The sequence below is a fragment of the Anolis sagrei genome, chromosome 3, assembly GCF_037176765.1.
Source record: "Anolis sagrei isolate rAnoSag1 chromosome 3, rAnoSag1.mat, whole genome shotgun sequence".
Lineage (NCBI taxonomy): Eukaryota > Metazoa > Chordata > Lepidosauria > Squamata > Dactyloidae > Anolis > Anolis sagrei.
In genome coordinates this window covers 113,828-258,006 of record NC_090023.1, presented here as the reverse complement: position 1 = coordinate 258,006, position 144,179 = coordinate 113,828, and the positions used below count along the sequence as shown (strand labels likewise).

The 144,179-nt window shown below is 46.4% G+C and overlaps 4 protein-coding genes across 7 annotated transcripts; 1 reads left to right on the top strand and 3 right to left on the bottom strand.

The window, feature by feature from the left end:
• Positions 1–3,656: 3,656 nt before the first annotated feature.
• Positions 3,657–20,225, bottom strand: LOC132772383 (zinc finger protein 135-like). The gene is made up of 2 exons (XM_067466368.1): positions 20,131–20,225; positions 3,657–6,826 (listed from the first exon to the last, which is right to left on the bottom strand). The coding sequence occupies exon 2, from the start codon at positions 6,603–6,605 to the stop codon at positions 5,232–5,234; it is 1,374 nt and encodes a 457-aa protein (XP_067322469.1). The 5' UTR covers positions 6,606–6,826; positions 20,131–20,225; the 3' UTR covers positions 3,657–5,231.
• Positions 20,226–33,388: 13,163 nt separating this feature from the next.
• LOC132772379 (zinc finger protein 135-like) lies at positions 33,389–87,895 on the bottom strand. 3 transcript variants are annotated; one of them, XM_067466353.1, is made up of 3 exons: positions 74,482–74,515; positions 69,506–69,743; positions 64,520–67,766 (listed from the first exon to the last, which is right to left on the bottom strand). In XM_067466353.1, the coding sequence occupies exon 3, from the start codon at positions 67,472–67,474 to the stop codon at positions 65,654–65,656; it is 1,821 nt and encodes a 606-aa protein (XP_067322454.1). In that variant the 5' UTR covers positions 67,475–67,766; positions 69,506–69,743; positions 74,482–74,515; the 3' UTR covers positions 64,520–65,653. The 3 variants fall into 3 exon arrangements, with proteins under 3 accessions (XP_067322455.1, XP_067322456.1, XP_067322454.1); XM_067466354.1 differs by lacking the exons at positions 64,520–67,766; positions 69,506–69,743; positions 74,482–74,515 and adding exons at positions 33,389–36,140; positions 44,996–45,053; XM_067466355.1 differs by lacking the exons at positions 64,520–67,766; positions 69,506–69,743; positions 74,482–74,515 and adding exons at positions 51,515–55,139; positions 87,831–87,895.
• Positions 86,133–87,832, bottom strand: LOC137096684 (zinc finger protein 709-like). The gene has a single exon (XM_067466360.1). It carries the CDS (start codon positions 87,741–87,743, stop codon positions 86,208–86,210), a length of 1,536 nt encoding a protein of 511 aa, XP_067322461.1. The 5' UTR covers positions 87,744–87,832; the 3' UTR covers positions 86,133–86,207.
• Positions 87,896–97,569: 9,674 nt separating the features above from the next.
• Positions 97,570–136,543, top strand: LOC132772380 (zinc finger and SCAN domain-containing protein 2-like). 2 transcript variants are annotated; one of them, XM_067466357.1, is made up of 2 exons: positions 97,570–97,629; positions 109,726–111,847. In XM_067466357.1, the coding sequence occupies exon 2, from the start codon at positions 109,901–109,903 to the stop codon at positions 111,680–111,682; it is 1,782 nt and encodes a 593-aa protein (XP_067322458.1). In that variant the 5' UTR covers positions 97,570–97,629; positions 109,726–109,900; the 3' UTR covers positions 111,683–111,847. The 2 variants fall into 2 exon arrangements, with proteins under 2 accessions (XP_067322458.1, XP_067322459.1); XM_067466358.1 differs by lacking the exons at positions 97,570–97,629; positions 109,726–111,847 and adding exons at positions 124,281–124,339; positions 134,577–136,543.
• Positions 136,544–144,179: the final 7,636 nt, after the last annotated feature.

Sequence of the window (144,179 nt, the reverse complement as noted above, 5' to 3'; positions counted from 1 at the left end):
GGGGAAGAAGACGGTCAGAAAGATTAAGAGGGAAAAGGAGTCAGGGAGGTTTCCCAAGGGAAGCGGAATGCTTTTGCTACGGCTTTCTGAATAAATATAGGGCCTGTGACTCTACACTCTTGAGCGAGTTCAACGTTTGGTTTTCATGTGTAACCATGCCTTTCTTCATGCCTGGTATCCATGCTTTCTTGTTGTACATCTGCCTGGGATTCATGTTCATGCTGAGATCCTTGTATGTGGTTTGTCCTGGTTTCAAGCTCCTGCACTGGGATTCAATGGTTCAGGTTTGCTGCTGTTTCTTCCAGGGTCTTTGGCCTTTTGCAATCTTTTGGAACTGAAAGACTCTTAACTCCTGTGGACTTGGTGAGTGGATTTTTACAACCCTCCTGGTTCCTGACTTATTTTACCTTGCTCAATTGACTGTTTTGTGGACATTTCTTTCTTACTTGTTTGAATGCTTTTTACCCTTTCGGCTATTGCTATATTAATCCTCAATCAATTGCTTTGCTATAAAAAACATGGGTGTGTTTAAGGGTTCAAAGGTGGCAACCCCAGCCTCGGTGTGCAACACATTAGGCAATTAAAGACATTTTTAAAACAATACTTTTGCAATTAATCACGTGATTCTCAAACGCAGTCCAGGCCGCTCCAATAATCGTTACACATCATTCCATGTCTGTTTATGGTATAAATTATCCAAACGCTTGGTCACAAAGCCATGTTTTCACTCTTTTTATGGAAGGGTAGGAGGGAGGGGGCTGACCTAGTGTCCCTGGGAAGGGAATGCTGTTGGGTGAGTGGGCTTCATATCAAAGACCCTCCTCAAAAATGTATAGCGGAGTAACTCAGCGGCCCCAAATTGATAAAAGAACAGAAAGACACAGAGCGATGTTATCTCTTCCAAAGGAGGCTTTCCTAGTAAAGCAATACAGTTGCACTATTTACAATAACTATTTTCACAACACGAACAAACAAATGCATACTAGCTTTATACACACAGCAGCCTTTATACACTGGAGCTCCCCACACAAGGTTTTACTCTCATACTGTCTCTCATCTCTGCCGCTCACCACAGAATCATAGAATCAAAGAGTTGGAAGAGACCTCATGGGCCATCCAGTCCAACCCCATTCTGCCAAGAAGCAGGAACATTGCATTCAAATCACCCCTGACAGATGGCCACCCAGCCTCTGCTTAAAAGCTTCCAAAGGAGGAGCCTCCACCACACTCCCTCCGGGGCAGAGAGTTCCACTGCTGAACGGCTCTCACAGTCAGGAAGTTCTTCCTCATGTTCAGATGGAATCTCCTCTCTTGTAGTTTGAAGCCATTGTTCCATTGCGTCCTAGTCTCCAAGGAAGCAGAAAACAAGCTTGCTCCCTCCTCCCCCCTGTGGCTTCATCTCACATATTGATACATGGCTATCATATCTCCATGTATCATATCTCCATATCTCCTGGCGCACCCCTGCGAAGAAGGTGGGACCAAGGGCAGGGCCTCCCCAGACGATCTTAAACTCTGAGATGGTTCAAAGAAGGCAGACTCCTCCCTCCCTCCCTCCCTTGGCCCCACCCCCAGGAGATCTCTCCCCACAAAACCCTCTTTTGGGGCCCTTCCTTCTCCCCCCCCCCACAAAGCCCCCCTTCAAGGCATCCCTACCTCCTTCCTTGTGGGTTTCTGGAGGCAGGAAATTTACTTATTTATTTAGCAGTTTTGTATCCCGGTCTTCTTCTCCCCTCTATCGGGGGTCTCAGGCCGGTTTCCAACAATAAAATCACAAAACAATCATTAAAAACATCATATAACATATTCAATTAAAATGTTATAACAGCAAAATGCAATCACATAATAACAATGGTCAGTCGTCATAGTGAATTCGTTGTCCATCATTCATCGTCATCTATCCGATCACAGAAATATTGATTCACTTGTCAAAAGCCAAACCCCATAGCCAGGTTTTCACCCGTTTTCTGAACGACAGAATGGAGGGGGCAGTTCTGATCTCCAGTGGGAGAGAGTTCCAGAGTCGAGGGGCCACCACCGAGAAGGCTCTGTCCCTCGTCCCCACCAGCTGTGCCTGAGTGGCTGGTGGGACCGAGAGCAGGGCCCCTCCAGACGATCTTAACAACCTAGATGGTTCATAGGGGAGAATATGTTCGGACAGGTAAACTGGGCCAGAGTCGTTTAGGGCTTTATAGGTTAACACCAGCACTTTGAATTGTGCTCAGAAGCTAGTTGGCAGCCAGTGGAGCTGGCGCAACAGAGTAGTATGCTCCCTGTACCCTGCTCGTGTTAGCATTCTGGCTGCCGCACGTTGGACTAATTGGAGCTTCCGGGCAGTCTTCATAGGCAACCCCACGTAGAGAGCGTTGCAGTAATCTAAACGGGATGTAACCAAAGCGTCGACCACCATGGCCAAGTCGGACTTCCCAAGGTACGGGCGCAGCTGGCGCACAAGTTTTAATTGTGCAAAAGCTCACCTGACCACTGCTGAAACCTGGGGCTCCAGGCTCAGCGATGAGTCCAGGATCACTCCCAAAATGGAGAGGAATAGACACAGCAAGGTCAGGAGGAAGGCCTTCTTCTCTGAGAGGAGATATGATAGCCATGTATAAATATGTGAGAGGAAGCCACAGGGAGGAGGGAGCAAGCTTGTTTTCTGCTTCCTTGGAGACTAGGACGCGGAACAATGGCTTCAAACTACAAGAGAGGAGATTCCATCTGAACATTAGGAAGAACTTCCTGACTGTGAGAGCCGTGGAACTCTCTGCCCCGGAGCGTGGTGGAGGCTCCTTCTTTGGAAGCTTTTAAGCAGAGGCTGGATGGCCATCTGTCAGGGGTGATTTGAATGCAATATTCCTGCTTCTTGGCAGAATGGGGTTGGACTGGATGGCCCATGAGGTCTCTTCCAACTCTTTGATTCTATGATTCCCAATGAATGAGGTTTCCTTTTGAGCCTTTCCTAGGGCCCTTCAACACAGCCATAGAACCCAGAAGAAGCCCCTACCCTAGAAACCTTTAAAAAGAACCTCAAAACCTGACTCTTCTGCTGCGCATTTGATGAATAGATCTACATCCTCATACTAGTGTTTAGTTTAACTGTTTTTGTTATTGGAGTGCATTTCCCCCCATAGGAAAGGTTTGCTCCACGACCTCCACTAAAACGAGCTCTCCTCCGCAAATAATCCGTCCTTGTTTATCTCGTGTTTATCTCACCTGAGTTTTTAATTCCGTTTCTACCCAATTTTCTTTTATCCATTACATGTAGCTCGCCCATGTTACCGTGATTGTGTTTATTGTAATTTTATATTGCTATGTTGTTTTTTGTTTTATATAATTGTGTTATTATTTATTATTTGTGTTTTCGGTTTTGTTTTTATTTCATGAAATTGTTGTTTTGGGCTTGGCCTCATGTAAGCCACACCAAGTCCCCATCGGGGAGATGGAGCGGGGTACAAATAAAGTTTATTATTATTATTACTATTACTATTATTATTGTTATTATTATTATTATTGTCGAAGGCTTTCATGGCTGGAATCACTAGGTTCTTGTGGGTTTTTTCGGGCTATAGAGCCATGTTCTAGAGGCATTTCTCCTGACGTTTCGCCTGCATCTATGGCAAGCATCCTCAGAGGTTGTGACCTCACACCTCTGAGGATGCTTGCCATAGATGCAGGCGAAACGTCAGGAGAAATGCCTCTAGAACATGGCTCTATAGCCCGAAAAAACCCACAAGAACCTATTATTATTATTATTATTATTATTAAGATCAAGGCACAAAATCCCACAACTGGGATAGCTGAGTTCATACTGCCATATACCCCAGTTCAAAGCAGATAATGTGGGATTTCTTCCGCTGTGTCTGAACCCCCCAAATGGGGATAAAGGCTGATGATATTCAGATCCAGCTCTGCTCACCCAGGGCCTTCTTCTGGGCCCCTCTTCCTGCCCTCTTCACGAGAAAGCCAGCACATTCCTGCCATTCCTTAGTCCTTTGGGGCCCCCAGGGAGGGAGGGAGGGAGGGGGGCTCCCACCCCATGAGGCCCCCTCCCTCTCTCCCAGAGCCTGAGCTGCTGGGGCTTCTCACCCAAAATGGAAGCCTCTTGGACAGACGTCTGCAGCCAAGCCGCTCTTCTCCGCTTCACCTCCAACTGGGAGTACATGCTGGAGACCAGGCCATCTGTCAGGGGTGCTTTGAATGCAATATTCCTGCTTCTTGGCAGGAGTATTCCAACTCTAGGATTCTAGGATTGCCCTCCCCAGATGTGTTTCTAATCTCAGGCTTCCTTCCCAAGCAGGCCTCCCTCCACCCCTTCCTTCCCTCCCTTTCCTTGTGGCTGGATATGTTCTCACCAGACTCTATGTCACGAGCTGCATCACAGTCCAAGGACACTGAGCATGGAAACACACCACAATTTTAGAGAACAACTGATCTCCGTTTCCTCCCTTCGTCCATCTGGAATGCGGAGTTTCCTTCCTCCCAAAGGCCAGGGCGCCACTCATGAGGCCAGAGTCCCCCCTCGTCCCCTCCGAAGAGAAGAAGGGAGGCCTCATGTGGTCAGGAAAGAGTGAAATTAAAATCCCAATGTTTCTTGACAATGACCAATTTTTTCTCTTAAATCAACAGCATGAGTCCCTTGGTATCTGTCACTTTGCAGATCTTCATCAGTCAGTTCACTTGACTTGGGATAACTTCTTCCTTCCATCTCTGAGGATATAGCATTCGTGCTGCAAGTATCACATATTTCAGCAGTCTTTCACATTTTCTTTCTAGATGACCATCCAGGATTCTTAAGAAACATATTCCTTCCATGCATGTAGAGGGTTTCTCCCCAGAGTGAGTCCTGTGGTGTGAACGTAGACTTTCAGTGAAGCTTTGTCATCACTCCAGGCATTTATAGGGTTTCTCCCCAGTGTGAGTCCTAGATTGTGAATGTAGACTTGCACAATAAGATAAATTATTTCCACACTCCAGACATTTGTAGGGTTTTTCCTCAGCGTGAGTCCTTTGATGTGAATGTAGATTTCCCCTCTGAGTGAAACTCTGTCCACACTCCAGGTATTTATAAGCCTTTTCCCCAGTGTGAGTCCTGTGATGTGAACATGGATTTGCAATAGAACTGAAAGTCTTTCTACACTGCAGGGATTTATAAGGTATTTCCCAGTTTGCATCCTTTGATGTATTTTTCTCCCAGTAAGTAGATACGGTTTCTGAGTGAAGCTCTGTCCACACTAAGGGCATGAATAGGGTTCTGTTCCAGTGTCAGTGCTTTCATGTGAAAATAGACTTGCAGTATGAGCAAAGCTCTGTCCACACTCCTGGAATTCATAGGGTTTCTCCCCAGTGTGAGTTCTTTCATGTTTACGTAAATTTGCAATCTGAACGAAGCTCTGTCCACACTCCAGGCATTTATAGGGTTTCTCCCCAGTGTGAGTTCCTTGATGTTTACGTAGATGTGCAGTCTGAGCAAAGGTCTGTCCACACTCTTGGCACTTATAGGGTTTCTCCCCAGTGTGAGTCCTTTCATGTCTGCGTAGTGCTCCACTCACAGTGAAGCTCTGTCCACATACCAGGCACGTATAGGGTTTCTCCCCAGTGTGAATCCTCAGATGGGTCTGTAGGTCTCTTCTCTCAATGAAGCCGTGTCCGCATTCCGGGCATTTATAGGGTTTCTCTCCAGTGTGAGTCCTTTGATGTTTACGTAGGTTTGCAGTCTCACTGAAGCACTTTCCACACTCCAGGCATTCAAAGGGTTTTTCCCCAGTGTGAATCCTTTCATGTGAACGTAGGTTTGAAATCTGAGTAAAGCTCTGTCCACACTCTTGGCATGTATAGGGTTTCCCCCCAGTGTGGATCCTTTCATGTGAACGTAGATTTGAAATCTGAGTAAAGCTCTGTCCACACTCCAGGCATGTATAGGGTTTCTCCCCAGTGTGAGTGCTTTGATGAGAACATAGACTTGAAAATTGAGCAAAGCTCTGTCCACATTCCAGGCATTTATAGGGTTTCTCCTCACTGTGAATCCTTTGATGTCTTTGCAGACTTGAACCATGAGTGAAGCACTTTCCGCACTCCGGGCATATATAGGGTTTCTCTCCAGTGTGAATCCTTTTATGTGAACGTAGATTTCCACTCCTATTAAAGCTCTGTCCACATTCAAGGCATTTAAAGGGTTTCTCCCCAGAGTGAGTCCTTTGATGCGAAAGAAGACTTGAACTCTTAGAGAAACTGTGTCCACACTCTAGACAAGTGTAGGGTTTCTCCTCACTATGACTCGTTTGATGTCTTTGCAGACTTGAACGATGAGTGAAGCTCATTCCACACTCCAGGCATTTAAAGGGTTTCTCTCCAGTGTGAATCCTTCGATGAATATTCAGAACTGAAGTATGACCGAAGCACCTTCCGCACTCTGGGCATTTATAGGGTTTCTCCCCAGTGTGAGTCCTTTGATGTTTACGTAATTGTCCACTCTCAGTAAAGCTCTGTCCACATTCCTGGCATTTAAAGGGTTTCTCCCCACTGTGAATCCTTTGATGTGAATATAGACTTCCACCCTGAGCGAATCTCTTTCCACACTCTAGGCATATATACGGTTTCTTCTCCATGTTGACAGTTATGTATAGAATTAATTGCAATATGGACACTTCAGTCTTCCCTTTTTCTTTCTGATCGAAATGAGTTCCACAAAATCAGCACCTAGAGAGGGTTTCTTCTTCCTATGGGATTTCTTTCGTTATTGCGCTTTGGTTTCCAAACTCCGAAATATCCACTAGATGCTGATGTTTTCTCATCATGCCGGAGGTGACTTCATGGGGTCTTCATTTCCCTGTTCGAGAAAGAAGCAGAAAATTAATCAAGAAGCTGCAAACCTCCTTTATTTCCAATACTATCCCCTTTTCCCTTCATGGCTCATGTTGAAAACGGAAATACCAAGAACTGGCGGTATGAAGGGTCTCACATTCAAGCAAAGGTTAACCTAGAGTTATAAACAACAAGGAATGGATTCAGAAGGAAAGAAGAGAATAAGGGAGCAGGGGATGAAAATAATGAATGTTGGATGGAAGTAAAACGGGACCATTGCTGTCCAATACTAAAAAGACACAGTGATTTCGTTGGCTTGACCCTAAAATTGACAAAAGAAACGTAAGGCAGACACTCAGAAAGTCCATAGACGGCACGCCATTCACTCTGAATAATGGGGTTCCATGAATTATCGACATAACTTAAATATTAAGAGACACAATCTTTATTAATGACTTAGATGAAGGGCTAGAAGGCATGATCATCAAGTTTGCAGATGACACCAAATTGGGAGGGATAGCCAATAGTCCAGAGGACAGGAGCAGGATTCAAAACGATCTTGACAGATTAGAGATGGGCCAAAACTAACAAAATGAAGTTCAACAGTGACAAATGCAAGATACTCCACTTTGGCAGAAAAAATGAAATGCAAAGATACAGAATGGGGGACGCCTGGCTCGAGAGCAGTACGTGTGAAAAAGATCTTGGAGTCCTCGTGGACAACAAGTTAAACATGAGCCAACAATGTGATGTGGCAGCAAAAAAAGCCAATGGGATTTTGGCCTGCATCAAGAGGAGCCTAGTGTCTAGATCTAAGGAAGTAATGCTACCCCTCTATTCTGCTTTGGTTAGACCACATCTGGAATACTGTGTCCAATTCTGGGCACCACAATTCAAGAGAGATATTGACAAGCTGGAATGTGTCCAGAGGAGGGCGACTGAAATGATCAAGGGTCTGGAGAACAAGCCCTATGAGGAGCGGCTTAGGGAACTGGGCATGTTTAGCCTGAAGAAGAGAAGGCTGAGAGGAGATATGATAGCCATGTATAAATATGTGAGAGGAAGCCACAGGGAGGAGGAGGGAGCGAGCTTGTTTTCTGCTTCCTTGGAGACTAGGACGCAATGGAACAATGGCTTCAAACTACAAGAGAGGAGATTCCATCTGAACATGAGGAAGAACTTCCTGACTGTGAGAGCCGTTCAGCAGTGGAACTCTCTGCCCCGGAGTGTGGTGGAGGCTCCTTCTTTGGAAGCTTTTAAGCAGAGGCTGGATGGCCATTTGTCAGGAGTGATTTGAATGCAATATTCCTGCTTCTTGGCAGAATGGGGTTGGACTGGATGGCCCAGGAGGTCTCTTCCAGCTCTTTGATTCTATGATTCTATGATTCCTTTATTGACTATGTCATGAATGTCTGGGCCCCCTTTCAGGCCAGAAGGGATCTCAGGTCCGCTTCCTGTGCACCCCAAATTAGACCCCTGCTGCCACCAAATTCCCTACATTTCCCCAAGGAACTCCAAATTCCCAAAGTCATTTCCTTCCAGCCTGGTAGATCCAAAACTACACTTACGTATGCTGAGGTCTTCACAGAATTGGTCTCTTCTGAACTAAGTCCCTGATTGGGCTGTTCGCTCCTTGGGTAGAGCCACAGGATCGGGAAAGCCTCCCTCCTGGCCAGCCTTTTTCAGCCCTGTCCATTTCCATCTCTTATTCCCTGTCAATATCTCTCTTGAATTGTGGTGCCCAGAATTTATTTATTTATTTCGGTCATCTATACCCCGCCTTTCTCACCCCCTGGGGGGGACTCAAGGCGGCTTACATCTGGCACAATTCAATGCCCACAATTACAATAAAATGCAATAACAATAACACAATAGATTAAAAACAGACAATTAATACAGTACAATATAACACAATACAGTATCAACTAAAACCGCTCTGAAGCCTGCGTTCATCGTGTTCTAAAATCCGTCAGTCCGTTTAGCATTGCCATAGTCCTTTCCAACTCTAGTCATCATTACCTTGTTACCCTGCCAGACTACCCACATGCCTGGTCCCATATCCATGTCTTCAGCTTTCTCCTGAAGGAGAGGAGGGATGTTGACAACCTAATTTCCCCGGGGAGTGAATTCCACAGGCGAGGGGCCACCACCGAGAAGGCCCTGTCTCTCGTCCCCACCAGCCTCACTTGTGATAAAGGTGGGGCCGAGAGCAGGGCCTCCCCAGAAGATCTTAAACTCCGTGGTGGGACATAGAAGGAGATACATTCGGACAAGTACACTGGGCCGGAGCCGTAGAGGGTTTTAAAGGTCAAAACCAGCACTTTGAATTGTGCTCGGAACTGGATCGGCAGCCAGTGGAGCTGACGTAGCAGAGGAGTGGTGTGCTCCCTGTATGAATTTGATACAATATTCCAGGTAAAGTGGTCTAACCAAAGCAGAATAGAGCATGGGGAGCATGACTTCCCTAGATCTAGACACTATGCTCCTATTGATGCAGGACAAAATCCCATTGGCTTTTTTTGCCGCCACATCACATTCCTGGCTCATGTTTAACTTGTTGTCCACGAGGACTCCAAGATCTTTTTCACACGTACTGCTCTCAAGCCAGGCATCATCGTCCCCTATTCTGTCTCTTTGCATTTCGTTTTTCCTGCCAAAGTGGAGTATCTTGCATTTGTCACTGTTGAACTTCATTTTGTTAGTTTTGGCCCATCATCTCTCTAATCTGTCAAGATCGTTTTGAATTCTGCTCCTGTCCTCCGGAGTATTGGCTATCCCTCCCAATTTGGTGTCGTCTGCAAACTTGATGATCATGCCTTCTAGCCCTTCATCTAAGTCATTAATAAAGATGTTGAACAGGACCGGACCCAGGACGGAACCCTGCTGATGGCACTCCACTCGTCACTTCTTTCCAAGATGAAGAGGAAGCATAGGTGAGCACTCTCTGTGTTCGTCCACTTAACCAATTCCAGATCCACCTCACCGTAGTTTTGCCTCGCCCACATTGGACTAGTTTCCTTGCCAGAAGGTCATGGGGGACCTTGTCAAAGAAGGCCTTCCTGAAATCCAGGTACGCTCCACCCACGGCATCATTCCCCGCATCTACCCAGCTTGTAGCTCTATCGAAGAAAGAGATCAGATGAGTCTGGCATGACTTGTTTTTGATAAATCCATGTTGACTCTTAGCGATGACCGCATTTGTTTCTAAGTGTTTGCAGACCACTTCCTTCACAATCTTTTCCAGAATCTTGCCTGGTATCGACGTGAGGCTGACCGGATATTCGTCATTGTTTGGGTCATCCTTTTCTCCCTTCTTGAAGATTGGGACCACATTGGCTTTCCTCCAATCTGCTGGAACTTCTCCCGTTCTCCAATGAATCATAGAATATAATCATAGAATCAAAGAGTTGGAAGAGACCTCGTGGGCCATCCAGTCCAACCTCATTCTGCCAAGAAGCAGGAATATTGCATTCAAATCACCCCTGACAGATGGCCATCCAGCCCCTGTTTAAAAGCTTCCAAAAAAGAAGCCTCCACCACACTCCGGGACAGAGAGTTCCACTGCTGAACGGCTCTCACAGTCAGGAAGTTCTTCCTCATGTTCAGATGGAATCTCCTCTCTTGTAGTTTGAAGCCATTGTCCCATTGCGTCCTAGTCTCCAAGGAAGCAGAAAACAAGCTTGCTCCCTCCTCCTCCCTGTGGCTTCCTTTCACATATTTATACATGGCTATCATATCTCCTCTCAGCCTTCTCTTCTTCAGGCTAAACATGCCAAGCTCCTTAAGCCGCTCCTCATAGGGCTTGTTCTCCAGACCCTTGATCATTTGATTCGCCCTCCTCTGGACACATTCCAGCTTGTCAATATCTCTCTTCAATTGTGGTGCTCAGAATTGGACACAGTATTCCAGGTGTGGTCTAACCAAAGTGGAATAGAGCATGGGGAGCAGGACTTGAGTTTTGGAGTTGTAGTTCACCTGCATCCAAAGAGCACTGCAGATTCAAACAATGATGGATCCGGACCAAACTTGGCACGGATACTCAATATTCCCAAATGTGAACACTGGTGGAGTTTGGTGAAAATGGACTTGATATGTGGGAGTTGTAGTTGCTGGGATTTATAATTCACCTACACTCAAAGGACATTCTGAACCCCACCAATTATAGAATTGGGTCAAACTTCCCACACACAACCTGCATGACCAACAGAAAATACTGTGTTTTCTGGTGGTCTTTGGTGACCCCTCCAACACCCCCTTGCGACTTCTGAGGTTGAGAAACATATAAAGACAAGGGTAGGTTGAATGAGATATTAGTTTCACATTGAGTGGCATCGGAAGTTTCCTTGAGAGATTGCATTCTTACAAAACCTATCCCACGAAGGAATGGAAGCAGAGTTGGAACAAATGCAAAGGGGAAAAACCAAGGCCAATGCAACATTCGACACTCGGGCCACAAAAACAGAGGCAAGCAGGAGTGCAGACGTCCAGGATGGAGGGCACTTGGCCCAGCCCAAAGGGTCTCGAAGCAGGACACAATATTGTGGCCAAAATTAACACAATGTGCTACAGATGGTGATTCCGCTCTGGCTCAAAGGGAAGGAGGGAAGGCATGAAGTTCCCTGCAACCACTACAGGCCCCTCTCTGACCTTGGGAGCCCACTGGCAGGGGTTTCCTTGGGGATCACCTGCCCGCTGAACTGAGAGGGTCACCTGGGTCATGCCAGGCTGGTTTCCTAAGAAGCACACGGTAGAGCTTGTGACCCCAGATAATAACTCTGTAAATTGCAAGGATGGACCTTTGCATGTGGCTCAAACCTTTGCGCTTCACTAACACTTGTGGCCATCCCCTCTGACCCCTGGCATTGTCAGATTGGGAACAGAAGGTCAAAGGTGCCTGGCCTCACACAGAAGAGGCACTGGAGCAGGCCAGAGGGACTTGCAGGACACATGCAGAGGGAAAAGGGGGAGCAAAGGGGGATTTGAACCCTCTGCAATCTGTAATAATAACAATAATAATAATAATAATAATAATAATCCCAAATGAGTTAAGATCCACTCCCTCCCTCCTGGCCTTTAGAAAAAAATTAAAATCATGGTTCTGGGACCAGGCCTTCGGATAGTAGATGTATGCAGCATTTTAGAGGGACATTGACTGGAACGGCGATTCGACTGACGAGACTGTTTTATTGCTTTAATGCTTGTTGAGGTATTGTTTTAATTGTTATTTATGTTTAATTGTGGTTTTACTATTGTAATTGTTTGTACTGGCATTGTATCGGTGCACAATCTAAGGCATTGAATTTTATTTATTTGTTTGTTTACAGTATTTATATACCACCTTTCTCACCCCAGGGAGGGGGGGGGACTCAAATAATTTTGCCATTATTTATGTGTAAACCGCTTTGAGTCCCCCCAGAGGTGAGAAGGGTGGTATATAAATACTGTAAATAAATACATAACAACAACAACAATATTTTTGTGCCCCGTGTCCAACTCCCCAAAGAGACTCGGAGCGGCTTAGACATGGCATAAAATAAACACACAGTACAATACAAAAAGAAAAACCAATCTTTAATATATTAAAATGGCCTGATGTTCGTGGGGATCCTAAAAACAACAAAGCCACTGGACCAAATGACAACAAATTTGGCCATCAAACACTAACCCAATGTATGTCCTTCACTCATCAAAACAAAACAAAAAACACAGCAGAAGGGGAATTCCCTCCCCCTTCCCCTCTGCCTTCTTCTGGCTGCCTTCCCTTCCTTCCTTCTCTGACTGTTTTGGGCTTCTCTCTGAGGAGGTCATCTCTGTGCCTGCCGCTCCTTGGAGCCTCCAGTCACTGCCAGATAACAATCAAAGCCCTCTAGACAGAGAACCATCGAGCCATAGATATAATCAACATAGCAATATAGATATATAGAAATGAGACAGGGAGATATACTACCGTTATATCAAAGGCCACCTAGTCCAACCCCCTTCAACAGGGCAGGAGGACACAATCAAAGCCCTCCCTACAAAGGGCCATCCAGCCATAGATATAGACAACTATTCATACATATGCGTATGTAGATATATAGATTATATGATACCATTGATTTAGAAGGGAGCCGTAAAGGCCATCCAGTCTAAGCCCCTCCTACCAGGCTGGACACAACCAAAGCCCTCCCAACAGAGGGCCATCCACCCAGATATAGAAAACGATTCACAGACAAACATATATACACACACATGCCTACACACACACACACATATATATACACACATCCTAACATAGATATATATATATATACACAGCCACACATACCTGTAGACCAGGGGTCCTCAAACTAAGGCCCGGGGCCCAAATGCGGCCCTCCAAGGTCATTTACCCAGCCCTCGCTTAGGGTCAACCTAAGTCTGTAACGACTTGAAAGCACACAACAACAACAACAATCCTATCTCAGCAGCCAAAAGTAGGCCCACACTTCCCACTGAAATACTAATAAATTTATATTTGTTAAAATTGTTCATTTTAATTATTGTATTGTTTTTAAGTGGTTTTTGCACTGCAAATAAGATGTGTGCACTATGGGGACTCGGAGCAGCTTACATGGGGCCAAGCCCGAACAACAAATTACAATACAAAAATTACAATTGCAGTAAAATAAATAACATAACAATAAAGTATAAAATATCAAAGCATATAAACAATATACACAAAACATAGAAACCAAACATAATGACAGAGAGAGGGCCGCATGTACATAAAATGATTTAAAAACTGATTTAAAAACTGATTTTAAAAACTCAGGATGAGATTTAGGGGGCAAAAATGTTTGTAGGGGACAACTCAGAGAGAGACAGAGAAATGAAATGAAGGCACACATACATACATATACACACACATATACACGCATACACATACATACACATACATACACATATATATACACACACACATAATGTTCCTAATGTTGTAACCCCTTAAATACACTTCCTTATGTTGTGGTAACCCGCAACCATAACATTATTTTCATTCCTACTTCATAACTGTAATTTCACAACTATTATAAATCATAATGAAAATATACAGCATGTATTTTCATTCACTGGACCAAATTTGGCACAAATACCCGATACGCCCAAATTTGAATACTAGTGGGGTTGGGGGAGGATTGATTTTGTCATTTGGGAGTTGTAGTTGCTGGGATTTATAGTTCACCTACAATCAAAGAGCATTCTGAAGCCCTCCAACAATGGAATTGGGCCAAACTTTCCACACAGAACCCCCATGACCAACAGAAAATACTGTCTTCTGGTCATCTTTGGTGACCCTACTGACAGCCCCTCATGACCCCTCCAGGGGTCCCGACACCCAGGTTGAGAAATACTGTTTTAAGGCCATCCAGTCCAACTCCCTTCAACAGGGCATGGAAATGTAATCAAAGCCCTCCTGACAAAGAGCCATCCAGCCATAAATAAAGGCAGATATATATGATTCACACACACACACACATATGTATATGACAAATATAATATAGATTTGAAAGGGACCCCTAAAGAAGGACAATTATATCTTTCATGTTCCAGGAGGCAAATGAGATGATCTCTACATGAACACTGTCAAAGAAACAGTGTTTTGCTTGTGTTTACCCACAAGCATAAAGAAATTACATATATTAGAAACCAGCACTTTCTCACTTTATTTTCCAGATCACCAGATTGGGCCACAGCAACGCCTGGCAGGGGACAGCTAGTAGCAAAGAAAACCATAATTTAAACTCAGAACATCTCCCAATAAAGCTATTAGTTGCACCTGTCCTAATACATGGCCAACTGTAAACAAGAACAAGGGAATGGGATTGTGCAAATTGTAGCTCAGGAACAAGGGCATGGGGTGAAAGGGCAGCGCTGTGTCTTTAATTGAACACCATTGGAGCCAGACCTTCTCAAAGGCTTGCCTGGACATCCAAGTCTCCAAATCCTCCTGGAAGGAGGACAGTGTGGGGGCTGCCTAATTGTATAGTTGAAGCCAAACTGACGTCCAGACATGTCTGACCTTTTATGGCCAAAGGTGTCACCAATTCTGCAACTGCGGGGTTGGACCTTCCCATAAACTACCAACCGATGGAGATCAACACAGGTAAGAGCTGAACTATTGGATTGTCAGGGGTGCTTTGAATGCAATATTCCTGCTTCTTGGCAGAAAGGGGTTGGACTGGATGATGGCCCATGTGGTCTCTTCCAACTCTAGGATTCTATGATTCCCACCTGCATTGACCCCTCTGGGTGAAGGGGAGCCGGCCACTCTCCGAAATGTTCAGGCCAAGCTCTAAGGAAACACCATGCAAAACGCCCAGAGAAACCTGCCTCCCCTTGTGCTTTTTCAGGAGGCCTGGGGACCCTTTCCTTCCCACAGGGAGAGCAAGGCATGCTGGGAGAGGAGAAGAAAAGAGTATTGGAAATGTCATAATCTACTGGAAATCCCAGTGCACCATAACCTTATTGAAAAAAGGCAAAAATCATGTCACATCCTTTTGGCAAATGTGAATCTCCATGAAAACAACAAGTCAAGGAAATTATGACCTTGTTAGAAGTCAACCCTTAAGACAAGCGATATTCATAAAGCATTAATGCAGTGGTTCTCAAACTGTGGGTCCCCAGATGTTTTTGGCCTTCAACTCCCAGAAATCCTAACAACTGGTAAACTGGCTGGGATTTCAGGGAGTTGTAGGCCAAAAACATCTGGGGACCCCAGGTTGAGAACCACTGCAATTATGCAATAGCACACAGGTTGCTCAGCTGTTAAACTGAAGAACCACGTCATGAAATGGCCAAGGATAAAGACAGGCCACTATAAAAATGTATTTGGTTAGCAGAGGATGGTTTCCTTTGAAGGGGAATTTGCAGTTGTAATTGCCCAAAAGATATCCACTCCCTTAAAACCTCGTATTTAAAACATGAACTCAAGAGATAAAATAAAGTCGTCTTCTTTGGAGAAAAAAAACATATCAGGTTTAACTAACAAACTTGTAGGTATTCACAAGTTAGTTTAGTAAACCGGATGGGTTACGGACCCATTGCCAAAACACCAGACTTGGAGGACCATCATCCTCAGGCTACGAGGGATCACCTAAGTAAGTAGGTAAGTAAATAGTATATTCCCCATACAGGCACATAGTTTTTAAAGGTCTTTCAGCATATACTCACTGTAAGGAGACAAATTGCAACCCACCTTCATTGAGGTCTAAAACCAGACTAAAACACAAAGCGGAGTCCTGAGTCTGCACATGCTCAGTACAATCACACCTATAACTCCTCCCAAACCAAAGAGATCCAGTCAAACTGGGAAGTCGACATACACATAGAATGCAGGTTAACAAATACACACATTTACAAACATTTAGTGGGGCTTGGAAGGATTCGATTTCCAACCAAGAGGACCTTGCGGCACCTGCCTCTTGCCCCCCCCCCTTCCCTGGATGGGACCCTGCCCAGCCCCCAGTCCTTTCTCTCTCCCTAAGGTTCCCTTCCACCAAATAGCCCAGCCCACCCTCTCCCCCTCCTTTCAAGGTTCCCCCCTCTCTCTGCCTATCCTCTGAGGGGAAGGGCGCTCTCCCTGACCCCAAGCCCACCTCCCCCTCTGCTGGCCTCCCTCTTTCCTCCCCACAGCAGCCCTGGAGTGCCTGAAAGAGGCTGGATGGCCATCTGTGGGGAGGGCTTGGATGGTGCCTTGCAGGAACTGAACTGGATGGCCCTTGGGGTCTCTTTTGCACCTCTCATGTTCTTCCTTTGGGTGGGCTTCCTCTCCCCCTCCCCTCCCTCCATGGCCTGAAGCCAGGCCCCTCCCTCCTTCCCTCTTCAAGAAAGGTGGACAGATCCAGCAAATTCATGCCATCCCTTAGGCCAGTGGTTCCCAACCTTTGGGCCTCTGGGTGTTTTGGACTCCAACTGCAGCTCTGCATAAGTCTCCATAGGGACCCCCAAACGCAGCAGCAGCAGCATCAGGGAACAGGAAAGGCCATGCAGGCTAATTCAGCCTGAGAAGTCAGCCGTAGCAGAGCCCCCGATGAACCAACTTGGACACAGAATACTATTGGAGAACACAGCAAGGCTGGACCACTCTCACAACCACCATGCAGGCTACGCAGAGAAGCCATTGAAATCCACAAGAAGAAGGTGGAATCCATAAAAATGAACAAAATCTGGCTACCAGTATTAAAAAAACTCTAAAATTATAACAGTAAATAAAGAACAAAACTCAAACACAGGGGAACTCCAGACAAGAAACAATCAGGGACACCTAATCACCTCCCAACAAAGGATTTTCTCAGGCAGTAACAAGCCACACCTAAAAACTGCTAGGCCATAAAATGCTAATCAAGGTGGCCGCTGGAAACATTCGCACCTCTCCCCAACAGGCAAGAGTTCTTTCTCCCACCCTGGACATCATTCCACAGATATATAAACCCAATGTTTGTAGCTTCCAACAGAGCTCACAACCTCTGAGGATGCCTGCAATAGATGCAGGAGAGAATGCTTCTGGAACATGGCCACCTACAACTACTCATTGGAAGGAATTGGGGGGTGGGGGGGGGGGACACACCAAGGCATGGCCATAGAGGAGGAGGGCTGGTAAGTCTTGGTAGGGCCATGTGCAAAAGTGAATCTATTCCAGACAAAGAAGCAACTGAAGACACCATTATTGGAATGGATTTGCTTAAAAAGCCTGTCCTCCTCCTCAAAAGCAGGAGCCTCCCAACAAAGATGAAGGAAGGGAAAGGGAGGAAGAAGAAGGGAGGGGGAAAAGGAAGGGCACAAAGGAGGAGGAAGGAAATAAGGGAGGGTGAAGGCGGCAAAGGAAGGAGGAAGAAGGGAGGAACTATGGGCAGAGGAGAAGGAAGGAAAGGTGGGGAGGAGGAAAGGAAGGAAGAAGAGAGGGAAATGAGGAAGGAGGAAGGAAAAAAGGAAGGGGGAAGGGAAGGAAGAGAGGGCAGGGAGATTGTAATAATAATAATAATAGTAATAATAATCTTTATTTATACCCCGCCACCATCTCCCTATTGGGGACTCGGGGCGGCTAACATGAGGCCAAGCCCAAAAAATACAGTACAACACAATAATATACAGAATGCAAAAATAAACAAAACTTACATCAGAAAATAATTACAGTAGCAACACAAAACAATAAAGCAAAATTAACACAATATAAAATCACAATCAGACAGGAAGGACAGGCCAAATGGATGAGAGAAAATGATAAAACCCTGTGAGAAGAGCCCAGGAAGGATAATCAGTGGGGCAAGGCTTTCAGTCTAGGGCAGGGGAGAATGCACCATAGGGGCAACACTCTAGGAGGGGCAAACAGAAGTGGGATAAATGGTCACTCTCTGAAGGCACATCGGAAGAGCCCGATTTCCAAGTTTTTCTTTAAGTCTGCCAAGGAGGGGGCGTACCTGATCTCACCACGGAGTGAGATGAGAGAAGCCCCCTCCTTAGCAGACTTCAAGAAAAACTTGAGGGAAGGATGGGCAGAGAGGAGGAAGGAAAGAAGGGAGGAAGGCAAGGAAGGAAGGTAGAAGAAGGGGAAAGGAGGAAGGAAAGAACGTAGGAAGTATGGGCAGAGAGGAAGAAAGGAGGGAAGAGGGGAAGGAAGGAAGAAGAGAGGAAAATGAGGGAGGGAGGATAGAAAGAAAGAGAGGTAGGAATGAGGGGAGGATGGGCAGAGAGGAGGAAGGAAGGAAAGGAGGAAGGGAAGGAAGATAGAAGAGAGGGAAAGGAGGGAGAAGGGAGGAAGGAAAGAATGTAGAAAGTATGGGCAGAGAGGAGGAGGAAGAAAGGAGGGAAGAGGGAAGGAAGGAAGGAAGAAGAGAGGGAAATGAGGGAGGACGGAAAGAAAGAGGTAGGAATGAGGGAAGGATGGGCAGAGAGGAGGAAGGGAAGAAGGGAGGAAGGGAAGGAAGGTGGAAGAGAGGGAAAGGAGGGAGGGAGAAGAGAGGAAGGTAGGAAGTATGGGCAGAGAGGAGGAGGAAGGAAAGGAGGGGGGAAGGGAAGGGAGGTAGAAGAGAGGGAAAGGAGGGAGGGAGGGAAGAACTATGGGCAGAGAGGAGGAAGGAAAGGAGGGGAAGGATGGAAGGGAGAGAGGGAAATTAGGGAGGGAGAAGGGGGGAAGGAGGGAAGAAGGGAAGGGAGGTAAAAGAGAGGGAAAGGAGGGAGGGAGGAAAGAACTATGGGCAGAGAGGAGGAAGGAAAGGAGGGGAAGGATGGAAGGGAGGGAGGGAGGAAAGAAAGGGAGGTAGGAATGAGGGAAGGATGGGCAGAGAGGAGGAAGGGAAGAAGGTAGGGATGGAAGGTAGAAGAGAGAGAAAGAAGGGAGGGAGGGAGAAGGCTGGAAGGAAGGTAGAAGAGAGGGAAAAGAGGGAGGGATGAAAGGAAGAAAGGAAGGTAGGAATGAGGGAAGGATGGGCAGAGAGGAGGAAGGGAAGAAGGGAGGAATGGCAGAAGACAGTGAAAAGGGGGAGGGGGCCATTCTGGAGAGGGCAGCTGAGCAGAGGAATCCTAGAATCCTGGAGTTGGAAGAGACCTCCTGGGCCATCCAGCCCAACCCCATTCTGCCAAGAAGCAGGAATACTACATTCAAATCACCCTTGACAGATGGCCATCCAGCCTCTGCTTCAAAGCTTCCAAAGAAGGAGCCTCCACCACACTCCCTTCGGGGAAGGCAGAGAGTTCCACTGGTGAACGGCTCTCACAGTCAGGAAGTTCTTCCTCATATTCAGATGGAATCTCCATGGTTCCCTTGCGTCCTAGTCTCCAGGGAAGCAGAAAGGAAGCTTGCTCCCTCCTCCTCCTCCTTGTGGCTTCCTCTCACGTATTTATACATATTTATGTATCTCCTCTCATCCTTCTCTTCTGGAGGGGCCTCCAGGAGAGAGGGGGGGGGGCTTAGGAGAAGGAGCCTGGGGAGGGGAGAGGAGGAGGGGGCGGGCCTTGCTTCCCTGGAGGCCTCAAGGCAGCCCTGGGCTGAGGGGACGGGAGAGGGGGACCCCTCCTCGGGAAGGCCTTCCTGGCCTGAAGGCAGAGCCCCTCAACACTGGGCCGGCGCCTCTCTCTTTCTCTCTCTTCGGAGCCCTTCGCGCGGAGGGCGGGGGAGGCCTGCCTGCGTGGGCTGCTTCCACGGCGCCCCCCCCCCCAGCCTGGCGAACCCCTCCCCCCCCCGGGACCCCGTCATTCACACTTTGAGGGGGGCGGCCCACCTCCCCGCAGGCCAGAGGGCCGGAACTGAGGCGAGGGGGCGGCCCCCGGGAGAAACAACAACAGTCACGAGGAGAAGGGGAATAAGCAGACCTCTCTCTCTCAGCTTCTCTCGGTCTCTCTTTCTCGGCTTGGCTCCGACGGGCGCCTGACTCCCCGCCTCACTCAGCCAGGACAAAATGGCGGCGGGAGAGGCTCGCCTCAGTCCCCTCAGAGAAGAAGCCCGCCCACGCGCCCTCCCATTGGCTGCGCCCGCTAAGCCCCGCCCACCCCAGGCCCTCCCATTGGCCGCCTGCCGCTCTCCGCCTTTGATTGACGGGAATTGCAAAGAAAGAAGGATCTGGTCAGGGTGGGCGATCCCTTAGTCTCCTCCAGAATGAGAGTGCTTGTCCTGCCTGGATTAGGCGGCCCTTAGGGTTTTCTGGATCCGGCACAGTCCGGCTTCAGGCCGGGGCACGGTACCGAGACAGCCTTGGTCGCCTTAGTGGATGATCTGCGCCGGGAGCTCGACAGGGGGAGGAGTGTGTCCCTGTTGGTGCTGCTGGAACTCTCAGCGGCCTTCGATACCGTCGACCACGGTCTCCTTCTGGGACGCCTCGCGGGGTACGGTGTCACCTGTACGCAGATGATGTCCAACTCTGTCACTCCTTCCCACCTGCTACTAAGGAGGCTGTCCAGGTCCTGAACCGGTGCCTGGCCGCTGTGATGGTCTGGATGAGGGCGAACAAACTGAAATTGAATCCAGACAAGACAGAGGCACTCCTGGTCAGTCAAAAGGCCAAACAGGGCATAAGGTTACAACCTGTGCTGGATGGGGTTACACTCCTCCTGAAGACACAGGTTTGCAGCTTGGGAGTGACCCTGGACTCATCGCTGAGCCTGGAAACCCAGGTTTTGGCGGTTACCAGGGGAGCATTTGCATAATTAAAACTTGTGCACCAGCTGCGCCCATAACTTGGGAAGTCTGACTTGGCCACGGTAGTCCACACACTGGGTATGATATCGAGCTGCTTTTAGGAGGGTCTCCCCAGGCGAGGAGATCCCTAGGACTGCACCAAAGAGAGTCCTGCTACCTTCTTGGCGAGACTTAAAGGGAAGACAATTCAAAGGACCGACAATGGACAAATGCCTCTAGAACATGGCCATATAGCCCGAAAAAACCCACAAGAACTGGATGGACAAATAGATCCTCTCGCCCAGAAGTTGAAGAAGCGGCAATCGAGGCTTTTATTAGCGATTCAGCTGAAAAGGATGCAGCTGTAGTGATAATTCACATACAAGCATCAGCATACAGAGACCAGGAAGCTTTTTTATAGCAAAAGTACAGTTTAAATCCCCGCCCGCCTTCCCCGCCCGGCTTGTCGGTGATTGGTGGATGGCCAAACAGCTGGGAGGAGGCTTGCCGAACCTCCCCCGCGCTCAGCCAATCACCGAGCTCCCTTGCTTCCAAGGATGGACGAATCAGGAGCAAGGATGGAGGGGAAGGATTATGACAATCTTGACCAGGAATCTCCATGCGGCCGGCCGGGGCAAAGTCGGGCCAGCTGTGAAGACAGCTATTGTTTGAGTCAATGGGTGGGTGATTGAATCAATCTGACTTTTCCTGTCAGAGCCAGGTCAGCTGAGTTCAGTGAAGAGTTTCAAGTGATATGATCAGGGTTTGGGTGGCACAGGACCCCCTGCTGGGCAGTCTCACCCTTATTGCCCTTGGCAAATTAGTTTCTGACCGGAGGAAGAGTATCACTTGTTGGCCCTGCTCCGAAGACAAGTGGCGAAACTTCCTGAACTATTGTCCATGCAAGGGATGAGCAATTGTGAGTTCCATTGTGGGGCAAATGACCCCTCGGGGCAGCTATGCACGCTTCAGTCTTTTGCTTCATAGCTTTGTGGGGCAAAGTTAAAGGGTACAGAGGATATTCCGTAAGGGGCACACACACATCAAAATCATAAGCAGCATGCATTAATAAAAGCCCCACCGCGATCCCTCCGTCCGAGAAGATTTAATAAAAGACTCAGGCTTTATTCAAAAGAGTCTGAGCATTCCATGTTCTGAGGAAGTTCATGAGGGAAACTGTTTTTCCAAGTCTCAGAAATGGGTAAAAGGAGAGCCCTTGGTGATGGGGAAGCCCGTAGATGGATCATTGGTAGGGCTGCTGGGTGACCCTGGCTTGGGTCCTTGAAAAACTACAACTCTCATGAGGGGCAGAAGTTCCAAGATCCAGCCATTTCCCAAAAGCCTCGTGGGGTCCTTGTGGTTGTTAGCGCCTTGGCAATGTGACCAAGACTTAACCTCCACTGTGCAGTCTGGTGCCCTTGCCCTTGGCAGAACTATAAGTCACTATCCCTTATTGGGGGGGTCAACATCAGGTACATCCCGTATAGACTACTACAACGCTCTCTATGTGGGGTTGCCTATGAAGACTGCTCGGAAGCTTCAAATGGTCCAACGATCAGCAGCCAGGATGCTAACAGGAGCAGCATTCAGGGAGCATACAACTCCTCTGTTGCGCCAGCTCCACTGGCTGCCAGTTTGCTACTGGGCACAAATACTGGGCCTTTGTAAGCTGCATCAAGTCCTTCGGGAGATGCTAGCGGGGTACAAATAAAGTTTAATAATAATAATAATAATTCAAAGTGCTGGCTTTAGCCTATAAAGCCCTAAACGGTTCTGGCCCAACTTACCTCTCCGAACGCATCTCCTCCTATGAACCAGCTAGAACGTTAAGATCATCTGGGGAGGCCCTTCTCTCGGTCCCACAAGCATCACAAGAACGCCTGGCAGGGACGAGAGACAGGGCCTTCTCAGTGGTGGCCCCTCGGCTGTGGAACGCCCTTCCTACAGATATCAGATCGGTCCCCTCCCTGTTGGCGTTTCGGAGGAAAGTGAAGACCTGGTTGTTCATACAAGCATTTGATTAGGCAATGTAATTGATTACAGGAACACGGAATAATGGATGATGAGACTGTATTCTGATTCTATTGATGAGACACAAATGATTTGTCATATTGATGTTGTATTGTTGTATTGATATTGCTTTTAAATGTTCCAATGATTTTGTAATGTGTGTATTGAAACTGTTGTTGTTAACTGCTTTGAGTTGCCTAGAATCCTAGAATCCTAGAAGAGTGGGAAGAGACCTCCTGAGCCATCATCCAGCCCAACCCCATTCTGCCAAGAAGCAGGAATATTGCATTCAAAGCACCCCTGACAGATGGCCATCCAGCCTCTGCTTCAAAGCCTCCAAAGAAGGAGCCTCCACCACACTCCCTCCGGGGCAGAGAGTTCCACTGCTGAACAGCTCTCACAGTCAGGAAGTTCTTCCTCATGTTCAGGTGGAATCTCCTTTCTTGTAGTTTGAACATTGCTGGATAACATATTTTTAAGTGAGGACCTATTAGAATAATTTCTAATGTATTTTAATTGTCTCAATCTAAGCTGAATACATTTTTATTTATGATATTATAATATATATTCTGAAGTGTTTTGGAATGTTTATATTCTAATCTATTTTATATGCACAATAGTACAATATATTTTATAATAGGCATGATCTATTTGGTAATATTTATAATATGTATGTTGTAATATTTATGATACACTATATGTGATAATATTTATAGCATTACAATATATGTTTATTTATTGACAGTATTTATATTCCGCCCTTCTTCTCACCCCACAGCAGGGGACTCAGGGCGGATTACAATGTACATATACATGGCAAACATTCAATGCCATAGACACACAACATATCTAGACAGGCACACAGAGGCTATTTAACATTCCAGCTTTTTCATGAGGGTATTCTGGCCACCGGGGGAGCTGTCGCTTCACTGCCCATTTGTGACACTGATGAAGTACTTCCTCATTCTTTGTATGCTTGCTGGAGATTTTTATATGGTGTCGTAAATTAGCTTCCCTGCATAAGCGGTACCTAAATTTCCTACTTGACAGGTGCAACTCTCTTTCGGGCTGCAAAGGTCGACAGCAAGCTCCACAAATTGGTCGGAAGCTCACTCTGACCTGGGCTGGCTTTGAACTCATGACCTTTTGGTCAGTAGTGATCTTAATGCAGCTGACTCCCAGCCAGCTGCGCCACAGTCCCAGTCTTAAAATATATATATTTCTAACCTTGTAATATTTAACGATATCCTTGATAACAATGGTTCTCAACCTTCGTAATGCCGCGACCCCTTCATGCAGTTCTTCATGTTGCAGTGACCCCCAACTATAACATTATTTTAATTTCTACTTCATAATTGTAATTTTGCTACAGTTATGAATCATAATATAAATATCTGATATTGAGGATATATTTTCATTCACTGGACCAAATTTGTCACAAATGCCCTATACACCCAAATTTGAGTACTAGTGGGGTTGGGGGAGGATTGATTTTGACATTTGGGAGTTGTAGTTGCTGGGATTTATAGTTCACCTACAATCAAGGAGCATTCTGAACTCCTTCAACAATGGAATTGAACCAAACTTGGCACACAGAACTCCCATGACTAACGGAAAATACTGGAAGGGTTTGGTGGGCATTGACCTTGAGTTTTGGAGTTGTAGTTCACCTCCATCCAGAGAGCACTGTGGACTCAAATAATCATGGATTGGGAACAAATTTCACACAAATACTCAATATGTCCAAATGTGAACACTAGGTGAAGTTTGGGGAAAACGGAACTTGACATTTGGGAGTTGTAGTTGCTGGGATTTATAGTTCACTTACAATCAAATAACATTCTGAACCCCACCAACGATAGAATTGGGCCAAACCTCCCACACAAAACCCCCATGACCAATGGAAAATACTGTTTTGTGATGGTCTTTGGCGACCCCTCGGACAAGCGAGGAGTTTGTTGGACTTTGTACTCTTGGCTGAGTTTGTTTTCCAGCAAATATCAGGATAGTTGAAATTGCCCATGACTACTACATCTCTTCTCTGTTCCTGTTTGGTCAACTGTTGGCAGAAGACTTCATCCAGTTCTTCCTCCTGGCTTGGAGGTCTGTAGTAGGGCCATATCTGGCCCCCAGGCCTTAATTTGAGGACCCCTGGCCTAGTGTCATGCTCTATTCTATTCCATACAACATGTCCAATTCTGGGCATCACAGTTGAAGGGAGATGTTGACTCTAAGCTGGAATGTGTCCAGAGGAGGGTGACTAAAATGATCAGGGGTTTGGAGAACAAGCCCTATGAGGAGTGGCTGAAAGAGCTGGGCATGTTTAGCCTTCATAAGAGAAGGCTGAGAGGAGACATGATGAGGGCCATGCATAAATATGTGAGGGGAAGTCACAGGGAGAAGGAGGGAGCAAGCTTCCTTTCTGCTTCCCTGGAGACCAGGACGCAAGGGAACAATGGCTTCAAAATACAAGAAAGAAAGGAGATTCCATCTGAACATTAGGAAGAACTTCCTGACTGTGAGGAGAGCCGTTCAGCAGTGGAACTCTCTGCCCTGGAGGGAGTGTGGGGGAGGCTCCTTCTTTGGAAGCTTTTAAACAGAGTCTGGATGGCCATCTGTCAGGGGTGCTTTGAATGCAATATTCCTGCTTCTTGGCAGAATGGGGTTGGACTGGATGATGGCCCAGGAGGTCTCTTCCAACTCTTGGATTCTATGATTCTATGATTCTCTCTCTCTCTTCCCCGGAGGGAGTGTGTTGGAGGCTCCTTCTTTGGAGGCATTTCTGGTCTCTGTTGTATGTCAGTCTGTGATTGTGTCTGATGTCCATGTTGATGTTCATGATGGGAATGGGGACGATGTCAATAAAAAGTCGACCTCAGTGCAACTGCAATGAAACACCAAATAAAGCAGAGTACACATTCTTCCATCAGCTTCAAAGCCTTGAAGCGGCACATTTATTTAGTTACTTTCTAACGGTTACAGAAAATAACAAACAGAACCATGTACAAGAGCAATCATACATTCAGCTTGCTTGTTGCTCGGCATGGCTGGAAAAAAAATACACCCAGAAATCCTTATCTCAAGTTCACGTCATTGGAATGTGTGACGTATCCCGGAATTGTTCACAGTTCACGCTCTAGGAAATAAATCTCCATGCTTTTAACCCTGGCATAGTATGTTGCCCTGCACTGGACATGGGCAGAATGGAAAACTATAAGCTGTATTTCACACTAGCAAAACCTATTATGCTGACAAATGCAGTCATCGCTAATAGTCAACATGGATTTATCAAAAACAAGTCATGCCAGACTCATCTGATCTCTTTTTTCGATAGAGTTACAAGCTGGGTAGATGCGGGGAATGATGCCGTGGATGTCGCGTACCTGGATTTCAGGAAGGCCTTCTTGGACAAGGTCCCCCATGACCTTCTGGCAAGGAAACTAGTCCAATGTGGGCGAGGCAAAACTACGGTGAGGTGGATCTGGAATTGGTTAAGTGGACGAACACAGAGAGTGCTCACTAATGCTTCCTCTTCATCTTGGAAAGAAGTGACAAGTGACAAGAAAGAATTAAAGAACATCAGGGAAAGCCAAATTAAACATCAGGCTCAACTAGAATTAATTAGAAAAGAGTTCAAAGAAGACATATGCACAATAAAAAAGGAGATATCGAAAAATGCTGCAGATATAAATGACATCAAGACTGACTGTGGTAGAATAGGGAAAGAACAAAGAAGATTACAAAGTGAGTTGGATGACTTAACATCCAAAAATGACAAGATGACAAAGGAATTGGAACGTTTCCAACAAGAGGAGCTGGAACACTTACTAAGACTGAGAAATCTACAGGAGGAGACCCAAGAGAACCTAAGAACCAAAATCATCCAACTCCTCGCATCCAATATCGGCTTATCGGAGGGACTTCTCGAGCAAGAAGTCGACCGTACATATCGAGTCCATTCTACCTTTGCCACCCAGAACAAGCTGGCCAGAGACGTGATCGTGCGCTTCGCGCGCAAATATACAAGAGATGAAGTGCTAAGACAAACCAGCAAAAACCCATTAACATGCGAGGGGAAAAAAATCATCGTGCTCAAAGAAATTCCAAAACCAGTCTTGGACAGACGCAAAAAGTATTCCTTCTTGACGCAAGAACTAAAGAGACAAAATATTAAATTTAGATGGGACAAATCGGACGGGCTGATGATCACCTTTAAAGATCAAAGGTATTGGATTAAGAATGTGGAGAAAGCGAACGAGTTCCTGCAAAGGATTATAAGAGACCGGGACAAGCCACAGCTGGAGCAATCTCCGACAAAAGGAAACACCAGGAAACGTCCAAGGCCGGACACCCCGGCAAAAGAAGAAGACAAACTAGACCAAGCCATGGCCTTGACTGCGAATTTGGAAGACAACAAACTTGGAAAGGGGAAGACAAAGGACACAAACAATCTTGAACATGCCTGAACAACAAATTAATTTGCTATCTTTAAATGTTAACGGACTTAATTCTCCCTGTAAAAGGAAAAAGATATTTCAGTATATTAATAAAGGTAAATTCCAAATAGCCGCTTTGCAAGAGACCCATATTTGCCACAGGCACGTCACGCACCTGTCTCACAATAAAATAGGTAGAGAATTTTACTCAACCTGCGAATCAAAAAAAAGAGGGGTTGTAATTTATGTCAGCAAAGATTTACCTGCCGAGCTAATGTTTAAGGATCAGGAAGGGAGAATAGTGGCAGTGAGAATAAAATTGGGCAGCGAAGCAATTTTGGTATGTAACATCTACGCCCCGAATGGGCCTAAATCGAAATTCCTTAGAACTTTGAAAGAATGTTTGCAAAAAACTGAATTTGACAGCATGGTGTTGTTAGGGGATTTTAATGGGATATTAAATAAAAACCTAGACAAAAGCCCAAGTAATAACAAAAACAGGAACAAGGCTACTCTCCCTAAAAGTTTCCTATCGCTCAAAGAGGATTATGACCTCCACGATGCATGGAGGCATCACCATCAGGATGTGAGGGACTATACGTTTTATTCAGCCCGACATCAATCATGGTCAAGGATAGACATGATTTGGGTGTCGAACACAGTCCTTACCAAGATCGACAATATTCAAATCCGAGCGAGAGACATATCCGATCATGGGGCCTTAACAATGGCCCTCTTTAAGAAACCGGACTCCAGGCGATGGAGATTAAACGATAACTTGCTCAAAACTGAAGCTGACATCAAGATAAATAGAGAACACATTAAAGACTTTTTTATGCTAAATGATACAGATGAAATATCACCTCAAATAGTATGGGACGCCCTTAAGGCTGTTATGAGGGGTTACCTCATCCAGCAAAATGCGACTAGGAACAAAAAGAAACAGGCTGAAATGAAGAATCTGGAAAAGCAGATAGACAACAAAGAAACAGAGTTAAAAAGAAACCCAGAAAAGCAAAGGATAGAGGACAAACTGAGATGGCTCAAAAGGCAAAAGCACCACCTGGAGTTGGAAGCCTTAGAAAAGAAGTATAAATACATCAAACAACAAGAATTTGAAAATGCCAATAAGCCGGGCAAATGGATGGTGAGAAAAATAAGGAAAAAGAAACAGTCACAGCGAATAACAAGCATTAAAAAAGAAGATAAATTTCTAACGATAGATGAAGACATTATCAAAGAGTTTCAAGAATACTACTCCAGGCTATATAACAGGGATGATACAATAGAGACTGAAATTACACAATACTTCGCCAACCTCAAATTAGAGAAAATTTCAGAGGATCACAGAGAGGCCTTGAATAGAGAAATATCGAAACAGGAGATAGCAGAGGCGATTTCCAACCTGCCCGCAAACAAGGCTCCGGGCCCCGATGGCTTTACTGCCTGTTTTTATAAAACATTAAAAGAGGAACTCATACCAGCTCTTCACAAGATCATGAACTTAGCATTAAGCACAGGGCAGATTCCCGACTCCTGGAAGGAAGCAGAGATAGTGCTTATTAAGAAAGGCAACTCGGATGGAGCAGAGAAACAGAACTATAGACCGATCTCTCTTCTGAACTCTGACTATAAAATTTTTGCTGCCATTCTAGCGAAAAGGTTGAAGGTCTTTCTGTCAGGCTGGATCGGCACGGACCAAGCAGGCTTCCTTCCAGGAAGAAGCACAAAAGACAACTTACGAGTCATCATTGATACTATTGAGTATTATGACATCAACATTCAAAAAGAGCTGGCGCTGCTATCCCTTGATGCCGAGAAAGCCTTCGACAGCCTCAGCTGGAAATTCATGAAGCTCCTACTTGATGAGATTGATATTGGTTATTCGTTTAAAAATGCCATACATTCCATTTATTTGGACCAAACGGCTAGACTAGTGATAAACTCACAACACTCGGAGAAAATTAAGATCTCGAAAGGTACCAGGCAGGGGTGCCCCCTTTCCCCTCTACTTTTCATTATGGCCTTAGAAACCCTCCTAAAAACAATCAAAGAGGATAAAAACATCAAGGGCATGAGGATTGCATCACAGGATTATAAGATCAGAGCATATGCCGATGATGTCATCGGCATCATTGAGGACCCTCTTAATAATATACAGAAATGGTTACATACAATAGAAGAGTTCGGTAAGGTCTCTGGGTTCAGATTAAACAAAGATAAGACAGTTATACTAACAAAGAACATCAAACCGGATAAGCAGATAGCACTTAAAAGGCTAACGGGTTTGGAGATCAGTAAAAAAATAAAATACCTAGGGATTTGGATCACGGCTAGCAATGCTCAATTGTTTAAAAACAATTATGAGCCGACTTGGAAGAAGGTCCAAACAGACCTTACAAAGTGGAAATTCCTAAACCTATCCCTCTTGGGGAGAATTGGACTAATCAAGATGAGCATTTTACCAAGACTCCTCTACCTCTTCCAAAACCTGCCCATCATAAGAAACAACAAAGTCTTCGAAAGATGGAACAAAGATCTAAGAAAATTCATCTGGAAGGGGAAAAAACCTAGAATGAAACATCAGGTAATGGTGGATAGCAAGGAGAGAGGGGGCTTTGGCCTCCCCAGTTTAAAAACTTATTTTGAGGCATGCGCCTTAGTATGGGTGAAAGACTGGGCCACTCTCAAAAATGAGTACATCCTAACATTAGAGGGATTCAACCTCCGCGTGGGCTGGCATGCGTACCTGTGGTACGGCAGGTCCAAGCTGGAGAGAAATTTTGGTAATCATTTTGTTCGATCTAGTCTGCTTAAAACCTGGAATAAATACAGGAAATACTTCTATGCAAAAACCCCCCACTGGCTCTCCCCATTAGAGGCGAAACAAAGGCGCCTTCTAGGCTGGCAACACTGGCCAACCTATAAGGACATACTGACTAAAAATAACGACAACAAAACGTGGCAGCTGAAATCTCAGAATGAGATATCCCAAAAATTTAAAAACCTTACATGGCTACAATATTTCCAGCTTCAAGAATCTTTCAAGCAAGACGCAATGATGGGTTTTGAAGAAAAAGAGTCACTCTGGGATGTGGTGCTAAAAACGGAAAAGAAGTCCATCACTAAACTCCACAATCAAATATTAAAATGGGAAACCGAAACAGAAGAAATTAAAAACTGTATGACCCAATGGGCCAAAAACATAGGACGTCCAATAAGACTCCAAGAATGGCAACTAATCTGGAGGAAAAAGCTTAAGTACTCCTACTCTACGGCGCTAAAAGAGAATTGGTTAAAAACATTTCATAGATGGTATTTAACACCTCACAAGCTGTCCCAAATGTATAAGAATGTCAAGAACACATGCTGGAAGTGCAAAGAGCAGCCAGGCACCTATTTCCACACATGGTGGTCCTGTCCAGAGGTGAAAAAGTTCTGGCGGGGTGTACAGGAAGAGGCACAAAAAATCCTAAAGACCAAATTTCCAAGAAAACCTGAGTACTTCCTACTAGGGCTGACGGACGAAGATTTTGACCTTAGTCCGAATGAAGACATTCTTTGGATGTACCTATTGTCCGCAGCACGAATCGTGCTAGCACGGCACTGGAAAGAGGATCAGGTACCTACAGTGGAAGAATGGTTGGTTAAAACTGCGGAATTAAGAGACATGGACAAGCTGACTTTTCTGCTAAAATACAGCTCTGGAAAGCCGATCAAACAGACGGACTGGGCTAATTTCGACGAATACGAAGCAAAGAAGTACGAATCTTAAAGGGTCCCGAGTATTTTAGAAGAGACACGGATAATCAGTTTGATGTGAATAGTAAGGTGCAAAATACGCCAGGAGTTCTTAGTGAACATCCGGCGAACTGCATAGAGTAACTCTGGTCGGAAGCTAAATGGAAGTCGTCGCCCTCCTCCCCTAAGTGATGGGGATGGACAGAGGTTATATGTCTGTGTTTAGCGTAATCCCAACCCCTGTCCCATACCTCTCCTACCCCCATCTCTGCCCCCCCACCTTTCCTTTAACCCCCCCCCCTCCTTCCCCACTCCCTACCTTTTTTTTATCCCCTGATTGTTATTTGTTAGTATCGGGTTTTGTTGATATGTTCGTATATGTAATCGTATGATATGTTATTACTTTTTCTAAAACCAATAAAAATTATTTAATAAAAAAAAAAAAAAAAAGAAAGAAGTGACGAGCGGAGTGCCACAAGCAGGGTTCCGTCCTGGGCCCGGTCCTGTTCAACATCTTTATTAACGACTTAGATGAAGGGCTAGGAGGCAGGATCACCAAGTTTGCAGACGACACCAAATTGGGAGGGATAGCCAATAGTCCAGAGGACAGGAGCAGGACTCAAAGGGATCTTGACAGATTAGAGAGATGATGGGCCAAAACTAACAAAATGAAGTTCAACAGTGACAAATGCAAGATACTCCACTTTGGCAGGAAAAATGAAATGCAAAGAGACAGAATGGGGGATGCCTGGCTCGAGAGCAGTACGTGTGAAAAAGATCTTGGAGTCCTCGTGGGGAGGAAGTTAAACATGAGCCAGGAATGGGATGTGGCGGCAAAAAAAGCCAATGGGATTTTGGCCTGCATCAAGAGGAGCATAGTGTCTAGATCAGCGGTTCTCAACCTTCCTAATGCCGCGACCCCTTAATACAGTCCCTCATGTTGTGGTGACCCCCAACTATAACATTGTTTTCGTTGCTACTTCATAACAGCCATTTTACTGCTGTTATAAATCATAATGTAAATATTAGATATGCAAGATGTATTTTCATTCACTGGACCAAACTGGGCACAAATACCCAATGCACCCACATGTAAGTGGGGTTGGGGGATGATTGATTTTGTAATTTGGGAGTTGTGGTTGCTGGGATTTATAGTTCGCCTACAATCAAAGAGCATTCTGAACTCCACCAGCGATGGATTTGAACCTAATTTGCCACACAGAACTCCCATGACCAATGGAAAACACTGGAAGGGTTTGGTGGGTATTGACCATGAGTTTGGGAGTTGTAGTTCACCTATATCCAGAGAGCAATGTAGCCTCACGCAATGGTGGATCTGGACCAAACTTGGCACAAATACTCAATATGTGCAAATGTGAACACTGTTGGAGCCTGGGGAAAATAGACCTTGACTTTTGGGAGTTGTAGTTGCTGGGATTTATAGTTTATTACAATCAAAGAGCATTCTGAACTCCACCAACGATAGAATTGGCTCAAACTTCCCACATGGAATTCCATGACCATCAGAAAATACTGTGTTTTCTTATGGTCTTTGGTGACCCCTCTGACCTCCCTTCGCGACCCCCTCAGGGGTCCCGACCCCCAGGTTGAGAAACACTGGTCTAGATCCAGGGAAGTCATGCTACCCCTCTATTCCGCTTTGGTTAGACCACACCTGGAATATTGTGCCCAATTCTGGGCGCCACAATTCAAGAGAGATATTGACTCTAAGCTGGAATGTGTCCAGAGGAGGGCAACTCAAATGATAAAAGGTCTGGAGAACAAGCCCTATGAGGAGCGGCTTAAGGAGCTGGGCATGTTTAGCCTGAGGAAGAGAAGGCTGAGAGGAGATATGATGAGAGCCATGTAGAAATATGTGAGAGGAAGCCACAGGGAGGAGGAGGGAGCAAGCTTCCTTTCTGCTTCCCTGGAGACTAGGACGCAATGGAGGAATGGCTTCAAACTACAAGAGAGGAGATTCCATCTGAACATGAGGAAGGACTTCCTGAGTGTGAGAGCCATTCAGCAGTGGAACTCTCTGCCCCGGAGGGAGTGTGGTGGAGGCTCCTTCTTTGGAAGCTTTTAAGCAGAGGCTGGATGGCCATCTGTCAGGGGTGCTTTGAATGCAATATTCCTGCTTCTTGGCAGAATGGGGTTGGACTGGATGATGGCCCAGGAGGTCTCTTCCAACTCTTTGATTCTAGGATTCTATGATTCTAAGTTCAGGAAAAACGCTTTCCTTTTAGTTTTGGGATCTGAAAAAACTTTATAATGATTCATAGGAGAGACTTGTCTCAGTTAGGCCAACACTGTTATTTTATCACGGTCTTGCTTTCAAGTGCTCTGAGTTTCATGTCCCAAGTTTTTGCTAAGCTCAAGATTTGTCTATGAGATTTTCTTGCTGTCTCATTTTGTGGATTCAAGTGCCTAGTTTCATGGACTTGTATAGACTCTTGGATCTTGTTTCCCTGTGAAGCTGATGGACTATTTCTTATATTGGATATTTACTGTTTTTGCTATTTGTTATTGCTTTGCTTACATATAATCTATATAAATAAAAATGTAATGTTCGTTTGTGGGATTAACAGAACTCAAAAAGCACTGGATGAATTGACACCAAATTTGGACACAAGACACCTAACAACCTAATGTATGTCCTTCACTAAAAAAAAAAATAGATTTTGTCATTTGGGAGTTGTAGTTACTGGGACTTATAGTTCACATACAATCAAGGGGCATTCTGAACGCCACCAACGATGGAACTGAACCAAACTTGGCACACAGTTCTCCCATGCCCAACAGAAAATACTGGAAGGGTTTGGTGGGCAGTGTCCTTTGGGTTTGGAGTTGTAGTTCACCTACTTCCAGAGATCACTGTGGACTCAAACAATGATGGATCTGGACCAAACTCTACATGAATACTCAATATGCCCAAATGTGAACACTGGTGGAGTTTGGGGAAAATAGAATCTTGACATTTGGGAGTTGTAGTTGCTGGGATTTATAGTTCACCTACAATCACAGAGCATTCTGAACCCCACCAACGATTGAATTGGGGTCAAATACCACTGTCCTCCCCAATGTTTTCAACTTTCAGAGAAGTTCTTTCCACGCTCCGTGCATTTACAGAGTTACTCCCCAGTGTGACTCTTCTGATGTCTATGTGAATCTTGATGTCTATGTAGACTTACATTCTGAGAGAAGCACTGTCCACACTCGAGGCATTTATAAGGTTTCTCCCCAGTGTGAGTCCTTTGATGTCTACGTAGATTTCCTTTCTCAGTGAAGCTCTGTCCACACTCCAGGCATTTATAGGGTCTCTCCCCAGTGTGAGTCCTTTGATGTGAACATAGACTTGAACTCTGAGTGAAGGTCTGTCCACAGTCTAGGCATTGATAGGGTTTCTCCCCAGTGTGAGTCTTCTGATGTAAGCGTAGACTTGAACTCTGAGTGAAGCTCTGTCCACACTCCAGGCATTTATAGGGCTTCTCCCCAGCATGAGTCCATTGATGTGAACGTAGACTTCCATTCTGAGTGAAACTCTGTCCACACTCCAAGCATTTAAAGGGTTTCTCCCCAGAGTGAATCCTTTGATGCGAACATAGATTTCCACTCTTATAGAAACTCTTTCCACACTCCAGACATGTATAGGGTTTCTCCCCAGTGTGAGTCCTTTCATGTGAATGAAGATCTGAATTATAAGTGAAGCTCTTCCCACACTCCAGGCATGTATAGGGTTTTTCCCCAGTGTGAATGCGTTTATGTGAATGTAGACTTGAATTATGAGTGAAGCACTTTCCACACTCCAGGCACGTATAGGGTTTCTCTCCTGTATGAGTCCTTTGGTGTTTCTGTAGACTTCCATTCTGAGTGAAACTCTGCCCACACTCCAGACATGTATAGGGTTTCTCCCCAGTGTGAGTCCTTTGATGTGAACGTAGATTTTGACTCTTGGAGAAGACCTGTCCACACTCCAGGCATGTAAAGGGTTTCTCCCCAGTGTGAGTCCTTTGATGTGAACGTAGACTTGAACTAGAAGTGAAACTCTGTCCACACTCGAGGCATTTATAAGGTTTCTCCCCAGTGTGAGTCCTTTGATGTGAACATAGGTTTCCACGCCTAGAGAAGCTCTGCCCACATTCAAAGCATGTATATGGTTTCTCCCCAGTGTGAGTCCTTTGATGTGTATCTAGATTTCCACGCATAGAGAAGCTCTGCCCACATTCCAAGCATGTATAGGGTTTCTCCCCAGTGTGAGTCCTTTGATGTGGATACAGAGCTGCCCTCTGAGTGAAGCTCTTCCCACACTCCAGGCATGTATAGGGTTTCTCCCCAGTATGTGTCCTTTGATGCAAACGTAGATTTGAACTGTTAGCAAAGCTCTTTCCGCACTCAAGGCACGTATAAGGTTTCTCCCCAGTGTGAGTCCTTTGATGCAAATGTAGATTTGAACTCTTAGCAAAGCTCTGACCACATTCCAGGCACGTATAGGGTTTTTCCCCAGTGTGAGTCCTTTGATGTGAATATAGATCTGAACTATAAGCAAAGTTCTGCCCACACTCTGGGCATGTATAGGGTTTCTCGCCAGTGTGAGTCCTTTGATGCAAACGTAGACTTGAACTATGAGTAAAGCTCTTCCCACACTCAAGGCATGTATAGGGTTCCTCCCCAGTGTGAGTCCTTTGATGTGAATGTAGAGCTGAACTTTGAGCGAAGGTCTTCCCACACTCCAGGCATTTATAGGGTTTCTCTCCAGTGTAAGTTCTTTCATGCTGCTGGAGATGATCCCTCCAAGTGAAACTCGTCCCACACTCTAGGTATTTAGATGCTTCCTCCTCCATGTCAAGAGCGATATGGGTGTGTAATTGTTATTCGGACACTTGACTCTTCGTATTTTCCTTTCTTATCTGTAAGTGAGGTCAGGAATTCAGCAAGGTCATCGCCTTGAGAGGACTTATTCTTCCTGTGTTATTTGCTCCTTTACGGCATCCAAGAGGAGGCTCCACAAAATCCTCATTTCCCTGGTCAAGAAAGAAGCAAAAGATAAAGGATGAAAGTGGGAAACCTTTACCTGCAATATTTTCCCTTTCCCTTCATGGGTCATGTTGAACATGGAAATACCAAGAAATGCAGACATCAGTGATGCGGAGCATCTTCCCCCCCCCCCCCCCAAGTATTTGTAGTTCGCCCAGGGCCGGACAATGGATTGTGTTGCTTCCTGACCCAGCACACATAACTGAGTTCCTGTTTCCTCTTTGTGAATTCTCTGACTTGTGCACTGGACTATGGACTCTGCTACTACCCAACCCAACGCCCATCGCTGAACTTCTGCCTTCTCTTATTGACTTTCTGCCTTATTGTCTTGGACTGTTTCCCTGTCATGCTTTTGGACACAAGCCTCAAGCCAGGCTCGCCTGGAAAGACAAGCAGCCCCAGCCTACGTGCGCCTTCACCAAGAAGACTACGATTTCTACAAAAAGCAAAATACATTTATTGTTTTTAATAAACCTTGCTGGGATGGGGATGGGAATTCATTCATGAAATGTATGAAGTGTATGAAGCATATAAGATGTATATAGTGGGATATCATATAAAATGTACCCTGACTCCCCTCCCCACCTTTTCCCTCTGAACTTCGCCCCAGAAAGGAATGTGACCTGAGGTTACTGTGAAGAGGAAATCCTTTGTCCTCTAAGAAAACCAGTCCATATTTGCATCTGCATGGCCCCGTGATTGATCCTGTCTCGAGGCTCATTTTCAGAGCAGACAATGAGATAAGAGATGGGTCAACAGTAACTCCGGTAGAAAGATTGATTAACTCAATTTTTGGTGTTTGTTGATCTCCTTTGGGGCCCCTTGTTTACAGAGTTTTGAGGTCCAAATGCCATCAACAGCCCCTTTTCATATTTTCTCTCAAATCCAATCACCAGACCAGGAAACCCTTTGTTTCTCCTGTCTGCCACCCCGCCGATAAGAACAAAGGCTCGGAAACAGCTGGCGAGTGCCCCCTGGGCACTCCCCTTCCCCTGCGCTGTCAAACTTCGTCCCGCCTCCTGGCCTCTGATTGGACCATCTTCGGAGGCGCTAGGAAGGCTCCGATTGGCCCCCTGGAGGTGGCAACGCTCGCTGGTTGGTCGAGAGGCGGGACATGCAGCCAAGCCTCCTCCCAGCTGTTCCAGGGCCAGCCAATCAGGGCAAAGCCAGCTGACGGAGGGCGGGCGGGATTTTCAAACTGATTTTCCTTTGTTCTGACTGTATAAAAATGCTGGAAAATCTTTATGCTGCATGCTTACGGTGGAATAATTCCTGTAATGCATCTGATCTCAGCTGAATCACAATAAACGCCTCGGTCCCTGAACCTCTTCAGCCTCTGGTGGGATTAATTCTTAATATTCTTCGTTCTTTGGATTGGCTTTCGCTGGCTGCTCACCGAGGTTTAAAGACCCCTTTAGCGGTCTTCAGGGATCTCTCCCCCCTGGGAGACCTCCCCCCCAAAAGAGCTCGATATCATCAGGGTCTTACGCGTGCACACGGATACCAGCAAAGGCAATCACTGATTTGTCAAAAGGAAGGGAATCAATCTACGAGGGGTTGGGACTTTAATAGTGGCAACACTACTGTAAAGATGCCACGCAACGAAACCAAAGAATGTTGCGTATACCACACATTAGTTACATACCTACCTTACCTCAGAGCAAAAAAACTCGCCCTTCCTACGTCACACGCATGCAGTGACACGAAGAACTGAGCCTCGTATTAGCGTGCGGTCTGAAGTAAGTGTTGCCATTATGTTTTTGAAACAAGAACGGAGTTGGATAAAGATTGTGTTGAGCCATGTTTGATTTATTGGGAGATTTCAAAGTGTGTGTGTTTACAGCTATGATCACGTGTTTGTAAAGCTGCCTAGCATGTGTAGAGTTAACAGACCACAGAGGTTTAAGTTATCCTAGAAGGACAGTATGAAATGTTTTCCTGATTCCTCTGATGAGACCGGACTTTAGGTCATCAGAATGGGATGTGAGAGGCGTGCCTTTACTGATAAGAGAAACTACAATCGCCATCTCTCGGAGATGTCTTTGTCGGAGTGCAGACATGCTTGCTTTGTGCTGTGTTTGTCTTTGTATATAGAATGTAAATAAACTAATTCTTTTATGGCTTGGAGTCCTCGTGGACAGCAAGTTAAACATGAGCCAACAATGTGATGTGGCACCAGTTCTCTTCCAAGTCTAGGATTCTATGATTCCCGCATGGGGAGCTGGAGCTGACAGAGGGAGCTCATCTGCACACTCCCAGATTTGAACCTGTGACCTTCAGTCTTGTCGGCACAAGAGTTTAACACACTGCACCATTGGGGCTCCTATTCAAAATAATTAATGACAAGCTATTATGAAAAACTCTATACAAATAAAGATATTGGAAGATTAAAGGGACTAATTACAAGGAAATTAGATCCACAGACACAATCGATATTGAATAAAAATATCACCACTAATGAAATTGAAGAGGTTATTAAGAATCTCTTAAGAATGGATGGGAGTTTTCCAAGAGTGAAATACTCAAGGCGCAATTGCAAACAGTGCCAACAAAGAGAAAAAATCAGACTAATCCAAAGAAGCCAGAATGGATGTCCAAAAAACTTCTAACTGGGCTAAGACTCAAAAGAGACTTGCACAAGAAGTGGAAAAAGGGAGAAATCACCAAAGAAGAATTCAAACAAATAGCCAACTCCTGTAGGGAAAAGGTAGGTTCACAAGGCTAAAGCACAAAACAGTGCCAACAAAGAGAATAAAAATCAGACAAATCCAAAGAAGCCAGATTCGATGTCCAAAAAACTTCTAAACTGGGCTAAGACTCAAAAGATTTTGGAGCATGCAAGAAATCAGTGTGTGTGTCAACTGTAAAACAAGATGCACGAAGCTGATTGGTTGGGCTATGCCCAGGGAGATGGCTGAGCCTGGGACTTTTGGATACAGTTACATTTTCAGGCTTGAGCTGTTTGCAGGTGCTTGCAGAAGTAGAGAGACAGTTTGGATTGTGCTTCTTAGCAGGGGGTTGGACTGGATGGCCCATGAAGTGTCTTCCAACTCTTTGATTCTATGATTCTATTATTGTGCTCTTGCTTCATGAGCAGCTGGGAGGAAGATTCGCCACATGGACAAAGAAAGACCATTTTAAATCTCTCATAATAAATTCTTGTCCTGGCACTGAATGTTTGCCATATATATGCTATGCTCCGCCCTGAGTCCCCTTCAGGGTGAGAAGGGCGGAATATAAATGTTTGAAATAAATAAATGGACATTATGTGAGTCAATGCAACTGATCACATGATTGTAAATATGTTGTTCTGAACTACAAAGAGCCGTTCTGAGTCCCTCCACGGAGGTAGAGAAGAACAGGATACAAAAGTTCTAAATAAATAAATAAATAATAAAGTACTTGTTCTTTATTGTTCATCGGTGTGGCATATTTTCTTTCTCTGGCAAAGCAGTGTGTGGGCTCATCAAACGTGAACTACACGTGATTTTCATTTCGTCTCAAAAGAGACATGTACAAGAAGTGGAAAAGGGGAGAAAACACCAAAAAAGAATAACTAACTCTTGTAGGAAAAGGTTTGCAAGGCTAAAGCGCAAAACGAGCTCGGACTGGCCAGGGATATTAAAAACAATAAAAAGGGCTTCTTTGCTTATGTCAGTAGAAAAAGGAAAAACAGGGTGATAGGGCCTCTGCGAGGAGAAGATGGGGCAATGCTGACAGGCAGGGGATAGGAAAAAAGCTGAACTACTCAGTGCCTTTTTTGCTTCAGTCTTCTCACAAAAAGAAGTGCTGGTTTTAATCTAAAAATTCTACACGGTTCCGGCCCAGTTTACCTGTCCGAACGTATCTTCCCCTATAAACCTTCAAGGACTTGAAGGGAGATGTTGACTCTAAGGTGGAATGTGTCCAGAGGAGGGAGCTAAAATGATAAGGGTCACTCAAAGGATCCGGGAAAGGGGGTGGTGGTGGAGAACAAGCCCTATGAGGAGCGGCTTGAAGAGCCGGGCATGTTTAGCCTGAAGAAGAGAAGGCTGGGAGGAGACATGATAGCCATGTATAAATATGTGGGGGGAAGTCATAGGGAGGAAGAGGGAGCAAGCTTGTTTTCTGCTTCCCTGGAGACTAAGCTTCAAACTTCACAGATTAGAGACGGGTCAAAACTAACAAAATGAAGTTCAACAGGGACAAATGCAAGACACACCACTTAGGCAGAAAAAAATGAAATGCAAAGAGACAGAATGGGGGACGATGAGGCCTGGCTCGAGAGGAGGATGTGTGAAAAAGTCTTCGTGGGGAGGAAGGGGAACTGGGGCCAGGAATGACATGTGGCAGTTTAACAACAAGCCAATGGGATTTTGGTCTGCATCAAGAGGAGCCTCATGCCTAGATCCAGGGAAGCCATGCTCCCCATGCTCTCTTCTATTCTGCCTTGGTCAGACCACTTTACCTGGAATAATAATAATAATAATAATAATAATAATAATAATACTTTTTTATCCCCCGCCACCATATTTATTTATGTACCTGCGGCCCACCCTTTGTCTTTCTGTCATTATGCTTAGTTCCTATGTTCTGTTTTTATTGTTTTATATGCTTTGATGTTTTATATCTTAATGTTATGTTGTTTATTTTATTGCAATTTGTATTGTTATATTGTAATTCTTGTTCGGGCTTGGCCCCATGTAAGCCGCTCCAAGTCCCCTTTGGGGAGATAATAATAAAGTTTACTATTACTATTATTATTATTATTATTATTATTATGATTATGATTATTATTATCTCCCCAGCGGGGACTCGGGGCGGCTAACATGAGACCAAGCCCAACAATGACAACAAATCAAAATAAAATACGTACAGCCAATAATAACACCAAATGAAGTACAAACAAAACAAGTTAATACAGAACCAAATACAGAAAATTGAATAAAATAACAAAAATGTGTATGGCGGCCAGGCCAAATTAAAAGGGATGGAATTAAAAAGTTTTTGAAAAAATCCCTGGGTGAGATGGACGAATTGGGTAGCGTGCCTGGTGGTGGGGGGTTTCAGGTGGGAACAAGCATATTTATTGATTTCATTTGCCATATTTATATTCCGCCCCTCTCAGCCCGAAGGCGACTCGAGGCGGTTTACAGTTGGCAGTCAATGCCCCCAAACAGCATAAAATACAGTTAAAAACATTACATGGAATATAAACCATAGAAAAGCAATAAAACGATAAAAGTCATAAAACACGAGTCCTCACTAAATATCACTAAAGGGTGAGATAAAGGGCATCGATGGGCATGTTGTGCTGAGCTGGTCGTGGTTGAAGTTGAGTCCAGACAAGACAGAGGTCCTCCTGGTCAGTCGCAAAGCTGAACAAGGTATAGGGTCTCAGCCTGTGCTGGGTGGAAGGGGTCACACTCATAGAATCATAGAATCCTAGAAGAGTTGGAAGAGACCTCCTGGGCCATCATCCAGTCCAACCCCATTCTGCCAAGAAGCAGGAATATTGCATTCAAAGCACCCCTGACAGATGGCCATCCAGCCTCTGTTACAAAGCTTCCAAAGAAGGAGCCTTCACCGCACTCCCTCCGGGGCAGAGAGTTCCACTGCTGAACATAGAATCATAGAATCCTAGAGTTGGAAGAGACCTCCTGGGCCATCCTCCAGTCCAACCCCATTCTGCCAAGAAGCAGGAATATTGCATTCAAATCACCCCTGACAGATGGCCACCCAGCCCCTGTTTAAAAGCTTCCAAGGAAGGAGCCTCCACCACACTCCCTCCGGGGAAGGCAGAGAGTTCCACTGCTGAACGGCTCTCACAGTCAGGAAGTTCTTCCTCATGTTCAGATGGAATCTCCTCTCTTGGAGCTTGAAGCCATTGTTCCCTTGAAGGCACAGGTTTGCAGCTTGGGGGGTCCTCCTGGACTCATCGCTGAGCCTGGAATGCCAGGTTGGTCAGGGGAGCGTTCACACAATTAAAACTTGTGTGCCATCCGCGCCCATACCTTGGGAAGTCAGACTTGGCCACGGTGGTCCACACTCTCGTTACATCTAGAATAGACTACTGCAACGCACTCTACGTGGGGTTGCCTTTGAAGACTGTTCTGAAGCTTCAAATAGTCCAACGAGAGACAGCCAGGTTAATAACTGGGGCGGCATACAGAGGGAGCACACAACTCCCATGTTGTGCCAGCTCCACTGGCTGCCAGTCTGCTACCGGGCACAATTCAAAGTGCTGCCGTTGGCCTAGAAAGCCCTAAACGGCCGTGCCCCAAATTACCTGTCTGAATGCACCTCCCCCTATGAACCACTGCGGAGATTAACATCCTCCGGGGAGGCCCTGCTTTCCTTCCTGCCATTGTCACAGGCGCGATTGGTGGGGACGAGAGACAGGGCCTTCTCGGTGATTGCTCCCCAGCTATGGAACTCCCTTCCTGGTGAGGTTGGCCCCCTCCTTCCTCTCCTTCAGAAGGATAGTTGTGGGACCAGGCTTTTGAGACAGGGCAATAAAGCGGCAATAGGAAAGATTTCCAGGGCAATCAGATTTGACGCTGATGAACCAACATGGTTTTAAATGGTGTATTTTAATATGGAGATAAATGTTTTTAATGTTTATGTCTGTGTATGAGAATTCTTTTATTATTATTATTATTATTATTATTAACTTTATTCGTACCCCGCTGGCATCTCCCGAAGGACTCGATGCGGCTTACAAAGGCCAAGGCCTCAACAACACAATAGCATAACAATACACAACTCAAAGCAAATCAAAACAATTAAATCAATATCAAAACAACAGAACAATAAAACAATACACCAAACACAATAAAACTGGTGCCGGGCCAAATGTAATGGGTACAGATTAAAAGTGCTGATGTGACAGGTGGTATGTCGGATTTTAGGGTAAGTGCAGTGTGAAAGCCATCTTAAAGTCTGGGACAAGTTGTTGGAATTCTTGTCCCGGCATTGAATGTTTGCCATGTATATGCTCTCTACGTGGGGTTGCCTTTGAAGACGGCTCAGAAGCTCCAGCTAGTCCAGCGCTCGGCAGCCATGATACTAACAGGAGCGGAGCGCAGGGAGCATACAACTCCTCTGCTGCACCAGCTCCACTGGCTGCCGATCTGCTACCGGGCTCAATTCAAAGTGCTGGTGTTGGCCTTTAAAGCCCTAAACGGTTCTGGCCCAACTTATCTATCCGAACGTATCTCAGCCTATGAACCCACCAGGACGTTGAGATCTTCCAGGGAGACCCTGCTCTCGATCCCGCCTTCTTCTCAAGCTCAGCTGGCGGGGACGAGAGATAGGGCCTTCTCAGTGGTGGCTCCTCGGCTGTGGAACGCCCTCCCCATGGAGGTAAGATCAGCCCCCTCACTGATGGTGTTCCGAAGGAGATTAAAAACTTGGATGTTTGAACGGGCATTCGGTTAAACAGTGCAATGAATGTGATGATTACAGAAATGGAAATTTGGACGACGGATTGGATCACGACTCTAGTTATGAGATGCATTGTGTTGTCTATTGTTGTGTCAATATTGTATATTGTGCTCTTGTGGTTTTAAATTGTATATCGTTGATTGATCTTATCCTTGTTGTAAACCGCGTTGAGTTGCCTGTTGGGCTGAGAAACTGCGGTATACAAGCAAAGTAAGTAAGTAAATAAATAAAATAAATATGCTGTGCTCCGCCCTGAGTCGGGGTGAGAAGGGCGGGATTTACATGTTTTAAATAAATAAACACATAAATAAATGGTGTGGGGGTGGCATTCATTCCTCAAAGGCACATCGGATCCCACTGTCAGGATTTTGATTTGGGGGGCGGCTGAGTTTGATGGGGGGGGGGGGGCTGAGGGGGATCTCCCCTAGCAAACCTTGTGTATCGTTACCCCAATAATACCCCCTCTGTGCATCCGGGCTATATTGAGCATGGTGATCAGATCGTGATATGAATAAACATCACAGTTTAAATAATGTACCTGTAAGGCCACCCTGAGAATTGGGGGGGGGGGGGAGACACTGAAGCCCCTCAAGCCCCCCCCCCTCTCCCCACCTACAGGCCTGCCCACTGTGTCCCATCCTGGACCCCAGAACTGAAGAGAGAGTCTTGGCTCTCGGGTGGAATGTGTCCAGGAAGAGGGCCACTCAGAGGATGGGGGAGGGGGGGAAGGATCTGGAGAACAAGCCCCATGAGGAGCGGCTTGAAGAGCTGTTGGGCATGAAGAAGAGAAAGAAGGCATGATGAGGAGGAGGGGGGCCAGGGGTCAAGAGGGGAGGGAGGGGAAGGTGTGGAGGAAGAGGGCCACTCAAAAGCTTGGTGGGGGGAGGTGTCTGGAGAACAACCCCCATGAGGAGCGGTTTAGAGAGCAGCTGGGCATGAAGGAGAGAGCGAAGGCATGAGGAGGAGGAGGGGGGCAAGGGGTCAAGAGGGGAGGGAGGGGAAGGTGTGGAGGAAGAGGGTCACTCAAAGGCTGGGGGGGGGGTGTCTGGAGAACAACCCCCATGAGGAGCGGCTTGGAGAGCAGCTGGGCATGAAGGAGAGAGAGAAGGCATGAGGAGGAGGAGGAGGGGGGCCAGGGGTCAAGAGGGGAGGGAGGGGAAGGTGTCCTGGGGGGGGGGAGAGGAGGAGGAGGGAGGGAGGGGGCTTCCTTTCTTGGTGGAAGGAGAGAGAGCAGCCTTGGCCCTGAGGAAGGGGTCCCAAAGAGGGGTGGGGGTGGTGGGCAGCCTGCCAGGGAGGGAGGGAGGGGCCTTCTCCACCCCCCGCCAGGCCTCCCCCTTCCTCACCCTTGAAGGCAGCCTTTGAAGTGGGCCACAGGGAAGCCCCCCCCCTCCTTCCGCCCTGCCTTCGCTTTTCTCACCCAAGCGGGCCACCGTCCGCGGGCCTCTTCCTCCCAAAGGAGGCGGGGCCCGGGTGACGTCACGCCTGCTTTCCTGACGGAGGGGGCGGGGCCTCCGTGGCGCAGAGGGAGGGGCGGGGCCACAGGGAGGGAGGCCCAATGGTAAAGGAAGGAAGTTTGGGACTTCAACTCCCAGCATGCCTTGCGCTGCCCCGCCCTACAAGCCCCGCCCGGCAGGGTGAAAGGCATGCTGGGAATTGAAGTCCCAAAGGCCTGTCGGGAGGGAGGAGCCAAGATGGCGCCGGGAGGGATGCCTTAGCGGGGCCGAGGAAGAAGGGGGCGGGGCCTGTGCGGAGCGGGCGCGCTCCTGATTGGCTGCCCTTCCCGGAGAGTGGCAGTTGCTCTCTCTCTCTCTCTCTTCATGCCCCCGGTAGGTGGCGCAGTGGGTCAAACCCCCTTCCCTGTGCCATCAGGACTGAAGACCAAAAGGTCGCAGGTTCGAATCCCGGGAGAGGCGGATGAGCTCCCTCTGTCAGCTCCAGCTCCTCATGCAAAGGGGACAGGAGAGAAGCCTCCCACAAGGATTATTATTAATTATTAAACTTTATTTGTCCCCCGCTAGCATCTCCTGAAGGACTCGATGCGGCTTACAAAGGCGAAGGCCTCAACACACAGCATAACAATACAACACCTAATGCAAATTAAAAACAATTAACATCCGGGCAATGTCCCCTGGGCAACGTCCCTGCAGACGGCCAATTCTCTCACACCAGAAGCGACTTGCAGTTGCTCCTGACACACACACACACACAAATTCATCTGGAGTCACAGGCACTTCCCTGGATCTGGGCACGAGATGGGGTGGAGGGGGGGGGGGGGGTGAGTGGGGTCTGGAGAACAATCCCTGCGTCAGGAGGAGACACCATGAGGGCCGTGTGTCAATCTGTGAGGGGAAGGTGTCCTACGGAGGCCAGGACAAGCAAGGGAGCCATGGCTCCAGACCACAGGAAAGGAAGGAGATTCCACCTCAACATGAGGAAGAACTTCCTGGCTGTGTGTGTGAGAGAGAGCCGTTCAGCAGTGGAACTCTCTGCCCCGGAGGGAGTGTGGTGGAGGCTCTCTTCCCACTCTAGGATTCTATGATTCTATGACTATGAGAGCTGTTCAGCAGTGGAACTCTCTGCCCCGGAGGGAGTGTGGTGGAGGCTCCTTCTTTGGAAGCTTTGAAACAGAGGCTGGTGGGCCATCTGTCAGGGGTGATTTGAATGCAATATTCCTGCTTCTTGGCAGAATGGGGGTGGACTGGAGGATGGCCCAGGAGGTCTCTTCCAACTCAAGGATTCTATGAGGGCACCTGCTGTTAAGATGGTCCAGGAACCTGTTTAGTTCTTCTTCTTCTCTACGTGGGGTTGCCCTTGAAGACGGTTCGGAAACTTCAACTGGTCCAGCGAGCGGCAGCTAGGCTGCTCACTGGGGCGACATACAGAGAGCACACCACCCCTCTGCTGTGTCAGCTCCACTGGCTGCCGGTTCAGTTCCGAGCCCAATTCAAGGTGCTGGTCTTGACCTATAAAACCCTGTACGGTTCCGGTCCAGCGTATCTGTCCGAACGTATCTCCCTCTACGTCCCACCACGGAATTTAAGATCATCTGAGGGGGCCCTGCTCTCGACTCCACCGCTTTCTCAAGCAAGGCTGGTGGGGACGAGGAGCAGGGCCTTCTCAGTGGTGGCCCCCCACCTGTGGAACTCACTCCCAGTGGATATCAGGGCATCGACATCACTCCTGTCCTTTAGGAGAAAGACAAAGACGTGGTTGTGGGACCAGGCCTTCGGGCAGTCTGCTAACTAGATAGGACAACCAGGCAATTAGGACCGGCAGGACTGATATATGTGGACTGATAAATGTGGAAGAAAACTCTGAACCATGAGATACCGAACACTGACTAGCAAGAAGGAAGAAGTGGTTGTATCGGTTTGTATGAAATTTTACTGGTTTTATTGGTTTTAACGGTTTTAGATGCAATGTATTGTTGTTGTTGTTGTTTGCTAATTTGTTATTTTGTTTTATTGCTTATTATTGTGTATTATGTATGCTATGGGCATCGAATTGTGCCTTGGATGTGTAAGCCGCCCTGAGTCCCCTTCGGGGTGAGAAGGGCGGGGTAAAAGTAAACCAAATAAATAAATAAATAATTCTCCATGTTTGTTTCACCATTGCCTCACCACCAGTTACTTTCAGTGGGACAATGAATTCTACGAACAGAAAGATGGAGTAGCTATGGGGAGCCCTCTCAGCCCAGTCATAGCTAACTTCATGGAACACTTTGAAGAACAAGCCCTGGAGACAGCAACCAAAAAGCCCATGATATGGTTCAGATATGTGGATGACACCTTCACCATTTGGAGCCATGGAGAAGAAGAACTCAACAGGTTCCTGGACCATCTTAACAGCATCCACCCAAACATCCAGTTCACCATGGAAAAAGAAAATGAAGGAAGACTGCCTTTTCTAGATGTCCTAGTCATCCGCAAACCAGATCAACAATCGGGTCACACCGTCTACAGAAAACCCACACACACAGATAGAGATCTACATAAAAACTCCAACCATCACCCAAGTCAAAAAAGAAGCCCCATTCAAGCCTTGGCAGACGGTGCAAAAAGAATCTGCGAACCCCACCTCCTCCAAGATGAACTGAACCACCTCAACTGGGCTCTCCAGGCCAATGGATATTCCACCTCAGACATCAGAAGAGCTGCAAGACCGAGAACAAGCCACGAGAGTAAAGATGAAGATCCACCCAGAGGAAAAGTGTTCCTGCCATACATCAAGGGAACCACTGACTGCATAGGGAAGCTGATGAGGAAACACAACATACAAACAATCTACAAACCCACCAAGAAAATCCAACAAATGCTACGTTCAGCAAAGGACAAGAGGGATCCTCTCACCTCTGCAGGAGTCTACCGTATACCATGCAGCTGTGGACAAGAAGTCTACATAGGGACCACCAAACGCAGCAATGCCCAGGCACGAATCAAGGAACATGAAAGGCACTGCAGACTCCTTCAACCAGAGAAGTCAGCCAGAGCAGAGCACCTGAGGAACCAGCCTGGACACAGCATATTATTTGAGAACACAGAAATGCTGGACCACTCTCACAACCACCATGTCAGACTACACAGAGAAGCCACTGAAATACACAAACATGTGGACAATTTCAACAGAAAGGAAGAGACCATGAAAATGAACAAAACCTGGCTACCAGTATTAAAAAACTCTAAAATTACAACAGCAAAACAGCAGAGAGGAAACAACCAGGCACATCTTAACACCTCTCAACAGAACATTTTCCCAGGCTCAGCCAGGCCTTCAAATGCTAATGAAGGTGGTCAGCTGAAACATTCACACCTAGCTTCAGCAGAGGAGAGCTCTTTGCCCCACCCCAGTCATTCCACAGATATATAAATCCACTTTCCTATTTCCAACAGACCTCACTACCTCTGAGGATGCTTGCCATAGATGCAGGCGAAACATCAGGAGAAATGCCTCTAGAACATGGCCCTATAGCCCGAAAAAACCTACAAGAACCTAGTGATTCCGGCCATGAAAGCCTTCAACAATACAAGATAAATGTATATTTTCACACTCTATTAATTTTTTGGACTACTTTTCTCAATGCGACTACATTTACCTCTTCCATTTCTTTTAAGTCCTTTGTTATTATTACTCCCAGGTATTTTAATTTATTCTTAATTGTAATTCCCATTTTACTCTGTTCTATAAAGTCTTTTTCGGGGTACGGTGTCATCTGTACGCAGATGATGTCCAACTCTGTCACTCCTTTCCACCTGCTACTAAGGAGGCTGTCCAAGTCCTGTCCAAGCTTGGCCGCTGTGACGGACTGGATGAGGGACAACAGATTGAAACTAAATCCAGACAAGACAGAGGTCCTCCTGGTCAGTCGCAAGGCTGAACAGGGTACGGGGTGACAGCCTGTGCTGGACGGGGTCGCACTCCCCCCTGAAGGCGCAGGTTCGCAGTCTGGGAGTTCTCCTGGATTCATCGCTGAGTCTGGAGCCCCAGGTTTTGGCGGTGGTCAGGGGAGCCTTCGCACAATTAAAACTTGTGCACCAGCTGCGTCCGTACCTTGGGAAGTCTGACTTGGCCACGGTGGTCCACGCTTTGGTTACATCCCATTTAGATTACTGCAACGCTCTCTACGTGGGGTTGCCTCTGAAGACTGCCAGAAGCTGCAGCTAGTCCAGCGCTCGGTAGCCAGACTACTAAGAGCTGTAGCAAACTAGGAATTTGCGAGAGCAAACTAAGCCAGCACGAGCGATGCTCCGCCTCTTTCCCTTTGCTAGGGCAGCGTTGCTAGCGTACGCTCGTGCCGCAGCAAACTACAGGAAGCTTGCGCTCGGGCTTGCTCCGAAGCCCTGCCTCCCCCCCCCCCAAGGCTGCTCTCTCTCTTGCTAGCGTTTTCCATTGCAGAGGGCAGGGATGCGAGCGTACGCTCACAGTTGAATTCTGCCAACTGCGAGAGTACACTCGCATCGCTTCCCTAGCAAGGGAAAACAGGCACATTAGCAAGAGAGAGAGCAGCCTCGGGGGGGAAAAAGGCGGGGCTTTGGAGCGAGCTCGAGCACAAGCTCGCTCTCGCTTCCAGTAGTTTGCTACGGCTCTAACAGGTGCTGGGTACAGGGAGCACACCAGTCCGCTGTTACACCAGTTCCACTGGCTGCCAATTACACTGTTCTACAAATTTTCAGTTTTTCTCAGTTTCGGAAACGAAACGTGCTGTTTCTTAATAAATTTAACATGCTGAATTCAAATATAATAATCAAATGTGTTAATTGGCTCTGGTTTTTATGTAACAGCTATTTCAATTTTCTCCACAATAGGTAATTCGTTAATATTATAATGCGCCTAACCTTACTGCATGTATATAAACCGTGACTATTTACTAAATTTTAGTCAAATTATATTGCCAATAGTTTATACATGAGGAATATTTATTTAATTAGTCTATTGTTTATGTTTGTGCAACAAGAAACTCTATTAGTAGGCCTATTGCAGTGGAAAAGTCTGAAAGTTTAAATGATGTTGCTTGAATCGTGACTTTAGTTTTTATGCTGTTTGCTTCTCTTGACTTTTCTTTTGTATTCAAGGAAAGGATGGTCTCTTACAATGCTCCAGCAATAGTCTGACAGCATTGACGGAGTCCATTGGCCTTGATCTCTTTTTTCCAGAGTGCTTTATTGACACACGTGCGAGGAGGCAGAACTACAGTCAAAAGAACAATGTAAAACGATGTTTAATGATACTGTCTCAGTCTTCAACTGACTGACCCTCACTGTTCAAAAGTCTGGCCTTATAGAGGGCTTTCTGGCTTTTGCACACGGCACTCATACTGTGTCATCAAACTTTCTAGAATATTCTAGAATCTCCCATAGTGTAAGTCGCAACATGCATTTTTTCAACCATACGTGATCACGTGATTGCTTATATCATAAAAACTAGAGCCAATATACATTTTTAAATGTCATTTTCGTTTTCAGCACCCCAAAATCATAAAAGAACAACTATTTTCAGGCCCGCAACTTTTTCTCCGTTGAACAGTGTTAGCTTCCGAGCACAATTCAAAGTGCTGGTGTTAACCTATAAAGCCCTAAACGACTCTGGCTCTGTTTACCTCTCCGAACATATTCTCCCCTATGAGCCATCAAGATGATTAAGATCGTCTGGAGAGGCCCTGCTCTTGGTCCCACCGGCCTCGCAAATGCATCTGGTGGGGACGAGGGACAGGGCCTTCTCGTTGGTGGCCTCTCGACTCTGGAACTCTCTCCCACCGGAGATCAGAACCGCCCCTTCTATCCTGACATTCAGGAAGCAGGTGAAGACGTGGTTATGGAGACAGGCATTCAATGAGTGAGCCAATACCCTGAGATATGGATGGAGGAGGATGAACATCAAATTTAGTGGGACAACTGACCATTGTATTTATTGAATGTAATTGCTGTTTTGCTGTTTTAATGTTTTATTGTAATATGAAGTATGATGTTTTATTGAGTGTATGTATATTATGGTTGGAAACCGGTCTGAGTCCCTCAAGAGAGGTGAGAAGGTCGGTATATAAAACTTTTAAATAAATAAATATATAATTTTTTCTTCTTTCTTTATATAATTAAATAACATCATTTCTGATTTAGTCCAGTTAACTTGTAGACCCGTTGTTTCCCCAAATATTTCTCAATGATCCTTTATTTTATCTATTTTACCTACTATCTCTTCAATAAATAACAATGTTTCATCGGCAAATAAGCTCACCTTCTGCTTTTCCTTTATTCCTACCTCTTCTAAGTTTTTATCTTTCCTAATGGCATTTGCAAATAATTCTACCACCATGGCAAACAAAGTTGGTGATAGAGGGTAGCCTTGTCTTGTGCCCCTTGTCACTTTTATTTCTTTTGTCATCCCGTCATTTATAGTTACTACCTCTGAATTTCTTGAATAGTATTGTTCTAATAATCAGTTTATTCTACTTCCAAATTTGTTCATAATCTCCCTTAATGTCCACCATTCCACACAATCAAAAGCTTTAAATATATCTAATGATAATATCCCTACTTTTGTCTTTCTCTCTTGAACTACACAAGTTTTATTTAATACTCTCCCTGATCAGATTTGATATTTGTCTTCCTTTTACAAACCCACACTGATCTTTTTTATATATACCTGTACATACATTTATTCATTCTGTTGGTTATTATAACAGATAAAACATTTGCATCCTGATTAACTAACGATATGGGCCTATATGACCCTGGGCCTGTTAAATCTTTATCAGGTTTTGGTATTAATATTGTTAATGGCTTCCTCCATGATTCTGCCATCTTCTCTCCTTTCATTATTCCGTTATACAGTTCTAATAGTTTTGGAATCAATACTTCTCTAAAACTTTTATAATAATCTGTCCCCAGACCATCCAGACCTGGAGCTTTCCCAGCTTTTAAATTCTTAATAACGTCCGCTATTTCTGTCTTCTTGATGGGTTGTTCCAATAATTCTTTGTCTTTCTCCTCCAACCTACTCTCCCAATTTTCCTCCACATATTTCTTAATTGATTTTATGGAGCTAGCTTTTGTTTGGTATAGTTCAATAAAAAAAAAACTCTTCAAAGACCTTCAATTTTTCTTTCATAGAACTACATATTTTACCAGTTTAATCTTTTATCATCATACCTTCCATTTTCTTTGTGTGTGTGTATTTGGCTAACATTTGAATTCCTATCACTAAATTCAAAAAATCCCCTCCTTAAATATATTAGCTTTTCTTGTACTTCATATATTTCCATTTTATCAATTTCCTCTTTTTTAAGATTTCAACCTTACATAAATTTGTATATCTCTTTATTGCATATTCTTTTTCCAGCTCCTTTATCTCTTTTTCTAGATTCCTTTTCCTTTCTTCTTGCCTTTTTTTGAGATTGTCTCTTTTAAAATGATCAAGGGTCTGGAGAACAAGCCCTATGAGGAGCGGCTTAGGGAACTGGGCATGTTTAGCCTGAAGAAGAGAAGGATGAGAGGAGATATGATAACCATGTATAAATATGTGAGAGGAAGCCACAGGGAGGAGGAGGGAGATAGCTTGTTTTCTGCTTCCTTGCAGACTAGAACACGGAACAATGGCTTCAAACTACAAGAGAGGAGATTCCATCTGACTGTGAGAGCCATTCGGCAGTGGAACTCTCTGCCCCGGAGTGTGGTGGAGGCTCCTTCCTTGGAAGCTCTTAAGCAGAGGCTGGATGGCCATCTGTCAGGGGTGATTTGAATGCAATATTCCTGCTTCTTGGCCGAATGGGGTTGGACTGGATGATGGCCCAGGAGGTCTCTTCCAACTCTTTGATTCTATGATTCTATGCCTAACCCTCTCACCACTGCTCTCAATGTGTCCCATAGCACTCCCTTTGATACTTCCCTTTCATTAAATCCCCAAATTACTTGCCATTCTGATTTCACTCTATACACAATCTCTCTAAAAATCAAAAAATTTTTGTATTCAATCTCCACCTCATCTTATCATAATCACATTTCAAAGCAATCTCAATTGACACCAGGGCATAATCCGAAATCTTGATAATTCCAATATCAACATTTAACAATTTACTTATTACTGTGTCTGGCTCTTTTCACACGCTATCGGTTTCTAGGGTTTCTCCCCAGTGTGGGTTCATTGATGTGAACATAGACCTGAACTGCAGCTGAAGGTCTGTCCATACTCTTCAGGATGTATAGGGTTTCTACTCAGTATGAATCCTTTGATGTATATGTAGATTTCCAGTCTCAGTGAAGCTCCGTCCACACTCTAGGCAGTCCTTGGATATGTATGTAGATCTCCACTCAGGGCAAAGCTTTGTCCCCACTCCAGGGATGTATAGGCTACTTTATTTGTATTCCACTGTTGCTATGGTACATGAGAAAGAAGAACCATGGGGGCATTTATGTATTCTAATTGTTTTCTCAGGGTCTATGTCTTAATTGTTAATTATGTTAGATTGTTTATTTGATTACTCATAATTTTTTGATGTTAATTTTTCTTTCGTTATGCATTTGTTATTGTTTTGTATTATTTTAGAGATGTTAGTATTTGCATAAGGCATTGAATGTTTGATTTTTTTGCGTGTGTAAACATAAGCGCTTTCCACACTCCAGGCATTCAAAGGGTTTCTCCCTAGTGTGAGTCTTTTGATGTGAACGTAGATTTCCACTCCGAGCGAAACTCTTTCCACACTCCCGGCATGCATAGGGTTTCTCCCCAGTGTGAGTCCTTTGATGTGAACGTAGAGTTGAAATCTGAGTGAAGCTCTGTCCACACTCCAGGCATTTAAAGGGTTTCTCCCCAGTGTGAGTCCTTTGATGTAAATGTAGACTTCCATTCTCAGTGAAGCTCTGCCCGCACTCCAGGCATTTAAAGGGTTTCTCCCCAGTGTGAGTCTTTTGATGTCTACGTAGATTATCACTCCAAGCAAAACTCTTTCCACACTCCAGGCATTTATAAGGTTTATCCCCAGTGTGACTCCTTTGATGTTTACGTAGACTTCCATTCTTAGTGAAGCTCTGTCCACATTCCAGGCATTGATAGGGTTTCTCCCCAGTGTGAATCTTTTGATGTGAACGTAGACCTGAACTCTGAGTGAAGCTCTTTCCACACTCCAGACATTTATAAGGTTTAACCCCAGTGTGAGTCCTTTGATGTCTATGTAGACTTCCATTCTCAGTGAAGCTCTTTCCACACTCCAAGCATTTATAGGGTTTCTCCCCAGTGTGACTCCTTTGATGTGAACGTAGACTTGAATTCTTAGCGAAGCTCTGTCCACACTCCAGGCATGTATAAGGTTTCTCCCCAGTGTGAGTCCTTTGATGTGAACGAAGACTTCCACTATGAGTGAAGCTCTGTCCACACTCCAGGCATTTATAGGGTTTTTCCCCAGTATGAGTCTTTTGATGTGAACGTAGGTTTTTACTCAAAGGAAAACTCTTTCCACACTCCAGGCATGTAAAAGGTTTCTCCCCAGTGTGAGTCCTTTGATGTCTACGTAGACTTCCATTCACAGTGAAGCTCTGTCCACACTCCAGGCAAGTATAGGGTTTCTCTCCAGTGTGAGTCCTTTGATGTGAACGTAGACTTCCATTCTCAGTGAAGTTCTGTCCACACTCCAGGCATTTATAGGGCTTCTCTCCAGTGTGAGTGTTTTGATGTGAACGTAGGTTTTTGCTCCAAGCAAAACTCTTTCCACACTCCAGGCATTGATAGGGCTTCTCCCCAGTGTGAGTCCTTTGATGTGTACGTAGATTTCCACTCTGAGCGAAGCTCTGTCCGCACTCCAGGCATTGATAGGGTTTCTCCCCAGTGTGAGTCCTTTGATGTGAACGTAGACCTGAACTGTGGCTGAAGCTCTGTCCACAGGCTAAGCATGTATAGGGTTTCTCCGCCATATCAACAGGGTGTTTTATTGCAATACAGATTCTTGACTCCTTTTTTCTTTCTTATCTGTGGGGTGAAGAATTCTGCAAGATCATCACCTTGAGAGGATTTCTTCTTCCTATATTATTGGTTTCTTTACTGCATTCAAGAGGTGGCTCCACAGAATCCTCATTTACCTGGTTAAGAAAAAAGCAAAAGGTGATGATGGTGATGATGATTATTATTATATTGATTTTGAGCCTGCTTTATCTCCCCTCATGGAGACTCAAAGCAGCTGAACATAAAACATCAGCATACAACTTAAAAAATAAAAATTTGCAACCATTAAATATATATATATATCAACGGTATTTAAAAATTCCCAGTAAAAACCATTAAAACATACTCTAGGTTAAAACCACAGCACCCCCTGAATTGATCTTTAAAATCTTTTTTTTAAAAGCCTGCCTGAATAAAAAGAGTTTTAGTCTGTTGCAGTAAGGACAATAGGGAGGGGGCTATTTGGGCTTCCTTGAGGAGGGATTTTCCAGAGTTGAGGGGCAGACACCGAGAAGGCCCTCTCTCTCATTCCCACCAACCAAGCTTGAGATGGAAGTGGGACCAAGGGAAGGGCCTCTCCTGAAGATCTCGGTGCCCAGGCAGGTCCGCTTAAGGCAGTGTTTCTCAACCTAGGAGGCAGGACCCGGGGGGGGGGGGGGGGTATATGCAAGGGGGCTTTCAGAGGGTTGCCAAAGACCATCAGAAACCACAGTGGTTGTTGTAGGTTTTTCCGGGCTATATGGCCATGTTCTGGAGGCAATTTTTCTCCTGATGTTTCGCCTGCATCTATGGCAAGCATCCTCAGAGGTAATGAGGTCCTCATTACCTCTGAGGATGCTTGCCATAGATGCAGGCGAAACGTCAGGAGAAAAATTGCCTCCAGAACATGGCCATATAGCCCGGAAAAACCTACAGCAACCCATGGATTCCGGCCATGAAAGCCTTCGACAATACACAGAAACCACATATTTCTGATGGTCTAAGGAACCCTTTTGACAGAGAAGGATTCATATTTTTCTGCCTTCCCTTCTCTTCCTTTTTGGTGTTAGTGAATATCTAGAAGACCATCATCCTCGAGCTATGAGGGATTGCCGAAGAAAGTAAATTTGGGCGTATCGGGCATTTGTGCCAAATTTGGTTCTGTGAATGAAAATGCGTATCAGATATTTACATTACAACTCATAACAGTAGCAAAAATACAGTTGTGAAGTAGCAACAAAAATTTTCTGGTTGGGGGTCACCACAACTTGAGGAACTGTATGAAGGGGTCGCGACATGAAGGGGTCGATTGTGACTGCAAAGACGACGCCACCAATAAACATGGGGTGACACCATCATACAGGGGGACAGAGGAAGGAAAACTTCTGGCAGGAGGGATCTGTATGTTATTATGTTGCCTTGCTGTCAATATTTATCATGTAGTGTAGCCGTAGCTGAGCAGATTATTATTTATGTATGTTTGTTTGAGTGAGCGAGGCGTGTAATACTGGTGCGAGGCTTGACTTTTAAAAAATATTTTTTTCTGAGGCACTTTAAAATGGATATACCAATAGCATAAACCGAACCCTTTTCTTCCAGGTCTTCAGCTTCCCTCCTCTGAGGTAAATCTTCCCTTCAGTAACTGGACACAAGTCTTTGTTATAACAAACTGAACAAAGAAATATTTATTCAGGGATTCTCGGGCATATAAAGCTTTATGGTTACTCGGTATTCCTTAGATGTTGTTGCAAATAACTTCTGTTATCACAGACACTTGAAACAGTTTCCAATATAATTTCCAGAATAGTTAAAGCTTCATGAGAACCACCACTCCTCTTAACGTTCCCCCAGGAACAGCAAGAGTATCTTAACGTTCCCCCAGGAACAGCAAGAGAACAGCACTGCCTGAACATCAAGCAAAAAGTGAGTGCTAGAAACAATATCATACGAAAGCTGACTGGCACAACCTGGGGATCACAACCAGATACAGTGAAGACATCTGCCCTTGCGCTGTGCTACTCTGCTGCTGAGTACGCATGCCCAGTGTGGAACACATCTCACCACACTAAAACAGTGGATGTGGCTCTTAATGAGACATGCTGCATTATCACGGGGTGTCTGCGCCCTACACCACTGGAAAAATTACACTGTCTAGCCGGTATTGCACCACCTGACATCCGCCGGGAAGTAGCAGCCAATAGTGAAAGGACCAAGGCAGAGACATCTCCAGCTCATCCCCTGTTTGGGTATCAGCCAGCACGTCAACGACTTAAATCTAGAAATAGTTTTCTAAGATCTACAGAGACACTCGCTGGAACACCTCAGCAAGCAAGAGTCCAAAAGTGGCAGGCTCAAACCCAGAACCTCAACCAATGGCTGATACCAAACAAGAGACTCCCTCCTGGGCACACAGAGGACTGGGCGACCTGGAAGGCACTGAACAGACTGCGTTCTGGCACCACGAGATGCAGAGCCAACCTTCAGAAATGGGGCTACAAAGTGGAATCCTTGACATGCGAGTGTGGAGAAGAGCAAACCACTGACCACCTGCTGCAATGCACCCTGAGCCTTGCCACATGCACAAGGGAGGACCTTCTTGCAGCAACACCAGAAGCACTCCAAGTGGCCAGATACTGGTCAAAGGACATTTAATCAACTCTCATACTCACAAATTTTGTAATCTGCTTGTTTGCTTTGTTCTGTTAGAAATGTAATATAATTTGACTGGTTGTTCTGACACGACAAATAAATAAGCAAGAGTTTCCTTCTGGGCGGCTAATCCAAGAAATCCCAAATGGTGGCCCCTTACAAGGGAGGGTCTTCCTCCAGGGCAAACCAAGAATGGGCAACTGGGAAGTCCCTGAACAAACTCAGAAGAGGAGTGGGGAGATCAAAAGGGAGCCTGGCAAAATGGCACTACCTAGGGGGAAAATAACATGGGGCCTGAGTGCCTGAGAGGGGAGGGGGCCATTCAGGAAGAGTCTCCTTGGGCTGAGGGAGGGGGGTGTTTTGGAGCCCCACTCACTTGCTAACAACAACCACAACAACAGTAATAGGGAGCAGGGGGCATTGGGGTCACTTCCTGGGAATGGCCTCTGGCCCCTCCCTTCAGGAAAAAATCATGGGGTGTGGCCTACCAGGAAGCCACGCCTGCTGTCATTCTCCCCAAAGGGAGGGCAGAGAGAGAAAGGGATCCATATCCATCTCTCTATACTCATGCTCACAAGGGAAATGCAAGATATGCCGCTTAGGTGGTGAAAGGAACTGCACAGATATTCAAAACGATCTTGACAGATTAGAGAGATGGGCCAAAACTAACAAAATGAAGTTCAACAGTGACAAATGCAAGATACTCCACTTTGGCAGAAAAAATGAAATGCAAAGATACAGAATGGGGGACAATGAGGCCTGGCTCGAGAGCAGTACGTGTGAAAAAGATCTTGGAGTCCTCGTGGACAACAAGTTAAACATGAGCCAGGAATGTGATGTGGCGGCAAAAAAAGCCAATGGGATTTTGGCCTGCATCAAGAGGAGCATAGTGTCTAGATCTAAGGAAGTAATGCTCCCCCTCTATTCTGCTTTGGTTAGACCACATCTGGAATATTGTGTCCAATTCTGGGCACCACAATTCAAGAGAGATATTGACTCTAAGCTGGAATGTGTCCAGAGGAGGGCGACTAAAATGATCAAGGGTCTGGAGAACAAGCCCTATGAGGAGCGGCTTAGGGAACTGGGCATGTTTAGCTTGAAGAAGAGAAGGCGGAGAGGAGACATGAGAGCCATGTATCAATATGTGAGAGGAAGCCACAGGGAGGAGGAGGGAGGGAGCTTCCTTTCTGCTCCCCTGGAGACTAGGACGCAATGGAACAATGGCTTCAAACTACAAGAGAGGAGATTCCATCTGAACATGAGGAAGAACTTCCTGACTGGGAGAGCCGTTCAGCAGTGGAACTCTCTGCCCCGGAGGGAGTGTGGTGGAGGCTCCTTCTTTGGAAGCTTTTAAGCAGAGGCTGGATGGCCACCTGTCAGGGGTGATTTGAATGCAATATTCCTGCTTCTTGGCAGAATGGGGTTGGACTGGATGGCCCATGAGGTCTCTTCCAACTCTTTGATTCTAAGATTGTTGAGATTGATGAGGAGCGCCTGAAAGAGCTGTTCAGCCACAGAAGAGAAGGTTGTGGAGGCATGGAAGACATGCCCAAATACGTGCAAGGGTGTCCTAAGGAAGAGGGAGAGGCTTCCTTCTGCTGCCCTGGAGACGAGGACTCCGTGGAGCCATGGGTCCAAGTGACAGGAAAGAAAGGAGATTCCATCGGAACATGAGGAAGAACTTCCTGGCCATGAGGGGATCTGTTCAGCAGTGGAACTCTCTGCCTCAAAGTCCAGTGGAAGCTCCTTCCCTGGAGGCTTTGAAACAGAGGCTGGATGGTCGTCTGTGAGGGGTACTTTGATTTGTTTGTATGTAATGTTGTCCCTTCACCTGAATAAGCCCGCTTCCACAAACCACTGCAATCCCCACTGGAACTGGACCAAAGTTGGCAGGCAGGCCCTCCCCATGACCCACTTCACGTCCTGGTGAGGTCTGGGGGAGGATGGATCACGGATTATGGTTTTTGCAGTACCTTCTCCCGCTTTGGCCCCCACCTCCACAGACCACTGCAACACCCACGAATGGGGGACCCATGACCAACTGAACATACTGGGAGGTGTAGTTCACCTGCACTGAACACAGCCAACAACGGTGTGAATGTTGCCATTGGCCAGCTTGATTGGCACTGAACTGCCTTGCAGCTTCAAAGTCTGGCTGCTTCCTGCCTAGGGGAATTCCTTCTTGGGAGGTGTTAGCTGGCCCTGATTGTCTCCTGTCTGGAATTGCCCTGCTTTTAAGAGTTTTTTTTTTTAATACTGGGAGCCAGATTATGTTCATGTTCATGGTTTCCTCCTTTCTGTTGAAATTCCCCACCTGCTTCTGGAGGATTTCAATGGCTTCTCTGTGGAGTTGGACCTGGTGGTTGTTGGAGGGGTCCATCAGGGGAATTCCACTTGATTTGACGTTATTCTCTGTTGTATGCATTTTACTTTGCTTTATTATAATTTTTAGGCCTGGCCTCATGTTAGCCACCCTGAGTCCCCCTTGGGGAGATGGTGGCGGGGTATAAATAAAGTTATTTTTATTATTATCCTGATATTGTGCTATGCTAATAATTTAATATATTGTATGCATCTATCTATCTATCCACCTAGCTCTCTATATCTATTTGCCTATCTCTCTATCTATCTCTATCTATCTATCTGCCTATCTCTCTATCTATCTCTATTTATTTATTATTTATTTAGAGGTTTTCTATACCGGCCTTCTCAACCTCGACGAGGGACTCAGGTCGGTTTACAGTGCATATCAAATACAATCATATAAGAACAGCAAATGCAAATCATTACATATTAAAATAGTACAACTCAGTACAATAAAAACATCATCATTACATCATTACAGTTTCCTACGCCAAATCGTCAATCCAGTCATGGTCATAATCATATTCATAGTCACAGTTCAACATAATTCATCACAGGGAAGGTTCTAGGTTCAGTCCTCGAATGCCGCATTCCAGAGCCATGTTTTTAGCGATTTCCTGAACTTCAGGAGGGAGGGGGCAGATCTAACCTCTAGTGGGAGGGAGTTCCAAAGCCGGGGAGCCACCACCGAGAAGGCCCTGTCTCTCGTCCCCACCAACCGTGATTGTGAGGGTGGTGGGACCGAGAGCCCCCCCCCCCCCCGGAAGATCTTAGTAGCCTTAATGGTTCATAGGGGAGAATCCGTTCGGACAGGTAAACTGGGCCAGAGCCCAGTTTATCTCTCTATCTGCCCCCCCCCCTCTATCTATCTATCTATCTATCTATCCACCTATCCCTCCATCCTTCTATCTACCTATTTATCTATCCCTCCATCCTTCTATCTACCTATTTATTGATAAAAGAGCTGCTGGGGGTGTTTGGCCTGCAGAAGAGAGAGGAGATAAGGAGGGGGGGAGGGATCAGGAGGGGAGGCCAGGGGAGTCCTAGAGAGGAGGAGGAGGAGGAGAGAGGGGGCCTCAAAGGACAGGGAAGGAAGGAGATCAAGGCACGAAAGGGAAGACCCTTTGCCCTGAGGAAGTGGTCAGGAAGAGAGAAGGGCCTGGCCTGATTGTCCTGCCACTCCCAGAAGGCAAGGTGGGCCCCTATAAAATGGCTTCTTCCCCAGCCCCACACACACGGGCAAGCCACGCCCCCTCCCCACCCCCTCCAGCCTTGGGGGTCTCCTTCCCCACGGCCCCTCCCTCACACAGAGGAAGAAAGGGAACCCCCACCTGGTCTGCTTCCAGCCGGGCGACAGGAAAGGCAGGGTGGGCTCCGAGGGGACACCGGGGGGGGGGGGGAGAGGGAGATCCAGCACCCTCCCCTTCCAATCTCTCTCTCTCTCTGTGATCCTCCCACTCATATGTACTCGGACACCCCCCACGCACACACAGGGGGGCAACGCGGGCCCCTTGGAGCAGTAGGCCCTGTCCCCCTGAGGCTCACCTGCTGGGCGCGGGGGGGGGGGGCGAGGAGGAGGAGGAGAGGCCCCCCGAGGCAGGGGGGCAGGCGGGCTGGCTTCCACAGAGAGGCTCCCTCAGCTGCCGCCGGGACCCGCTTGCCTGGGCCTTGCTTCCAGAAGAGCCTCCGGGCAGAGGCCTCACCGGGAACCCTGGCAGCCCCCTCACTCACTCACTCAGAGGCTCCCCACCAGGCGTCCCAGCCTGCCTTCGAATCTCCTTCCTCGGGGAGACCAGACTGCCCTCCGCGCTCCGCTTCTCCTCCTCCTCCTCCTGCTTCTCTCCTCCGCCCTGGCTCCAACTGGCACAAAATGGCGCCGGCCTTCTTCTCCTCCCCTCAGCGTAGCCCCGCCCACCGCCCTCCCCTCCGCGCTCTCCCGCCCATCCTCCTGAGGGCCAATCAGGGCGCAGCTCCGCCCTGGTTTCGGCCTCCTCAGCGTAGCCCCGCCCATCCTCCTGAGGGCCAATCAAGGCGCGGCTCTGACCCTCCAGGCTGCCCCCTGGCCCCGCCCCCTCCGCCCTGGGCTCTCCACATGGCGGGGCCTGGCTTCCGCCTTCTCCACCCCAGCCCATCATCCCCCACACCCTGGTCCTTTTCCTTTGAAGGTTGTGGGCGGACTACAACTCCCATCACCAAGACTTCCAAGTTTTTCATGTAGGGCAAATGACCCCCAGAGGCGTCCTGGGTGGGGCCCTCCCTCCCTCCAGTGCAGGGTGGACTACAACTCCCATCGTGGTGGGCCACTCCCGCCAAGGCCCTCCAGGACGTCCAGGGTGCCAAGTGAGGCCCAGGCCAGGCATGGGAAGGGTTCAGAGAAAAGACCTATAGAAATCTCCCTTTGAGACGCTCTGAATATAATAATAATAATAACAATAACAATAATAACAACTTTATTTCTACCCCGCCACCATCTCCCCAAGGGACTCGGAGCAGCTTACTTGAGGCCAAGCCCAAAAACACATCACAACAACAAGCAATAAACAAAATAAATAATACAATCTGGGTTGTTGTAGGTTTTTTTAGGCTCTATGGCCATGGTCTAGAGGCATTCTCTCCTAACATTTTGCCTGCATCTATGGCCAGCATCCTCAGAGGTTGTGAGGTCTGTTGGAACTAAGAAAAAGAGTTTATATATCTGTAGAATTATGACCAGGGTGGGACAAAGGACTCTTGTCTGCTGGAGCTAGGTGGGAATGTTTCAACTGACCACCTTGATTAGCATTGGATGGCCTGGCAGTGCCTGGAGCAATCTTTTGTTGAGAGATGATTAGATGTCCTTGTTTGTTTCCTTCGGCAGTACAATAATACAATCAGTATAACACACCGGTGACATCAGTTCCGGGTTTAAACACTATGCATGTAACTTTTATTCAGCAATTAAAGTCATACACTGCCTGGGCACCAAGTGGAGATTCACACACACATTCAGAGAATCACAGAATCCTGGAGTTGGAAGAGGCCAGGTGGGCCATCACCCAGTCCAACCCCATTCTGCCAAGAAGCAGGAAAATCACCCTCAAAGCACCCTCGACAGATGGCCACCCAGCCTGTTTCAAAGCCTCCAAGGAAGAAGCCTCCACCACACTCCAGGGCAGAGAGAGAGAGAGAGAGAGAGAGAGAGAGAGAGAGAGAGATCCACTGCTGAAGGGCTCTCTCAGTGAGGAAGTTCTTCCTAATGTTCAGACGGAATCTCGTTTCCTGTCGTTTGAAGCCATGTCTCCATTGCGTCCTAGTCTCCAGGGCAGCAGAGAGGAACCTTAGGATATCTCCCCCTCCCACCTTGATCCCTGGCCCTCATCCTGTCTCCTCTCAGCCTTCTCACACTCACCAATCTTCTTGCAAAGAACTACTCAATTTCCTTTTGTGCAGAAGTGGTGATGGGATGCTGATGTAAGAAGAGTAATAAATAAAAATAAGCTTTATTTCCACCCCACCACCATCTCCCCGAAGGGACTCGGGTGGCTCACAGAAGCACTCCAAGTGCCACACATAAAATAAACAATGTAGTGCGTCATGGGACGTCGAAGCCATATCAGGCTCGTCTTTTATCTCATTTAGGACCAATTCTGGTCTGTGGCTTCTTTGTTTTGTGGTAATAAACAATGTTCCTTTCCATGTCGTCTCACCATTCCTTTCATGTCTTTAGTTCGGGCACACCTGTCCGCTAGGCTTGGGTAACTACGGAAAAATTTGGTTCTAAACTCGTTTTGTTTTTAGGGGGCCCTTGCGTTTCGTTTTTTTTAATAATTCCGAAATTTCGTATAATTACGAATCGATTCGTTAATGGGACGCGATTGCGCAATATGCTAAAAAAAACCTCCAAATGGGAGAGGGGGAACTTCTGAAGCTTCCCTCTCCCTCTGTTGTTGACTGTTGGTGTGATAAAACAAACAACAACTATAAAACTTGCACAAGACATGCGAAAATAATTACAAAATAATTACGAAATAATTACGAAATAAATTGAAAAAAATGTTTCGAATCTAATTTACTCCTCACACTATTCCTGAATGGCTCAATATTGGATCGTAAGCTAATTTAAATACGAATTAATAACAAATTACGAAATTAACGAACGAAACCGCCCAAGCCTACTGTCCGCACCTGTGTCGGGGAGGTTCTGCTTTGTTGTTCCTAAGCTAAGTCCATGATTAATCAGTCATATCGAAGGGACAATCTCTCATGTCCCCCTTGTTGTCCTCCACCACAGTTCATGCTCAATCCATCGTGGCAAGGGAACCACCCAAGTGCTATCCTCCTTTGACTGTGTAAAGAATGAACGTGTGAATGCATGAAGAAGACCAGAAGAAACAGCCCTGAAGAATCAGCATGGAGTTTGCGCAAAGCGTGATACGGCTTAGACTTGGCAGACGAAGCGAGGAAGCAGTAAGGCGTAGCTGAGTAACAATGGCCAATGAGGTGCGCAGCAAGGCGTGTAAGGAGTGTGCAGGAGGTACACCATAAGTCATATAGTCCGGAATATTTATTATTCATTTAAAACATGTATATTCCACTCTTCTCACCCCGATTCAGGGGACTCGGGGCAGAGCACAGCATATCATTATCATCATCATCATCATCATCATCATCATCATCACTTTATTTCTTAATTAGTCGCTCTCCACCAAGGTGCTCCGAGCGACTTACAATTTAAAATAGCATTTACGCAATATAAAAACATTCAATATAAAAACATTCAACATATTACACAGCAAACATTCAATGCCGGGACACAAATTCTTATATACATACATAAACATTAAAAACATTTATCAAAATATTAAAATACACCATTAAAACCGTCCTAGCCATCCACATCAAGTCTAATTGGCCTGGTAATCTTTCCTATTGCTGCTTTATTGCCCTGTCCCGAAAGTTTGGTCTCACAACTATCCTTCTGAAGGAGAGGAAGGAGGGGGCCGACATGATCTCACCAGGAAGGGAGTTCTATAGCCAGGGGAGCAATCACCGAGAAGGCCCTGTCTCTTGTCCCCATCAATCGTGCAGGGCTTTCCTGGAGGATCTTAGTCTTCGGGATGGTTCATAGGGGGAGATGTGTTCAGACAGGTAATTTGGGCCGGGGCCATTTAGGGCTTTATAGGCCAAAGCCAGCACTTTGAATTGTGCCTGGTAGCAAACTGGCAGGCAGTGGAGCTGGCGTAACATGGGAGTTGTGTATTCTTTTAGCCCAAACACTTATATTCACTAAAAAGTCATTCTAAATCACTGTAGAATGTAATTTTTTCCAATTCAGACACTTATTCTCACATGCCTTGTTCTTTTCCTGCAAGGCAAGCGGGTTATTTTATTATCATTATGTTTATTTATATCCCACTTTTTCTCTCCATACGGTGTCTCAATGCAGGTGACAAATTAAAAGCATTGCAATACAACCTCAAATATACAAACAGTACTAAACACCTCTGAGGATGCTTGCCATAGATGCAGGCGAAACGTCAGGAGAAATGCCTCTAGAACATGGCCCTATAGCCCAAAAACCCCCCCACAAGAACCTAGTACTAAACATCATTAATATTAAAACAACTTTGGTTAAATACGTAAAAGCATATGAAGTATATAAAATCAGAGCAGGGTTGGATTAGATGGCCCATGTGGTCTCTTCCAACCCTATTATTCTATGATTGTATGCTATGTCTTTATAAGGTCTCTCCCCAGTGTGAGTCCTTTGATGTGAACGTAGACCTCCACTCTGAGTGAAGCTCTGTCCACACTCGAGGCATGTATAGGGCTTCTCCCCAGTGTGAGTCCTTTCATGTGAACACAGACTTGAACGATGAGTGAAGCTCTTTCCACACTCCAGGCATGTATAGGGCTTCTCCCCAGTGTGAGTCCTTTGATGAGTACGTAGACCTGAACTATGAGTGAAACTGTGTCCACATTCCAGGCATTTATAGGGTTTCTCCCCAGTGTGAGTCCTTTGATGAGAACGTAGGCTTCCATTCTCTGAGAAGCTCTTTCCACACTCCAGGCATGTATAGGGCTTCTCCCCAGTGTGAGTCCTTTGATGTGAATGTAGATGTCTACTTTCAGTGAAGCTGTTCCCACACTCCAGGCATTTAAAGGGTTTCTCCCCAGTGTGAATCCTTTGATGTTTACGTAGATCTGAACTACAAGTGAAGCTGTTCCCGCACTCCAAGCATTCATAGGGTTTCTCCCCAGTGTGAGTCCTTTGATGAGCATGTAGGCTTCCACTCTCCGTGAAGCTCTTTCCACACTCCAGGCATGTATAGGGTTTCTCCCCAGTGTGTGTCCTTTGATGTGAACGGAGACCTGAACTATTAGTGAAACATTTTCCGCACTCCAGGCATGTATAGGGTTTCTCCCCAGTGTGTGTCCTTTGATGTTTACGTAGATCTGAATTACGAGAGAAGCTGTTTCCACACTCCAAGCATTCATAGGGTTTCTCTCCAGTGTGAATCTTTTGATGTGAATGTAAACCTGAGCTCTTAGTGAAGCTGTGTCCACAGTCCAGGCATGTAAAGGGTTTCTCTCTAGTGTGAGTCCTTTGATGAGAACGTAGGCTTCCACTCTCCGTGAAGCTCTTTCCACACTCCGGGCATGTATAGGGTTTCTCCCCAGTGTGAATCCTTTGATGTTTACGTAGATTTCCCCCCTGGGTAAAGCTTTGTCCACACTGCAGACATTTATATGGTTTCTCCCCAGTGTGAGTCCTTTGATGTTTACGTAGACCTGAACTATGAGTGAAGCTCTGTCCACACTCCAGGCATTTATACGGTTTCTCTTCCGTGTGAGTCCTTTGATGTGAATATAGGCCTGAATGATGAGTGAAGCTTTGTCCACATTCCAGGCACGTATAGGGCTTCTCCCCAGTGTGAGTCCTCTGATGAGAACGTAGGCTTCCATTCTCTGTGAAGCTCTTTCCGCACTCCAGGCATGTATAGGGCTTCTCCCCAGTGTGAATCCTTTGATGTTTATGTAGATCTGAACTACGAGTGAATCTGTTCCCACATACCAAGCATTCATAGGGTTTCTCCCCCGTGTGAGTCATTTGATGTCTCTGTAGATGAGAATTCTGAGTGAAGCTCACTCCACACTCCGGGCATTCATAGGGTTTCTCTCCAGTGTGAGTCCTTTGATGTGAGCGTAGATTTCCCCTCTGAGTGAAACTCTGTCCACACTCCAGGCATGTATAGGGTTTCTCCCCAGTGTGAGTCCTTAGATGTGAACACAAACTTGAACTACTAGCCAAGGTCTTTCCACACACCGGGCATGTATAGGGTTTCCCCCCTGTGTGAGTCCTTTGTTGTTTATGTATATCTGAACTATGAGTGAAGCTGTCCCCACACTCCAACCATTCATAGGGCTTCTCCCCAGTGTGAGTTCCTTCATGTTGCTGCAGATGATCCCTTGAGTAAAACTCTTGCCACACTCCAAACATTGAGATGCTTTTTCCTTCACACCAATACTGATATGGGTGTTCAATTGCAATACAGATAGTTAACTCTTTGAATGCAATATTCCTGCTTCTTGGCAGAATGGGGTTGGACTGGATGGCCCAGGAGGTCTCTTCCAACTCTTTGATTCTATGATTCTTCTTTTTTTTTCCCCTTTCTTATCTGCAAGTGAGGTCAAGAATTCAGCAAGATCACCACCGTGAGAAGATTACTTCTTTCTATCTTATTGGTTTCCTTACTGCATCCAAGAGGTGGCTTCACAGAATCCCAATCCCCCTGGTCAAGAAAGAAGCAAAAGAAGAAGGATGAAAGCCAGAAACGCTCTTTCCCTCCAAGATTTTCCCCCTTCCCTTCCCTTCATGGGTCATGTTGAAAATGGAAACACCAAGAAATGCAGACGTCACAGCTTAAGCACACACGCAGGCACCAGCAACGGGAACCAACGATTCTTTAAACAGAAGGGAATTCACCCAGAAAGAAAGAAGGAGGGAGTGAGTGAGGGAGGGAGAAAAGACAAAATGATAGAAGGAAAAAGGGGGAACTTCTAATTTTGGAGCATCCCATTGATTTCGTTGGGTCGAACACAAATGTGGCTAAAGGAACAGAAGGCAGGCAGGCAGGCAGGAAGGGTCCCTTGCAATATTAAAGGGCCTCATTCACTGGATAATGGGTTCCCCTAAATTACCAGGATGCGCTACGTGCCGAGGGCCACCAAGATTCCTGGCCGGCCTCCCTTCCCACAATGGGTCCCAGGTCTGCTATTATTATTATTATTATTAAACTTTATTTGTACCCCGCTAGCATCTCCCGGAGGATTCGATGCGGCTTACAACAGGCCGAGGCCGCAACAACACAACACAACAATATAAACAAGCAAATCAAACAATTAAAACAAATTAAAGCAAAAATAAACAACAAGCAAAATACATTAGAACACAGTAAAACTGGGCCGGGCCAGAAAGTGGGTACAAGGATTAAAAGTGCTGATTAGACAGGAGGTGTGTAAAGGGTTTCTAGGGCAGTACGATGTGCAATGTGCAGCAATCATTGGTTCTGGTAAAGTGCTTGTGGGGCTCGGTAATGGAGATTTCCTAATCTGGGAAGGTGCATCGGAAAAGCCAGGTTTTTAAGTTCTTTCTGAAAATAGCCAATGAAGGGGCCTCTCTAAGGTCTTTGGGGAGGGTGTTCCAGAGTTGGGGGGCCACTACGGAGAAGGCCCTGCTCTGCGTCCCCACCAAACGCACTTGTGATGCTGGTGGGATCACGAGTAGGGCCTCCCCAGATGACCGAAGAGACCGCGTGGGTTCGTAGACGGAAATGCGGTCACGCAGGTAGGCTGGTCCCAAACCGTTCAGGGCTTTGTAGGTAAGCACCTGCACCTTGAATTGGGCTCGGAATATGAACGGCAGCCAGTGGAGTCCCTTAAACAGGAGCATCCCAGTGAGATGCCTGCTGCTGCCACTTCATTTTCAGTCTTTTCCTAAAGGAATCCCGCGGCTACCCAAGACCCTGCCTCTCACGCAGCTAATGCAAAACCACACTGAGGCTTGTTTGGGGCATTCACGTCGTGAGTCTCTGCTGACCCAAGTCCCCTCTGGGCCACTCCTTCCCTTGGCTCGGCCCAAGGTGGGATGCAGAGACAAGCCCAGCTCCACCCAGAATGCCTTGTTCCTGCCCACCTCCTCCCCCTTTGCCCACCTCCCCCTTTCCCTCCTTGTCCTTTCTCCAGGGGAAGATCTTCAGCGGCTGAAGGAGAGATTTCATACAGGGTCCGAGGAATGTCTTTGCCGTGACCAGCGGCAAATTTGGAGATCTACTCTGAGCAATCCCCCCATAGAAACCACCTTTAAAATGCTTAACTAAACATAGGCAAAACAGGCTGAAAAGGGGGAAGCAGATCAGCCAATGTCCGTTCCCCCCCCCCCCCCCCCCGGTGCATTAAATAGAAACACGAGCCCAGAAGGAAATCCTAAGAAAGCGGAAGGCTGTGGCAAAACCAAGTATTCTCTGAATACCTTTTGAGAAGATGCCTTCGGGCTTCCGGTTTCCGCACAGCAACAGGCAAAAAGGTGAAAGGCTTCTTCTGGAGTCGTTAGCATGATTTGTGTGTCTCGAGAGAGCAGAATTAATCTGGCTAAACATAAATGAATCCCAAAAAAAGTGCAGATCTTTGCAAACTCTGAAAACAGCAGGGTGGCAACTGGAAAAGTTGTAAGTCTGTGGGAAAGTTTCTGCGGTGGTTGTGTTTTGTCGCTGAGGAGGAGACAGAAGATGAAACACAGACACACACACACACAATCAAGCAACTGTTTTCCAGTTGAACTGTCAACAAACACCTTCCCTTTAAGACCCCCCCCCCCCCCCGAGACCCTCGGGGACTCAGATTTATATAAGAAAACTTCTTCTGGATGAATTTCAAAAGGAAACTATAGTGTCATGAAAATATCACTGCAGATTTGACAAATATGAATTTAATATGATGTGTGGGAATGGATGGATGAATGGAGCGAATAATATTGGAAGCAGCAGTATAATATTAAGGCCTGCAATGACTAAACTCCCTGCTTGCTAGACTTGCTAATGAGATCTGAAAAGTAATCTCTGATAAGAACGGGACAGTGATAAAGGAAATGTTTGCAACCTTCCTTATGTTAAGAAGGAAGTCAACCCAAGCCTTGTGTTTGTCAACACCAATCAAGAAGAATGAACATCTGGCCAGGAAACTGAGATGGAGCCAGGATGGAAGACGTCTGTCATTGATTTACAACTTTGGAACTACATCCGCAGAATATTCCTATAAAAGACTCAGTCGAATAATGCTCAAAGGGTGACCGACCTGAGGAGTCTGGTTCACCCGCCATGCTCTGCTCCACGGGAAGGAGAGAGATGGTGTATTCAGATAGTGGCAGATCTGCACGGGAGCCGCCTGGTCACTTTGGAGCTTTTTTCTCAAGGGAAGAAGAGGAAGAAGGAGGGTGCTTTTGGAGTCTTGGATTTTGTGCAGGGAGTCAGGTTCTGCTGTATGGAAAACACAGATCTGGTCCTTGGCACTGTTCTTAGGGAAAGAAGTTTTGGCATTTCGGCATTTTGAAGTTTTGGCGTTATGGAAGTTATGGAACTATGCGTTGGCAGGCTGCAGGAAAGCAGGGTCTGGCCTAAGAGGTGCTTTGCCACGGAGGGAGAAAAGGATATGGTAATATTTGGATGCATGTGGATGAATGTGTGAACATGTGTGTGAATGCTGAGTGAAAATGTAATTCCCCTTTGTTTGTTTGTTAACCAATGTAACTGTGAATCCAATGTAGTTGCATAGAATCTGTATGTCTGTCTGTCCAATGTCATTCTTTATTGCAAACTTCAGCGCTGCCTCCAGAAAATCCTGCAAATCTCCTGGGAAGACAAGCGGACAAACGTCAGTGTGCTGGAAGAAGCAAAGACCACCAGCATTGAAGCGATGGTCCTCCATCATTAACTCCGCTGGACCAGCCATGTTGTCCGGATGCCTGACCACCGTCTCCCAAAGCAGTTGACCTACTCCGAACTCAAGAACGGAAAACGGAATGTTGGAGGGCAGGAAAAGAGATTGAAAGATGGGCTCAAAGCCAACCTTAAAAACTCTGGCATAGACACTGAGAACTGGGAAGCCCTGGCCCTTGACCGCTCCAGCTGGAGGTCAGCTGTGACCAGCAGTGCTGCAGAATTTGAGGAGGCACGAGTGGAGGGTGAAAGAGAGAAACGTGCCAGGAGGAAGGCGCGTCAAGCCAACCCCGGCCGAGACCGCCTTCCACCTGGAAACCAATGCCCTCCTCACTGCGGAAGAAGATGCAGAGCAAAAATAGGGCTCCACAGCCACATACGGACCCACAGGAAGACAATCATCCTCGGAAAGTGAGGGATCGCCTAAGTAAGTAAGTAAGTAACTAGTCTCCTGTAACAGCGACTGAGATCTCTATTAAGTAACAGATCCGAATACAGATCGGAAGCATAGAGTTGTTGTTGTTGTTGCTGTGTGTGTACAAGTCATACAGAGAAATGAATGAAATGCGCCTTCTGTCTCTCTTTCCGGAGGAACGTCCTTGGGACACAACGTCCTTTATGGAAGGAGATGGAGCCCTTCCTTCCTTCCACAGTCAGGAATGTATGTATGGTTGCTTGTTTTATGATGTTGACACCGCTTTGCTGCTTTGTGAGGCCTGTGCACATTCAGAAGAAGATCTACAAGCCACTCTAAACACCTTTGCAGAAGCATACACGAAGCTCGGCCTGTCATTGAACATTGAAAAAACCAAGGTGCTTTTCCAGCAGTCACCAGCCAATCCCTCTCCAATGCCAGATATACAGCTTAATGGTGTAACATTAGAAAATGTGGACCATTTCCGCTCCCTTGGCAGTCACCTCTCCACCAAAGTCAACATCGACACCGAGATACAACACCGCCTGAGCTCTGCAAGTGCAGCATTTTTCTGAATGAAGCAGAGAGTGTTTGAGGACCGGGACATCCGTAGGGTGCTTGTTTATAAAGCTATTGGCCTCCCAACCCTGCTCTACGCCTGCGAGACGTGGACTGTCTATAGATGTCACATGCAGCTCCTGGAACGATTCCATCAGTGCTGCCTCCGGAAAATCCTGCAAATCTCTTGGGAAGACAAGCGGACAAACGTCAGTGTGCTGGAAGAAGCAAAGACCACCAGCATTGAAGCGATGGTCCTCCGCCACCAACTCCACTGGACCGGCCATGTTGTCCGGATGCCCGACCACCGTCTCCCAAAGCAGTTGCTCTACTCCGAACTCAAGAACAGAAAACGGAACGTTGGAGGACAGGAAAAGAGATTGAAAGATGGGCTCAAAGCCAACCTTAAAAACTCTGGCATAGACACTGAGAACTGGGAAGCCCTGGCCCTTGACCGCTCCAGCTGGAGGTCAGCTGTGACCAGCAGTGCTGCAGAATTCGAGGAGGCACGAATGGAGGGTGAAAGAGAGAAACACGCCAGGAGGAAGGCGCATCAAGCCAACCCCGACCGGGACCGCCTTCCACCTGGAAACCAATGCCTTCACTGTGGGAGAAGATGCTGAGCAAGAATAGGGCTCCACAGCCACCTACGAACCCACAAGGAAACCCATCATGGAAGACCATCTTACTCGTCCAACGAGGGATCGCCTAAGTAAAGTAAGAGGCTGCGCTTGTGGGGAGAAGGGCGGGATAGAAATATATGAAATAAATGATTAATAATAAACAATAAATTTGTTTTGTAGGCATCGAATTGTGCTGTTTGTAAAATGCCCTGAGTCGCCTTCGGGCTGAGAAAGGCGGGATATAAATATGGTTCATAAATAAATAAATGAATAATAATAATAAATAAATAATAATAATAAATCCACAAGAAGGATATGGACAATTTCAACACAAAACCATGAAAAGGAACAAAATCTGGCGACCAGTATCACTAGGTTCTTGTGGGTTTTTTCGGGCTATATGGCCATGTTCTAGAGGCATTTTCCCCTGACGTTTTGCCTCCATCTATGGCAAGCATCCTCAGAGGTAGTGAAATGCAAAGATACAGAATTTGGGGACAATGCCTGGCTCGAGAGCAGGACGTGTGAAAAAGATCTTGGAGTCCTCGTGGAGAGGAAGGGGAACATGAGCCAACAATGTGATGTGGCGGCAAAAAAAGCCAATGCAATTTTGGCCTGCATCAAGAGGAGCATAGTGTCTAGATCTAAGGAAGTAATGCTACCCCTCTATTCTACCTTGGTTAGACCACATCTGGAATATTGTGTCCAATTCTGGGCACCACAATTCAAGAGAGATATTGACTCTAAGCTGGAATGTGTCCAGAGGAGAGCGACTAAAATGATCAAGGGTCTGGAGAACAAGCCCTATGAGGAGCGGCTTAGGGAACTGGAATGTGTCCAGAGGAGAGCGACTAAAATGATAAAAGGTCTGGAGAACAAGCCCTATGAGGAGCGGCTTAGGGAACTGGGCATGTTTAGCCTGAAGAAGAGAAGGTTGAGAGGAGATATGATAGCCATGTATAAATATGTGAGAGGAAGCCACAGGGAGGAGGAGGGAGCAAGCTTGTTTTCTGCTTCCTTGGAGACTAGGACGCAATGGAACAATGGCTTCAAACTACAAGAGAGGAGATTCCATCTGAACATGAGGAAGAACTTCCTGACTGTGAGAGCCGTTCAGCAGTGGAACTCTCTGCCCCGGGGTGTGGTGGAGGCTCCTTCTTTGGAAGCTTTTAAGCAGAGGCTGGATGGCCATCTGTCAGGGGTGATTTGAATGCAATATTCCTGCTTCTTGGCAGAAGGGGGTTGGACTGGAGGATGGCCCAGGAGGGGGTCTCTTACAACTCTTTGATTCTATGATTTGGAACTAGGACAATGGGTTTATATATCTGTGGAAAGACCAGGGTGGGACAAAGGACTCTTGTCTGCTGGAGCTAGGTGTGAATGTTTCAGCTGACCACCTTCATTAGCATTTGAAGGCCTGGCTGAGCCTGGGAGAATCTTTTGTTGAGAGGTATTAAGATGTACTAAAATTATAACAGGGCAACACTCCAAAAAAGGGGAACTCCAGGCAAGAAACAACTAGGGACAGCTAATCACCTCCCAACAAAGGATGCCTGCAGGCAGTAAGAAGCCAGACCTTGAAAACTGCAAGGCCATTCAATGCTAATCAAGGTGGCCAAGAGCAACATTGACACGTGCCTCCAGCAGACCAGAATCCGTTCTTTCTCCCACCCTGGACATCAGGCCTGGGACAACTTGGGCCCCGCCCCCGGTGTTTGGGACTTCAACTCCCAGAATGCCTCACGGCCTCAGGCCGTGAGGCATTCTGGGAGTTGAAGTCCCAAACACCGGGGGGTGGGGCCAAAGCTGGCTCTCTCCTCAAGGCCACCGCGGCGGCCTCTTTCTCGGCCCCGAGGGGACACCCCACCCCTCAGGCCTCCTACCTCCTCCTCCTCCTCCTTCCTTCCTCTTCGCTCACCTCAGCCGCGCCCGCCCGTCTCCGTCTCGACAAAATGGCGAAGGGGCGGAGTCAGAGTGACGTCACTCCCCCTTCCCTCCGGAATGCCTCCGCGCTCCTGATTGGTCGCCCGCCTCTGCGGTACTGATTGGCTTGTTGCCGGTTGGCGTTCTCGGCCCCGCCCCGCCCCTCCGCCGGGCTCATTTGCATGCTTAAAGGGGACGCGTCCAATTCATAGAACCCTAAAGGAGTCGGGTGAGGCCCCCCCAGTCCAGCCCCATTCGTGGGCCAAGCGGGTGGGCGTCGTCCCCTCCGGCCTTTCACGCCCAGGAATCAGAACTCAGGGAGAGGCCGGGACGAATCCTCTACTGGGAGGTGTTAGCTGGCCCCGATTGTTTCCTGTCTGGAATTCCCGTTTTTAGTAACTCAAGCCTCAGTGTAGAATCATAGAAGAGTTGGAAGAGACCAACTCCTGGGCTACCATCCAGTCCAACCCCATTCTGCCAAGAAGCAGGAATAGTGCATTCAAATCACCCCTGGCAGATTTATTTATTTATTTATTTATTTACTGTCCTTGTATACCGCAGTTTCTCAGCCTAACTGGCGACTCAACGCGGTTTACAACCAAATATACAGTGCACAGTATACAATTAAAACCATAAAAAACATATACACAATATTACACGTAAATCACAATCCAATACATCTCCTAACTAAAATCCTGGTCCGATTTCATCATCCATATTACCAATCCGTAATCAACACATTCATTGCACCGAATTAACCAAATGCCTGCTTGAACATCCAAGTTTTTAGTCTTCTTCGGAATACCATCAGCGAGGAGGCTGATCTTACCTCCATGGGGAGGGCGTTCCAGAGCCGAGGGGCCACTACAGAAAAGGCCCTGTCTCTCGTCCCCGCCAGCCGCACTTGTGAAGCTGGTGGGATAGAGAGCAGGGACTCTCCAGAAGATCTTAGGGTCCTGGTGGGCTGATAGGCCGAGATACGTTCGGATAGATATGTTGGGCCAGAACCGTTTAGGGCTTTAAAGGCCAATGCCAGCACTTTGAATTGAGCCCGGAAGCAAATCGGCAGCCAGTGGAGCTGGTGCAGCAGAGGAGTTGTATGCTCCCTGCACTCCGCTCCAGTTAGTATCATGGCTGCCAAACGCTGGACTAATTGGAGCTTCCGAGCCGTCTTCAAAGGCAACCCCACGTAGAGAGCGTTGCAGTAGTCTAAACGGGATGTAACCAGAGCGTGGAAGCAGATGGCCATCCAGCCTCTGCTTCAAAGCCTCCAAAGGAGCCTCCACCACACTCCTCAAGGGGCAGAGAGTTCCACTGCTGAACATAGAATCATAGAATCCTAGAAGAGTTGGAAGAGACACCTCCTGGGCCATCCTCCAGTCCAACCCCATTCTGCCAAGAAGCAGGAATAGTGCATTCCAATCACCCCTGACAGATGGCCATCCAGCCTCTGTTTAAAAGCCTCCAAAGAAGGAGCCTCCACCACACCCCTCAAGGGGCAGAGAGTTCCACTGATGAACACCTCTCATAAGGTGTCTGCTCACTGGGTCATAGAATTCTAGAATCAAAGAGTGGGAAGAGACCTCCTGGGCCATCCTCCAGTCCAACCCCATTCTGCCAAGAAGCAGGAATATTGCATTCAAATCACCCCTGACAGATGGCCATCCAGCCTCTGTTTAAAAGCTTCCAAAGAAGGAGCCTCCACCACACTCCGGGGCAGAGAGTTCCGCTGCTGAACGGCTCTCTCAGTCAGGAAGTTCTTCCTCATGTTCAGATGGAGTCTCCTCTGTTGTAGTTTGAAGCCATTGTTCCATTGCGTCCTAGTCTCCAGGGAAGCAGAAAACAAGCTTGCTCCCTCCTCCTCCTCCCTGTGGCTTCCTCTCACATATTTATTCATGGCCCTCATCATATCTCCTCTCAGCCTTCTCTTCTTCAGGCTAAACATGCCCAGCTCCTTTAGCCGCTCCTCATAGGGCTTGTTCTCCAGACCTTTTATCATTTTAGTCGCCCTCCTCTGGACACATTCCAGCTTAGAGTCAATATCTCTCTTGAATTGTGGTGCCCAGAATTGGACACAATATTCCAGGTAAAGTGGTCTAACCAAAGCGGAATAGAGCATGGGGAGCATGACTTCCCTGGATCTAGGCACTAGGCTCCTATTGATGCCTGAGGCCAAAATCCCATTGGCTTTTTTTGCTGCCACATCACATTCCTGGCTCATGTTTACCTTCCTCCCCACGAGGACTCCAAGATCTTTTTCACACGTACTGCTCTCGAGCCAGGCCTCATCGTCCCCCATTCTGTCTCTTTGCATTTCATTTTTCCTGCCAAAGTGGAGTATCTTGCATTTGTCACTGTTGAACTTCATTTTGTTAGTTTTGGCCCATCATCTCTCTAACCTGTCCAGATCCCTTTGAATCCTGCTCCTGTCCTCTGGAGTCTTGGCTCTCCCTCCCAATCTGGTCCCGTCTGCAAACTTGATGATCCTGCCTTCTAGCCCTCCATCCAAGTCATTAATAAAGATGTTGAACAGGACTGGGCCCAGGACGGAACCCTGCTTGTGGCACTCCACTTGTCACTTCTTTCCAGGATGAAGAGGAGGAAGCCTTGGGGAGAATCACCCTCTGTGTTCGTCCACTTAACCAATTCCAGATCCACCTCACCGTAGTTTTGCCTCGCCCACATTGGACTCGTTTCCTTGCCAGAAGGTCATGGGGGACCTTGTCCAAGAAGGCCTTACTGAAATCCTTCTCCTCGCTCTCCCTCCTCCGCCCCCTCCCGCGCTTTCCCTCTTCTTGACCACTTCCTCAGGGCAAAGTGTCATAGAATCAAAGAGTTGGTAGAGACCTGATGGGCCATTGAGTGCAATATTCCTGCTTCTTGGCAGAATGGGGTTGGACTGGATGGCCCATGAGGTCTCTTCCAACTCTATAATTCTATGAACCTGAGACGTTGTGTTGGTGTATTCTTATGTTTATTCTTATGTCACAGGACTCCGATCCGTAATCAATTAGAAACCTTTACTGCTGGAAGTTCAGACACAAAGAAAGCCGGGACTGACCAGCAGCCGCTGGTCATCCCTTTTATACACTCCCCCACATTTGAAAACCCTATTCCCGCCAAGCTGTGATTCCCGCGCAGTGCTCCCACCAAATGCCGACTGCTTTCCCCCGAGGTCACCAGCTGCACCGTCCTTATCAGAGTCCTATGTCAGGACCCTGGTTTTTAGCGCCAAAGTCGAAGGCCTGGAAACCGGTTCCTGACACACACACATACACACAGGGGGACGCTCCGGGCCCCTTTCTTTCACCCCTGAGGCTCACCTGGTCAACTCCCATCATCACGAGAGACTCACTCCCGGAAAAGCAACCAGTGTGGGGCAAATGAGCTCCATGCGTGTCCTGGGTGGGGCCCTCCTGTGCTCTCCGGCTACAGGGTGGACTACAACTCCCAGTCTGGGCGGGCCACTCCCACCAAGGCCCCCCACTCCGTCCAGGTGAGGCCCAGGCCCGGCATGGGAGGGGTTCCCAGTGCCCTCTCATTGCAGGTGAACTACTAGACATCCCGGCAACTACAACTCACAAACGGCAAGGCCAATTCCCCCCCGAACCCACCAGGATGGAAATTTGGGCCTATCGGGTACGCGTGTCGAATTTGGTGCGGACCCGTCATTGTTGTTTACGTTCACAGGGCTCTCTGGGTGCAGGTGGACTACAATTCCTATCAAATCAAGGTCCTCCCCCCCCCCCCCAAACTCTCCCTTATATCTGTCTTAGGTCCTGGGGTTTCTGGGTGCAAAGGTGATCCAGACCCATCGTCTCTGGGGGCCACTCTCAGAGCCGTGCCTTGATGCAGGGTGAACTACAACTTCCATGCTGAGGAGTCAGTCCCCAAAACCCTCCAGAATGCTCACTTGCTGATCCATTCCTCTGTTGGCTGTGTGCTAGTCCTTCTCTTCCTTTCTGGTGTTGGTAAACTACAACTTCCAGAGTTCAAAAACAGTCCCCCAATTCCCACCAGTATTCAGTGTTGGCCATGTAGATAGTGTGCCAAGTTTGGTGCAGATCCAGAGTGCTCTTTGATTATAGGTGAACTATAAATCCCAGTAACTACAAATCCCAAGCTTTGTTCTCCCCAAACTCTGCCACTGTTCACATTTGGGTATCCTGAGTATGAGTACCAAGCTTGCTCCAGATCCATCGTAGCCTGAGTCCACAGTCCTCTCTGGATGGAGGTGAACTACAATGCCAAAACTCAAGGTCAATGCCTACTAAACCCTTCCAGTATTTTCTGCTGGTCATGGGAGTTCTGTGTACCAAGTTTGAGTCAATTCCATTGTTGGTGGAGTTCGGAAAGCTCTTGGATTGCAGGTTTACTATAAATCCCAGCAACTACGACTCCCAAAAGACAAAATCCATTTTTAAGGGATGGTCACTCCTCGAGTTAGTAGGTGCCTTGTGGCCAAATTTGGTGGCAATTTGTCCAGCGGATCTTGAGTTATGATGTCACTCAAAATGAACAGAACATTTATATATATAGATAGAACATCTTACATGGGGTTGGTTTTATTTATTTATTTATTTCTGTTACTTATACCCCGCCCTTCTCACCCCCGAGGGGGGACTCAGGGCGGCTTACACAGACGGCACAATTCGATGCCCTTATACAAATACATACAAATATAAAAAATATAAAAACAGTAATTAATAATTAACAGATTAAAAACATTAATATATAGCACCATAGCACAACAATAAGCAATCTCATGGTCAGTGTTCGCGTTCCATAGGTCCAATGGTTAAAAAGGTTCTTACAATATTTGCCTTTCATTATGGTCCTTCTTTTTAGCTGCCAGAGTTTCCGAAAGCCTGGTCCCACATCCAAGTTTTCAGCTGTTTCCTGAATGAGAGGAGGGAGGGCGCTGTTCTAATCTCCCCGGGGAGTGAGTTCCACAGGCGAGGGGCCACCACTGAGAAGGCCCTGCTCCTCGTCCCCGCCAGTCTCACCTGCGATAAAGGCGGGGTCGAGAGCAGGGCCCCCCCAGAGGATCTTAAACTCCGAGGTGGTGTGTAGAGGGAGATCCGTTCGGACAAGTACTCTGGGCCGGAGCCGTATAGGATTTTATAGGTTTCCCTCCGGTAAGCTAGTTGAACCGATTGATCATGTCACAAAAGGATGTAGATCTAAAAAGTGCATTACCAACATTGAAAGTTTGGAAAACTCTGTCTTAGAGAGTGTCTCTGGGGTCAGACACCACCGTTCTCCCAATGTGAATGCTGTGTCTATGTAGAGTTCAATTCTCCAAGAAGCTCTTTTCACACGCTATGGGTTTCTAGGGTTTCTCCCCAGGGTGAGATCATTGGTGTGAACCTAGACCTGTTCTGCGGCTGAAGCTCTGTCCACACTCCAGGCATGTCTAGGGTTTCTCCCCAACGTGAATCTTTTGAAGTGTATGTATACTTCCATTCTGAGTGAAGCTCTGTCCACTCTCTAGGCATTTATCAGGTTTCTCCCCAATGTGAGTCCTTTGATGTCTACATGTAGATTTCCAGTCCCACTGAAGCTCTGTCCACACTCCAGGCATGGATAGGGTTTCTCCCCTTTGTGAGTCCTTGGATGTGTGTGTAGATCTCCACTCAGGGCAAAGCTCTGCCCACACTTGGATGTGTGTGTAGATCTCCACTCAGGGCAAAGCTCTGCCCACACTCCAGGCATGCACAGGGTTTCTCCCCTTTGTGAGTCCTTGAATGTGTGTGTAGATCTCCACTCAGGGGAAAGCTCTGTCCACACTCCAGGCATGTACAGGCTACTTTATTTGTACTCCACTGCTGCTTTGGTACATGAGAAAGAACAACCATGGTGGCATTTTAGGTATTTTAATCGTTTTCTCAGGGTCTGTGTTTTAATTGTTAATTATGTTATCAGTATCATTATGTTTAATGTATTGTCGAAGGCCCCCAATCATGATGTTTATTTGATAATTAAGGTGCAGGTGCTCACCTACAAAGCCCTGAACGGTTTGGGACCAGCCTACCTGCGTGACCGCCTCTCCGTCTACGAACCCACGCATTCCCTTCGTTCATCTGGAGAGGCCCCGCTCGTGATCCCGCCTGCATCGCAAGCACGTTTGGTGGGGACGCGAGACAGGGCCTTTTCCGTGGTGGCCCCCCGACTCTGGAACACCCTCCCCAAAGATCTTAGACAGGCCACTACACTGGCAGTCTTCAGAAAGAACCTGAAGACCTGGCTGTTCCGATGTGCCTTCCCCGAATAGGAAATCTCCAATACCAAGTCCCAGAAGAACTTTAGTAGAAATTAAGATTGCCGCACACTGCACACTGCACTTGCCCTCTAATCCTTACACATCACCTGTCGCACCAGCACTTTTAATTCTGTACCCTTCACTCTGGCCCGGCCCAGTTTTATTGTGTTTTGGTGTATTGATTATTGCTTGTTGTTTTGTTGTTTAATATTGCTTTAATTGTTTTTAATTTGCTTTAGGTTGTGTATTGTTATGTTGTGTATTGAGTCCTTGGCCTTTGTAAGCTGCATCGAGTCCTTCGGGAGATTATTATTATTATTATTAAACTTTATTTGTACCCCGCTAGCATCTCCCAAAGGATTCGATGCGGCTTACAACAGGCCGAAGCCCACACAATACAACAATACAATACATAGCAAATAAAAACAGTTAAGCAGAAAACAAATACAGTAGCAATACGGCAAGACATTATTAAAACTGAGTCGGCCGGAGTAGGGGTACAGGGTTAAAAGTGCTGATGTGTTGGAGGGATATGGGATTATAATATAAATGCGGTGTGCAGTGTGCGGTGGTCTTGGAACTGACTAAAGTGCTTCTGGGATTTGGAACTGGGGTTTCTAGTCTGAGAAGGCACATTTGAACAGCCAGGTTTTCAGGTTCTTTCTGAAGACTGTCAGTGTAGGGGCTTGTCTGAGGTCTTTCGGGAGGGCGTTCCAGAGGCGGGGGCCCACCACGGAGAAGGCCGTCTCGCGTCCCCACCAAGTGCGCTTGTGACGCGGGCGGGATCACGAGCAGGGCCTCTCCAGATGACCGGAGTGAGCATGTGGGTTCGTAGGCAGCGATGTGGTCACGCAGGTAGGGTGGTCCCAAACCGTTCAGGGCTTTGTAGGTAAGCACCTGCACCTTAAATTGGGCTCGGAAAATAAACGGCAGCCAGTGGAGCTCCTTGAACAGGAGGGTTGACCTCTCTCTGTAATGGGCCCCAGTTAACATCCTGGCTGCTGCCCGTTGGACCAATTGGAATTTCCGAGCTGTTTTCAAGGGCAGCCCCACGTAGAGCGCATTGCAGTAATCCAGTCTAGAGGTGACTAAGGCATGGACCACCCCGGCCAGATCAGCCTTAGCGAGGTACGGACGCAGCTGGCGCACGAGTCTCAATTGTGCAAAAGCCCTCCCGGTCACCGCCGACGCCTGAGCCTCAAGTGTGAGCGATGAATCCAGGAGGACTCCCAAGCTACGGACCTGTGGCTTCAGGGGGAGTGTAACCCCGTCCAACACAGGTTGCCACCCTATACCCCGATCTGGTTTACGATCGACCAGGAGGACCTCTGTCTTGTCGGGATTGATCTTCAGCTTGTTTGTCCTCATCCAGATGGACACAGCGGCCAGGCACTCGTCTAGCACCCGAGAGGCCTCCTTGGAATTGGGTGGAAAAGAGTAGTAGAGTTGTGTGTCATCCGCGTAGAGATGGCACCCAACTCCAAAACTCCGGATGACCTCTCCCAGCGGTTTCATGTAGATGTTAAAGAGCATGGGAGAAAGAATAGAGCCTTGCGGGACCCCACAGGTCAAAGGCCAGGGATCCGAGCAGGCATCTCCCAGCTTCACCATCTGGGTTCGACCCTCCAAGAAGGACCGGAGCCACGATAGGACCGTGCCCCCGAGACCCATCCCAGAGAGGCGACCCAGAAGGATACCATGATCGATGGTATCGAAAGCCGCTGAGATGTCCAAGAGAACCAGCAGGGTCACACTCCCCCTGTCCAGTCCTCTACGGAGGTCATCCACCAAGGCGACCAAGGCTGTCTCGGTGCCGTGACCAGGCCTGAAACCTGACTGTGCCTGATCTAGGTAATTGATGTCATCAAGGAAACCCTGGAGCTGGAGGGCGACCACCCGCTCCAGCACCTTACCCAGAAAAGGGAGGTTGGAGATCGGCCTGTAATTGTTCAGCACCGTGGAGTCAAGGGAAGACTTCTTAAGGAGTGGACCAACCACAGCCTGTTTTAAGTTAGATGGAAAAATCCCTTGCTCCAACGATGCGTTAATGATCAACACAAACCAATCAACCAACCCCTCCTTGGCAGCTTTTATAAGCCAAGATGGGCAAGGGTCTAGGGCCGAAGTGGTCGCCCTCACAGCCCCCAGGACCTCCTCCACGGTCTCAGGAAGAACAAGCCGAAAAGAATCCCACAAAATTGGGCAAGCAGATGCCTCAGTCACCTCCTCTGGCACTGCGATGAAATTGGAGTCGAGCTCAAGACGTATCTGGGCAACTTTGCCTGCAAAATGGTGTGCGAAATCGCAACACCGAGCTGCCGGGTCGTCAGAGGTCTCCTCCACCACAGGCGGGTGAAGGAGCTCCCTGACAACCCGGTACAGCTCTGATGACCTATTTGCTGCAGACGCTATACGGGTAGTCGTGAAAGATTCTCTGGCCACCCGTATAGCCGCGGAGTATGCCTTAAGAGAGGCTCTAGCCCGTGCTTGATCAGACACGTCCCGAGATTTTCTCCATTTGCGCTCTAGCCCCCTTCTCGTGTGCTTCATCATTACCAACTCCCCAGTAAACCACGGAGACGGCCTGTCATGGCGCAGCGAGATGGGGCGTTCAGGAGCGATCGTATTTATCGCCCTGGACATCTCCTTGTTATAGAGATCGACCAAGGCGTCCACAGGATCGCCAGGCTCCATGGCAGGAAGAACCCCAAGATTCCTCAGGAATCCATCTGGATCCATCAGTCTCCTGGGGCGGACCATCTTAATTTGTCCTCCACCCCTGCGAAGGTTGGGGGTCGCAGCAAGTCTAAAACTGACCAGATAGTGATCAGACCATGACACTGGAAGGGTGTTTTGTTCTTCCACTCTGATCATTTCACTGTCCGCCACAAAAACTAGGTCAAGAGTATGTCCAGCCTGATGGGTGGGTCCTGCTATAATTTGTGACAGTCCCATGGTCGTCATGGCAGCCATAAAGTCCTGAGCTGCGCCAGACAAGGAGGTCTCAGCATGAATGTTAAAGTCTCCCAGCACCACCAAGCGCTGGGAGACCAGGGCCGAATTAGAGACCACTTCCGCTAGCTCAGACAGGGAACCTGCTGGGTCGCGGGGTGGGCGGTACACCAGCAGGAACCCCACACTGTCACGGTTCCCCACCCTCAGGAGGACACACTCAAACCCAGGTGCTTGCGGTACAGCGCATCTGGTCACAGCGATGGATTGCCGAAAGATCACTGCGACCCCTCCTCCCCGCCCCCCCTGTCTGGCCTGCTGATGCACCCCGAAGCCCGGTGGGCACAACTGAGTGAGATTTACTCCCCCCAACTCATCCAGCCAGGTCTCCGTGATGCATGCCAGATCCGCTCTCTCATCCAGGATCAAGTCCTGGATGGCGGAGGTCTTACTATTAACGGATCTGGCGTTAATCAGCAGGACCTTGAGACTGAGGGGACTGCCATGGTGCCTACCACTTCCTACCTTCTCCAGGGTCGCAAAAACTCTGTTGCGCTTCTCCTTGGGATGTTGGTGACCCACGAGTCTCCTCCCCCACACGACCTGGATGGCGCCCCCCCTCTGCCCCCCCCTACTTGGATGGAATCTGTGGCTAGTCAACTCTCAGAAGAGGTGAGGCTGGAGTATAATCTCCCCTGGGTGTTTGATAGGGATGTTTCCGATGATGGGGTGGACGGAGAGTCAGCGGGGGAGCTGAGTGGGCTAAATAGGGGAAGAGTCCTTGGGCGGGAGAGGGTGACTGATTGTGAAGGGACAACTGGGGCGGATGGGGTCTCGAATTGGTATAAACCAGGAGGGGGAGCCCTAATCGGAGAACTGTCTGTGGAATTCTCACGGGGGCCTGGTGGAACAGGGCGAGAAGGCACCCCGGTGCCAAAAAGGGGGCGAATGAAGGGGTCCACAACTACCCTTCTGATGGTAATGCCCCATTTCTTCAGACAGGATTGCATTGACATAAGCTCGCCAAGCCAGTGGTTGTCTTCTGGTGTTATTAGAAGGCGAGAGGATGCTAGCGGGGAGAGGATGCTAGCGGGGTACAAATAAAGTTAATAATAATAATACTAATCTTATTATACTAATCTTAAATCAAAATGTTTATTTATGTGTTTATTTCCTATTCTTCTATCCCGCCCTTCTCCCCCCCCCCCCCCCAGGGGGACTCAGGGCGGCCTCACATAGGCATCAACGATGCTTGCAATGTATACATCATAAAAATACAATTAAAACAGTAAAAACATTCTTAAAGACATCATACAAATCAGGCAATAAATTCATTTAACAATAATATTAGCGTGCCAGTAAAACCAAAAATCAAGCCAGGAAATTCAATGTTGCAAAATTGAATTTCAAAAAATACGATACAATAAAATAAAAACCGAAACGCAAACGACAACACAGTAAAATACAAAAACATATGAATATAATAAGCAATATATACGAAAAGCATAGGAGTACAAAGAACAAACACAAGGACAGTGAGCAGGCCGCATGTACAATAAAAGGATTGAAAACTCAGGGTGAGATCAAAGGAGCGGATTATTATTGGCAAGGGAGCGCTTGCTCAGAGAGAGAGAGAGAGACAGGCGGGGTTGGAAACGGGGGGGGGGGGGGGGCTCCAAGGACAAAAGCCTTGAGGGGAGCAATAGCATAAGGTTGTGTGGATACTCCCCAAAAGCGCATCGGAAGAGCCAGGTGTTGAGATCCTTCTTGAAGGTTCCTAAGGTGGGGGCTTTCCTAATCTCTCCAGGCAATGATTTCCAGAGTGGGGGGGGGGGGGGGGGCACGGAGAAGGCTCTCCCCCTATGGAAGTTTTGGGACTACACGTTGGCAGGCTGCGGGAAAGTGGGGTCTGACCTAACAAGGGCTTCTCCAAGGAGGGAGAAAAATGATGTGGTAACATTTGAATGCCTGAGGATGAATGGGTGTACATGTGGTGTGAATGTTGAGTGAAAATGTAATTCTCCAATGTAATTACAAATCCAGTGTAGTTGCACAGAATCTGCATGTCTGTATGTCCAATGTCATACTTTTGTCTAAATGTTTTTCTGTAATCTGATACACCCCCCCACACTGGAAATTGCAATACAAAGAACCTATGCTTCAAAGTTATTGAAAAGTCATTCACGACATTCTCCCCAGTAGTTAGTCATTGCAGGCCTTAATATTATACTGGCGTTTCCTTTGATGTGAACTTTGAGTGAAGCTCTGTCCCCACTCCAGGCATGTATTGTGTTTCTCTCCAGTGTGAGTTTTTTCGATGTGAAAATAGAGTTTCACTCCAAGCAAAACTCTTTCCACATTCCAGGCATTTATAGGGTTTCTCCCCAGTGTGAGTCCTTCCATGTGAACGCAGGTTTTCACTCCTAGCAAAACTCTTTCCACACTCCAGACATTTATAGGGTTTCTCCCCAGTGTGAATCCTTTGATGTCTATGAAGACTTCCACGCTCAGTGAAGCTCTTTCTCCCCAGTGTGAATGCTTTGATGTGAACGTAGACCTCCACTCTGAGTGAAACTCTTTCCACACTCTAGGCATTTATAGGGTTTCTCCCCAGTGTGAGTCCTTTCATGTGAACGCAGGTTTTCACTCCTACCAAAACTCTTTCCACACTCCAGACATTTATAGGGTTTCTCCCCAGTGTGAATCATTTGATGTTTACGTAGACTTCCACTGTCAGTGAAGCTCTTTCCACAATCTAGGCATGAATAGGGTTTCTCCCCAGTGTGAATCCTTTGATGTGAACGTAGACCTGAACTTTGAGTGAAGCTCTTTCCACAATCTAGGCATGTATAGGGTTTCTCCCCAGTGTGAGTCCTTTGATGTCTACGTAGGTTTCCATTCTCAGAGAAGCTCTGCCCACACTCCAGGCATGTATAGGACTTCTCCCCAGTGTGAGTCCTTTGATGTCTGCGTAGTCCTTGATTCTTAGTGAAGCTCTGTCCACACTCCAAGCATTTATAGGGTTTTTCCCCAGTGTGAGTCCTTTGATGTGAATGTAAACCTGAAATGCAGGTGAAGTTCTGTCCACACTCTAGGCATGTGTAGGGTTTCTCCCCAGTGTGAGTCCTTTGATGTCTACGTAGACTTCCAGACTCAGAGAAGCTCTGTCCACACTCCAAGCATTTATAGGGTTTTTCCCCAGTGTGAGTCCTTTGATGTGAACGTAAACCTGAAATGCAGGTGAAGTTCTGTCCACAGTCTAGGCATGTGTAGGGTTTCTCCCCAGTGTGAGTCATTTGATGTTTACGTAGATTTCCAGTCTCAGAGAAGCTCTTTCCGCACTCCAGGCATTTATAGGGTTGCTCTCCAGTGTGAGTCCTTTGATGTCTGCGTAGTCCTTGATTCTCAGTGAAGCTCTGTCCACACTCCAGGCATGAATAGGGTTTCTCCCCAGTGTGAGTCCTTTGATGTGAACGTAGACCTGAACTTTGAGTGAAGCTCTCTCCACACTCTAGGCATGTATAGGGTTTCTCCCCAGTGTGAGTCCTTTGATGTCTACGTAGGATTCCATTCTCAGAGAAGCTCTGCCCACACTCCAGGCATGTATAGGGCTTCTCCCCAGTGTGAGTCCTTTGATGTCTACGTAGACTTCCATTCACAATGAAGCTCTGTCCACACTCCAGGCATGTATACGGTTTCTCCCCAGTGTGAGTCCTTTGATGTCTATGTAGTCCTCGATTCTCAGTGAAGCTCTGTCCACACTCCAGGCATTTATAGGGTTTCTCCCCAGTGTGAGTGTTTTGATGTGAACGTAGGTTTTTGCTCCAAGCAAAACTCTTTCCACACTCCAGGCATTTGAAGGGCTTCTCCCCAGTGTGAGTCCTTTGATGTTTACGTAGATTTCCACTCTGAGCGAAGCTCTGTCCACACTCCAGGCATTTATAGGGTTTCTCCCCAGTGTGAGTCCTTTGATGTGAACGTAGACTTGACCTGTGGGTGAAGCTCTGTCCACAGGCTAAGCATGTATAGGGTTTCTCCGCCATATCAACAGGGTATTTTATTGCAATGCAGTTACTTGACTCTTTTTTTCTTTCTTATCTGTGGGGTGAAGAATTCTGCAAGATCATCACCTTGAGAGGATTTCTTCTTCTTCCTATATTATTGGTTTCTTTACTGCATCCAAGAGGTGGCTCCATAGAATCCCCATTTACCTGGTTAAGAAAGAAGCAAAAGATGATTATGATTATTATAATATTTATACCCTGCTTTATCTCCCCTCATGGATACTCAAAGCAGCAGAACATAAAACATCAGCAGACAACCTAAAATATAAAAATATGCAAACATTAAAACTGAGTGAAATATAAACGGTATTTTAAAACTCCCAGTTAACAGCCATTAAAACATTCTCAAGGTTAGAAACCACAACAACCCCTGAATTGATCTTATAATCTTTTATTTGAGAACACAATTTTATTTGAGAACACAAAAATGCTGGACCACTCTCACAACCAACATGTCATGCTACACAGAGAGGCCATTGAAATCCACAAACATGTGGACAATTTCAACAGAAAGGAAGAAACCATGAAAATGAACAAATTCTGGCTACCAGTATTAAAAAATTCTAAAATTGCAACAGCAAAAACAGCAGAGAGGAAACAGGCAGGAACATCTAATCACCTTTCAAGAAGAGTTTGCTCCAGGCACAGTCAGCCCATTGTATGCTCATCAAGGTGGTCAGTTGAAAGATTCACACCTAGCCCAACTTACAAAAGCCCTTTGTCTCACCCTGGTCATTCCACAGATATATAAACCCCTTTTTCCTATTTCCAAGAGACCTCACTACCTCTGAGGATGCTTGCCATAGATGCAGGCAAAACATCAGGAGAAATGCCTCTAGAACATGGCCGTATAGCCCGAAAAAACCCACAAGAACTGAGTGATTCCACTCATGAAAGCCTTCGACAATACATAGATCCATCATTGTTTCTCTGGTCCACAGTGCTCTCTGGATGTGGGTGAACTATAATTCCCAAACTCAAGGTCAATGTCCACCAAACCTTTCCAGTTTTTTCTGTTGGTCATAGAGCCCTGTGTGCTAAGTTTGGCCCAATTCCATCATTGGTGGAGTTCAGAATGCTCTTTATTTATTTATATTTATTTATTACTGTGCTTGTATACCGCTGTTTCTCAGCCTAAATTGGCGACTCAACGCGGTTTACAACAGTACAACAAACAACAATATTCAATTTAAAACCATAAAACAGCATACACAATAAACAATATTGGCCCGTCGATAATAATCCAATGCATCTCTTAACTAAAATCATGATCCAATTTCATCGTCCGTGTTACCAGTCCTTTAGTCATCAGTTCATTGTACCAATTGGCCGAATGCCTGTTCGAATATCCAGGTCTTCAGTCTTTTTCGAAACACCATCAGCGAGGGGGCTGATCTTACCTCTGTGGGAAGGGCGTTCCAAAGCCGAGGGGCCACCACAGAAAAGGCCCTATCGTCTCTCGTCTTTGATTGTAGGTAAACTATAAATCCCAGCAACGACAATTCCCAAATGGCAAAATCAGGTTTTTTGAGTGGAGGACATCAATTGGACTGTTAGGTGTCTTGTGTCCAAATTTGGTGTGAATTCCCTCAGTGGTTTTTGAGTTCTGATGGGAGCACGAACTAACATTACATTTTTATTTATATAGATAGAAGAAGGGCATAGGAGAAAATAAGACTGAAATGGTGTTTTGAGTCAGATCTACCAAGCGATAGAAGGTAAGACACAGAATACAACAGATGGGAAATGTCGAGCTTCAAATGGAGAAGTCTATGGGATTTTCATATAGCAAATGCTGGTCACATCTCACCACACTGTGGCTCTTAATGAGACATGCCGCATTATCACGGGGTGTCTGCGCCCTACACCACTGGAGAAATTACACTGCTTAGCCGGTATTGCATCACCTGACATCCGCCGGGAAGGAGCAGCCAATAGTGAAAGGACCAAGGCAGAGACCTCTCCAGCTCATCCCCTGTTTGGGTATCAGCCAGCACCTCAACGACTTAATTCTAGACATAGTTTTCTAAGATCTACAGAGACACTCACTGGAACACCTCAGCAAGCGAGAGTCCAAAAGTGGCAGGCTCAAACCCAGAACCTCAACCCATGGCTGATACCCAATGAGAGACTCCCCCCTGGGCACTCAGAAGAAGACCGGGCGACTTGGAAGGCGCTGAACAGACTGCGCTCTGGCACCACGAGATGCAGAGCCAACCTCAAGAAATGGGGCCACAAAGTGGAATAATCCATGACATGCGAGTGGGGAGAAGAGCAAACCACTGACCACCTGCTGCAATGCAACCTGAGCCCTGCCACATGCACCATGGAGGACCTCCTTGCGGCAACACCAGAAGTGGCCAGATACTGGTCAAAGGACATTTAATCAACTACCAAACTCACAAATTTTGTATTTTGTCTGGGTTTTTTTATTTTTTTGCTTTGTTCTGTTAGAAATGTAATATAATCAACTGGTTGCACTGACACGATAAATTAAAATAAATAAATATAGCAAATGTGACACAAGGCTCAGTGTCATGAATGACTTTTCAATAACTTTAAAGCATAGGTTCCTTTTATTGCAATTTCCAGTGTGAGAGGGTAGATCAGATTACAGAAAAACGTTTAGACATACAGATTCTGTGCAACTACTTTGGATTTACAATTACGTTGGTTAACAAACAAACAAAGGGGAATTACTAGGTTCTTGTGGGTTTTTTCGTGCTATATGGCCATGTTCTAGAGGCATTTCTCCTGACATTTCGCCTGCATCTATGGCAAGCATCCTCAGAGGTAGTGAGGTCACTACCTCTAAGGATGCTTGCCATAGATGCAGGCGAAACGTCAGGAGAAATGCCTCTAGAACATGGCCATATAGCACGAAAAAACCCACAAGAACCTAGTGATTCCAGCCATGAAAGCCTTCGACAATACAAAGGGGAATTACATTTTCACTCAACATTCACACATGTGTACACGCATTCATCCTCAGGCATCCAAGTATTGCCATCTCCTTTCCTCCCTCCTTGGAGAAGCCCCTCTTCTTAGGCCAGACCCTGATTTCCTTGCAGCCTGCCAACGCATACTTCCATAACGCCATAACTTCAAAATGCCGAAATGCCAAACCTTCTTTCCCTATGAACAGTGCCAAGGACCAGATCTGTGTTTTCCATACAGCAGAACCTGACTCCCGGCACAAAATCCAAGACTCCACAAGCGCCCTCCTCCTTCTTCCTCTTCTTCCCTTGAGAAAGAAGCCCCAAAGTGACCAGGCGGCTCCCGTGCGGATCGGCCACTCTCCGAATACACCACCTCTCTCCTTCCCGCGGAGCGGAGCATGGCGGGTAAACAGCGTCTCTCTCTGTCACAATTTGAGCATGGAGAGGGGGACGGAGATCACTGGTGCGGGAGCTTGCTAAGTTGGTTGTTGTTGTCGTTTCAAGCCATGAAGGGCTAAAGATGTTTAACGTTTTTTTAAAGGAATTTAGAGGAAAATCTTTGCAATGAGGGAAGATAGCATTTGAATTTGGAGTTGTTTTTACAACAAATTGACAGAAGTGGGGGGCCCTATGTCAAAGGTCACAGGTAAAATATGTAGCAGAAGTTGCAATTTAGGGCAAGATGCTGTTTTTGACCCTTGAAATGTAGAAAAGGAGATTTAAATGAATTTAAAGTTTTGGTACAGGAGGAGTCTTGGTGATTTTTAAGGAAAATGTGCAGGAGGAAGATCAGAGGAGAGCCCGGGTTTTATTTTCTGAAGTTCTTTTTTGGTGGAAGTCTACCTAAGAAAAATTATTATTATTATTATTATTTGGGGTTCTTTTACCCCGCCTTTCTTCTCACCCCAAAGGAGACTCAGGGCGGCTTACAAAAGCAAGGCACAATTTGATGCCTGCATCATAAAAACAATCAACACAAAATTACATCAATACACAGTTAACACCAATTATACATTATAACCATAAAATCAATAAAATCAATAAAACCAAATACAAACCCAGATTCTCCTCTTACATGGTCAGCGTTCGCTCACTCATAGATAATAGTTTTACGTTCCACTTCATCAATCCTGTTGGATTCACACCTCTGAGGATGCTTGCCATAGATGCAGGCGAAACGTCAGGAGAAATGCCTCTAGAACATGGCTCTATAGCCCGAAAAAACCCACAAGAACCTAATCCTGTTGGTCTTACTCGCATGATTATCTAATTTAATTGCCAGAGTGCCCAAAGGCCTGGTCCCATAATCATGTCTTCACCCTCCTCCTAAAGGCGAGGAGGGATGATGATGCCCTGATTTCCCCCGGGAGTGAGTTCCACAGGTGAGGGGCCACCACTGAGAAGGCCCTGCTCTTCGTCCCCACCAGTCTCACTTGTGACAGTGGTGGGGTCGAGAGCAGGGTCTCCCCAGATGATCTCAAGTTCCGGGGTGGGACGTAGCGGGAGATCCGTTCGGACATGGGGTGCTTGTTACAAAATGGCATTATTATATTATCTAGAGGGGGTATTTATGGTTGAATAAAATGTAATTGGAGTTATGAATTTGAATTTGCAAATTGGTAACGGCAGATGAGGTGCATTTTTGACAGCAGTCTGATCAGCCTAGTAAATGTAGTTTTGTGTTATTTTGGGAAAGTTTTGTTTGGAAATCCAAGTTTCTTTCTTCTCAACCGTGGACAGCGAGTGGAGAGGGGAGGCCTGGTCTCTGAGAGGTCCCCCCCCCCTCTCTCTCTTGTGGGGTTCCTCCTCAGGGGGCCATTTTCTCCCCTCTGTGGTTTCACATCTCTATGCGACCACTTGCTCAGCTGGTCCGAGGTTTTGGGCTGGAGTGTGACCAGTATGCCGATGACACTCAGCTGGTGCTGAAGATGGAAGGCCGACCGGACTCTGTCCCCGATTGTTTCCATCAGTGCCTCATTGAGGCCGCGACTGGATGGCTGCGTGCCAGCAGGTTGAGGGTGAATCCGGCAAAGACAGAGATCCTATGGCTGGGTGGACCGGGCAGTGGGGACATCCATCTGCCCACCCTGGATGGCGAGGCGCTACGCCCGTCCTTGTTGGTCAAGAGTCTGGGAGTCCTTTTGGACCCTCTTTCTGCTGAGGATGGAGGCCCAGGTCTCTCTCCGCCGTGAGCAGAACCGCCTTCTTTCTTTCACCTGCGGCAGGCTAGACGGCTGGCCCCTCCCTGTCCAGGGACGACCTAGCTACGGTGATCCAGACCACGGTCATCTCAAGGCTGGACTACTGTAACGCCCTCTACATTGGCCTCCCTCTGTCGGTGATTCGGAAGCTCAAGTTGATACAAAACGCAGCTGCTCGGCTTCTTGCGGGAATTCCGATGAGATGCCGCATAACACCAATCTTACTACAGCTGCATTGGTTACCCATTGAGCACCGGATCACTTTCAAAGGGATGGGACTCACCTTGAAGGCCTTGCATGGTCTGGGGCCAATGTATCTGAGGGATCGTCTCACCCCCTCCCAACCCCAGAGATCCCTCCGTCCTGAGGACCAAGATCTATTGGAAGTCCCCAGTGTCAAGACCTTGCGTCTAACGGCTACCAGGCGCAGAGCCTTCACAGCAGTGGCGCCATCAGTCTGGAATGCTCTGCCACCTGAAGTTCGTGCCCTGCGGGACTTGCCAGCTGTCCGCAGGGCATGTAAGACATACGTGTTCCGACAGGCTTTTAATGTTTGATACTGTTGTTTTTAAATTGTTTTAAATTGCTCTTAAACTTTGTTAGATTTTAGCTATTCTTGTAAGCCGCTCCGAGCCCCAGGGAAGGGAGTGGCGGCATAGAAGTTGGAATAATAAATAAATAAATAAATATAAACCCATTGTCCTAGTTCCAACAGACCTCACTACCTCTGAGGATGCTTGCCATAGATGCAGGCGAAACGTCAGGAGAAATGCCTCTAGAACATGGCCATACAGCCCGAAAAAACCCACAAGAACCAACCCTAACTATGATAATAAATATAATATAATAGAAATTCCATCTTTGTGCTTGGCAGAATGGGTTGGGACTGGATGGCCTTGGGGGTCTCTTCCAACTGCCTGAGGCTAAGAATAAATAAGGAATTAGTAATTAATGAATAAGGACAACATAGCAATGTCATCTTCCTGCTCGGGCCAGAGGAAGGGGAAGGCCATTTTACACCACTTTCTAAGGGCGAGAGAAAGAGGAGGGCAATTGTAAACGCACTGCACCACCAGGAACTCAATGATGATAATAATAACAATAATAATTACTTAATAATAATAATAATTCTTAATAATTCATAATAATAATAATAATACAAGCCATTAGAACAAATGCCATCCAAGCCAGAATTGAAAAGTCAATGATAGATCCCAAGTGTAGACTCTGCAAGGAAGCAGATGAAACACTAGATCCCATCCTCAGCTGCTGCAAGAAGATCGCGCAGACAGACAGACTCCAAGCAGAGGCACAACACCCTTGCTCGGGTGATCCACTGGAACTTGTGCCACAAACACTATCTGCCTGCAACAAAGAACGGATGGGATCACAAGCCGGAAAAAGTTACAGAGAATGAACACGCCAAACTCCCCTGGGACTTCTGGATTCAGACAGAGTTTTGGAGCACAAGACTCCTCACCTCATGATCGTGGGGGAAAAAGCAAGTATGGCTCGTGGATGTCGCAATCCCAGGCGACAGCAGGATGGAAGAGAAACAGCTGGAAAAGCTGACACGATGTGAGGATTGAAAGATGGAACTGCAAAGACTGTGGCACAAGCCAGTGGGGGGGGGGGATAGGCACACTGGGCGCAGTGCCCAAAGACCTTGGCCTGCACTCAAACACAATTGGCGCTGACAAAGTTACCCCCTGCCAGCTGCAGAAGGCCAATTACAAAAACTGTAGATTGCAATTCACAATTTCTATGTTCCAAGAAATTCTACATTGAATGTAACATGAGAACATTAACACGATTAATTAGAGACTGTTTATAAATAGAAGATAGTTTATCGAAACCTTGTCAACACAGTGAAACTAGAGCTTCCAAAATAACAATTACTATAGACCAGGAGATTCTTCTTCATAGGTGTACAAATATTACTGAATGTCATATAATGAAACTTCAGTTTCCAAAATCAGTGACACAAAATGATACTTTCCATGTTGTAGAAAGTTCTTCTTCACTAAACAACATCAGTGACAGTGACACACAACAAGGTCTCCCGGGTTGTTTCCCTTGTTTCGCAATATCTTCTTCAGGTGTTATGATGTTTTGATTCACTAAATAAGAAACACAGCGACATACAGATAATAGATATACTACAATCCCCGAATTGACATAGTTTTGCAAAGGTTGTTGTTATACACGCTTGGCTACTTACATTCCAGTTGGTAGCTATTGGTTCTGTTTTGAGTTCCCATCAGCATTTATAGTCTTTGGATTCACTAGATAGGAAACAGGACAATATATAAACAAAATGGCATAATAAAATGCCCAAACACCCCACTGTTTGAGGGGATTTTCAAAACCCATGTAAGCCTACTTACATTCCTGCATGAAGAATCTCCTGGTCTATAGTAATTGTTATTTTGGAAGCTCTAGTTTCACTGTGTTGACAAAGTATTGATAAACTATCTTCTGTTTATAAACAGTCTCTAATTAATCGTGTGAATGTTCTCATGTTACATTCAATGTAGGATTTCTTGGAACATAGAAATTGTGAATTGCAGTCTACAGTTTTTGTAATTGTTGTTATAGATAATATCTGTGCGTGTTACACCAGCTGCAGAAGGCCGCCTGGCTGGGATCTGCGCGCATGATTGGCCGACACGTCCCACAACCCGAGACCAGGGGTCTGCTCACTTCCTGAACAGAGGGCCAGGCCACAGTCCCTCAAACTGTTGGGACGAATCCCTCTCAGCGCAGCGGCACACGATTCCTTATTTGTAGTGCAAAAAAACACTTTAAAACAATACGATGCCATAATCAGGGCGGTAAAAAATACACAGGGGAACTCTGGGCAGGAAACCATCAGGGCCAGCGAATTATTATTATTATTATTATTATTATTACTTTATTTGCACCCCGCTAGCATCTCCCGAAGGATTCGATGCGGCTTACACAGGCCGGAGCCCCAAAACACAATACAACAATACAATACTTAAAGCAAATTAAAAACAGATTAAGCAGAAAACAATAACAGTAACAATACAACAAGACACTATTAGAACTGGGCCGGCCAGAGTAATGGGTACAGGATTGAAAGTGCGGAAGTGGCAAGAGGTAGGTAGGGTTATAAAGTAAGTGCCGTGTGCAGTGATCTTGGTTCTACTAAAGTGCTTCTAGGACTTGGTGCTGGAGGTTCCTAATCTGAGAAGGCACATCGGAACAGCCAGGTCTTCTTTCTGAAGACTGCCAGTGTAGGGGCCTGTCTGAGATCTTTGGGGAGGGCGTTCCAAAGTCGGGGGCCACCACGGAGAAGGCCCTGTCCCGCGTCCCCACCAAGCGCGCTTGCGACGCAGGTGGGATCACGAGCAGGGCCTCTCTAGATGACCGAAGAGACCACATGGGTTCGTAGACGGAGATGCGGTCACGCAGGTAGGCTGGTCCCAAACTGTTTAGGGCTTTGTAGGTGAGTACCTGCATCTTAAATTTGTTCTCGGAAAATGAACGGTATCCAGTGGAGCTCCTTGAACAGGAGGGTTGACCTCTCTCTGTAAGGGGCCCCAGTTAACATCCTGGCTGCTGCTCGTTGGACTAGTTGGAATTTCCGAGCCGTCTTCAAGGGCAGCCCCACGTAGAGCGCATTACAGTAGTCCAACCTGGAGGTGACCAAGGCATGGACCACCCCGGCTAGGTCAGCCTTCGCGAGGTAAGGTCGCAGCTGGCGCACGAGTCTCAATTGTGCAAAAGCCCTCCCGGACACCGCCGGCGCCTGAGCCTCGAGCGTGAGCAAACACCTCCTGAGCAAGGATTCCCCCCTCCCCAGGCAGCAACCAGCCAGGCTTTGAAGCTGCGAGGCCATTCGGTGCCAATCAAGGTGGCCAAGCGCAACATCCCCCCCCCCCCCCCGCTGCCTCCAGCGGACCGGAATTATTTCGTTCGTCCTCTCACAGGGAGGGAGGGAGAGGGAGGTCCGCCCCCCCCCGCTTGCCGGCCTTGTTTCCCAGGGACACCCCCTCCCCACTTCCGGGGGCGGCGCCCGCCTGCCTGCCTGCCTAAGATCCGGGCGGGGCGTCAGGAGAGAGTGCTGCTAGAAGGAGCCCTGCGGAAGACTCCCGCCCGCCCTTCCGGCCACCCTGAGGCCGCGCTCCCTCCCTCGCTCCCCTGGGGCCAGGAAAGGGAACCCGAGCGGGGTTCAGCCTACCGTGGCTGGAGGGAGCCCAAGGCAGAGCCGGAAGCAGAGCCCCCAGGCGACATTATGCCGAGCAGCGCCGCCACGTCAGCACGCACGCACGCACGCACGCACGCAGAGAGGAACACAGGCGCCTTGGCAGGCCGGCGCGGTGACGTCGGCACGCACGCACGCAGAGAGGAACACAGACGCCTTGGCAGGCTGGCGCGGTGACGTCAGCGCGCACGCATGCAGGAACACAGACGCATTGGCAGGCTGGCGCGGTGACGTCAGCGCGCACGCACGCAGAGAGGGACACAGACGTCTTGGCAGGCCGGCGCGGTGACGTCAGCGCGCGCGCACGCAGAGAGGAACACAGAAGGCCTTGGCAGGCCGGCGCGGTGACGTCAGCACGCATGCACGCAGAGAGGAACACAGACCCCCTTGGCAGGCTGGCGCGGTGACGTCAGCGCGCACGCACGCAGGCTGACGCGGAGAGCGTGGCCAATGAGAAGCCGGAAGAGGAAGAAGGAGAAGAGCGGATGCAGAAGGTACGGTGGCCTTTTGGGGGGGGGGGGGGGTGGAGTGGCCGAGTCCCAGGCAGGGAGGGAGGGAGCGCGGCGGAAGAGGCCGGCTTCCTTCCTTCTCTCCTTCCTTCCCTTCTCTCTTTCTCTCTCTCTCCTCAGGGCCGCCATGACACTTGGGCCTTGCCTTCTCCCTTCCGGGAGGGGTCCCCTGCTCCCGCCTCCTCCTCCCCGCTCCCTCCCTCTTCCCGGTGGCCAGCGGGCTTCAAGCCCAAGCCTCTTTTTCCCTTGTGTTGTGGAAGGAAGGCTTTCCCGGCCGGAATCCCTCCCTCACTCCCGGGGGCAGCGGGGGGGGGGGGAGTGCCTGGCCACTCTCTCCCTTCCAGCAGCACTCCCTCCTGGCGTTCCCCCCACACCTCTGGCTCAAGGCCTCCTCCTCAGAAGGGGTGTTAGAGGTCTGTTAGGAAGACGGGAAACGGGGGTTCTCTCTCTCTCCCCCCCCCCCGTATTGGATGTCATTAGGCTTGGGCAATCCATGGTTCTAAATGGTTCTAAAGTGCTTACAAAACTAAAGTTCTGGTGGTGAAAATTTCAGAACTCTAACAAAACTCTCAAAATTTAATTATTATTTCATTATTGGTGATTTTAATGACAGAACCAATTAGGAACTGCCATTTACTATGAAATTTTGAGAGTTTTGTTAGAGTTCTGAAATTTTCACCACCAGAACTTTAGTTTTGTAAGTACTTTAGAACCCTCCCGAAAGATCTCAGACAAGCCCCTACCTACACTGGCAGTCTTCAGAAAGAATTTGAAAACCTGGCTGTTCCAACGTGCCTTTTCAGACTAGGAATCTCCCAGTACCAAATCCCAGAAGCACTTTAGTACCAAAATCACCGCACACTGCACACCGCACTTATATTATAATCCCACACTCCTCTGACACATCAGCACTTTTAACCTTGTACGCCTACTCTGGCCGACTCAGTTTTTAAATATTGTGTTATCGTATTGCTATTGTTATTGTTTTTTCTGCTTAACTGTTTTTATTTGCTAGGTATTGTATTGTTGTTTTGTGTTGGGCTTCAGCCTATTGGAAGCCGCATCGAATCCTGCGGGAGATGCTAGCGGGGTACAAATAAAGTTATAATAATAATAATAATAATAATAATCTAGGCATGGATTGCCCAAGCCTAGATGTCATGCAGGGAGGGAGGGAGAAAGAGCCTTCCTTCCTTCCTTCCGGGGGGCTGCCTGGCCCATCTCTTCCTTCCAGAAGCGGCATCCTCTCCTGACGCTTCGCCCGCACCTCTGGCTCACGGCCTCCTCGGGGGTGGCGAGGCCTGTTGGGTTTCTCTCTCTCTGTGGAGATAGAGACAGGATGGGCCCTGGATAAAGAGGTGAGGGGAAAGCCTAGGGAGGAGGAGGGAGGGGGCTTCCTTTCCGCTGCCCTGGAGACTAGCACACCATGGAGCCATGGCTTCAAACCACAGGAAAGGAAGAATTGGGGGCGATGAGGCCTGGCTCGGGAGCAGGGCGTGTGGAAAAGATGATCTTGGGGTCCTCCTTGTGGGGAGGAAGGAAGGAAGGGGAACATGAGCCAGGAATGGGATGTGGCGCCAAAAAAAGCCAACGGGATTTTGGCCTCAGGCATCAAGAGGAGCCTAGTGTCTAGATCTAGGGAAGTCCTGCTCCCCATGCTCTATTCCGTCTTGGTTAGACCACTTTACCTGGAATATTGTGTCCAATTCTGGGCACCACAATTCAAGAGAGAGATTGACTCTAAGCTGGAATGTGTCCAGAGGAAGAGGGCAACTCAAAGGATCAAGGCTCTGGAGAACAAGCCCTATGAGGAGCGGCTTAAGGAGCTGGGCATGTTTAGCCTGAAGAAGAGAAGGCTGAGAGGAGACATGATAGCCATGTATCAATATGTGAGAGGAAGCCACAGGGAGGAGGGAGCCGATCAAGGGTCTGGAGAACAAGCCCTATGAGGAGCGGCTTAAGGAGCTGGGCATGTTTAGCCTGAAGAAGAGAACGATGAGAGGAGACATGATGAGGGCCATGTATAAATATGTGAGAGGAAGCCACAGGGAGGAGGAGGGAGCAAGCTTGTTTTCTGCTTCCTTGGAGAGAGACTAGGACGCAAGGGAACAATGGCTTCAAACTACAAGAGAGGAGATTTCATCTGAACAAGAGGAAGAACTTCCTGACTGTGAGAGCCGTTCACCAGTGGAACTCTCTGCCTGGAGTGTGGTGGAGTCTCCTTCTTTGGAGTCTTTGAAACAGAGGCTGGATGGCCATCTGTCAGGGGTGATTTGAATGCAATTTTCCTGCTTCTTGGCAGAATGGGGTTGGACTGGAGGATGGCCCAGGAGTTCTCTTCCAACTCTTTGATTCTATGATTCTGTCATATGTTCTGCAGTTGATGGTGGTTGGTGATGGAAGGGTTAATGTATTAGTTCTAGAGGGTTTTGGTGATCTGTGAGTGGGAGTTCATGGGTGAAAGCAATTAGGGGTGGAGGTGTGCAGGAGATGGGTTGCAGCTGGGTGTTACTGGATATAAGGATCTAACCTTGGGACTGATCTTTGGGAGAAAAGTATCTGTTGCATTTTGGTGGTGGATGCTGCTAGTTTTCCCCCCAGGTCTGTTGGATTTTTCGGTATCCTGACCGGTCTCCTGTAATCTTGGAATCCTGGAGCCTTGAACCTTTGGACTGGCTTTTGACTATGGTATAGACCAGGGCCCCTCAAACTTTTTGAACAGGGGGCCAGCTCACTGTCCCTCAGACCGTTGGAGGGCCGCACTATAGTTTACACGGAAACAAACACAATATTTAAAATGAAGAACAAACTGGTGTCAAACTACTTTAACTCTGCAGTGTAGATGTACTCTATTTTACAGCGCTTTAGCTGCGCATCATCGGGTGCCCCCTCTTCATATACACCAGTGGTTCTCAACCTTCCTAAAAATAAATTTTAAAAAACCTTCCTGGTGCTGTGACCCCTGAATACAGTTCCTCATGTTGTAATAACCCCCCAACCATAACATTATTTTCATTGATACTTCACAACTGTGATTTTGCTACTGTTATGGGTTGTAATGTAAATATCTGCTATGCAGAATGTATTTCGTTGTTACAAGCGGAACATAAAGCATAGTGATTAATCACAAAAACAATATGTAATTATTTATTGTGAAACATTTATTTCTAATTACAAATAAATGAAATTTTGACTTCAAGCATGTTGTAGCGTAGGTAACAGGCTTAATATAACAGCAGGGAACCTATGAATATGTTTACTGGTCAGCCTATCGGCCGAACTCCCGTAACTTCTTTCCATCATAGTTTGTGGCAGCCACACAAACAAAGTTTCTGGAGGAGAACAACTACTTTCAAAGTAAGGGCCACACAATTAAACAGGAAACAACACTTTCAAACCAGGAACAGATTTTTGATCTATAAATGTATTATTATGTTTATTTATACACCACTTTTTGTCTCCACAAGGAGACGGTAGGCCCTTCCAGACAGGCCCTATATCCCAGGATCTGATCCCAGGTTTTCTGCTTTAAACTGGATTAAATGAGTCTGCACTGCCGGATAATCTGGGATAAACAGAAACTTAAGCTGCTTTGGCCCCTTCCACAGAGCTAAATAAATACACACTTAACTGGCTTATATAATAAATAAATAAATATGGCAGTGCAGACTCTGATAATGCAATTAAAAGCAGATATTGTGGATTATCTGCCTTGATATTCCGGGTTATATGGGTGTTTGGAAGGGTCCTTTGAGGGCCCTTAAAGACAGGCTCTATATACCAGGATCTGATCCCAGGTCTTCTGTTTATCCCAGATTATCTGCCAGTGCAGACACATATAATCCAGTCTGAAGTAGAAAACCTGGGATCAGATCCTGGGATATAGAGCAATACAATTTCAACTCTCTATAAATATATGAGACAGTACAACAGAATTACATATCCCTGCTATACTTTAAAGCCTTTGATCTTTGATATTGTTGTTTTTAAATTGTTTTAATTTTTTTTTAAATTGTGTTAGATTTTAGCCTGTTCTTGTAAGCCGCTCCGAGCCCCAGGGGAGTGGCCGCATAGAAGTTTAATAAATAAAGAAAACAAAAAGCAGGCATGGGCCAGCTTGGGCCCTCCTTGTGTTGTGGACTTCAACTCCCATAATTCCTAGCAGCCAGTAGTGGAAGTCCAAAACACAAGGAGGGCCCAAGCTGGCCCATGCCTGCTTCAAACATTCAAGGGAATGCTATCAAAACACATTCAAAGCTAAATAGCCCAGCAGCCCCTCCCTTCCTTCCTGCCTTTTACAAGTTTTTAATGCGTAACATTTATTTATATTTTACTTCTGGATGTTATTATGTTTTGTGTGATTTTTGTTTTGTATTTTAAATTAAATGTGCTTTGATTTGTGTTGTATTGTGAGCTGCTGTGGGTCTCTTAGGGAGAAAAGCAGGGTATAAATAAAGATTATTAGTATTTATTATTATTTATGTATTTCCTTTGCTTCTATACGGCTGTATCTCAAGCCCGAAGGCGACTCACAGCGGTTCACAAACAGTAAAAACAGTAGAAACAGCAGTGGTTCCATGCAACATAGAACAATTGACTTAACACATTATCCATAAATTACCAATAAGCAGTTACAATGCACAATTATTACCAAAAACAACCGTACCCAATCTTCTCATCATCCAAGCGTAGTCCAGGTTCGTCGTCCATTGTTCCATTCCTATGTTCCATTACCAGATTGCACTAAATTACTCACGAGGGAGCGGCGCCGGGGAGGGGGTATTCCACACAAAGAGGGAAACCAGGCCAATATTGTGCTGCCTACCGACTTTCTGCCGTCTCTTTCTGACTCCCTGTACTGCAGCTCTGAAGCCCGGACAGCCTCCGAAGGCAATTCCTCCAGCTCCTGGAGCTTCCTGCCAGAGGTGGGACTGGACAAATTGGGAAGCCAAAGCCTGGAGGGCCGAGTGGAGACGGTGCCACTCTGCTCATGGGGAGCCCGGCTCAGCGTCTCCCCCCCCCCCCTGCTTCCTGCTCCTTCTTCAGACGCCGCTCATACCAGGTGCCCAGCTCTCCTTCACACAGATGCTTCCAGCTACCTAGCAACATCATCATCATAATCTTTAATTACTTATTAATCACCCTCCATCCGAGATGCTCCAGGAGATTTACAGTGCAGAAATTATACAGGATAAAACACATACATACAAATATTAAAATTAACACGGGTCAAATGCTCTAGTAAAAAGCCAGGTCTTAAGTGCTAGGATGAAATGCCCTGAGTCACGCATGGCTCATCTCAAAGAGGGAGGCCATAAGGAATCCCATAAGGCAGGAGGGGCAGAAACGGAGAAGGCCCACCTGCGCCTGGTGCTTCCCAAGGGCACTTCCCTAGGACCCGGCATATAGAGCAAATTGCGTTGGGATGGTCGTGGTGACTGTTGCAATCCAGAGCAGGGAACGAGGCCCTCAGATAACTATCCACCACACTTGGCTGTGAAAAACAATCCTTTTTTATTGAAGAAAAATGGTTACAAAATAAAGGAAAAATGCAAGTCAAAAGCCACAGCAAAATCAGCAAACATGAATTTAAATGGACAAAGCAAAACCAAAAGCCTCACTGGGAAATACTGGAACCTGTCAGCAATACACTAACCGTACTTGATATCCTAGAAATCTTCCCAAACTATGGCCAGGGAACCGGGAGAACTGCCAAGGTCTTCATCAATTCTGAAACGATGCCTGAACTGAGGGAATCAGCCTGGCGTATTGCAATTAAAACTCAAGGATCGGTTCCGTGAACCGCCCTTCTGTTTTGAAGCCAATGTTTTTAATTCTTGAATTCGGGAGGATCAACGCAAACTGAGTGATTTACTTCTGTCTTCCCAAATTTGGCCCCTTCTGTTGTCATTACAGTTAACAGGTGCAGAAGGGAGGGAAAGTTCAAGGTCTCCCTCTGAAACATTCTCATGAACATTGGTACTTTCATTTTCCAAACCTACAGCAGTTTCTTCCTCACTAATTTCAGGAGCATTGGCATCAAGAGGTACATTTCCACTAGCATCAGTAAATATACTTTCATTAGCATCAGGAGGAACAAATAGAGAATCAGGTTCAAGTTCAAACTCAGGCTGAACCCCAACAGCGACCTCCGATGATGGTAAGAGAGACGGTCTCTAAGATACAATGTCAGGACCAGCATCTTAGACAAACCACGATCCTCAATTGGGAGCCAGTGTAGATGCTGCAGCACTGGTGTTATATGGCATTTCATTTTTGTGCGTATCCTGGCTGCAGCATTCTGGACAATACGGAGCTTTCAGGTCATAGAAATAGGAAGGCCAACATACAAGGTGTCACAATAGTCCAGCCTAGATGTGACCTTGGCATGGATGACTGTGGTCGGAGCCTCATCTGACAGGGAAGCAACAAGGAAGTCCATCATGAGTCCCCTTCGGGGTGAGAAGGGCGGGGTAAAAGTAAACCAAATAAATAAATAAATAATAAATCTCAGCAGGAGGAGCCCCCAGTGACGCAGTGGGTTCAACCCCTGTGCCGGCAGGACTGAAGACTGACAGGTCGCAGGTTCGAATCTGGGGAGAGGCGGATGAGCTCCCTCTATTAGCTCCAGCTCCTCATGCGGGGACATGAGAGAAGCCTCCCACAAGGATGATAAAACATGGAAAATCATCCCGGCGTCCCCTGGAAAAAGCATGAATGAATGCCTATGCACACTGCACGCATCTTATTTGTGGTGCAAAAACCACTTAAAAACTACAATAATTAAAATGAAGAACAATTTTAACAAATATAAACTAATTAGTATTTCAATGGGAAGTGTGGACCTGCTTTTGGCTGATGAGATAGGATTGTTGTTGTTGTGTGCTTTGAAGTCGTTTCAGACTTAGGTTGACCCCGAGCAAGGGCCAGGTAAACGACCTTGGTGGGCTGTATGCGGCCCCCGGGCCTTAGTTTGAGGACCCCTGGTATAGACTCTTGATCCCTGGACTTTGTGTATTGAACTCTCGGCATGTGACCATTGGACTGGACCCTTTTGACTACGAAGTTATTTTTGCTATCAGTTTTTGTTTAGGTTCTTGTGGATTTTTTCGGGCTATAGAGCCATGTTCTAGAGGCATTTCTCCTGACGTTTCGCCTGCATCTATGGCAAGCATCCTCAGAGGGAGTGAGGACCTCACAACCTCTGAGGATGCTTGCCATAGATGCAGGCGAAACGTCAGGAGAAATGCCTCTAGAACATGGCTCTATAGCCCGAAAAAATCCACAAGAACCTAGTGATTCCAGTTTTTGTTTATTCTGTAGCTGAGTGCTATCTTTGTGTTTTATATTTTGGTCTGTTAAAACAGCCAGCAAGTAAGTGCTGTTTTAATTAAACTGTTTGATAAAACTGGGAGTTTTGATTAATCTCTACCTAAACAAGGTTGAGCCCTGGCAACGTGACAGATTCTAAGAAGGAGATTCCACCTGAACATGAGGAAGAACTTCCTGACTGGGAGAGAGAGAGAGCTGTTCAGCAGTGGAACTCTCTGCCCTGGAGAGAGTGTGTTAGAGGAAGGCTCCTTCTTTGGAGTCTTTTAAACAGAGGCTGGATGGCCATCCGTCAGGAGTGCTTTGAATGGAATTATCTTGCTTCTTGGCAGAATGGAGTTGGAGTGGGTTGCCCACGAGGCCTCTCCCAACTCTTCTTCAAAGGCAACCCCACGTAGAGCACGTGGCAGTACTCTGTACCCAGAGGGTGGCCCACTGTGGCCAAGTCGGACGTCCCAAGAGACGGGTGCAACTGCCGCACAAGCTTTATTTATTTATTTATTTATTTATTTGCAGTCTTTGTATTCTGCCCTTATCCTCACCCTGCAGGAGGGGAGTCAGGGTGGATTACCATGTACATAGACATGGAAAACATTCAATGCCATAGACACACAACATACATAGACAGACACTCAGAGGCTATTAACTTTCCAGCTTCTGGCCACCAGGAGAGCTGTCGCTTCCTCATTTGCAATCGTGACAGATTAGAGAGATGGGTCAAAACTAATAAAATGAAGTTCAACAATGACAAATGCAAGACACTCCACTTAGGCAGAAAATTTTAGTCGCTCTCCTCTGGACACATTCCAGCTTGTCAATCTCTCTCTTGAATTGTGGTGCCCAGAATTGGACACAATATTCCAGGTGTGGTCTAACCAAAGCGGAATAGAGCATGGGGAGCATGACTTCCCTAGATCTAGACACTATGCTCCTTTTGATGCAGGCCAAAATCCCATTGGCTTTTTTTGCCGCCACATCACATTGTTGGCTCATGTTTAACTTGTTGTCCACGAGGACTCCAAGATCTTTTTCACACGTACTGCTCTCGAGCCAGGCATCGTCCCCCATTTTGTATCTTTGCATTTCGTTTTTCCTGCCAAAGTGGAGTATCAGTCTTAGACTGATAAAACAAATTGAAACTTAACCCAGACAAGACAGGGATACTCCTTGTTAGACGGAAGGTAGAGAAGGGAATAGGGATCCAGCCTGTGCTGGATGGGGTCACGCTCCCCTGAAGACACAGGTCCACAGTTTGCAAGTCCTCCTGGAGGCCCAGGTGGCCGGGACGGCCCTTGCCCAATTAAAACTCGTGCGCCAACTGAGAGGTCAGACCAAGCGTGATCCCTGGGGAAGGCAATGGCAAATCACTCCAGTATCCTTGCCAAGAAAACTAAATGGACCAGTACAACCAGAGATATGTCGGTATGCCATTGGAAGATGGGACTCCCAGGTCGGAAGATGGCCAAAATGCTACTGGGGAGGAGCAGAGGATAAGTTCAACTAGCCCCAGATGTGATGACGCAGCTAGCTCAAAGCCGAAAGGAAGGCTAGCGGCCGACGGTACTGGAGGCGAACGACGAATCCGATGCTCTAAAGATCAACACACCATAGGAACCTGGAATGTAAGATCTATGAGCCAGGGCAAATTGGATGTTGTTATTGGTGAGATGTCAAGACTAAAGATAGACATTCTGGGGGTCAGCGAACTGAAATGGACTGGAATGGGCCACTTCACATCAGATGACCACCAGATCTACTACTGTGGACAAGAGGAACATCGAAGAAATGGAGTAGCCTTCATAATTAATAAGAAATTCGCTAAAGCGGTGCTTGGATACAACCCAAAAAATGACAGAATGATCTCAATTCGAGTGCAAGGAAAGCCTTTCAACATCACAGTGATCCAAATATATGCCCCAACCACAGCTGCTGAAGAAGCAGAAGTAGATCAGTTCTATGAGGATCTGCAGGACCTACTGGATAATACACCAAAAAGAGACATTATTTTCATTACAGGAGACTGGAATGCCAAGGTGGGAAGTCAAATGACAACTGGGATCACAGGCAAGCATGGTCTGGGAGAACAAAATGAAGCGGGACGCAGGCTGATAGAATTCTGCCAGGAAAACTCGCTGTGTATAACGAATACTCTCTTCCAACAACCTAAAAGACGGCTTTATACATGGACCTCACCAGATGGTCAGCACCGAAATCAGATTGACTACATCCTTTGCAGCCAAAGGTGGCGGACATCCATCCAGTCGGTGAAAACAAGACCTGGGGCTGACTGTAGCTCAGATCACGAACTTCTCATTGCTCAATTTAGAATAAAACTAAAGAGATCAGGGAAAATACACAGACCAGTTAGATATGATCTCACTAACATTCCTAGCGACTATACAGTGGAAGTGAAGAACAGATTTGAAGGACTAGATTTAGTAAACAGAGTCCCAGAAGAACTATGGACAGAAGTCCGAGACATTGTTCAGGAGGCGGCAACAAAGTACGTCCCAAAGAAAAAGAAAACCAAGAAGGCAAAATGGTTGTCTACTGAGACACTGGAAGTAGCCCAAGAAAGGAGGAAAGCAAAAGGAAACAGTGAAAAGGGGAGATATGCCCAGTTAAATGCGCAATTCCAGAGGTTAGCCAGAAGAGATAAGGAACTATTTTTAAATAAGCAATGCATGGAAGTGGAAGAAGACAACAGAATAGGAAGGACAAGAGACCTCTTCCAGAAAATTAGAAACATTGGAGGTAAATTTCAGGCAAAAATTGGTATGATAAGAAACAAAGATGGCAGGGACCTAACAGAAGCTGAAGAGATCAAGAGAAGGTGGCGAGACTATACAGAAGATCTGTATAGGAAGGATAACAATATCGAGGATAGCTTTGACGGTGTGGTGAATGAATTAGAACCAGACATCCTGAGGAGTGAGGTTGAATGGGCCTTAAGAAGCATTGCTAACAACAAGGCAGCAGGAGATGATGGGATCCCAGCTGAACTGTTTAAAATCTTAAAAGATGATGGTGTCAAGGTGATGCATGCCATTTGCCAGCAAATATGGAAAACACAAGAATGGCCATCAGACTGGAAAAAATCAACCTATATCCCCATACCAAAAAAGGGAAATGCGAAAGACTGCTCCAACTTCCGTACAGTGGCCCTTATTTCTCATGCCAGTAAGGTAATGCTCAAGATCCTGCAAGGAAGACTCCAGCAAGACATGGAGCGAGAGTTGCCAGATGTTCAAGCTGGGTTTAGAAAAGGCAGAGGAACGAGAGACCAGATTGCCAATATCCGCTGGATAATGGAGAAAGGCAGGGAGTTTCAGAAAAACATCTACTTCTGCTTCATTGACTATTCTAAAGCCTTTGACTGTGTGGATCATAATAAATTGTGGCAAGTTCTTGGTGGGATGGGCATCCCAAGCCACCTTGTCTCTCTCCTGAGGAATCTGTACAAGGACCAAGTAGCAACAGTCAGAACTGACCACGGAACAACAGACTGGTTCAAGATTGGGAAAGGCGTGCGGCAAGGCTGCATCCTCTCACCCAACCTTTTTAACTTGTATGCAGAACACATCATGCGATGTGCGGGGCTGGATGAATGCAAAGCTGGGGTGAAAATTGCTGGAAGAAACATTAACAACCTCAGATATGCAGATGACACCACTCTGGTGGCCGAAAGCGAGGAGGAGCTGAGGAGCCTTCTAATCAAGGTGAAAGAAGAAAGCGCAAAAGCCGGGTTGCAGTTAAACGTCAAAAAAACCAAGATTATGGCAACAAGAATGATTGACAACTGGAAAATAGAGGGAGAAACCGTGGAGGCCGTGACAGACTTTGTATTTCTAGGTGCAAAGATTACTGCAGATGCAGACTGTAGCCAGGAAATCAGAAGACGCTTACTTCTTGGGAGGAGAGCAATGTCCAGTCTCGATAAAATAGTGAAGAGTAGAGACATCAGACTGGCAACAAAGATCCGCCTAGTCAAAGCCATGGTATTCCCTGTAGTAACCTACGGATGTGAGAGCTGGACCTTAGGGAAGGCTGAGCGAAGGAAGATAGATGCTTTTGAGCTGTGGTGTTGGAGGAAAGTGCTGAGAGTGCCTTGGACTGCAAGAAGATCCAACCAGTCCATCCTCCAGGAAATAAAGCCCGACTGCTCACTGGAGGGAAAGATACTAGAGACAAAGTTGAAGTACTTTGGCCACATCATGAGGAGACAGGAAAGCCTAGAGAAGACAATTATGCTGGGGAAAGTGGAAGGCAAAAGGAAGAGGGGCCGACCAAGGGCAAGATGGATGGATGGCATCCTTGAAGTGACTGGACTGACCTTGAAGGAGCTGGGGGTGGTAACGGCCGACAGGGAGCTCTGGCGTAGGCTGGTCCATGAGGTCACGAAGAGTCGGAGACGACTGAACGAATGAACAACAACAACAACAACTGCAGCCATTCCTAGAGAAGCCAGATGTGGTCACGGTAGTCCTTAGTCACATCCCATGTGGATTACTGCCATGTTCTCTACGCTTGGCTGCCCCGGAAGAGGGCTTGAAAACTTCAGCTGGTCCAAAGAGCTGCAGCCAGGTTGTTTTAATGTTTGCATGTTTGTATATCTTAAATTGTATGCTGATGTTTTATGTTAAACTGCTTTGAGTCTCCATGAGGGGAGATTAAAGCAAGCCGTAAATCAATATAATAATAATAATAATAATAATAATAATAATAATAACCTTTTGCTTCTTTCATAACCAGTTAAATGAGGATTCTATGGAGCCACCGCTTGGATGGAGTAAAGAAACCAATAATATAGGAAGAAGAAGAAATCCTCTCAAGGTGATGATCTTGCAGAATTCTTGACGTAGCAGATAAGAAAGAAAAAAAGAGTCAAGTATCTGCATTGCAATTAAATACCCTTATTACTGTTGATATGGCGGAGAAACCCCATACATGCTTAGCCTGTGGACAGAGCTTCACCTACAGTTCAGGCCTACGTTCACATCAAAGGAGTCACACTGGAGAGAAACCCTTTCAATGCCTGGAGTGTGGACAGTGCTTCACTCACAATTCACATCTACGTAGACATCAAAGGATCCACACTGGGGAGAAACCCTTTACATGCCTGGAGTGTGGAATGAGCTTCACGCAGAGGGGAAGCCTAGGTAGACATCAAAGGACTCACACTGGGGAGCAACCCTATAAATGTCTGGAATGTGGAAAGAGCTTCACTGAGACTGGAAACCTACGTAAACATCAAAGGACTCACACTGGGGAGAAACCCTATACATGCTTAGCATGTGGACAGAGCTTCACTCACAGTTCCGGTCTACGTTCACATCAAAGGACTCACACTGGGGAGAAACCCTATCAATGCCTGGAGTGCGGACAGAGCTTCACTGTGACTGGAAACCTACATAGGCATCAAAGGACTCACACTGGGGAGAAGCCCTATACATGCATAGAGTGTGGACAGAGCTTCACCGACATTTCAGGTCTACGTTCACATCAAAGGACTCACACTGGGGAGAAACCCTTTAAATGCCTGGAGTGTGGAAAGAGTTTCTCTCAGAGTGAACATCTACGTTCACATCAAAGGACTCACACTGGGGAGAAACCCTATACATGCCTAGAGTGTGGACAGAGCTTCACTAAGAGTGCAAATCTACGTAGACATGAAAGGACTCATACTGGGGAGAAACCATATACATGCTTTGAATGTGGGCAGAGCTTCTCTCAGCGTGGAAGTCTATATTCACATCAAAGGACTCACACTGGGGAGAAACCTTATAAATGCCTCTACTGTGAACAGAGTTTCACTCATAGTAAAAGTCTACATTCACATCAAAGGACTCACACTGGGGAGAAACCCTATACATGCCTGGAGTGTGGAATGAGCTTCACCCAAGTGGGACATCTACACTCACATCAAAGGACTCACACTGGGGAGAAACCCTATACGTGCCTAGAGTGTGGACAGAGCTTCACTGAGACTGGAAGCCTAGGCAGACATCAAAGGACTCACACTGGGGAGAAACCCTATAAATGCCTAGAGTGTGGAGAGAGCTTCACTCAAAGTTCAGGTCTACATTCACATCAAAGGATTCACACTGGGAAGAAACCCTATAAATGCCTGGAATGTGGAAGGAATTTTACTCAGAGTTCAAATCTACGTTCCCATCAAAGGACTCACACTGGGGAGAAACCCTATACATGCCTGGAGTGTGGAATGAGCTTTACCCGAATGGGACATCTACACTCACATCAAAGGACTCACACTGGGGAGAAACCCTACACATGCCTAGAGTGTGGACAGAGTTTCACTGAGACTGGAAGCCTACGTAGACATCAAAGGACTCACACTGGGGAGAAACCCTATACATGCATACAGTGTGGACAGAGCTTCACTGAGACTGGAAGCTTACGTAAACATCAAAGGACTCACACTGGGGAGAAACCCTATACATGCCTGGAGTGTGGACAGAGCTTCACTGAGACTGGAAGCTTACGTAAACATCAGAGGATTCATACTGGAGAGAAACCCTATACATGCCTGGAGTGTGGACAGAGCTTCACTGAGACTGGAAGCCTACATAAACATCAAAGGACTCACACTGGGGAGAAACCTTATACATGCATAGAGTGTGGAAAGAGCTTCACTCAGAGTGGAAGTCTACGTTCACATCAAAGGACTCACTGGGGAGAAACCCTATAAATGCCTGGAGTGTGGACAGAGCTTCACCCAAAGTTCAGGTCTATGTTCACATCAAAGGACTCACTGGGGAGAAACCCTATAAATGCCTGGAGTGTGGACAGAGCTTCACCCAAAGTTCAGGTCTATGTTCACATCAAAGGACTCACACTGGGGAGAAACCCTATAGCATGTGAAAAGAACTTCTTGGATAGTTGAACTGTACATAGACATAGAATTCACATTGGAGAAAATAGTGATATCTGACCCCAGAGACACTTTCGAAGACAGAGTTTTCCAAACTTTTCTTGTTGCTGATACACTTTTTCGACATACATCCTTTTGTGACATGATAATTCGGTTTAACTGGCATACTGGATCATAGAGTTGGAAGAGAATTCATGGGCCATCCAGTCCAACCCCCTGCCGAGAAGCAGGAAAATCACATTCATTTTCAACCTCAGCAACATGTAGTGGAGGTTAAGGCAAGAGTAAAGGTTTTCCCCCGACATTAAGTCCAGTCGTGTCCTACTCTGGGGGTTGGTGCTCATCTCCTATGAAGAGCTGGCGTGGTCCATAGTCACCTCCAAGGTCATGTGGCCGGCGTGACTGCATGGAGTGCTGTTACCTTCCTGCCAGAACGGTACCTATCGGTCTCTCACATTTGCATGTTTGGAAGAACTGCTAGGTTGGCAGAAGTTGGGGTAGCAGCAGGAGCTTTCCCCGGATTCGAACCTGCAACCTTTTGATCAGCAGGTTCACCAGCTCTGTGGTTTAACCCTCTGTGCCACCGGGGGCTCCACCGGAGGGTAAACCAACCCCATATAAGATGTTCAAGATATGTATATAGGATGGGTGGAGTCACGCCCCGATGAACGGTGGCTGAGTTCACTGGCTCCAGAGGGATTTCCTGGTTACACTATCTACAAATTAAGGAATATTACAATCAAGATAAAAAATAGGCTTCAATTTGAAAGAATCTAATTGGGACAAAATTATAATCAATTGTTAGACTGGCATACAGAATTGGAAGTAGTTAAGAACTGTATGATAAGATGGTTGGAAAATTTACGACGTCACATACATATGAAAGAATGGGAACAAATTTGGACAAAAAAGTCAAAATATACTTATGCTATGGACTTAAAAGAAAATTTCCTAAAAATGTTTCATAGATGGTATATTACCCCAAAGAAATTAGGACTCATGTATAAAAAATGCAAGTAAAACGTGTTGGAAATGCAAGGACCAGGAGGGCAGTTTTTCCACATGTGGTGGACTTGTAAAGAAGCCCCAAAATACTGGGAAATAATACACGAGGAGTCCCAATATATACTTGGAATTAAATTTGGAAGAAAACCCGAATGTTATCTCCTAGGTCTTACAGACTCTGATTTAAATTTGGATCATAATAAAGATATTCTATTTACTTACATCTCTAAGGTGGCAAGAATCTCATATGCCAAGTTTTGGAAATTAAATAAAACTCCAGATAGGGAAGGTTGGATGAGTAAATTAAGAGAAATCAGAGACATGGACAAATTAACTTTTTTTGAAGTCGAATTCGGGAAGCCCAATAAGAAGAACGGACTGGACACTTTTTGATGTTTATGAAAAAGGAAAAAAATCAGAAAGATAATTTTGAGAGGTGTTTTTCTGAATAATATAGACATTCTTTTCTGTTTAAATTTTTAATAAAATTAGGAAGATACAGACAAAAAGTAATGGCGGCGAAAGCACAGAATGGAAGTCATCGGACATATTTTTATTCTATCTCTCTCTTTTTTTGGGGGGGGGGGGGTTGGAGCTTCGACCACCATATTTCTTCTCTATTATTCTGACTTTCCTATAAAATGAATGTTCCCCCACTTTCCATGTGAATATTTCTTAGTTCTATTTCGTAGTTTCATTTCTTTTTTCTTCCTTCTTTTACTATCGATGATATACTAATAACAAATATATTTTTTAAAAAGAGAACACATCATGATTAATGTCTGCTAGAAGAGATAAAGACCGTAAATCTAAATTAACTACTACAAAAGTTACAGAATATTTTTTAAGAGCCAGAGCAAAACCTTCGGACAGAAGCTTAGACAGACTGTCTGCGCGGCGAGTTTCAGAGACAGAGAGACAAAGAGCAAAGGAGGAAGGAGAAGTAGTAATGGCGGCAAAGCATGACAAGGGAGCACCCCAGGAGCCCCAAGAGCCACCACATTTAGAACTCTTAGTACAATTTACGACACAAATGGAAGAATTAAGAAATATGATTTTGGAAAGCACTTTAAAGATCACATCTAGTATTAAGAATCTGGAGTTGCAAGTTGCTGATTGTAAAGATCCCTTACCTTTCCAGCCTGGATGGCAGGGCCTAGAGGAGGCAGGCTAGTTAGTTTCAGCTTTAGAAGGCCTGGCAGAAAGCAGCAGGAGCCATTTTAGTTCAGGGAAAGCACCATTTTAGAGAGGGGGAGTGGCCTAGGCCTGAGTCAGCATTAGAACGGCCAGGATTGGTTTAGAAAAGGGGGCGGAGTTTAGAAAGGTTTGGAGGGAAAGAAGAGGGCTTTTTCAGTCAGTCAGTCTGTTGTTGTTGGAGTTTAGAGCAGGATTAGAGAAGTAGTTTTAGGAGTTTGTGTTTTGGAGATTAGTTAAGAGAAGGCAGTTTGCCTTAGGTTTGCCAGCAAAGGAAGCTGTAGCAAACTGGAGCAGCTATCAGGGAGGGATAGTTGGATTGTAGTTAGCTAGGCCACAGTTTAGGGCAGCTAAGCTACAGATGTATCCTGACAGAGATTCAGTTCCCGTCAAGTGTACTTGTTTTTAAAGAGAAGACCATCTCTGTATTAGTAACAAAGAAAGAGCCATTACATGTAACCATTACGCTTGAAAGACAAGAACCAATATTTTCTCTGTAACAGCCAAGCTTATTAAACAGCATTTACTTTCTTCTGTATTTCTCTCAATAAACTTTCCCTGATTATTTTTTTAAAACCTGAAAAGCCTGAGTCAAGTGTGCCTTTGTGGCTATAGTTCTTTTTCAATCAACCTCAACTGTTTTCCTTTAAAGAAGCAAATAAGAAGACACAGTGCTTGGTGGTCTTTAAAAATCCCTTTTAATATTTTTGGAGCAGCTAGGGTGTTCCTGTACATTACAGTGTTGGTGGCAGCGGAAGTTAATTAGAGAGACATCCCCTCAAACTATATATTGATGGCAGTGTTGCGGTATTGATCGTATGGCCATCTACGAGCCTTTATACTGATCAGGCTGAGAAAACAACTTCCTTAGAAAGAAAGGCTGACTCCTTGGAGTCAAAGATGGAAACGGCGGAACAGCAGATGACGTCCAATACTAAAGATCTACATCAGCTACAAATTGTCTCTCACAGACATGATTTAAATTTTATCTCATTGGCAGACAGAAGATCGAACATTAGGATCAGGAACTTTACAGAAAACCAAACAGAGACTTTAAGAAAAACAATAATAAATTGGATCTGGGAAATAACAAAAGAGGATTGGCAGCAGTCTCAGTTTGTTCGTATTCATCGTGTTGGACCCAGGAAAACAACCTCCAACCTCCAGGGATATTATAATAAGATTCTCAAGCTATTACTACAAAGATTAATTCATGCAAGCCACCAAATAAATTTATATATAAATATATTAAGGAGGATCAGTGTGGGTTTATAGGAGGAAGACAAATGTCAAATTTAATGGGTAGGGTATTAAACGCAATTCATAGTATTAAAAAAGAAATTTAGCGGCAGGAGTCTTAGCTTTAGATATTTATAAGGTGTTTGATAGTGTATCCTGGCAGACAATGAAATTAATACTAGATAAATTTGGATTTGGAGAAAAATTTAGAAACCTAATTGATAAATTATTTTCAAAAAATTATGGTTTACAGGGAAAATAGATATAACATGAGGCAAACGGCAGCGATGTCCTCTTTCCCCAATTTTATTCGCAATTGTAACGGAACTATTTGCTAATGTAATAAGAGACGATAGTAGTATAAAAGGAATAGGAATAAAAGAGAATTATGAAATAAATTTGTTTGCAGATGATACCCTTTTATCAGTGGAACATCCAATAAAACAATGGGAGAAAATTAAGGCTCATTTAACAGAATTCAGATTAGCATAGCGCAAGGGCAGATGTCTTCACTGTGTCTGGTTGTGATCCCCAGGTTGTGCCAGTCAGCTTTCGTATGATGTTGTTTCTAGCGCCCACTTTTTGTTTGATGTTCAGGCAGTGCTTCTTGTAGGTAAGAGCACGGTCCAGAGGGACTCCCAGGTATTTGGGTGCGCTGCAATGCTCCAGTGGGATTCCTTCCCAGGTAATCCTCAGAGCTCGGGATGCTTGTCTGTTCTTAAGGTGAAAGGCGCATGTCTGTGTTTTAGATGGGTTAGGGATCACTGCTGAGTATGCATGCCCAGTGTGGAACACATCTCATCACACTAAAACAGTGGATGTGGCTCTTAATGAGACATGCCGCATTATCACGGGGTGTCTGCGCCCCACACCACTGGAGAAATTACACTGCTTAGCTGGTATTGCACCACCTGACATCCGCCGGGAAGTTACAGCCAATAGTGAAAGGACCAAGGCATTGACATCTCCAGCTCATCCCCTGTTTGGGTATTAGCCAGCACGTCAACGACTTAAATCAAGACATAGTTTTCTTAGATCTACAGAGACACTCGCTGGAACACCCCAGCAAGCGAGAGTCCAAAAGTGGCAGGCCCAAACCCAGCACCTCAATTCATGGGTGATACCAGATGAGAGACTCCCCCCTGGGCACTCAGAAGACTGGGCGACTTGGAAGGCGCTGAACAGATTGCGCTCGGGCACCACGAGATGCAGAGCCAATCTTAAGAAATGGGGCTACAGGGTGGAATCCTCGGCATGCGAGTGCGGAGAAGAACAAACCACTGACCACCTGCTGCAATGCACCCTGAGCCCTGCCACATGCACGATGGAGGACCTTCTTGCGGCAACCCCAGAGGCACTCCAAGTGGCCAGACACTGGTCAAAGGACATTTAACCAAATACCAAATTTACAAAATCTGTGTGGTTTTTTTTTTCTTTCTTTTTTTTTTCTTTTTAATCTCTGTGTTTGTTTTGCTCTGTTAGAATTGTAATACAATGGTTGCTGATGACACGATAAATAAATAACAGAATTCAGATTAATAACAGGTTTACAAATTAATTGGAACAAATCAGAAATGATGGTATTTAACTATCGAGAAGAAGAGATAAAAATATAAAACAGGAGGGGAAAATAAAATAACGAAACGATTAAATATTTAGGGATAAATTTAACTAAAGAATTAAAAAAACCAGAAGTAAACAATTTAACCAAATTAAGAAAGGAAATTGATAGGAAATTAATGGAATACAACAAGCTCAAACTATCATGGTCCGGTAGGATAGCATTAGTTAAAATGAAGATATTACCCAAACTAAAATTTCTATTGCTACTCGTAGAAATCTCAGAAATAAAAAACTGGCAAAACATGTTAAATTTGTATGGTAATGGGAACAAAAAGCAAGAATAAATAAAAGCTTGTGGTATAAATCTCAGAAAGAGCGAGGTCTTGGACTACCAAACCTCAAGTTATATTATCATTCAAATCAAATAAGATATATCGTAGAAAGTTTAGCAAAACAAAAGAACTTGGAGTTGCTGGAAGAAGATGATAAAAAATTAGAAGTGAAATTAGAATATATTTGCATAGGGGTAATAGAGAAAAGGGTAAAAAGAAATGGTATAATAATTTAAACAACCCCCTTTTTAAAAATTATTTTAGAGATTTGGGGGAGATATAAAAACCCCTAATGCCAGGGATTTCTCCTTTCATAGAATCATAGAATCAAAGAGTTGGAAGAGACCTCATGGGCCATCCAGTCCAACCCCCTGCCAACAAGCAGGAATATTGCATTCAAATCACCCCTGACAGATGGCCATCCAGCCTCTGCTTAAAAGCTTCCAAAGAAGGAGCCTCCACCACACTCCGGGGCAGAGAGTTCCACTGCTGAACGGCTCTCACAGTCAGGAAGTTCTTCCTAATGTTCAGATGGAAGCTCCTCTCTTGTAGTTTGAAGCCATTGTCCCATTGCGTCCTAGTCTCCAAGGAAGCAGAAAACAAGCTTGCTCCCTCCTCCTCCCTGTGGCTTCCTCTCACATATTTATACATGGCCCTCATCATATCTCCTCTCAGCCTTCTCTTCTTCAGGCTAAACATGCCCAGTTCCCTAAGCCGCTCCTCATAGGGCTTATTCTCCAGACCCTTGATCATTTGAGTCGCCCTCCTCTGGACACATTCCAGCTTGTCAATATCTCTCTTGAATTGTGGTGCCCAGAATTGGACACAATATTCCAGATGTGGTCTAACCAAAGCAGAATAGAGCATGGGGAGCATTACTTCCTTAGATCTAGACACTATGGTCCTATTGATGCAGGCCAAAATCCCATTGGCTTTTTTTGCCGCCGCATCATATTGTTGGCTCATGTTCACCTTCCACCCCACGAGGACTCCAAGATCTTTTCCACACATACTGCTCTCGAGCCAGGCATTGTCCCCCATTCTGTATCTTTGCATTTCATTTTTTCTGCCAAAGTGGAGTATCTTGCATTTGTCACTGTTGAACTTCATTTTGTTAGTTTTGGCCCATCTCTCTAATCTCTCAAGATCGTTTTGAATTCTGCTCCTGTCCTCTGGACTATTGGCTATCCCTCCCAATTTGGTGTCGTCTGCAAACCTGATGATCATGCCTTCTAGCCCTTCATCTAAGTCATTAATAAAGATCCTGAACAGGACCGGGCCCAGGACGGAACCCTGCTTGTGGCACTTCACTTGTCACTTCTTTCCAGGATGAAGAGGAAGCATTAGTGAGCACTCTCTGTGTTCGTCCCTTTAACCAATTCCAGATCCACCTCACCGTAGTTTTGCCTAGCCCACATTGGCCTAGTTTCCTTGCCAGAAGGTCATGGGGGACCTTGTCGAAGAAGGCCTTCCTGAAATCCAGACACGCTCCATCCACGGCATCATTCCCCGCATCTACCCAGCTTGTAACTCTATCGAAGAAAGAGATCAGATTAGTCTGGCATGACTTGTTTTTGATAAATCATGCCAGTTCTAATGACAGAAAATTTTCCTGCAAATTTGCAAAAAGGACTTGAAGCAGAATTTAATGGAAGAGGGTTAATGAAAGTAAAGGACTGGGATTTGAAGATGGTAAAATGGAAAGGATAAAAGAGGAATTAAGAGACTTAGCTTGGTACAGGTATCTACAATCGGGTAAATGGTCAAGTGACATAAAGAAAAAGTGTAATGGGGGAGGGAATATACAAAAATAGAGAAGATGATAACTCAAAGGGAGACTAAAGAAGAGAACACAACATTAAAAGGCACAGTAAGTGATATCTATAAACTCAATCAATGAACAGGAACAAGATTATCTGAAGGAAGTCTGGAAAGTAGACTTGGGAGGAAAAGGGAATAATCAGGAATGGGCAAAGATATGGAGTTTACTAAAAATATGTATAAGAATTAAGGAAAATTACAATAAAACAGTATAGAGGTGATATCTAACTCCCATTAGATTAAATCAGATTGATAAAAACACTCAAATCAGTGTTGGAGAGGTTGTCAGGAAACAGGGACGCACCTTCATATGTGGTGGTCATGTAAAATTATGAACAGACTGAACAGACTGCGCTCTGGCACCACGAGATGCAGAGCCAACCTCAAGAAATGGGGCTACAAAGTGGAATCCTTGACATGCGAGTGTGGAGAAGAGCAAACCACTGACCACCTGCTGCAATGCAACCTGAGCCCTTCTTCCACATGATGCACAAGGGAGGAGCTCCTTGCGGCAACACCAGAGGCACTCCAAGGGGACAGAGACTGGTCAAAGGACATTTAACCAACTACCAAACTCACAAGTTTTGTACTTTTCTGTTTGTTTGCTTTGTTCTGTTAGAAATGTAATATAATGGACTGGTTGTTCTGACACGACAAAATGTAAAATTATACTAAAATTTTGGGGAAACATATTCAAGGAAATAAGAGCAATAATAAAAATCGAGATTACACCAAAATTAGTATTATTACTTATACATGACAATACAGTTCCATCACAAGAGGAGAAAGAACTGGTTTCTCACTTGATAACAGCAGCTAAATTACTAATGGCAAAAAACTGGAAAGAAAAAAAGAAATCCAATTAGAAGAATGGTATAGGGAAATTTGGAATATAGCTATTAATGATAAGCTAACTTGTCTATAAAGCCATTGTCCTCCCAACCCTGCTCTATGCCTGTGAGACGTGGACTGTCTACAGACGTCACATGCAACTCCTGGAACGATTCCATCAGCGCTGCATCCGGAAAATCCTGCAAATCTCCTGGGAAGACAGGCGGACAAACGTCAGCGTGCTGGAAGAAGCAAAGACCACCAGCATTGAAGCGATGGTCCTCCGCCACCAACTCCGCTGGACCGGCAACATTGTCTGGATGCCCGACCACCGTCTCCCAAAGCAGTTGCTTTACTCCGAACTCAAGAACGGAAAACAGAATGTTGGTGGACAGGAAAAGAGACTGAAAGATGGGCTCAAAGCCAACCTTCAAAACTGGCATAGACACTGAGAACTGGGAAGCCTTGGCTCTTGAGCGCTCCAGCTGGAGGTCAGCTGTGACCAGCAGTGCTGCAGAATTTGAGGAGGCATGAGTGGAGGGTGAAAAAGAGAAACGTGCCTAGAGGAAGGGCACAAACTAAGGGGAAGAGGGGGAAAATGGTGTAATACTAATTGTAAAGAAATAGAGCATGTATAAGTAGATTAAAAAAGGTGTGTGGTAATGCATAGTATAAGTTGTAATGGAAAGTTTAAAAAAATGGTAAGAAATATGCTTAAATGTGTTTTTTTATTTCTTTACTGTTAGATTGTATATAATATGACACACTCTTCTGTTTAAGGTGTTGTAAAAAGAGGGAAGAATGTACGCTAATAAATTTTGTTTGATAAATTTTAAAAATACAAAAAGATATTTATATAATCTATATTAATAAAAATGTAATGTTTGTTTGTGGGATTAACAGAACTCGGAAACCGCTGAATGAATTGACACAAAATTTGGACACAATACACCTAACAGTCCAACGAGTGTCCATCGCCCATAAACACATGCGAGTACACACACACACACACAACCCCAGTGGAAGACTTAAAACCCCAAAAATACACCATATATATATATACACATACACTCATATACATATGCACATGCACACATTCACACACACACACACACACACACACACATATATATATATATATGCACAAACACACACAAATATACACATATACACATACACATACATACACACATAAATATACATATGCACATATACATATACACATGCTCATATACATATGCACATTCATACACACATATGCACAAACACAGATATACACACATACATATACATACACACATATATATACATATACACATGCACTCATATACATATGTACATGCACACATTCATACACATACACACATATATATGCACAAACACACACACATATACATACACACATAAATATAAATATACACATGCACATACACATGTATATACACATGCTCATATACATATGCACATTCATACACACACACATGCACAAACACATATACACGCATACATATACATACACATATACATACATATACATACACATATATATACATGTACACATGCACTCATATACATATGTACATGCACACATTCATACACACACGTTTATTTATTTTTATTTACTTCATTTATATACCGCTTTTCTCAGCCCTTGGGCAACTCAACGTGGTTGACAATAGTAAAATTCAATGCTCAACATCATAAAAAGAGTTAAACAAGTTAAAAACAATGGTACAATAAACAGTCAATTAAACATAACCACAACATCTCATTAGCGTCTCATAGGTAGAATCAAGATCCAATCTCATCATCCGTTGTTCCATATTCCTGTGTTCATTACACTGCCTGTTCAAATGCCTGCTCAAACAACCAGGTCTTCACTTTCCTCCGAAATGCCAACAGGGAGGGGGGCGATCTAATTTCTGTAGGAAGGGCGTTCCACAGCCGAGGGGCCACCACTGAGAAGGACCTGTCTCTCGTCCCCACCAGCCCTAGTTGTGATGCAGGCGGGACCGAGAGCAGGGCCTCCCAAGACGATCTTAACGTCCTAGCGGGTTCATAGGAGGAGATGCGTTCGGAGAGGTAAGTTGGGCCAGAACTGTTTAGGGCTTTATAGGCTGACGCCAGCACTTTGAATTGTTCCCGGTAGCAAACTGGCAGCCAGTGGAGCTGGCGCAACAGAGGAGTCGTATGCTCCCTGATCGCTGCTCCTGTCAGTATCCTGGCTGCCGAACATTGGACCATTTGAAGCTTCCGAACAGTCTTCAAAGGCAACCCCACATAGAGAGCGTTGCAGTACTCTATATGGGATGTGATCAGAGCATGGACTACTGTGGCCAAGTCAGACTTTCCAAGGTATGGGTGCAGATGGAGCACACACACACACAATATGCATGTACACATGTAAACTCACAAATACGCAAATATGTTAAGATCTTCTGGAGAGGCCCTGCTCTCGGTCCCACCGGCCTCGCAAGCGCGCCTGGTGGGGACGAGGGACAGGGCCTTCTCGGTAGTGGCCCCTCGGCTCTGGAACTCTCTCCCACTGGAGATTAGAACCGCCCCTTCTCTCCTGACTTTTAGAAAGCGGGTGAAAACTTGGCTCTGGAATCTAGCATTTGATGAGTGAATCAACAACCCTTGACCACACGGACGGACGGACGGACGGTGATGAATTGTGATTTCATTCTGACGACTTGGCCTTGTGTAATTATATGATTGCTTTTTAATGTGTTTTATGTATTACTGTATTATGGGATGTGATGTTTTAAAGTATTGTTTATGAATCCTTTGTTGTGAACCAGCCCGAGTCCCTCTCCAGAGGTCGAGAAGACCGCCGGTATATACAAGTTACAAATAAATACACACACACACACACACACATATATATACACAAACACAGATATATATACACACACAAAACACATATACACAGGCTGGCCCACAGCAACCTGGACGTAGTGGAGGGACTTGGCGGGAGTTTTTGTATTTTGTCGTGTCAGGAGTTGCTCCTGTTGTGAGAGAATGGGCTGTCTGCAAGGACGTTGCCTGGGTGATTTTTGATGTTTTCCTCATCCTTGTGGGAGGCTTCTCTCATGTCCCCTTCGCATGAGGAGCTGGAGTTGATGTTGTTGTTCATTCGTTCAGTCGTCTCTGACTCTTGGTGACCTCCTGGACCAGACCAGGCCAGAGCTCCCTGTCGGCCGTCCCCACCCCCAGGGTCTCCTTCAAGGTCAGCCCAGTCCCTTCAAGGATGCCATCCCTCCACCTTGTCCTTGGTCGGCCCCTCTTCCTTTTGCCTTCCCCTTTCCCCAGCATCATTGTCTTTTCTAGGTGACCTCCTGGACCAGCCCAGGCCAGAGCTCCCTGTCGGCCGTCCCCACCCCCAGGGTCTCCTTCAAGGATGCCATCCACCCACCTTGCCCTTGGTCGGCCCCTCTTCCTTTTGCCTTCCCCTTTCCCCAGCATCATTGTCTTCTCTAGGTGACCTCCTGGACCAGCCCAGGCCAGAACTCCCTGTCGGCCGTCCCCACCCCCAGGGTCTCCTTCAAGGTCAGTCCAGCCCCTTCAAGGATGCCATCCACCCACCTTGCTCTTCCTTCTGCCTTCCACTGTCCCAATCAGCATCATTCCCTTCTCTAGGCTTGGCTGTCTCCTCCTCATGATGTGGCATTCAAAGGACTTCAGCTTTGGAGCTGACAGAGGGAGCTCACCCGCCTCTCCCCGGATTGGAGCCTGTAACCTGTGGATCTTCAGTCCTGCCGGGCCTGGCTGGCCTTTAACCCACTGCGGGGTCTCTTGGCGGGAGTGACCGCCCACCCTGCGACGCCTCTGGGGGCCACGCCCTCCTACACGGCAAACTGGCCGCCTTGGTGGTGGTGGGAGTGGTAGCCCGCCCACCGCCTTCAGAGGGAGGGCAAGGGCAAGGGCTCCTCCTCCTCCTCCTCCTCCTCTTCCGGGGTGTGAGGCGGAAGCCAGGCGGGAGGGGGCGGGGCCAGCCTCCAGGGCCAGAGCCGCGCCCTGATTGGCCCTCAGGGTGATGGGCGGGCGGTGGGCGGGGCCACGCTGAGGGGAGGAGGAGAAGAAGAAGGCCGGCGCCATTTTGTGCCACTCCGAGAGAGGGCCGGCCGGCCGGGGAGAGGAAGGTCTGGGGCGAGCGGCCCAGGGAAGGAGGGAAGGAGGGAAGGAAGGAAGGGAGGGAGGGAGGAAGGAAGGAAGGACCCCGCCTGTCTTCCCGAGTGATTGGCGGGCGAGGAGAGGCTGGGCGGCCGCCTCCTCCTCCTCTGCCCTGAGGGAGGGAGGGAGGGCTTAGGGGGCGGGGCTTGTGGAGGGGGCTGCTCCTCTCCTCGGGGTGGCCCCGCCCCCTCCCTCCCCGTGGCCCCGCCCCCTCCCCTCCGGAAGGAAAGAGGAGTGACGTCACCCGTCACTCACCCCGCGGCCTGCTTGGGTGAGAAAAGCAAAGGAAGGAAGGAAGGAAGGAAAGAACGAGGTAAGGCCGGGGGGGGGGGGGGGGGCTTCCTTCAGCGGTGTGGGTCCCCGAGCGGGCGGGGCGCTGCTGGGGGGGGGGGCTGGGGGCTGGGGAAGAAGAAGCCTTTCTATGCACCAAGGTGGGGGGGGGGCGGCCTTGCCTTCTGGGAGGGGCAGCACAAGCAAGCCAGCCCCCCCCCCCCAATTCCTCTTCTCTTTTGTGCCCCCCCCCGCTCCCCTTTGAGGCCAGGGCTCCCATGAGAGAACAACAGCCCCCGTTTCTCTGGGTTCGGGGGAACTACAACTCCCAGGAATCAGGGCCCCTTCCCTCCCAACCCCCAGTATGCCCAGTTGGTCAGGAGGGTTCCCAGTTTAAGCCCAGTCCGTTGGTGCCTGGGGAGGGGCAGGGCCGTAGCCAGAAAAAAAATTCGGGAGGGGTTAAACATTTTGCGGGGGGGGGGGTTAAATTTTTGCGGGGTTTTTTGAATATTTTGTGGGGGCGTGTGTGTGTCTGAGACCTGCCTCCTATCTCACGCTGAAGCCAAGAGCACACTTGCAGGAGGCAGAGCATCCTTCCATAGCCTGCATCTCCGCCCCTGTCAACCACCTCCACCAAGTCTGGCCTCCTTAATGAGAGCATTCAACACTCCCCCCCCCCCCCCAACTTGGTTGCTTTGCTACATCGGCTATTGCTGCAAGTCATGCCAGTGTGAATAAATTGTCAATATTGGCTTGAGATAACAGTGCTTGCAGTTCTGGAGGGACTCTTGATTTTTTGCATCTCATAGATTTAGCAGCATGAGGATTGGGTTAACCAGTTAAAATTCATGAGTAAACCAGGTTTTTTTAAAAAAAATCTGAAACATTTCGGGGGGGGGGGGTTGAACCCCTAAAACCACCCCCTCGCTACAGGCCTGGGCAGGTCATCGTTTCTCTAAGGACAGGTGAACTGCAACTCCCAAAATGAATGTTCACTCCCCCCAAATCCCTCCAGTATATTCAGTTGGCCATCAGGGGTCTGTGCCCCTAGTCAGTCATACGTGGGGGTCACACCCGTCTGTTGAAGGGGGGGGAAGTACTGCAGGTCCTATCATCCATGTTCCACCCTCCTCCAGACTTCCAACTAAAGTGGGTCATTGGGGGCCTGTGTCCAGGTCCATTAGGGGTGGGGTTCGCAGTGGTCCCTGGAGGCAGGTGAAGGGGCTGCAAACCCCATCGTCCATGTTCCACCCCCCCCCCCAAAAACTTCACCAGGATGTAACGCAGGTCATGTGGGAGGGGTGTCCCAATTTGGTCCAGGTCCATCATTAGTGGGGGTTGCAGTGGTCTGTGGAGGCAGGGGCTAAAGTGGGTGGAAGTACTGCAAAAACCATCATCCGTGGTCCATCCTCCCCCAGACCTCACTAGGATGTAAAGTGGGTCATGGGGAGGGGCTGTGAGCCAACTGTGGTCCAGGTCCCTCATTCGTGGGGGTTGCAGTGGGGGTTGTGGAAGAAGGGGCTGAAGCGGGTGAAGGTACTGCAGACACCATAATCCATGATCCATCCCCCCCCCCCCAAACCTCACCAGGACACAAGAGGCTTAACACAAAAGCATCAGCGTAAATTTATAACGTACCAATTTGCAAACATTACATGCAAACAACTCAAAGTACCCTGACAGCCTCTGTTTAGAAGCCTCCAAGGAAGGAGCTTCCACTGGACCCTGAGGCAGAGAGTTCCACTGCTGAACAGGTCTCCCTATGGTCAGGAAGTTCTTCCTCATGTTCTTTCCTGTCACTGGAACCCACGGCTCCACAGAGTCCTCGTCTCCAGGGCAGCAGAAGGAAGCCTCTCCCTCTTCCTTAGGACACCCTTCCACGTACTTCCATGTCTCCTCCTCCCAACCTTTTCTTCTGTGGCTGAACAGCGCTCCTCTTCAGAGGGACTGTTCATGGTCTCCAGAGCTTTGATCCCTTGAGTCTCCCTCTTCCTCTGTTCACCTTCCAGCTTAGAGTCCATCTCTCTTTTGAACCGTGGGGCCCAGAACTGGACCCAGTGTGATTCCAGGTGAAGAGGTCTGACCGAAGCAGAAGAGAGAGGCGCCCGGACTTCCCTCCATCCGGACACTCCTTGTGATGCAGCCCAAACCCTATTGCCTCTTTTGGCTGCTGCATCGCACTGTTGGCCCACGTTCTCCTTGTTGGCCATGAAGACTCTGAAATCCCTTTCACATGTAACTCTGTTGTGTAGCCAGGCTTCACACATCCTGTATCTGTGCATTTCATTTCACTTTCTACGTGGCGTATCTTGCATTTCCCTTGTTGACATTCATCTTGTTACCTTTGGCCAATTAGCTCTCTAGTCTGTTGAGGTCACTTTGACTCCTGGTCCTGTTCTCTGGAGTTTTCGCTCACTATCTTGTGTACTAGCTGTACCCGGCCACGTGTTGCTGTGTCCCAGTCTGGTTCAATTGAGAAGAAAGAAAAGAGTAAGAGTTGGTTTCTAATTTATGTTTTTTCATAATGCTGCAGATATAGAGACTGTCTGGTTTGCCAACTCTAGAACACGCAACATATTTTCCATGTAAGAAGCAATCGGTGTCTAGATCTGACCCACACAATTCTGTTGATTTGCCTTGTGCTTTGCTGATGGTGATTGCAAACGCCAGTCAAATTGGGAATTGCAGACTCTTAAATTGAAATGGCATATCCGTTGGAATCCTGGGAATGCGAGGAAGGAGCCCATCTTCCCCTTAGGAAGGTCCTGCGGCCTAGTCTGGCTAAATGGGAGGGAAAGGGAGGAGAAAGAGCAGGCTTCTAATAGATGTGATTTCACAGTGCTTGTGGGTATACAATATGTACTGTTATGCCTTTGTCTGTGCAGATCTAGGGATTGTCTGGTTGGTTGTCTCTAGAACACGCAACATAAAACTGTCCGTGTGAGAAGCAATCTGTGTCTAGATGTAAACCACAGAATTCTAAAGATTGGCCGTAAGCATGGGGAGAATGACAGGAGGCGTGGCTTCCTGATAGGCCACACCCCGTGTTAGTTTCCTGAAGGGAGTGGCCAGAGGCCCCTCCCAGGGTGTGAACAGATGCTAGATGGCCATCTGTCAGGGGTGATTTGAATGCAATATTCCTGCTTCTTGGCAGAATGGGGTTGGACTGGATGGCCCATGAGGTCTCTTCCAACTCTTTGATTCTATGACCCCAATGCCCCCTGCTTCCTATTATTGTTGAGTGAGTGAGTGAGTGAGTGGGGCTCCAAAGACACCCCCCTCCCTAAGCCCAAGGAGGCTCTTCCTAAATGGTTCCCTCCCCTCCTGGTCACTCACCCTGCAGGCCTCTTCCACCATCGCCTTGGAGGCAATTCCCGCTTTGGCCCATCTCCAAGGCGGAGGGAAGGGCCCTTCTTCCCCTTGGGCGCTTTCCTCCCTTCCCTTTCACCCGCCACCTCCGGTTTCGCCTCAGCCCTCGCCGCCTGTGCCCGGCCTTCTCCTCCTTCCTCTTCTTCTGCCCGAAGAAGTCGTTATTAAACTGTTGCCACCAATTGTAAAGGAGACCGTTTTAATGCCACCGAATGCCACCAAATGTGAAGGTGCGAGTGGTAAAACACCCACTGCCACCTAATCTATGAGGGAAGCCGGGCAACGATCAATATCAGCCTAGAAGCTATTTTATAAAGGAACTGTTAATGACAGAAGGTTTTATTCAGTGGATAGCGTAGCATTTACTATCTCTGGCTGACTGCACTATTGCAAGCTGTTCAACTTAGAAGAAACTGTATCAGGCAGGACTTGAGGAGAACAGGAGTATAACAATGTATAACTGTTCTTCAAAAGAGGCACAAATCTTGATGGATACACTGGAAAGGTTTCATGAGTAAACTCAGGCAAACACTTCATAAGGTTTCACAGCTGGCACAACAGGCTTAAACCCAGCCAAACCTTGATTCTTAATTCAGAATCAACAACCCCCTGTACCGGGTCCTTCTCTGCAACCACTTTGGTCACCAATTGATTCCCTGAATCTCCAAGAGATTCAGTTTTTCCCTATAGCACACTGGCTACAGACACATTCCCTGAATCTCCACCAAAAGATTCAGTGTCCTCTCAGCAGCTCTCCGGCCACTGACTCATTCCCTGAATCTCCACCAAAAGATTCAGTGTCCTCTCAGTAGCTCTCCGGCCACTGACTCATTTCCTGAATCTCCACCAAAAGATTCAGTGTCCTCTCAGTAGCTCTCCGGCCACTGACTGACTTTTTAAAACACAGATGCCTCCCGAAGAGGCGGTTGGCTCCTCCCCTGTTGCTATGGCAACTCAGCTACCATCAAGCCACTCTCCCCAACAAAACATAATCTCCCATACTTACCATCCCTAAACCACTGTCCAAACTACACATAACCAAAGAATAAAACTTACACATCGTCACACTCTTCTTCTGCCCCCTCTCGTGAGATCTGGGGCAGCTGGCCATGAGATTTCCCTCTCACACAGCAGTGGGGAGGGTCCATTGGACCTTTCCTCTTTCCTGCGCATGCACCAGAACGTCTGATAGTAGTGGTAGTAGTAGTAGTAGTAGTAATAATAATAATAATAATAATAATAATAATAACAACAACAACAACAACAACTGTATTTATACCCCGCCACCATCTCCCCCAACAGGGATTCGGGGCGGCTTACATGAGGCCGAGCCCAGACAGCAAATTACAATAAGACAAGATACAACAAAATAAAAACCGAAACGCAAACAACAACACAATAGAATACAGAAACATATTAATACAATCAGCAGTATGCAAAGAACAAAGAATGCAATAAACAACACAATAACAGTGAGTGGTACGCATGAACAATAAAATGATTAAAAACTCAGGGTGAGATAAAAGGAGCGGATTATTTGCGAGGGAGAGCTCACAGAGAGACGGGGTTGTAAACAGGCCTTCATAGAAGGGGAGGTGTACTCCAAGGAGGAAAGCGATGAGGGGAGCACCAGGCTTGTATGGCCACTCTCCAAAAGCGCAACGGCAGAGCCAGGTCTTAAGATTCTTTTTAAAGGTTTCTAAGGTAGGGGCTTTCCTCATCTCTCCGGGCAGTGAGTTCCAAAGTCGGGGGGCCACAGAAGAGAAGGCTCTCTCCCTTGTACCCACAAGACGGGCCTGTGATACTGGCAAGGGTGAAAGGAGGGTCTCCCCGAAGAATGAAGGGCTCCGGGCTGATTCATGGAGAGAGATACGGTCATGAAGGGTCCCAAACCGTTTTGGCTTTATAGGTGAGAACCTGTACCTTGAACTGGGACCGGAAAATGAATGGCAGCCAATGAAGCCCCTTGAACAGGGGGGTTGACCGCTCCCTGTAAATCGCCCCGGTTATTAATCTGGCTGCCGAGCGTTGGACAAGTTGTAATTTCCGGGCCGTCTTCAAGGGTAGCCCCATGTAGAGTGCGTTGCAGTAATCCAGCCTAGAGGTAACTAACGCATGGATCACCATGGTCAAATCAGACTTCATGAGGTATGGTCGCAGTTGGCGCACGGGTTTTTTTGTGCAAAGGCTCTCCCGTCCACCGCCCACACCTGTGCATCAAGTGTCAGTGCTGAGTCCAGGAGGACCCCCAAACTGATAGGTGGTTCAGCTCTTTTTTGAGGTCGCCTCTTCTGTGCCGCTGCGTTTTTATGTGTTATGGTAAACTAAGAACATTCGCCAACTTGCTTAACTGTTAAAGGACATACACATCCCATTTCCCATTTGTTACATCTGTCAATATCAATTGTTTCATTTAAGTTTCTATATTTGGACCTTCTGCATATGGTTTTCCTGGATACGGAAACCCAAAACCATTTCCCCACATTCATAGGCATAGGAACTATATCACAGACCCAATTTTCTTCAGCATCCAGTTTTTTCCAAGGTTTCTATTTTCAATCTCAGGGTATCTTCTCCCCAAGAATATTTGACAAGCTTACTCCATCCTTTATAGTCCGTTCTTACCCAATAATGTAATTTTATTACATTATTATTATTATTATTATTATTATTATTATTATTGGCACCCCGCTAACATCATCCGAAGGACTCGATGCGGCTTACACAATAAAACAGCAATATAACCAATACACATAAACCAAAAGCAAATCAAAACACTAAGCAATAACAGTAAGCAGTAAAAACAGTACACCGTAACACAATGAAACTCGTAACCCCTTACTTCCAGGAAGGCCCCTGAATGCCCTCCTGTTAACAACTTGATCGTTTTTTCTTTCCAGTCTCTCAAATTTGCTTGTACAGTTAAACAACTCATAGCCTTACTTATTTGTTGTAAGGTCTCGTTTTCAGCTTTCATTAAAGCAAGCAAAGATTGATACAGATGGTGAGATATTCTTGTATGAATGTATCATTAAATCCCATTTGTGAAATTGAAGTCCTGTTACTATTCGTTTGGCTTCTTACCATGAGTTTACCAAAGAAGATGCTTGTTTCTTTACTTATGTCATGGATGACTTTTCAATAACTTTGACGCATAGGTTCTTTGTATTGCAATTTCCAGTGTGAGAAGGTATATCAGATTACAGAAAAACATTTAGACAAAAGTATGACATTGGACAGACAGACATACAGATTCTATGCAACTATATTGGATTCACAATTACATTGGTTAACAAACAAAGGGGAGTTACATTTTCACTCAGCATTCACACCACATGTACACGCATCCATCCACATGCATCCAAAGTATTACCATATCATCAGGTGCTCTGCTATGGCTGACAAAAAAGAAGCCCCATTAAAGCCTTGGCAGACCGTGCAAAAAGAATCTGCGAAGCCCACCTTCTCCAAGATGGACTGAACCACCTCAACTGGGCTCTCCAGGCCAAGGGAGACTCCACCTCAGGCATCAGAAGAGCTGCAAGACCACCGATAAGAAGCCACGAGAGTCAAGATGAAGATCCACCCAGAGGGAAAGTGTTCCTGCCATACATCAAGGGAACCACTGACCGCAGAGGGAAACTGAGGAGGAAACAACATACAAACCACTTACAGACCCACCAAGAAAATCCAACCAATGCTACGTTCAGCAAAGGACAAGAGGGATCCTCTCACCTCTGCAGGAACCAGCATATTATTAGAGAACACAGAAATGCTGGACCACTCTCACAACCACCATGTCAGACTACACAGAGAAGCCATTGAAATCCACAAGAAGCATGTGGACAATTTCAACAGAAAGGAAGAGACCATGAAAATGAACAAAATCTGGCTGCTAGTGTTAAAAAAACTCTAAAATTACAACAGCAAAACAGCAGAGAGGAAACAACCAGGCACATCTTAACACCTCTCAACAGGGGATTTTCCCAGGCTCAACCAGGCCTTCAAATGCTAATGAAGGTGATCAGTTGAAACATTCACACCTAGCTCCAGCAGGAAAGAGCTCTTTGCCCCACCCCAGCCATTCCACAGATAGATAAACCCATTTTCCTAGTTTCCAACAGACCTCACTACCTCTGAGGATGCTTGCCATAGATGCAGGCGAAACGTCAGGAGAAATGCCTCTAGAACATGGCCATATAGCCCGAAAAAACCCACAAGAACCTAGTGATTCCAGCCATGAAAGCCTTCGACAATATATTACCATATCCTTTTCTCCCTCCTTGGAGAAGCACCTGTTAGGCCAGACCCTGCTTTCCTGCAGCCCTTCCAATGCAGAGTTCCATCACGCCAAAACTTCAGAATGCTGAAATGCCAAAACTTCTTCCCTAAGCACAATGCCAAGGACCAGACCTCTGTTTTCCTTACAGCAGAACCTGACTCCTGCACAAAATCCCAGACTCTAAAAGCGCACTTCTTCTTCCTCTTCCCTTGAGAGAGAAGCCCCAAAGTGACCAGAATCATGCTTTCCCAGAGCAGATCTGTCACTCTCCTTGGGTACACGATCTCTCTCCTTCCCACGGAGCAGAGCATAGCGGGTGGACAGCATCTCTGTCGGCCACACTTTGAGCATTATTAGACTGAGTCTTTTATAGGAATATTTTGCTCATGTCATCCCAAAGTTGTAAATTAATGATGGACCTCAGCTATCCTGGCTCCATCTCAGTTTCCTGGCCAGATGTTGATCTTCTTGATTGGTGTTGACCTTATGTTGACTTCCTTCTTAACATGAGGAATGTTGCAAACATTTCCTTAACTTGAAAGAGTCATTATCACAGTTCTTATCAATTCTCATTAGCAGGTTTTGATCACAACTCCAGCAAGCAGGTAGTTAGTCATTGCAGGCCTTAATATTATACTGGTGTTTCCAAAATGATTAACTCCAACCACACATCCTTCCATTCATTCCCACACATCCTATTAAATTCATATTTGCCAAATCTGCACATTGAATTTCTTATTACATATTCCTCCTCTTGCATATTGATTTCATTTTTAAATCTATATGCAACATATAGTAAAGTAACCTCTAAATTTTAGTTGTCTCACATCTCAGTTTCTTAAACCAGAAATACATTTTCACAATTACAAGTAACCATATCATCATCATCATTACAATTGAATGAACCATTTCATATGTAAATGGAACTTTTGCAAATAAACCTTCAGAACATTTGATCAATAATGTAAGAACCTTCCTTCATATGCACAAGGTCAAAGGCCATCTTGTTCCCAAATGTTTCCTTCTTTGTTCATTTTCATTACGTTTCCATAGCAAAACTTTAACTGTATTTCTCGTCAACATTATTCAAATATATCACATTTCTTTTGAGTTCCCATCTTTGTAACCCATACACCATTTATTGTTTTATTTCCTTTATAAATCTATGTATCTGAACCCAAATTAAGGTATCCAGAACGTTTCATTTACAAAACCACCACTGTATCATATTTCCCTTACGTTTCCATGAATTATTGACTTAAATCAGTGTTTCCCAACCTGGGGGTCGGGACCCCTGAGGGGGTCGCGAGGGAGTGTCAGAGGGGTCACCAGAGACCATAAGAAAACACAGTATTTTCTGATGGTCATGGGGATTCCATGTGGGAAGTTTGAGCCAATTCTGTCGTTGGTGGAGTTCAGAATGTTCTTTGATTGTAGGTGAACTATAAATCCCAGCAACTACAACTCCCAAATGTCAAGATCTATTTTCCCCAGACTCCACCAGTGTTCACATTTGGGCATATTGAGTCTTCGTGCCAAGTTGGTCCAGATCTACCATTGCATGAGTCCACAGTGCTCTCTGGATATAGGTGAACTACAACTCCCAAACTCAAGGTCAGTGCCCATCAAACCCTTCCAGTGTTTTCCATTGGTCATGGGAGCCAAGTTTGGTTCAAATCCATTGCTGGTGGAGTTCAGAAACAACAAGAAATACTGTTTACTCACAAGCAGAAAGGAATTACATAGATTAGAAACCAACCCTTTCTCATTACTTTATTTTCCAGATCACCAGACTGGGCCACAGCAACGCCTGGCAGGGCACGGCTAGTTATACAATAAATCTTATACTTTATCCTATAGTATTTCTTTCCTGTTCATGTCAATCACTCTTAGCCAATTCTGCTGTTTGATATCTCATCTGTCTTGTTTTTGGAAAGGTCTGATGCCTCTGGAAAAACAACTGCCAATAGGTTCTGGTCCTTTCCCCCTAATCTTTCATCTCTGCAAAACAATCCTAGGTATCCTCTAGTTAACTACTCCCCCCTGCAAGCCTTTCTCCTTCACAGGACCGTCTGATATTTGGCGACCCCTCTGAAAGCCCCCTTGTGGCCCTCCCAGGGGTCCTGCCCCCCAGGTTGAGAAGCACTGCCTTATGCGGACCTGCCTGGGCGCCGAGAGGCCCTTCCCTTGGTCCCACTTCCTTCTCAAGCTCGGTTGGTGGGAATGAGAGAGAGGGCCTTCTCGGTGTCTGCCCCTCGACTCTGGAACTCCCAAATTGGCCCCCTCCCTATTGTCCTGACTGCAGCAGGCTAAGGGCTGAGAATGGCGGTTAACAAATGCACCAAATAAATAAATAAAACTTCAGGCAGGCTTTTAAAGAAGAAGATTATAAGGTCAATTCAGGCGGTTCTGTGGTTTCTAACCTTGAGTATGTTTTAATGGCTGTTAACTGGGAGTTTTAAAATACCATTTATATTTCACTCAGTTTTAATGTTTGCATATTTTTATATTTTAAGTTGTCTGCTGATGTTTTATGTTCTGCTGCTTTGAGTATCCATGAGGGGAGATAAAACGGGCTATAAATATAATCATCATCATCATCATCATCTTTTGCTTCTTTCTTAACCAGGTAAATGGGGATTCTGTGGAGCCACCTCTTGGGTGCAGCAAAGAAACCAATAACATAGGAAGAAGAAATCCTCTCAAGGTGATGATCTTGCAGAATTCTTCACCCCACAGATAAGAAAGAAAGAAGGAGTCAAGAATCTGTATTGCAATTAAACACCCTGTTGATATGGCGGAGAAACCCTATACATGCTTAGCCTGTGGACAGAGCTTCAGCCACAGTTCAGGTCTATGTTCACATCAAAGGACTCATACTGGGGAGAAGCCCTATACATGCCCAGAGTGTGGACAGAACTTTGCTCAGAGGCCACATCTACAGTCACATCAAAGGACTCATACTGGGGAGAAACCCTATTCATGCCTAGAGTGTGGACAGAGCTTCTCCGAGAGTGGAAATCTACGTAAACATCAAATGATTCACACTGGGGAGAAACCCTATACATGCCCAGAGTGTGGACAGAGCTTTACTCGAAGTGGAAATCTACGTTCGCATGAAAGGACTCACACTGGGGAGAAACCCTATATATGCCTAGAGTGTGGCAAGAGCTTCACTCAGAGAGGGCATCTACGTTCACATCAAAGGACTCACACTGGGGAGAAACCCTATAAATGCCTAGAGTGTGGAGAGAGCTTCACTCAAAGTTCAGGTCTACGTTCACATCAAAGGATTCACACTGGGGAGAAACCCTATACATGCCTGGAATGTGGAAGGAATTTTACTCAGAGTTCAAATCTACGTTACCATCAAAGGACTCACATTGGGGAGAAACCCTATACATGCCTAGAATGTGGAAAGAGCTTCATCCGCATTTCAGGTCTACGTTCGCATCAACAGACTCACACTGGGGAGAAACCCTATTCATGCCTAGAGTGTGGAAAGAGCTTCTTCGAGAGTGGAAATCTACGTAAACATCAAATGATTCACACTGGGGAGAAACCCTATACATGCCCAGAGTGTGGACAGAGCTTTGCTCGAAGTGGAAATCTACGTTCACATCAAAGGACTCACACTGGGGAGAAACCCTATACATGCCTAGAGTGTGGAGAGAGCTTCACTCAAAGTTCAGGTCTACGTTCACATCAAAGGATTCACACTGGGGAGAAACCCTATTCATGCCTAGAGTGTGGAAAGAGCTTCACTGAGAGTGGAAGTTTACGTAAACATCAAAGGATTCACACTGGGGAGAAACCCTATAAATGTCTGGAGTGTGGAAAGAGTTTTGCTAGGAGTGAAAACCTGCGTTCACATGGAAGGACTCACACTGGGGAGAAACCCTATAAATGCCTGGAGTGTGGAAAGAGTTTTGCTTGGAGTGAAACTCTATTTTCACATCGAAAAAACTCACACTAGAGAGAAACACAATACATGCCTGGAGTGGGGACAGAGCTTCACTCAAAGTTCACATCAAAGGAAACGCCAGTATAATATTAAGGCCTGCAATGACTAACTACTGGGGAGAATGTCGTGAATGACTTTTCAATAACTTTGAAGCATAGGTTCTTTGTATTGCAATTTCCAGTGTGGGGGGGTGTATCAGATTACAGAAAAACATTTAGACAAAAGTATGACATTGGACATACAGACATGCAGATTCTATGCAACTACACTGGATTTGTAATTACATTGGAGAATTACATTTTCACTCAACATTCACACCACGTGTACACCCATTCATCCTCAGGCATTCAAATGTTACCACATCATTTTTCTCCCTCCTTGGAGAAGCCCTTGTTAGGTCAGACCCCACTTTCCTGCAGCCTGCCAACGTGTAGTCCCAAAACTTTCATAGGGGGAGAGCCTTCTCTGTGGCCCCCCCACTCTGGAAATCATTGCCTGGAGAGATTGGGAAAGCCCCACCTTAGGAACCTTCAAGAAGGACCTCAACACCTGGCTCTTCCGATGCGCTTTTGGGGAGTATCCACACGACCTTATGCTATTGCTCCCCTCAAGGCTTTTGTCCTTGGAGCCCCCCCCCCCCCCCCGTTTACAACCCCGCCTGTCTCTCTCTCTCTCTCTGAGCAAGCGCTCCCTTGCCTATAATAATCCGCTCCTTTGATCTCACCCTGAGTTTTCAATCCTTTTATTGTACATGCGGCCTGCTCACTGTCCTTGTGTTTGTTCTTTGTACTCCTATGCTTTTTGTATATATTCCTTGTTATATTCATATGTTTTTGTATTTTACTGTGTTGTCGTTTGCGTTTCGGTTTTTATTTTATTGTATCGCATTTTTTGAAATTCAATTTTGCAACATTGAATTTCCTGGCTTGATTTTTGGTTTTACTGGCACGCTAATATTATTGTTAAATGAATTTATTGCCTGATTTGTATGATGTCTTTAAGACGTTTTGACTGTTTTAATTGTATTTTTGTGATGTCTGCATTGCAAGCATCGTTGATGCCTATGTGAGGCCGCCCTGAGTCCCCCGGGGGGGGGGGGGGCGGGGAGAGAAGGCCGGGAGAGAAGAATAGGAAATAAACACATAAATAAACATTTTGTGATTCGCTGCCTGGGCTTGGCCTCATGTAAGCCGCCCCGAGTCCCCGTTGGGGGAGATGGTGGTGGGGTATAAATTAAGATTAGTATTATTATTATTATTATTATTATTATTAACTTTATTTGTCCCCCGCTAGCGTCTCCCGAAGGACTCGATGCAGCTTACAAAGGCCAAGGACTCAACACACAACATAACAATACACAACCTAAAGCAAATTAAAAACAATTAAAGCAATATTAAACAACAAAACAACAAGCAATAATCAATACACCAAAACACAATAAAACTGGGCCGGGCCAGAGTGAAGGGTACAGAATTAAAAGTGCTGATGTGATATGTAAGGATTAGAGGGCGTGTGCAGTGTGCGGCAATCTTAATTTCTACTAAAGTGCTTCTGGGACTTGGTATTGGAGATTTCCTAATCGGGGAAGGCACATCGGAACAGCCAGGTCTTCAGGTTCTTTCTGAAGACTGCCAGTGTAGGGGCCTGTCTAAGATCTTTCGGGAGGGCGTTCCAGAGGTGGGGGGCCACCATGGAAAAGGCCCTGTCTCGCGTCCCCACCAAACGCGCTTGCGACGCAGGCGGGATCACGAGCAGGGCCTCTCCAGATGAACGAAGGGAACGCGTGGGTTCGTAGACGGAGATGCGGTCACGCAGGTAGGCTGGTCCCAAACCGTTCAGGGCTTTGTAGGTGAGCACCTGCACCTTAATTATCAAATAAACATCATGATTGGGGGCCTTCGACAATACATTAAACATAATGATACTGATAACATAATTAACAATTAAAACACAGACCCTGAGAAAACGATTAAAATACCTAAAATGCCACCATGGTTGTTCTTCCTCATGTACCAAAGCAGCAGTGGAGTACAAATAAAGTAGCCTGTACATGCCTGGAGTGTGGGCAGAGCTTTGCCCTGAGTGGAGATCTACACACACATCCGAGGACTCACACTGGGGAGAAACCGTACGTATGCCTGGAGTGTGGACAGAGCTTCAGTGAGACTGGAAATCTACATATAGACATCAAAGGACTCACATTGGGGAGAAACCTGATAAATGCCTAGAGAGTGGACAGAGCTTCACTCAGAATGGAAGTATACATACACTTCAAAGGATTCACGTTGGGGAGAAACCCTAGACATGCCTGGAGTGTGGACAGAGCTTCAGCCGCAGATCAGGACCATACCTCGCAAAGGCTGATCTGGCCGGAGTGGTCCATGCCTTGGTCACCTCCAGATTGGATTACTGTAATGCGCTCTACGTGGGGCTGCCCTTGAAAACGGCTCGGAAATTCCAACTAGTCCAGCGATCAGCAGGCAGGATGCTAACTGGGGCTCCTTACAGAGAGAGGTCAACCCTCCTGTTGAGCTCCACTGGCTGCCATTTATTTTCCGAGCCCAATTCAAGGTGCAGGTGCTTACCTACAAAGCCCTAAACGGTTTGGGACCTGCCTACCTGAGTGACCGCATCTCCATCTATGAACCCACACGTTCACTTTGGTCATCTGGTGAGGCCCTACTCGTGATTCCGCCGGCCTCACAAGCGCAGCTGGTGGGGACACGAGACAGGGCCTTTTCTGTGGCTGCCCCCCGACTCTGGAACACCCTCCCCAAAGATCTTAGACAGGCCCCTACATTGGCAGTCTTTAGAAAGAACTTGAAGACCTGGCTGTTCCGATGTGCCTTCCCAGAATAGGAAATCTCCAATAACAAGTCCTCGAAGCACCTTTAGTAGAACTAAGATGATTGCACACCGCACACTGCACTTGCCCGATAATCCTCGTATACCTCCTGCCACATCAGCACTTTCAATCCTGTACCCACTACTCTGGCCCGGCCCAGTTTTTATTGTGTCTTGATATACTATCTATTGCATGTTGTTAATATTGCTTTAACTGTTTTTAATTTGCTTTTGGTGTTATATTGTTTGTATTGTGTTTTGTGGCCTTGGCCTTCGTAAGCCGCATCGAGTCCTTCGGGAGATGCTCGCGGGGGACAAATAAAGTTAATAATTAATAATAATAATAGGTTCACACCAATGAACTCACCCTGGGGAGAAACCCTATAAATCCATAGCGTGTGAAAAGAGCTTCTCGGAGAATTGAACTCTACATAGACACAGCATTCACATTGGGAGAACAGTGGTGTCTGACCCCAGAGACACTCTTAAGTCAGAGTTTTCCAAACTTTTAATGTTGATAATGCACTTTTTAGACATACATCCTTTTGTGACATGATCAATCGGTTCAACTAGCTTACCGGAGGGAAACCAACCCCATGTAAGATGTTCTATCTCTATATATAAATGTTCTGTTCATTTTGAGTGACATCATAACTCAAGATCCGCTGGACAAATTGCCACCAAATTTGGCCACAAGGCACCTACTAACTCGAGGAGTGACCATCCCTTAAAAATGGATTTTGTCTTTTGGGAGTCGTAGTTGCTGGGATTTATAGTAAACCTGCAACCCAAGAGCTTTCCGAACTCCACCAACAATGGAATTGACTCAAACTTGGTACACAGAACTCCCATGACCAGCAGAAAATACTGGAAGGGTTTAGTAGGCATTGACCTTAAGTTTTGGCATTGTAGTTCACCTCCATCCAGAGATGACTGTGGACTCAGGCTATAATGGATCTGAACCAAACTTGGTACTCAGTATACCCAAATGTGAACACTGGCAGAGTTTGGGGAGATTAAAGCTTGGGATTTGTAGTTACTAATAATATCGAGCCTCTTTTAGGAGGATCTCCCCAGCCGAGGAGATCCTGAGGACCGCACCAAAGTGGGTCCTGGAACCTTGGTGAGGGCAGCAAAGCCAATTCCAGTAGCGAAAATATTAAAATAATAAATCCCCACCAAAGCGGAAGAAGCTGGCGATCGAGGTGTCTTTATGAGCGATTCAGCTGAGATCGGATGCATTGCAGGGATAGTTCCACTACAAGCATACCAATTCAGAATTTACAGGCATTTTTATAGGCAAAATACAGGTTTGAAAGTTTCAAAACTCCCTCCCTCTTCGGCTCCTTCGCAAATCAGGGAGAGGGAGGCAGGACGGAAGAGGGGCATTGTGTCCAGAGAGGATGAGGACATTCCACTGTCCTGTGCCCAAGGGGTCAGCCAGCCAAGGAAACTAGTTTTTTGTTCTTGTGATGGATCAGTGATTAGGGATAATCATTTGATTCAGGTTTTCCCCTTCCAGGATCAGATAAGATAAATGGTGAGGCTGAGAATGATGTTTGTTGTGAAGGAAAACTTGGCAGAGGAAATCACAGTCATAGAATCATAGAATCAAAGAGTTGGAAGAGACCTCATGGGCCATCCAGTCCAACCCCATTCTGCCAAGAAGCAGGAATATTGCATTCAAATCACCCCTGACAGATGGCCATCCAGCCTCTGCTTAAAAGCTTCCAAGGAAGGAGCCTCCACCACACTCCCTCCGGGGCAGAGAATTCCACTGCTGAACGGCTCTCACAGTCAGAAAGTTCTTCCTCATGTTCAGATGGAATCTCCTCTCTTGTAGTTTGAAGCCATTGTCCCATTGTGTCCTAGTCTCCGGGGAAGCAGAAAACAAGCTTGCTCCCTCCTCCTCCTCCCTGTGGCTTCCTCTCACATATTTATACATGGCTATCATATCTCCTCTCATCCTTCTCTTCTTCAGGCTAAACATGCCCAGTTCCCTAAGCCGCTCCTCATAGGGCTTGTTCTCCAGACCCTTGATCATTTTAGTCGCCTTCCTCTGGACACATTCCAGCTTGTCAATATTTCTCTTGAATTGTGGTGCCCAGAATTGGACACAATATTCCAGATGTGGTCTAACCAAAGCAGAATAGAGGGGTAGCATTACTTCCTTAGATCTAGACACTATGCTCCTATTGATGCAGGCCAAAATCCCATTGGCTTATTTTGCCGCCACATCACATTCCTGGCTCATGTTTAACTTGTTGTCCACGAGGACTCCAAGATCTTTTTCACACGTACTGCTCTCGAGCCAGGCATCCCCCATTCTGTCTCTTTGCATTTTATTTTTTCTGCCAAAGTGGAGTCTCTTGCATTTGTCACTGTTGAACTTCATTTTGTTAGTTTTGGCCCATCTCTCTAATCTGTCAAGATCGTTTTGAATTCTGCTCCTGTCCTCTGGAGTATTGGCTATCCCTCCCAATTTGGTGTCGTCTGCAAACTTGATGATCATGCCTTCTAGCCCTTCATCTAAGTCATTAATAAAGATGTTGAACAGGACCGGGCCAAGGACGGAACCCTGCAGCACTCCACTTGTCACTTCTTTCCAGGATGAAGAGGAAGCATTAGTGAGCACCCTCTGGGTTCGTCCATTTAACCAATTACAGATCCACCTCACCATAGTTTTGCCTAGCCCACATTGGACTAGTTTCCTTGCCAGAAGGTCATGGGGGACCTTGTCGAAGGCCTTCCTGAAATCCAGGTACGCTCCATCCATGGCATTCCCCACATCCACCCAGCTTGTAGCTCTATCGAAGAAAGAGATCAGATGAGTCTGGCATGACTTGTTTTTGATAAATCCATGTTGACTATTAGCGATGACTGCATTTGTTTCTAAGTGTTTGCAGACCACTTCCTTAACAATCTTTTCCAGAATCTTGCCCGGTATCGACGTGAGGCTGACCGGACGGTAGTTGTTTGGGTCATCCTTTTTTCCCTTCTTGAAGATTGGGACCACATTGGCCCTCCTCCAATCTGCTGGAACTTCTCCCGTTCTCCAAGAACTCTCAAAGATGGTTGCCAATGGTTCCGAAATGACTTCCGCTAGTTCCTTCAATACTCTGGGGTGTAGTTGATCTGGCCCTGAAAGGGGACTTGAACTCATTTAGAGCGGCCAGGTATTCCTGGACGACTTCTTTCCCAATTTGGGGTTGGATGTCCTCCAATCCCTCATCCACTCCATCTTGCTGAGGTTGAAGACTCTCTGTTTGTGAGAAGACCGAGGCAAAGAAGGCATTAAGTAGTTCTGCCTTTTCCCTATCCCCTGTCAGCATTGCCCCATCTTCTCCTTGAAGAGGTCCTATCGCCTCCTTGTTTTTTCTTTTTCTACTGACATAAAAATAGAAGCCCTTTTTATTGTTTTTAATGTCCCTGGCAAGCCTGAGCTCGTTTTCTGCTTTAGCCTTGCGGACCTTTTTCCTACACGTGTTGGCTATTTGTTTGAATTCTTCTTTGGTGATTTCTCCCTTTTTCCACTTCTTGTGCATGTCTCTTTTAGAAGTTCTTTGGACATCCATTCTGGCTTCTTTGCACTTGTGCTATTTTTTCTCTTTGTTGGCACAGTTTGCAATTGCGCCTTGAGTATTTCACTCTTGAGAAATTCCCATCCATCCGTAACTCCCTTGTCTTTTAGTATCTGTGTCCACGGAATGCTGCTCAGCGTTTCCTTCATTTTTTGGAAATCAGCTCTCCTACAGTCTAAAATGAGGGTTTGACTTGTCTTAGTTTCGGCCTTCCTTTGTACCTCAAATTGCAGGAGCACATGGTCACTTGCCCCTAAGGATCCTACCACTTCGACCGCATCGATCAGGTCTTCCGCATTTGTTAGGATAAGATCAAGAGTAGCCAATCCCCTTGTTGCCTCTTCTACCTTCTGGACCATGAAATTGTCTGCAAGGCAAGCGAGGAATTTGTTGGACTTTGTACTCTTGGCTGAGTTTGTTTTCCAGCAAATATCGGGATAGTTGAAATCGCCCATGACTACTACATCTCTTCTCTGTGCCTGTTTGGTCAACTGTTGGCAGAAGACTTCATCAAGTTCTTCCTCCTGGCTTGAGGGTCTGTAGTAGACGCCTACAGCGACATCTTTTTGAGTCCCAGTTCCCTTGATTCTTATCCAGATGCTTTCAAGCTGGTTTCCCAGATTGCTGTCTTGAATCTCTTCTGCAGCATAAGAGTTTTTGACATATAAGGCTACTCCGCCTCCTCTCCCCTTTGTTCGGTTTCTGTGAAAGAGGTTATACCCCTCGATATCTACATTCCAGCGATAGGAGTCATCCCACCAGGTTTCAGTGATCCCTATGATATCATATTTGTGGTGTTGTGCTAAAAGTTGGAGTTCGTCTTGTTTATTTCCCACGCTCTGTGCATTAGTGTAAAGACATGTGAGCCCCTGAGATCTTCCCCTGAGCTGTTTAGTTGGGATTATTGTGCTTTTGGTCCTTGGTCCTTGTTGTGTTTGTGCAGCCCTCCGTTTCGCCTTCTGGCGATTCCCAGACATTATGGGTAAAGTAGTGTTCGCAAGGCTGTTGTCCCCCTCCCCCGGTGGACCTTTGAGACCGTATCTCTCTCCATGAACCAGGCCAGGCCCTCCGATCTTTGAGGGAGGCCCTTCTTTCGCCCCTGCCAGATTCACAAGCTCCCCTTGCGGGCACAAGGGAGAGAGCCTTCTCCTCTGTGGCCCCCCAACTCTGGAACTCATTACCTGGAGAGATTAGGAAAGCCCCTGCCCTAGAAACCTTTAAAAAGGATCTTAAAACCTGGATCTTCCGTTGTGCCTTTGGGGAGTAGCTACACAACCTCACATTATTGCTCACCCTCAACGTTTCTGTCACTGGAGTACATGTCCCACCCACCCACCCCCCCTCGTAGGAAAGCTTGGTCCCACGACCCCATTTTTTTATGAGCGCCCCTTTGCAAATATTCTGCTCCTCCTTTTATCTCACCTGAGTTTTTTAATCATTTTGTTCTGCCCATTGTCACTGCGATTGTGTGTATTGTAATTTTATATTGCTAATGTATTCATATGTTTTTATGTAATGATGATGTTGTTTTCTGCTTGTGTTTTTGGTTTTATTTTGCTGTAATTTGCTGCTTGGGCTTGGACTCATGTAAGCCGCCCCGAGTCCCCATTGGGGGAGATGGTGGCGGGGCATAAATAAAGAGTATTATTATTATTATTAGTAGTAGTAGTAATCAGGTGGTCTAGTTTTTTGTGAAGTGCCTCTATATGATTGAGAAAGAGGCCCACGGTTTGACCCATTCCGCAGTCTCCCGAGGTCAGCCAATTCAAGAGAGATATTGACAAGCTGGAAGGGCGACAGAGGAGGGCGACTAAAATGATCAAGGGTCTGGAGAACAAGCCCT

Bases quoted from the DNA above. Each gene is read 5' to 3' on its own strand.
- LOC132772383 (XM_067466368.1), bottom strand. From the start codon at position 6,605: ATGGAGAAGAAACCGTATATATGCCTAGAGTGTGGAAAGAGATTCGCT.
- LOC132772379 (XM_067466353.1), bottom strand. From the start codon at position 67,474: ATGTTTGGAGTGTGGCAAGAGTTTTACTCAAGGGATCATCTGCAGCAA.
- LOC137096684 (XM_067466360.1), bottom strand. From the start codon at position 87,743: ATGGCGGAGAAACCCTATACATGCTTAGCCTGTGGACAGAGCTTCACC.
- LOC132772380 (XM_067466357.1), top strand. From the start codon at position 109,901: ATGGCGGAGAAACCCCATACATGCTTAGCCTGTGGACAGAGCTTCACC.